Here is a 112,192-nt window from a genome sequence, read left to right as displayed (position 1 = left end):
TGATGAATATATTATGTGTGAATTAAATATTTGGAATTTAATTTCTATGTGCCAAATATTTATTGGATTTATTGTAGAATTATTTATGAATTTATTGGATTTAAGAAAATGTGCATTTTATAAAAGTATGCCATGTGAAATTATTTTATGGATTTGAGGATTTTGAAATTGGTGTGGTTTTAATGGTAAATTGGGTACGATTTGATTTTCAAATATTTCAAGGAAAATATTTGGTTATGTTGGTGATTTCAATTTTTATGAAATATGCCCATAAAATATTATGGGATTTGATTATGATATTTTGAGAAATTATTTATGCTTGGAAAAAATGTGGATATTTGAATTGATGGATTTGGGAGTTGGTGGATTTGAAAATCATGGGATTTATGGTATTAATTATAAGGAAATTGTGGAGAATTTCCCGGTTCAAGCGGATGGATTATGCCCGCTATGTTTATGAAAAATGTGAAATTTGTTTTATAATTTAAATTGTGGATGTTATGATTTTTAGATGCACCGTGCACGTACTGGTGTTCTGATTATGTGATATGGATATTGTGCACACGGATATGATTAGCGCGCAGGTGGGTGTGAGTAGCGCGCGGTTGATATTATGAGGGTGTCCTGTGGATGCCATCGGAGAGGGCGGCCACCCCCCTTTGGCCGGGACACCAGGTTAGCAGCGGCGCTGTGGGACGCCACGCGACCGTATGCCGGTTTCTTTCTATAACCTCCTGTCTGGCGGTACCTTGGGACGCTGGGTACTGTTGGCGCCACTGGTATATAGTGGGTGCATCAAATGATTTTCAGAACTGTGTTTTAAAAATAAAATGTTAATGAAAAATATAATTGTTACCGCTTCTGGTATTTAATTGATGTCTTGGTTTTCGGGAAATATGAATAAAGGGTTTTGTGAAAATGTTTTAAAAGGGGAACCTTTCCAACTGAGAGAATTGTAAGGGTTTTGAGAGACATTATTATTTCCAACTAATTATTATTTATATACCTATTACCGTGGTATGATAGTGTAGAGTAGTAGGGTCGCTCACTGAGATGATTAGCATCTCACACTCTTAAATTCCGTTCCTCTAGGTACCAGGTTGTCGGTGTTCACTCGGAGCGGACTTGATCTTCCTCGCTGTATTTGTTCGCGCAGTACCTTGTTCTTTTTTTACTGCAGTTGTAATATTTCTTTCACTTTTGCTGTATTCTATATTTTGTAGTACTTCATAAAGCTCTGTATACTGTATGGGACACTTATGTATTTGTATTGCACTGGATTACTGTATTTTTATTTTGGAGTGCTGAAATTTGTGGAACCAGTTCGTCGTACTGTGGGAGGAATAAGGGAACAATTATAGAAGTGTGTTTTCAGTGCAGGAAATTTTGTGGTAAGTCCATCCCTTAGGGGAGGTTCTGCCGGATCTTCCACAGAAGGGTCCGGTAGGGTTTCCCTGGGATCAGGGCTTGTCTAGGGTTCCGGTGGGGAACTTTGGACGGGTCCTGACACAGCTGCACCTGCTAATGTGAATACATAGCCACTAGTGGATTTTGAATCCTTTATATCTGATATTCAATTTGCATCACTGTATCCTTCTAATACAGCAGGATATCTTGTATAGTGCAGTCCGTATTCACGAGTATATCGTAGATATCTTAGTACTCTAACGATCCCTTTTCAATGATCTTCATTTGGATTACTCGAGTATCTACTTAGTCTACTTATTGCGTAGGCTAAGTCTGGTCTGGTACAACTCATCAAGTACATCAGACTTCCAATCACCCTAGCATATTATACTTGAGATACACCTTCTCCTTTATTTTTGGATAAGCGTAAACTCATATCTATGGGTGTTCTGGCTATACTAGTATCATCATTACTAAACTTAGCCAGTATTTTATCTACATAATGAGTTTGACTAAAAATGATTCCATTCGAAGTTCTCGTGATTTTCATACCTAAAATCACATCTGCAAGCCCCATATCTTTCATGTCAAATTTAGAATTTAACATGGCTTTTGTAGTTCGGACCATATTGTCGTCACTACCTACTATGAGTATGTCATCTACATACAAACATAGAATAACATATCCATTCTCTGTATCTTTTACATAGATACACTTGTCACATTCATTTATTTTGAACCCATCTTTTAGCATGGCATTATCAAATTTTTGATGCCATTGCTTTGGAGCTTGTTTAAGTCCATATAAGGACTTTACCAATCTACAAACTTTCCTTTCTTGTCCTGGAGCAGTAAAACCCTCAGGTTGCTCCATGTAGATCTCTTCCTCTAGATCTCCATTTAGAAAGGCTGTTTTCACATCCATTTGATGTACTACAAGATCCCGCAATGCTGCGATTGCCAGTACCATCCTTATGGAATTTATCCTCGTTACTGGAGAATAAGTGTCAAAATAATCAAGGCCTTCCTTTTGCTTGTATCCCTTAATTACAAGCCTTGCCTTGTATTTATCTATTGTTCCATCTGCTTTCATCTTTCTTTTAAAAATCCATTTGTAACCCAAAGGTTTACAACCTAGAGGAAGATCTACCAACTCCCAAGTGTGATTCTGCAGGATGGAATCAATTTCACTTTTAACCGCTTCTTTCCATAAATTCCCTTCAGGAGAATTTATGGCCTCTTGGAAGCTTTGAGATTCACTTTCTAGCATATAAGTAAGAAAATCCGGACCGTAGGAATTTTCAGTTCTTACTCTCTTGCTACGTCTAAGCTCAACTTCAGTTTCTTGTTCTTGATCACTATCATGATTATCATCATAAATAGTATCATAAGTTCGTTTAGACGTACTCGGTCCTTCTTCCACTTTATATGGAAAAATGTGTTCGAAAAATGATGCATTTCTCGATTCCATTATTGTGTTCTTGTGTATATCAGAAATTTCTGACCTATACACGAGAAACCGATATGCATTACTATTCTGTGCATATCCTATGAAGATGCAATCAACAGTTTTGGGACCTATCTTCACCTTCTTAGGTGTAGGTACTACTACTTTAGCTAGACACCCCCACACTCGTAAATATTTGTAGGAGGGTTTTCTTCCTTTCCATACCTCATAAGGTGTCTTTACCTTATCTTTTCGGGGCACCTTATTTAAAAGGTCATTTTCCGACAAAATGGCTTCTCCCCACAAGTTCTGAGGTACTCCAGAACTTATCAACATTGCATTCATCATTTCTTTCAAGGTTCTATTTTTCCGTTCAGCCACACCATTTGATTGTGGCGAATATGGTGGAGTAACTTCATGTATTATGCCATGTTGAGCACAATACTCTCCGAAAGGAGTTACATACTCTCCACCACGATCACTTCTGATCACTTTAACTTTCCTGTTGAGTTGATTCTCAACTTCCGTTTTATAGAGAATAAATTTCTCTATAGCCTCATCCTTGCTTTTAAGCAAGTATACATAGCAGTATTTCGTGCTATCATCAATAAAGGTGATAAAATACTTATTACCACCTCTAGTCGGTGCGAATTTTAAATCACATATATCACTATGTATTAAATCCAAAGGTTCGTTATTTCTATCAATTCTTTGATATGATGACCTCGTTAATTTTGCTTCCACACAAGTTTCACACTTATGATTGGAATCAATTTCAAATGTGGGAATATGATTTAAGTTAATTAATCTCCGCAGAGAATTAAAATTAACATGTCCTAGTCTACCATGCCATAAAATGGAAGACTCAAGCAAGTAAACAGAAGAAATACTAGCTTTATTCATATCTTTAGGCTTTACAGTCATTACATTTAGCTTAAATAAACCATTGACTACATAGCCCTTTCCCACAAACATCCCAAATTTAGACAAAATAACCTTGTCTGACTCGAACACTAAGCGAAAACCATGTTTGCTCAGCAGCGATCCAGATACCAGATTCTTGCGAATGTCTGGAACATACAATACATTATTCAGAATCAGCTCTTTCCCTGAGGTCATCTTCAGGATTACTTTGCCCTCACCTTGGATTTCTGAGGTAGCGGAGTTACCCATAAATAGCTTCTCCCCATTCTTCTTTGGTTCGAAGGAAGTGAACATACTCCTATCCGAACACACGTGGTGGGTCGCACCAGTATCTATCCACCACTCTCTAGGATTAGATCCCACCAAGTTCACCTCAGATATCACAGCACTTAGGTCAATATCGTCAACCTCTTTAGTGATGTCCTCCATCACTTGTGCCTGGTTCCTCTTTCTTTTTGGCAGCCTACATTCAGTAGCTCTTGTCACAGTTGAAGCACCTGCCTTGAAATTTGGCCTTCTTGGAGATTCCTCCTTTTGGCCCTAGCTTAGAAGCTTTTCCAATTTGCTTCTTATTCTTGGAGCCCTGACCATGCTCCACAACATTAGCCTTCAACACGGGCTTCGAAGTTCTCTTATCAGACTTCCTGTTGTCATCTTCTATGCGAAGCTTGCTAATAAGAGCCTCCATATCCATCTCCTTTCTCTTGTGCTTCAGATAATTCCTGAAGTCACTCCTACTCGGAGGTAGTTTCTCAATCATTCAGGCCACTTGCAATGCTTCATTCATTATCATCCCTTCAGCAAGCATTTCCTGAATTAGCACTTGCAACTCATGTACTTGATTCATTATTGGCTTTGCATCCACCATCATGTAATCCAAGAATCGGCCTGTAATAAACTTTCCTGAACCCGCATTCTCGGTCTTGTACTTTCGGTCCAGTGTTTCCCACAGCTCCTTTGCTGATTTCGTGCCACAGTATACACCATACAGGGCATCAGACAGGCCATTCAGGACATAATTCCGACATAAGTAATCGAAATTATTCCACGCGTCCACCGCCATGAGAGTCTCCTTATCACTCTCTTCATTACTGGGTGGCGCATCTTCAGTCAAGTACCGCGTAAGTCCCAGGGTGGTCAAATAAAATAGCATCTTCTACTGCCATCTTTTAAAGTTTGCTCCATTAAACTTCTCAGGTTTCTCCGCATGACTAGCAGAAGGAGGCATCTGAATTCCAGAAGTTTGAGTGGGCACAGTCCTGTTGTCTCCACTTGCCATTTCTGTATCATCACAAAAACAGAAATCAATTAGTTGTTATTTTCTATATTAACAAACTAATTATATGCAATTTCCATAAGGAAAACACACAAAAAATGATTTTTAGGGTTTCTGAATACACCACAAAAAATTATTGTATACACCCCAAAAACACTATTCACATTCACTATTCACCGGCACTGTTCATGCCACGTGTCGCCATGCTGACGTGGCTGATCACAGGCTGACGTGGCACCCCATGCCACGTCATCATGCTGCTGACGTGGCACCACCACATAATCAAAGTGATGCCGTGGCACCACGCCACGTCATCGCTCGGCATACGTGGCATCATGCCACGTCATCAGCCCGCTGACATATCACCATGCCACATCATCATCCTGGTGACGTGTCACCGCCATGTCATACCCATGTTGACGTGGCACCAGGCCACGTCATCGCACTGATGATGTGGACATGCCACGTGGCGATCCTGTTGGCACTATTTAGACACGTGGACTGTCCAGTGCATGAAACGTGGCCGTCCGAGAATGAGACACGTGTCATATGTATCAGGTCGACACGTGTTCCATCCATTGGTGGACACGTGGCTCATTGTTTTTGCGACATGTGTAAGCCCATTTGCCATTGGACCGGGTCTCTTGGGCCTTGATCTCAATCGGGCTGGGTCCTGGGTTGAACAGTAGCCTGTTCTAACCTAGTCTGGGCTTTAGAACTGGGCCTGACTTAATAACATTAGAAAAACCGGCCCAGCCTTTCAGAAACAGCCCAAACCCTATTTCTTTTCTTCTTCAACCTTCAACCGGGTCATTTGGACCCGGTTTCTCTGGTAAACGGGTCATACGACCCAGCAACAATTTTCCTCGTCTTTTCCACTCTCCCAGTGGCCAAAAAATTACCAAAAAAACACCAAAATATTTAAAAATTTATGGGTAATTCAATTTTGGAAAGATTTTTGATCAAAAACAAAAAATTAATAATTACCCATAAATTTTTATACCCACGGGTTTGCCAAATTTTTTTTTTTTCCTTGTTTCAATGGTGAAACACACATAGAAATATTTAACAGTAAACAATAACATAATAAACAACTTAAATTTCCACATTATATTTACATATATAAAAATTATAAAACGTCTTAAGATTGTTGGTATGATATCATGGATGAATATATGTAAATATATGTGGACAATTTAATACAAAATAAATAAAAATAAATACAAAATCAATACAGCATTTTAGAACCTGTAGGTCTTTGAAATTGATCTACTTTCTACAAAGGTTGACCGAGGCCTGTGTGATACCACAGTGTCCTTAAGACGTTTTACGCCCACCGGTGCAGGAGTTTTGTAGCGAACGTCTCCCAGGATACAACGTCTGCAAAAACTTTCTGATACAGCACCTCTGAAGCTTTTCTCTTCGAAGTCTCTGTGTATCTTCACTTTACCACTGTTTCTTTTCTTTTCTTTTTCCTTTCTGTATTTCTCTCCAAAAATAAAATTGAAAAAGAACGTTACCGTACGTGCAACCTTCAAACTCTCATAAGGAGTTTTTTTCTCCTGTAAAACTCTCTCCCACTATATCAAAAATATTATTTTATTTAAATAAATAAATAAAAATTTTATATCAAAACTCAACAACCAAAAACCCATATCATTCACACTAGTGGGCCTAGGCCCAACTTTAACAATTATTACACTGTACACCTTTGAGGTTTCTGTTATTTACAACCAGATATATTCATGAAATTATAAAAATATAAACACAAAAATATCCAATTATAATAAAAAAAAAACCTTAAAAATATTGAATGTAATATACCCTATATGATATACACTGTATCTTTACGGTGACCACAAGAAAAGAGAATCCCACAAATATAACCAGGTCGCTCGCTCTGCAGACTCTAGTAATCTAAGGGCCAACGAAGGGCTTGATTAATGTCCTCTGTTGCAAAATTCATGGACCTTCGTCGCGTTTGTATTTCTTCCATCTACCTTTCTACCTTTGACTTTGAAGCTGTTGTAAATGTTTTCCCATTTCCCAATTCAATGCTCTCTCTCTCTCTCTCTTTCTCTTTCTCTGTCGACACAGTTGGAATATGGATGTCCGTACATCTAAATTATTGACATACAGAAGAAAATTATTACAATATTTAAGAAATTTCATAACCATGCATCTATTACATTTATATGTGGCTTCACCTACTTGTATTTGTGCTTCATGGATGGTACGTTTAGCTATCTTCTTGTGTTTTTCTCTACCTATTTAATTTATTGGTTTAGTCAAATTCTCTTAATTTTCCATATTATCAACCATTTTTGTGTTTTGTATACTATATATAATTAGTCTGAAATAAATTGGACTTTACCACTAAGTTGTCTTCTAATCTAAACAACCTCTCTAACATTACTTTAATTAATATGAAATTTTTAGCTTGTTATAATTATAATTAAGAGTGTGATCTCACAAGACTATATATGATTTAATGTCTTTATATGTGCTAGAGATTGTGTATTTAATAACGTTCATAGATGTATATACCTATATATATATATATATATAGTTATGGATCCATATTAATTCTGTAGACATGCTTCATTATTTTGCAATATACTTGAGACCTGAAAGTATACAATTTTGATGTCAGACACCTTTTCTTCTAGTTTCATGGAAAATTCATTAAAGAATTCGTTCGGTAGATCTAGGAACATCATATGTTGATTTGGAGTGAGCTAGCAAACGCACAATGGCATCCATAATATATACACATTATGTATATGCAATATTACAAGTTGATCATTCACTTACAAACAGAGTGAAGGAGTTTTGGTTACTGTTATATATGTTGCGACTTCATATATATGTAGAATATACTTTTTCAATTAGGAAAAAGGATGGATTATTCGATCGATTTATTGAATGAGAATACTGGTTCTCAACATGTGCAGATCGATCAGATGTGAATGTTTTGGCGTGTATTTCAGGGGAACACTAACACTATACATTGACCTCTAAGTGTATGCAAATATAAAAGAAGGACGCTTATATATATATATATATACCTCATTAATTTGGCCCTTGGTGTTGCAGTAAATTCTTAGAGCTAACCCTTCGCAAGTACCAAAAAGAAAAACCTTCACAAGTGCCCAGAGTCATAGGCAATCTGGCTTGGGGCATGATTAATTGGACCTCTAATTAAACATGACCATATGATAAAGAATTAATGCCTTTGTTCCCTCTTCCTTGTCTAAATCTATAAGAAAAAAGTATGTCTCTCTCTCAAACAACCTTTTTCAGCTTTTGTTTGTAGGATCTTGTAGTATTAAAGGCAAACCCTCACCTACCTTTCTGCAACAACATTAATGCCCTGATAGCTAAGTTGATCTACCGTCTGCAATGTAATCTGGAAACCAAATAATAATCCAACTCCATCGGATTTGACTCAAACACAGGACAATTTGGTCACTTGGGTTTTTTCTTTTCAAAATATATATGGAACTGTTCTGTGGGTTCCTAGCTATACCAAATTCCGACCCCTTAATTATGAGATCATCTGGATGCCTAATAATGTTTTCATTGTATGTGTCTCAATCAATTAATTAATTTTCAGATTTTGTGTACCTCCTCCTAAAAGGTTGTTAAATGGTTTTTTCACCTAATATGAGTGTGTCTCATCTTAAGATTCTCTAAAATATGCCAATTCAAATGTATATATGCTGCCTCATTCTCTGTATCCTTACAAAAGCTATCGCTTGTAAACAAAAAGATTGCTTAGGCCTCTCCTATTTTGACCCATTTCCAATTTTTTTTCTTTTTTGCAAGAAAAAGAGTGAAAAAGAAAATCTGAAATTGACATGCATATGATGATGATACGATTATTAATCTAAGATTATGTTGTGATCATATATATATATATGATCATATATATATATATATATATGTAGATATAAACAGAAAGAGAGAGAGAATCCCGGACTTTGAAAAATCACTGCACTTCATTAACACCAACTACTAAACTCTGCAGTGGGGCCTTTCATTTAATATGGTCACGTACAAGTCTCTCTTTATAACCCTATAATTTCTTTCCTTCTTTTCACACTAGTACTGTCTTCTTCTCTCTATCTAGTTAGCATCTACCACTATTTCTAGTACTGCTTTTTTCTTTCTTTCCATGGCGCTTCCTCCTCACTTCACAGCACTTGTTCTTCTTCTAATTGCGTTGGTCTTTGCAAATGTTGAGCTCTCAACGAGCACCCAAATTGTGAAGGCCAAAGTCTCTTGCCTTGATTGCAAAGCGAACTATGACCTCTCCGGTATGTCTCTTTATCCCCCCATTTTTAGTTACATATCTAATTCTCTATTTATTATTATTATTATTATTTTTTCATCTTATGATAACATATACTGCATAAGAAAAACCTTAGCATTTCTAAAAGTTGCAAGGTGGCTGTCTTTCAAACCAGAATATAATTTCTATTTCATGGTCAAACAAGGACTACTTAGTTTCTTCAACCTAGTCATTTTTCTGCGGGTAAGAATTGTGTATGCATAGTGATCGATGTTGCGCTAGACGATTAGATGTCATACTTGAAGGAACCAATTATGTTCCCCTAAACCCACATCCGTGCAGGGGATCTCTGAAAATTAGACTTGAAAGCATAAATATTATTGTTCTTGTTTGACTATCTATGTATTAAAAAAAATATTTAGTTTATTTTTAGACCCACTTAAGATTGAATATGTATTATGAATTTCCTTGGATGTTTTCAGGAATTAAAATTCTAGTGAAGTGCGATCAAGTGAAGAAAATGAGTATGGCAACCACAAAGAATGATGGGTCATTTGAAACACAACTTCCCACAGACATCTCAAAATCTGGTCCGAAGGCATTGAATTGCCTTGCAAAGCTTCTTGGTGGTCCAAAGCAGCTCTATGCCTCAAAGAAACTGATGACATCCCAGGTCATCAACACCACTCACTCAGACTCTCTTACTATTGCCACTCCTCTTGCCTTTTACACGTCCTGCCCTTCAAACACAAATCAAGTTCATTGCAAGGTTGCTTCATCCAAGACCGTTGATCTTCCTCTGCCTCCTGAGTGGGGCCTAGCACCTTCAAGCTACTACATTCCTTTCTTCCCTATCATAGGCATACCTTGAATTAATAGTGCTTGTTTACTTTCTACCCTATAGCTTGCCTCTCAATTAATATATAATTAGTGGGTTGAAAGACTACATTCAGTCTGCTATATGGATAACATACTTATATATGCATGTATATATGTATGGCTCTGTGTTTAAGCCAAAAAAAAAAAAATAATAATAATAATATATGTATGGCTTTGTGTATGAAGAATGTAGTAATTAAGATCTTTGTATTTCCCTTTTAGTTTTTGGTAAATCTCTTTTGAAGTAGCTTATATATATATATATATATATATATTTAATATTACGCGATTCTTAATATATACTTGAAATTGTTGACTAAAGGTTTCAATTATTTATATACAACATATTGTAGACAATTTTAGCAATTTTGAAATTTAATGGTAAGAATTTGGATGTTGATGGGTGAGTCGATATTATTAAGGGGACTCTTACTAAATAATAATAATAATAATAATAATAATAATTAAGGGGAAATTCTATTTAAATTTTTTCAATTTTGTTTTAATTATACTCTTTTTTTAAAAGAAAAATAATAATTCATTCAACTGAAAGCCAGAAAACAGGTGTTAGTTTGAAGGAAAGGAGTGTGTCCGTCAGGACCTTCCTCAAGCCAAATAAGAACACAAGATAAACCAACAACATGTTGAGCCATACAAAGGAGCCACATGGTTGGTTATAATTGCACTTAAATCTCACTTTTTGAAAATTATCATGAATTTCCTTTTAGTTTTTCATATCTATGAAAACAGATTTATACCACTTTAAATTTTAGCAATTAAAAACTAAAGAAATGTTAAAAATCAATATTTTATGGTTGAATAAAATTGCAGAAACAAAAATTTAGTATTTAACTATTAAAATTAAGTAATAAAACCTGATAAATAAATTTACTTTGATAGATATAGAAAATTAAAAAAAAAATTGATGATAATTTTTTTAGAATATAAAATTTATATGTAATTAAAAGAAAATTGAGGAGATTTAAATGGAATTTTTCTTAATAATTAATTAATTGATTGTAGTCAATTATGAGTGGAGCTCAACCACATGGATTTCTTTTCACAAGTGCTTCTTTAAATGTGGAATAAATGCCTTGTGATATTTATAGGCCAAGTTTTAAATACACACACATGGCTACCGTCAAATCTCAATGGCATATCTTGCACGCTAAATTCAACATATCTCGTGTAAAATCATGTGACATCTTGGACTGCAAGGGAGGAAATTAAGATTTGACCAAAGTCAATCACGTTTCCACGTTCCACTAGTGTACAATATTATAAGATTCAATACAAAAGAAAAATAGAAATACTCTATATATATATTTCAATGCAAAATAAAGAAAAGTAATTAAAACGGTGAAGAAGAGAAGAAAAGAAATACAAAGGGCTTTCTTCAATTTTTTGTGCAGCATTGTCCGCTAGCTTAATTTTAATTGATTCCCATTGGTGGTGTTGGAGTTGAAGGATAAGTAGGGGGCTTGGAATTTTACAAATGGTGGCCATTATTATGTTGGCTCGGGTTTCTGGGTTGCAATGGATCTGAAAGAAAGGACCCAAATTATCTAAGTGTTTGGGTTCTGCCAGTAATGGGGGTAGTGAAATTTTTTCCTTTGGAGGGCTACACATGATATTCTTCCTCAAGCGAATTCCTTGCAGTTGTGCAATGGGAAACTGAAGTACTCACTCTTTATGGTATTTTAGTAGAAGCTCGTGAGGTGTGGAAAGAGACTTTTTTTTTTTTTCTTTTTTTTTTTAAATATATATATATAAATTATCTCAAGAAATTAATCAATAAGATTTGTCTACTTTTGCAGATATTAATTTGTAGATTAGTGGGTGTTGAGTTTAAGGATTATGAAGAGAGACTGAATAGCAGGTTTGGCACAATCGATTTATCGCTTTGGTTACATGGGATTGTAGGAATGCCACATTGCATGGTAATGTGGGGGGAATCACCTAAACATCTGCTTGATCAGGAGGTTGCGTGTTTGGATTCAGATTTTGTGGAAGCAAATTATGAGAGCCTCCCACTTCAGCTAGCGCGCACCCATGCATGCATGGACGTTGTGGTTGAGATGCATGGAAGCCTCCTGATACTGGAATTTTGAAGCTCAATGTGGATGCATGGTGGTTACCACATGGACAAACAAGCGTCTGGTGTAGCAGCTGTGATTCGGAATGACAAAGGGGAGCTGACCATGGCAGCTTTATTGAAGCCAATCTGCAACCAAGTTTCTCGTTGCTATTGACTGTGCTTTTTCTTAGGGCCCCGGTAGTGGAGACTGATTCAAAACAAGCTGTTACTCTATATATGATTTTTGGATATCTCTGAAAGCTTGCTAGCGGAGTGTTTTGTCTTGGATTTGGTTAAATCTCTCTCTTCGGGACTTGGCCTTCGTTCTCTTGTCACCACTGTTCTCCTAGATGCACTAACAATGTGGACTCATTCCTTACCTATTAACTAGCTAATTCTGTTGATTCTTGTATTTGGTTAGAAGAAGCTCCTTTTTGGCTTCAAATTCTGTTACGAGCTGATGTTCTTGGTAATCTTTCTTAATGTATCAATCATTTTTAATTTCTTCCCCCAAAAAAAAAATTTTAAAAATTCCTAAACTAAAAAAATTTGATCAATTTACTCCTTAAATTTCATTAATTACGGTGCACACCAAGGACAATTGGTAATTGTTAATTATCGTCGATAGAATATCTCAAGAAAGTAAGAGTTTACGCTGCTTCTTATAAAATTAAACATACATTGGAGAAAATTAATAAGAAACGCTAAACGAACAGGAAAAGGAAGTAAAAGAAGTATATGTTTTTCTAGAATAATTACCCGTACGTACCACTGACTGCCTGCTTTCAGCATCCTTGATCCAATTAAGGTACATATTGTTTTTCTTCATTGATTATTTGATATATTACTACAACTATATAGTGTATATATATATATATATATATATATATATATCTATAGCATTTTTAACTTCATGTAATCTATGCATCTTAATTGGTACATGTATCTAGTACGTTATATCTAAAATTAATTATGCCATTTGACCCTTTTCACCCTTTCACATTAGACACGTATTAACCCCCCACCCCCCCCCCCCCCCCCAAGGCATAAATTAAATCAATGCATCATTGGAATCGCACACATATGCATACATGTACCCAACATCTATTTTTGCATGTACTGCATTATATATATATTTATAGAGTTAGGGTCAGTCTAATAATTTTAATATCACATTTCTTTATTAACCTTTTTAATCACATCAAAATTAGGATTTAAATTTTAAAATGATAAAATAAAAATTTATTAACACATTAAAATCTTATTTTAGGAAATAAATCCTATCACGATCCGATAATTAATAAATATAATTTTAAATAATTCTTTAATATAATTCAAGAGTTAAAAAAAAAAAAATCAAATGGTAGTTTTAATATTGAAGATCTTATTTGAATCTGATTGTATTTATAACATGGTTAATTAATTTCCTCTTATTAGATGGGTTCAACTTTTTCATACATATATTTTTAAAGCAGTTTTAGATTATACTAACCAATTAGTTCAACAATTACTGCTTGTATAATGATTAAAAAAATATATTTTAGAAAATGTAATAAATCGCAAATCCCAACTGGTACATCAAGGTCACACACAGCCTTTTCATCGTATGGAAAGGAAATTATTCAAATGCAAAAATTCAAAACAGTTTGCATATATAAAATACCAACTAGCTAGATAGGTAGGCTTAATTAGGGCTTAGGGGCAAGACCAGCCTTGAGAGCTTGAATGGTGGCAACATCAGTTTTGAAAGAAATAGCCAACACATTGTCATCAATCCCAGAAGTAAACAAAGTGTTTGGAAGAGAAACAGTCCCTGCGTTTGCACTTCCAAATGCAGAAATTGCCAAAGCAGTCTTCTGTGGATCAGCATTAAACTGGAAGTGAACAAGTCCCTTTGGAAACACAAACAGGTCTCCTACTTGCAAGCTCTGGGTGAAGAGCTTATTTGTGGTGTCCACAAAACCTACTTGAAGAGAACCATCAACAAGGAAAAGGAGCTCAGCAGATCGAGGATGTGTATGTGGAGGGTTTGTAGAACTGGCAGGGAATTGAAGGACCGCATAGGATACACTTTGGCCATCAAGAGATGGAAACTCAACCAAGCTTGCTTTGGAGACCTTGAAGACTGTAGGAGGAGCTGCATCAACTAGGGCACGCATGCCTGTAAATGTGAAGAAGTTTCCATCTACGGAAGTAACGTTGGAGGGAACTATGAAGTCGGTGAGGATGTTAGGGTCTCCGGCCATAGCCATCTGGGATAAGGCGACTGAGATAATTACCGTAAGGAATGCTTTATGGATGGCCATGGAGTTTGACAAGTATAAATTTGATTCAATTTGCTTAGAACGCCGCTTGGATGGTGAGAAATGTTGTATAAAATGGGGTGCTTTTATAGGGTAAGAGGAAATGTGGAAGATGGTGAGGTTTTGCATTGTTTGTGCAGGCCTATGTGAAAGTTCGACTGATTGGTAATTACAATGTCATTTTTCTTGTTTGAATTGGTTTAGGGACGGCTTTTGGTTTAATTTTGTTGTTTTGCTTTCCGACTCAAACTCACAGCAAGGGACCTTTCCCTTATCTTTCATTTCATTTGGTCTCAGGGAACTTGATTGCCCACTTTGCATTCGTAGCGCCTATACCATACATACATGCATTCCTTCCTCAATTCTTAATTGTTCATCTGCAGCTTTAATTATCTTTATCAACATTTTCTCACCAAATTATCCTCTTGGCACTTGCCATCTCCAGATTATCCTCGAACCAAATTATGTCTTTGTTTAAAGGTGGCAATCATCAGTCTACCAGCCAAATTGAAACACTTAACCAAGTAAATGACCCAGCCAAATTGAAACACTTAACCAAGTAAATGACCGAAAATATTCATTACTTTTCTCATCTATCATTCTGTTGTCAAACTTTTATTAAAATTCTAAATCATCATATGCTACAAATTTAAGGAAAAAAATAAAAACATATAATATGAAAAATCAAATCAAGAGCCACAGAAACACTACATTAATAATATATTATTTTAAAACAATATATATATATATATATATATATATAAATGATCAAATAAAGACTAACGGTTCTCAAATCAACCAATCATCCAAGGTAGTAGATATCAAGTCTCTGGAGGTAAACATTATGGAGACAGCAAATGCGAATTCGTATGATTGTCTCACCTTCCAATTTGGCATCGTAAGTAAAAGGAAATTTAGAAAGAAATGTATCTTTAACCAAGATTATTCTCGGTCTGTCTCAGCAGGATTCTGTCTCTAACCATTGAAAATTTAACAATCAACCACACAGATGGCTTTTCATAACAAACATTCCTTAAAAGACCAAAAAAAAAAAAAAAACTAAAAGGGTACAAATTAAAACCCCAGTGCTCATATTCCACACCACAAATGCAATCAGTAAAGTTCTTCTTCCATATGAGTATGAATCACACAATCTGAAGTCGGGTATGAGACACATGTCAGCACGTAACCCTCCTCCATTTGTTTCTCATCAAGGTATGAACCATCCGACTGATCCACAGAACCACTTACCATCTTCCCTGCACAAGTGGAGCAAGCTCCAGCCCTGCAAGAATACGGCAACTCGATTCCTTCATTCTCGGCTGAATCTAGGATGTATGCATCATCCGGAGCATCGAATATTTTCTCTTTGCCTTCCTTATCTACGAGTTTAACCTTGTACACTGCCATTGATGCTCTAAATGTGGGGGATGATTTCAGCCCAAAAGTCTTGGAGATATTCCTTACAGATGCAATAGAGGATGGGCTTTTAACAAAAGCATTGGTGGTTTGGTTACGGGGTGCAAATCTAAATGCGCAATGGGAGGGACAGCTTACAGTCGACATGGTTGACACGTTTGCCTCTGAATTCATAAAACACATTTTAATAAGCTTAGTAACTCATTACCAACCAGTGGAGGCAAGATGACACCAAGTTATCGGAATAATGCAAATAAACTCAGTCAGATATAAAAACAGAGAAATTAGGCATCTAAAGAAGCTAAAAATATAGAAGGATTCTGACACATCTCTCTTCTCTAGTATATGCAAATTAGTACATATAATTATCAAAATCTCTCTCTTTTCTAGCAAAGTTTATTTTATTTTCTTTCTTTACTTTTCCCTTCTAGTTAAGACTGAAACTTAGCCAAGATAAACACAGCCCCACCTGTTTAACAGCCTAGTCAAGACCCAGGGCTTCAGCAAGTGGCCCATCAGCATTAACAAACAAAAAATATCTTCCTAACCAGAGTACGAGCAAATACTCCAGCAAAACCAGGGTGTTCCATCACCAAAAGAAAAAGAGTTTAAAAGCACCATTATCACTAATTAGTTATATGATTTTCCACCCAAAGGCCACAAGAATAGGAAAAAGAAAAAAAGAAAAAAGAAAAAAAAAAAGGCACTCTAAATCCCAAACTGACTCCAAACATGCTACTCAATAGTCAGTACAAGAATATTACAAACGCAAACCGATATCTTGTATGCCTCTAGAAAAGTACACAAAATGGAACCGACCTATCCATCAAGTAACAAGACGGCCATTGATGTCTGGAGCACTATGAGAAGAAACAAGCTCATGGCTATCTGCTCTTCACTCGAGGCTCCATTTTCTGAACTAATTGATTGGTATTGAACCACTTTTAACCTATATGCCAATATGTGTATCAACAACTACAATGATTTCACAAGGTCCTTTTCCATGAGAGGGTCAAAGGCCATCTACTGACTTGTAGTCTTATATTGGGTTAAAAGAACCTAAATCTACTCCAACTTCTTTGAGTGCTTCAAATCAAATTTCATTAGAAACTCCGTAAATTAAGCAATACTCCCAAATGAGAAAAGGTTAGGATAACATGAAATACAACGCAAACTTGAAACCAACCATTTGCACAAATCATTTTACTGTAAAATTTGCGTTTTGCAAGCACCCCGTAACTATCAAGCCAAAAAAAAAAAAAACAAAAATCCCAACCATATAGCTTCCTCCACACAACTAAGCGCCATCAACGTTAGTTCGGTCCAAGATATTCTTTCATTTAGAAAGAGTGAGAACATATTAAACAGAAGGACAAGTGAAACTTAAGAGATAAATGCAGAGACATATGCTAATGAAAAAGAAGCCAGATCTTTTTTTTTTTTTTTGATTATGAACCGTGTTTTAGTAAGATTACAACGAAATATCAAGAGCCAGAAATTGTAAATTTGTAATAGCTTTTGGCAACTATTGTTCAAAGAAACAAAAGAAGAATAGAGTTTTCAGCAGAGAAGTTTTTCAAAGAGCAAGAATAGAAAAGGAGACGAAAAACTTTAGTATCCAAATATTTATCATTTTAGTAGGCAAACAAAGGGAGATCAGAAAGAATCAAAGGCCATTGACGGTCCCCACTTGAAAATACCAAATCCCCACAAACATAGATACTAGATCCATAAATACAATCCAAGAAAACTTCAAAATCATCGATTGAGACCAAACCCAACCATCAAAAACTCATTTTTCCCACATACCACAGATCTAACCACTATCACTCCGTCATATACAATACATATATATATATATATATATATAGAGAGAGAGAGAGAGAGAGAGAGAGAGAGAGAGATTGAGGGACTTACAGAAGAATAGATAATGACAGTGAATCGGAAGAGAGGAAGAGAAAGTGTTTGAAGTATGGTTTGTTAAAAAGTAATAGGAGCGGAGAAAGCGAGGCAATGGTATCAGAAAAGGGGTTTTGATGTCTTTATTTTTATAAGAGCGAATATTGGCTTTTGGCGTCTCTTGAAAGCCCACTACGACCCATAAATTAATACCCCACCACTGCCAATACCCAAAACGAAACCAAACTATAAAAAACCAAAAAACTAATCAAACTTGCTCAATTAACCCTGACCCTTCGATGCCATTGTCGGCTCCCTCCCCTTTATGCCTTTTACCACTTCCACTTGGATTGGATTCCCCCTTTCTTTATTATAATTATTGTTGTTGTTGGCAATTATAGGTATTATCAAGTGATTAGTCACACTTTTTACCTATACAAATAAAAATAAACATTCCAAAATAACAAACTTAGCAATCTTATCACATGTTCGTTTCAAATGAAGCAAACACCGGATTAAACTTTTGTTTGATTCAGCAGACCAATCTTCCTCCATAAAAGCTTTTCGTCATAAGTAACAATACTCATTTCGATGAAATATTTTTCAAATTATTTGACTGCTCTTAAAATTAAATAAAACATCTACTTTCGTTTCACAATTTCTTAATTACAAATCACAAAAAGAATACTCAGCCTCGTAAAATTAATTAATCTTTCTTATTTGTTCGCAAACTACATAATCTGTTATTTTCTTTTTAGTTTGCTAATGCAGCAGCAGCATCCGATAATAAGAGAATTTTAAAATTTAAAATTAGATTTTTAATATAAAATTTAAATTTAAAAGTTGCTTTCCAGTTTCCAACAAGGAAAAATAAAAAAATATAAAAAGTATCACAAATGCCATCAATAATAAGAAGCATAATTTAAGACCAACAACAAAGGTAGAACAGCCAACCAACTACAAAATACCCCCGCCTGTCCTTGTATCACAATAAAACAAGCACACTTTCTACAAGTAACCAAGCTCCACTACAAAACCTTCCCAGCTGGGTTTACGATAGAATACTTAATAACATAACACTCAAAATATGCGTTGTGGCTTCCCCATGGTAGTCTTCAAGTACAAGCACCTGACCTGATTTTCCCAACAAAAAAATTATACATCATCAGACACTCTCTTAAATAGAGCATAATCATTCAAAATTAAAGCCAAATTGCAGCTAGGCTAGCTCAAACACAATTTTTATTCGTCTACTTAATAACCTTTTTCCAATTCTCAATTACTTCTCTTTATAAAAGTCGGCTTTCAAATACACTTTTGCCACCACGTTTGCCTTCTTTATATAGAGTACACACCTTTTCCAATCCCATATATCAGGAACAATACTAAAACACTTTTCATTTTAGAAAAATAAGCTCGATACAAAATATTACTTTAAAACATGACAAGAAAAAGAGAAATTGCTGGGTAACAGTAAATTATATAGCCAAGCTACTCAGCAGCAAAGAAAACAACAACAAATTTGCACAACTAATTAATGATCTAAACAAAGCTAACTTTGTAACTTCAACTTACATTCTGCCAGTTCTTCTTCAACAGTGAAACAAGGAAATTAACGCTCATTTGCACATTTTGGAAGATCTGCTTCTCCTCCATGGAAAGATTTCCCACTGCAACTCCCATGCAAAGAACCTTTTTCAATTGGAACTTCACCATTGCTTTCGTCTCATTAACTTTAGACTCCAGGGACTCTTGATGAGTAACAAGGGTGGGGAATTTTCCTATTTGGCAAGTAAATAGGAACTTGTTATTGCACAAGGCATGAAAATGCATGTACCATACTTGTTGAGATATCAAACAAAGCTCCCCAATGCTTTTTTTTTTTTTTTTTTTTTTTTGGGGGGGGTGGCACCGGGGGTGCGCTGTGGTTTGGAATTTAGAAAATAAATATAATTGAAATACCACACACACAACTAAAAATCATATAAAAAAAAAATGTATTCAAACATTTATCGTTAATCATGATATATCAACTAAATATTGGATATTAGTTTAAAATGGTTATTTTCATATTGTTTCAAGCAGTGGCTTGATATGCCAATAGCTGATCAATAACAAAAATAAATAATTAATAAAAACCAGTTATGTGTGTGTGTGTATATATACATACATAAAGCCTAAAACAATAACTATGTGAATAAATAAAATAAAATACATTTCCTAAAATTTATACTGATATTGATGACATGAATCAACCCATTATGCACCAACCTGCCTTGTTGAGACCAGGGCCCAAAAGACGAGGGATCTGTTTGATCACGGCTTCTGATGCTAAGAAAGCATGGTATTTCTTTGCTAGTTTCTTCACTAGCTTCTTGTTTTTGTTGAGCTTCTTCAAAGATTCAACATCCATATAGTCCAGACCTATCTTCTCAGCCTGAAATATTTTGATGAACAAATTAAAAAATTAATAATAATAATAAATAAATAAAGTGGAAATTGAGTGGAAATTCTATTTAAACAATCAGGGGGTTCATTTTTCACAAAGTTAAATACAGGAGTAGATTTTGTATCAAAGAACAGAGGCTACAATGAAATCAAAGTTTTTATATCATTATTTTATTACAAAACTGAAATAGCAATATCACCTCCTCAACATGCTGAGCATCTCCAAGCATGCAAACCTTCATCTTGGGCCTAGGAATGTGTGGCAACTTCACAGAACCACTGAAACGCTTATCCTTTTGGGGATCATAATTTTTCAGTCCAATCTGGAGTTCAATAGTCTCAGTAAAGTTCCTCTTCTTTTCCTTTGATTCGGTCACGATAGTAGAAATAGCCTCCCTGAGTGCATCACTCTGAAGCTTACTGCAAAAATATGAATAGAAATAGTGAGACATTACAGATAGTATCAGAAAATAACATCCAGCAGATACATATGCCATACAATCAAAGTAGTAAGTAAGCCATTTCTAGATTAAATAGCAAGGCATTATCCTGTAACATATCAATAACCATCCTCAAAAAAAAGCCAATGATCCCTGTCTGTCTAAAATAACAAACCTACAATGAACAAGAGCCAAGAAAGCCTCACAAGTTAACCAACCAAGATTTCAGTTTAAATGCTTTAACTAAATAACAAGCACAATCTATCCATTACAGAGAACTGAATCTGTAAAATATTTTGTAAAGCAACAATTAATATTAGTAGAGGGCATTCTTTCTTTCATTTTTCCATGGGAGTATATGAAATTTTTTCTCCTTTTTATTTTATTTTGTGGGAAATTATTTTTCAAACACGTGTTTGCAATCCAATCCAAATATTATCGAGAAGGATGATAAGGGTTGCTATAATGAATCATGAGGTTTATCAACTTCTGGAATCTGGTGACATCTTTATTGATTTATTTTTCGTTTTCTGAAAAATTGAGAATACAATTAATATTTACGGTCTTTATCTCATTCTGTCTAGCATTACTATTTATTTTCTATGTTTAACTATAGAATTTATAATTTAAAGGTTTTCTTGCACCAATTGATTTAAATTATAAGATTATTTTTCCAAAGCAAAAAAACAAACACAAAACTATAATATTGCAGTCGAGTAATATTAGATAGCTTAATTGGCTGTGGGATTGGTAAGCAGTAGGAGCCAAAAGACCTTCCCAACTACTTTCTTCTGGGTTTCGACCCTTTTAAATTATTTTTACAAGAAAATGCAAAAAAGTGCCCACAACTCTCAATCTCATCCACATCCATGATCAGCAAGACGTCGAGAAAGCACAAACATTATTCATCAGACAGAAATTTTAAATACCTCATGATTGAAACTTAGCCTTCTCAGTGACCCACTTCAGGTATTCCCACCTACGATAAATAAACCATCAAAAGCAACAAATTACTCAATCTATATGATAAGATTAAAGCACTAAAAACTGAAAACCCAATTTAAATCCAATACAAAAGGGGAAAAAAAAAAAAAAAAAAGCTAGCAATTAGAGAAAAATAAGATAATTTGGGATCTAATAACCATGGGGAAGACAGAGGAAAGATCAAAACTTTACTACACCCTTTCCTACATTGTCTGGAACTGACAGAAAGCTCAAACATCCAGATAGTAAAAGCAGGAAAATGAAACAACAACAGAGAAGTAGAGAATTACCAGAGAGAGAATTCTGTAAGCTAGGGTTTTTCCGGCGGCTAACTGGCTAAGGAAGCGTTATATAAGAAATTGCTTTCCATTGGACCCCAAAAGGCCGGGTATGGGAAACTTTAACCGGATTCGGATTCGGGTATTGGGGACACATCATCATGTCTATGTCGGGTTGTGTTGCGGATTGACCCGATTAAATATTGGGAAGAAAAATATAAGATATGATAAATTTAAAATGGTTAAATTACACTTTACCATCTTCAACTATTGCATTTTTTGTGCTTTACCTCCCAAATTTAGAAATGATCATGTTGCTCATGAACAATTGTTTTCATGTCACCTTAGTCCAATTATGAGCTTTTGTCTAATGAATTTTGTAAAATTATCCATACATATCAATAAAAAATAATAATTTTTCCCACTATAATTATTTACACCGTTTTCTTTTTTTGCTTGAATATTTACACCGTTTTCTTCACAAATAAAACTATAGAATGTCAATAAAATAATTTTTAAAAGTTTAAAATGGTAACACTACGAAAATTAATAATCATATTTCAAAATATAAATGTAAATAAAATGCCCGTATATTTGTTATTTGCTATCCGGTTTGATACTTAGTTTATATGCATTTATTTTAAAAATGTTAATATGATAATTTTTTTTTTTATTGGTTTATATGCATATAGGTGAATATTGTTCAGTACCTGAAGTGATATGCTCCAGTTACTTTTTTGTGTTCAAACCAAGATTGGGTAGGCATGTTGCTTGTGGCACTTCGTCAGCAAATGGACTTATTTTGTTAAACTAATTACATTAAACATTACACTAAAATAACAAAACTAGCAATAATCCAACGTGGCAGCTAACCACAACTGATGAGTTTCTATTACAACAAAATCTTGCTAAAACATTTAAGGTACATTATTCCAATTATAATACAACACCAAAACGAAAATGCAGCCTTGAGCATAGAAAAAGTACCCAACAGTACAAATTTTGAGTGCTTGAGGTATCCTCCAATCCATTTATTCTTCTGTCCAATACTTGGAAACGTCCATGAAGTCTGTCGTGTCCCATGGTAGCAGCTTGTGGAAGCCTTTTCCCCTTCATAATTTTGATAGAAATGAGAAAATAGATAGAAAATTGGTAATAAGAAGTAATTGCAACTTTGCAACACATTTGTATATGATTTATTGTTTCTCTTTAAGGTTTAAGACAATTGAGCGCTTATGGATAAAAAAGAAAAAAAAAAGACAAATGAACGCTTCGTAGTATGTGCATGGAAGGAAGCAATAAACGCCAAACATGTTGAACTACAGATATTTTATAATATCTCAACATCTATATATACAGGTAGTGCAAACTGTAAATTTTTCTCTCATCCAGGAATCATGGATGAATTTTTGTCCGGCACAAAAGGATAGGCATTTAAATAAATTTACTAGTGCAAACTATGTCTACTAGACTGCCCCAACGAAACGTAAGTCCTTAAAGTTGCTACGAGAAATTGCAACATACCAAAATCTCCTCAAGAAAAACCTGCCACCAACTCTGTAGTTCAAGTAGGCTTCATTTAGGCCCCACCAAGTAGGATGCCCATATCTCATCAGCTGGAGGTGGTGGTAGAACCCAGTGCCCTGGTATGCGGCTGCACCAATCCCGGTGCCAAAAAGTTATTTATCAAAAAGAAAGCTAACTATTTTGCACTTATAGGAAGGTTGGCAATGGTGATAGTAGGTTAAAGTAAAAGAGCATAAAAAGACTTATTCTACTAAAGCAGAACTTTCATGATGACTTTAAGTACATCCCCCTCCCACCCCAAAAAAATAAAATAAACTAAAATAAAAATAAATAAATACATAATAGAAACCTCTACAGAGAACTTGAAACAAATTTGAGCATCGAATAGCAGGAAAAGTTACATCCTCACCTTCCACCTGGTCTTAAATATGCATCCCATGTTCTTCTCACCTGCACACAATATGGTCCTCATTATCATCCAAAGTAGAACCAAATGCAATGCAAGTGAAGTCAGAATACATCCATGTTCACAGAATTAACAATGAAGTAACCTAGACAGCCTGAAATATTAATAATTCAAAACACCTCACCTCAATAAGGGTGCCCATGTCAGTGCTGCTGCCATGATAATAGTGATAGAATTCAATTGGTAAGTTTCCAACAGAGTCATAAGCTCCATAATATCCTTGTGTATCAAATACTTGTTCCTCAGATTCCTTTTCAGTCAGTGACCTAGAGCTTGTGCGGTCTTTATCTTCACTACTTTTACCTTTGTCGATGTTTGGATCTTTTGAATCATGTCCAATACTATGGGTTGTCTTCCTTGATTCCTCAGCATTTGCAATGGCATCCTTAGCAGCATCTGTATCAGCTGCCGCTATAGCTTGACGCTCTTCTTCCTCTACAGCAGCTTGAACTCTTTCAAGAAACTTGTCATCCTCTTCAGGGAGAAAATGACCTGCATAATTATGCATGTTTCTCTTAGCAAATGAAAATAGGATAAGTTACTTGAGTACATTATTTTTCAATAATACAGAAATGTCAAGTATAAAAAAAGCAATCTTACAAATCTGTGTACACATGCATGCACAAATTTAGAACTAAGGACTCTGGATTATTATGTTCCACCAAAAGGAACCAAAAATGAAAGCCCAACCCATTCAATTATGTAGAAATACTAACAAAACTAGCATTGCTCTGGTCATAGGTAGTCCTGGTCCTCAACACATATGGTGTCAGGTTCAAATTTGTAAGATAAGAAGTATTCCTGCCTCACTCAACAAGGTAAAAAATATATATATATATATATATATATATATTATGTAGCTATATAGATATATACACAACGACTATCAACACAATTATTCCAATGCATTCATCAACCTAGAGGAGACAGTCTTATCAGTCAAATGCATGTCTAGGAGAAAATCTACTAGGAACTGCAGTGAAATTAAACATTTTTCCTACAATTTTACATAAACAAAGCTTCATTGTAAAATATACAACTTATAGCTTCATATTTGATATCATAGTAAACATAAGAAAGCACAAATGCTGAATAAAGAACAAAATGAGACCTTGTTTTTTCAATTTTTGAATTCTGATAGCACGTAATTCTTGCAATTTCTCCACCATCAGCACCAGCTCAAGCTGAAATATGAAATCAATTGTCAACTTGGCATCGAAAGGAAAAGAAGGCAAGATCTCTACAGAACAAAAATCTTTACAGTTGTTGTCAGGAATCTCTGGGCAAAACGGAAAAGCTACCAATTCTTACCTCAGATTCTAGTCTCTCTTTCTCCTCTTTGGCTTTAAGCTTTGCAATTTCCTTCATCTTTTCCACCTGAAAACCCACATGCCATGGTCAGTAGGGAATAATATTAGCAGTACAACTTCATGCAACCATAAATAGAGTGGAGCAATTTTAATTGTATATAAGCTGCTTACATAAATAGAAAATAAATATCATATAACTTAAAAAGCTTCCATCATATTCGAAAGAAAATGGGGGAAAAAAAAAAAAAAAAATTCTCATTCCAAGTTCACAGTCCTTAGGAACCATCAAATGACAAACAAATGCTATATGGTTGAATGTGGCAAGACATAAATAAAATACCTTGCGCTTAGCAATATCTTTAGCAATCTCCCTGGCTCTCCACTCATCAGCTTCCTGATCAGCTTGCTCAAACCTTTCATGTTCCTAAATGTCATAATAACAAGAATATGCAGATAAGTTTAGAAGAAGAGACGTGACAGGACAACATTAATTTTAAAAGAGAGTTTACTTTACATCCCCCAGCCATCATGATTTTTCATTTTGTCCTCAAAAGCAGAAAAACTAGATGTCCAAACTTGCAGTTTGTTTAAATGAATATCATGAAATTAGTCCTATTCATTACATAAAAATGGAATAAGAAAAGTTTCTATAAAGCATTAGATGGGTGCATTCTATGGGGCAAAGTTTATGACTTGGGAGCAAAGTGAAAGATATATAACAGTATGGGAATATAAAATCATAAAAGTGTAATAAAACTAAAAACAGTGATGCAGTAAAACCACCTTTGCAAATGTTTCCGCAATTCGCTTCCTCTTTTTTTTCCTCCAATGCTTATTTCGTTTTGACTTTCTTATTTTGTTGGATAATCTAAATGCAGCAGATTTTTCCTCCCATGGAGCCATTTCATCTGTAATCAATCTACATGGTTCAAGCTGAACTCTTAATTTGGACATCAAAGAGTTTGCAGCACGCAGTGAAAGTGAAATTTGGGATTCCAAATCAATGCTCCTGTCTTCCAAAAGTTGGGAGAAACCTCCAACTGAAGCATCATTAGACACAATATCCGCATCTTCCATAGACCTTTTACCATCTTCGATCGACATCAACATATGAAGCTCTTTCCCCCTATCAAACAACATTCCAATCTTAGTTAACAAGATGACCAACACAGCTTTCAAAGAAACAGCTTTAGGTGCAGCATGCTACACAAAAGTGACAAACCAAATCAACATGATAAGCTACCAAATGGGCTGTTATCCATTCCTCTAATAGTTTAACAAGCAACACCATTTCAATAGAAACCATACATTGCTTTTGCAAGATCAATAGTGTCTTGTAAGTCCTTTAGCTGATAACGCATGTTTGTGGTTCCCCAAAAGGTACTCGAGATTGGCAGGTAAGGCGGTAGCATTGGAAACCAGGGTGCTGATGCAGGTTGGAATGGAACTGGATTCATAGCTACCAAGAACAATATTGAAATAAAACTGGATAATTCCTTCGACAAGACCTGCAGCATAAACCCAATGAAAAATATATATATATATATATATATATATATATAAGATTTCAATAATTTTTCAAGCTAAAAGAAGAATAAACTGATTATATCATTCGGTTATTGAGAAGTATAGGTAACCGCAAATAAAATTATATCATTTTTCATTACTGAAATCCAACAAAGCAAAACATTCCTGAAAAACATTCAGCTTATGTTTGTTTCCCATCAATGTGAAACCAATATTGGATTTAAGAAATTAAAAATACTGTTCTCCTTATCAGCTACAGATAATACAAGTTCATAGTAGAAGTTTGCAGAAGATGTAAACCTCAACTTTGGAGAGCTTCCCTTCATCCAAAACTTTAAATAGGGCAAAACCTGCGGGAGTTTTCCAGCTTCTCAAGCACACCTACAAAAATAAAGAATCCCAAATAATCCACCACATCATTCACTTTTAAACACCATTAGATAGAATCACATATGAAAACACCATTTGCATGCACAAACTCATATGGTAACCCACATAAACCACAAAATTCAACTGAAAAAACCAACTGATCAGTTTTATATAACTCAGCTGAGCAGCACACTATTTTCGGAAATCACATTATTTTAGTTAGGATTATTCTCCAAGCTGAAAAAATAAATAAAAATGAAGTGTGTTGAAGGCTAAAACCAAATTAAAGTATAGATGTCAAAAAGGGTTCACCGATTGGAATGGAAGCTCCAAAATCCCAAGTCTCGAATAAAGAGAAAGGCGATCAGATGTAGATTACAAACAGCCGAGCAGGTAACTACGGAGACTGGAGAGAAACAGAGTTCGACAGACTGAGAATCTCAGAGAGAAAATGCAATCAAGGTCCGAGAAACAAGGTTAAGGAGCGAGGAGACGCGGGTAAATGCCCATACACATACGGACACTTTCTATGTATATATATTTCTCTCTCTTTTTCTTTTTTCTTTTTTTTTTTCACCCGCAATATATTTATATAAAAAAGTAATATTTTTTTATTAGCATTTTTAAATAAATAAAAATACTTTTATATTTCTTAGAATTTGTTCGCTAACATCTCGTCTTTATTCTTCTGAAAAAAAAAAAAAAACTAATATATAAAACATGTTGAATATATCTAATAATTATTAAAATTAAAAATGAAGAAAAAATCTACCTAAGATATTTTAGAACATACCATTATATAGTATTTCTCATCCCATCACCCTAATAATGTGTAACTTCATGAAAATTATGATAAATTTATTTTTATTCAGAGGAACAGTTTATTTTGCATAACGGTAAATATGTCATTATTTTATTGAAAATAAAATAAAATAATATTTTTTAAAACATTTTCATTTAATAATACTTTGTTTATCCCATTTTTTAAAATTAATTTTGTTATTTTTTTATTTAAATTTTTCATTAGGATGGAACGAAATAAAAGGAAAAAAAAAATCAATTCATAAAATTAATATTTTAATGATGCAAAAAGTAAAAATTGAAATAGGGAATATACATTTTTTTAAATGATGATTCTGAAAAACCAAATATCTAAATAACAGGTGGAAAGTGGAAAGTACCATTAATCCCATGATTCCATGGTACACCTGATCACAGCGAATCAATCAGCACCGTCAATCAGACGGTGAATGTAGGTTCGTTTCCTAAACTGAGTCTGCCGTTTATAAGCCCTACGTTCTCTCTCTCGCTCTCGCTCTCTCTCTCTTGTCAAAATCTTTGAAGTGCTTGCCTGCTTGGGTTTGTTTGCGTATGTTATTCGTCTCTTTTGATTTTCGATTTTTGATTTTTGTTTCATATTTCCTGTTTAATTTTGATACAGCTTTTTGGGATTATTGTATTCCTGTTCTACATTTACGATTTGGGGATGATTTAGGATGTATACAAACTTGTTTGTGAGTTTTGTAGGGAAAAAAATAATAATAATAATAATAACAAAGAAAAAAAGCTTAGTCGAAGAAAGTAATATTCTTTGCCTGAAATGTTATGTGGGTATAAATATCTGGGGGAATAATTTATAAAGGAACTGTATTTTTGTTCATAGGAAATTATAATGAATCTGAAAGATGTAAAGGATATGATTTTTAGTTTATAATATAAATTACAGGGAAACTAATCAACAACAATGGCATCGAGGATGGTTGCAAGATTTGTGCCTCGGAGGTTCTCAAGTAGTGGAAAAATACTTAGCGAGGAGGAAAAAGCCGCAGAAAATGTTTATATCAAGGCAAGTTTCTCAGTCTTATGTTTTCCATTTGCCCTTTGCATTTATTTATTTATTATTTTTTTTTTTTTGGGGGGCGTCTGTTATAAATTTTATGTATTTATTAAATTGTGGAAGTCTATGTGTATAATCTCAGCTAGCAGTCTTGTATTGCTTAGTTCTCAACTAGACTGAGATATTGTTTAGGTTGGTATAAGTTATGATGCTGAATTTGAATTTGCTTGTTGTTTGTTTATACTTACTGTTTTCTATATAATTGTTGTAAATGACAGAAAATTGAGCAAGAGAAGCTTGAGAAGCTTGCACGCAAGGTATCATCAACTTATTCCTAGTGTATTTTTGTCTTCAATACAAGGCTATCTGATCATTTTAATTTGGTGAACAAAGTTGAAACATCTATCTTGATGTTCAATACATCAAGTTTACTTAAAACCCATTTACCTTTGCTACCTGTCTGCCAAGTTTTGATAAAATAGGAACTTAATCCCTTGTATGTACAAATTAAATAATTTTGTTTCTTGTTTTACCATGTTCTCAATGAATATGCCATGAACATATCACACATTTTCTTAGCTATTGCCTTATAAATTGTGATCATGGGTAAATTGGAATCTTAACTTCATGGCCACTGTTACTGTCCCTTAATTCAAATTTGTGTTTCCGTCATATGCACTTGTCAATTCACATTTTTGTGTTCCTGCCTCTTTTAAGTTTTTGTCCAACCTAGTTTTTTCCATCTGGTTTTTTGTGCCCGAAACATAGTTTCTTCTAGTTGTCATTCATCTTTCCTCAAAGCCTCTGCTTCATGGGGTGGATAATCTCAGGGCCCTAAACCAGATGAAGCTACAGAAACTTCAGGGGGATCCGTGGCCGATTCCAAACCTAGTGGCTCGACCTCTTCCGCAGGTGGAGCATCCACTGAGAGAGTATCAACTGACAAGTACAGAAATTATGCAGTTGTAGCAGGTGTTGTAACTGGTTTGGGTGCTTTGGGGTGGTATCTCAAATCCAATGCAAAGAAGCCTGAAGTCCAGGATTGAGGTTGACATGCTTTTCAGTACAGAAGAACTGCATGCTTCGATGGGTTATTAAAAACTTGTTTTGGGAGAATTGAAGGATAGATGAAAAAACAATAAAGCTCTGACTTTATACCCTGTATTTTTGTTCGATCTCATATGATACATTGAGTTATTTACAATGATCTTTTTATCTATTTGTGGACATATTTGCAATTGAGGGGCGTTACTTGCATTTTATTTCAGTGCAATTGTAATTGCTGAATCAATTTAATTTAAAAAGGAAAATATTTGGATTTAGAGCACTAAAAAATGAAATTGGGATCAAGCAAAGTTTTCAACCTTAAAATAACAAAATTTTGGAATGAAGATAAACGTGCAGAGAAGCAAATAAGTATATATTTTTCTTTTTCTTCTTCTCCGGGGAATTTGAAACAAGTAAATAAGTTTTCTTCTTCTTCTTATATAATAAAAATGATTTAATATGTAAAATAAAATAAAATAACATATTTGAATTAGATCTATAGGAATACCTTGATTGGGATTGAGTCTTTTTTTCTTCCATGATTGGGATTTGCTTAATCAAGGATTTCTTGTTCAAAATGTGAAAATTTTAATTTATGAAGTACTAATCTTCAAAAATAATTGGCAATATATATATATATATATATTATATAATTTTAGTATCCAATGGTTGATGTTACTTTAAAATGTGAGAAAATAAGATCGTATAATACATATTCTTTATTTTACAAAAATACGTATAATATAACTTTTTAAAATGGCAAATAAACAAAAGAGGAAAAAATGAAAAAGAAAGAATTCCGCACACCTTATCTGTACAATTGTTTTCAACTAAATAATAATTATAATAAATATTTTTGAAATTTTTTATATATAGATTCCAATATCTAAATAGAAGTAGACCATCTGTCCACAAAGTACACCAACAATACTTAAAAATGAATAAATAAATAACTAAATAAATAAATAAATAAATTAGATCGTCCTAAACCCACTTTCCCAGTTTCACTGCTTCACCTCCAGTCCTGGGGTTTTAGAGAGAGAGAGAGAGAAATGGAGAAAGGGAGAAGAGAGGTGGTGGTTTCAGCTCTGCAATTCGCTTGCACCGACGACGTCTCTACTAATGTTGCCACTGCCGAGAGGTTCATCTCTCTCTCTCTCTGTCTATATATATATATATATACACATATATACGTATATATTTCTCTTTCCTTGTTTACACTACTCCCTTACTACCACTGCTACTAGGATGAGGAACCTTAAATTGGGTCTGACTTGTTTCTCTAAACCTCTCTCACTCTCAGTGCAAATGCAAATTCATATCAGCAATTGTTTGATGGGATATTCTAGCAATGAATTCAATATTACATAATTAAACATACCCTAAAAAAATGGCTGTCTTGTAAAAAAATTCTGATTTTAATAAGGTGTCCTAACACTTGAGATTGCTTCCATTTCCTCAATTTATGTACCAACCTTAAATTGGGTCTGACTTGTTTCTCTAAACCTCTCTCACTCTCAGTGCAAATGCAAATTCATATCAGCAATTGTTTGATGGGATATTCTAGCAATGAATTCAATATTACATAATTAAACATACCCTAAAAAAATGGCTGTCTTGTAAAAAAATTCTGATTTTAATAAGGTGTCCTAACACTTGAGATTGCTTCCATTTCCTCAATTTATGTACCAAGATACCCTTTTTATCTACCTCACTGATTGTTTACCATGAAACGTTTTTCTATACTCACCATAAATGAACATTCTCTAAAAATATGTTGGAGTGTCAAAAATCTTCTGATTGTATAAAGATTTCTAGCACTTAATCTTCTTATAAGTACCATGGTTTGCCTTTTACCTACCTCATAACAATATTTGATTGTTTTGCCATCCTTCCTTTGGTGCAGCATGACAAAATTTTGTGTCCTTTCCTCTTAATATAATTTATTTATCAAATTTTATAATTTCTCCTCTTTCCCTTTTCCTTATTATTCATTGTCTTGCAATCACTGAATTGTTTTCTACCGCTTCATTTTGCTAGTCCATGTGTTCCCCTCCCATTGTCAGTTTTATTTTCAGCTGGTACCCTTTCTTTCAATTTGCAACTCGTTTAAGGGGGTTTCTTTTCATTCAACACATATTTTTCTCTACCATGCAGGCTGGTTAGAGCTGCTCATGCAAAGGGTGCAAACATCATTCTTATACAGGTATGCCAACTTGAGACCCAGATATTTTATGCTTTTTAAAAAAAGGGGAAAAAAAAAAAAAGGGGAACAAAACTTTTCCATTAGTATTTCAGTCACCTGAGTGAAAAAATATTTTGTTTGATGTTCAATAAAGATGGACTTTATTTTTTTCGTGAAAAGTAGTTCTATAAAGATGGATGGAAATATGATCATGTGGATATTTATTATGTTTCATTCCTTCCCATAGCATTTGTTTATATGATGCTTTATGGATCCTCCATATCATCCAAATGTGTTATATTTCAACCTTTTGAGTGACAACGAGTAATCTAGCATCTTAGGTCTTGTGATTCTTAAAGATATAAATGTATTGTTTGTTAGATTGATAGAATTTTCCTTTTATGGATACTGGTAGGAGCTTTTCGAGGGATATTACTTCTGTCAGGCACAAAGGGAGGACTTCTTTCAGCGAGCTAAGCCTTATAAAGGCCATCCAACGATCTTGAGGTAAAATTTTAAGAAACGGCTTCAATTTTTTTTTTTTTTTTTTTTCCTCCCGTGTGTAGATAAATCATCTGACTGTGTAAATTTCACCATTTTTATTCCTATTATGGTAACAAAGAATAATCTAGTTATAGTATTATGAACTTTATTGTAGTCAAACTTTCTTTTTTTAATTTTTTCCTTCATGCTGAGTAGGATGCAGAATCTTGCAAAAGCGCTAGGTGTAGTAATTCCAGTTAGCTTCTTTGAAGAGGCAAACAATGCCCATTATAATTCAATTGCCATAATTGATGCTGATGGGGCAGATCTTGGACTTTATCGAAAGTCTCATATCCCAGATGGACCAGGTATTCAAAATGCTTAACTAACTTTACATTAAATTTTTTATTCATTTTTTGTTACAAGCAATAGTTCCCTTTACAGGCTATCAGGAAAAGTTTTACTTCAATCCAGGTGACACTGGCTTCAAGGTGGGTACAAAATATAATCATAGTGTCTTGTGGTTTCTTAAACAACTTTGAATTTGGTGGTGATTTGGATGGCTAGTGGAACTTACAGTCTTTTTCTGGGTCAAACAGGTTTTCCAAACAAAGTTTGCAAAGATTGGAGTTGGTAAGAAAATTCACTGCTTAGTTTTTGAGTTATGTTCAGCAATCTTAATAATAACAACTTACCTTACGGCTCTCCTAAGTTATTTAGAACTGATTTATATGTTGGTTTAATGAAGATTGAGGCACACCGGCTACTTGAAGGAGCCCTTTTTTTTCTTTTGTTTTTTTGGTTGACAACCATGTCCTTTAATTGACCATAACAGGTTAAGTTGGCCATGGTTAGGCAAGCTTGCTCTTTGGTCACCAGCATTATGCCTGGTGGACCATTGAAGACCTATAATGTCTCCTATTCCTGACTGATTTTACCTAGGTTACTGGCTACTGGACACTCTTGAGCCTTTTCTAAAGACTTCAGACCCTTTGCTCCATTTGGTCTATTTACAAAAATATTGTCTGTTTTTGCATTCAAAAACATGCCAACTAAACAAGTCTAAAAGCATTGAAACTTTCAACCTATGTAACCAAGCAATAACATCAAACGAGTCTAAAGTTTTGAAACTTTCAACCTATGCAACCAAGCAATAACAAATTTTTATTTATGTTGCATTTTGGGCTTCAACCTGGCAATCTGAACGTGTTGTACGAGAAAAGAAAGAAAAGAACCAAGGACATTTTTTTATCAGTTAAACTTTTATTGTATCATTTGGTTTGTAAGGATGTGAAGATGGGGAACTGAAGTTGCTAATGCATTTTTGTGTCAGCAATTTGCTGGGATCAGTGGTTTCCTGAGGCAGCTCGAGCTATGGTTCTTCAAGGCGCAGAGATATTGTTTTACCCTACTGCTATAGGTTCTGAACCTCAAGATGATGGACTTGACTCTTGTGATCACTGGAGGCGGGTAATGCAAGGGCATGCTGGGGCTAACGTGGTGAGTTTTAGGGACTGGAGGTTGACAGTGTTTTATCAACATGGCAATTACTCTAGGTAGTTTTAGTTAGCTTGCTCCTTCTGCTTCTCATTCTCACCTGTCTTGTTTGAGGAATGGTGTTTATCTTATAACACTTTAGCTACCCCTAAAACCTCTTAAGTCTACTCATCGACACAACTAAACAACATTGAGAAAATTCCCATAAAAACCCAGCTTCATCAGACGTTCAATGAAGATCTGCTTCCTCGGACCAATAATTAGTTATTCAATAGTTTAAGTCTTTTAAAGTTTGATGAATTGAATAGACTCACAGCACTTTTGCAATCATTGTTAAGGAATTGCCGCTAGTTTTGAATATTTATTCATAAAGCTTGTAAAATATAGTGTATGTATTGAAACACTATCAATCATTGATGAATCCAGGTTCCTCTAGTAGCTTCAAATCGCATAGGAAAAGAGATAATTGAGACGGAGCATGGGAATAGTGCGATCACATTTTATGGAAACTCTTTTATAGCAGGTATTCCATTCTGTGATTTGTTGGCATTTGTAGATTTTGAACACTGTTATACATTTTATGCGGATATGTATTTTATGATATGAATCAATGTGCAGGACCCACTGGAGAAATTGTTGCATCTGCTGATGATAAAGAGGAAGCTATACTTGTTGCACAGTTTGATCTGGATAAAATCAGATTGAAGAGACATAGTTGGGGAGTATTCCGTGATAGGCGTCCAGAGTTATACAAGGTTCTGTTGACATTAGATGGCAGTAATGTGCCATTCTGATTATGCCTTGCCTCTTAGTGCCATGCATGTTTTAGAATTGATTAATAGAAGTGCTCTGAAAATTGTCGTTATCATGTACTAAATTTCAGGAAGGGAAAAGAATTAAGAGGAAACCTTAAGTGGTGTATTTAAAATTTCGTAACATTGAATAAAAGTTAAATAAAAGAAAAAAAATGAAAATCTTGTGTTTCTGGCCGTGAAGTTGGAGATTCGGACAAAAATTTTTTGAACGGTGTTACTAAGCTTTACAAATGAATAATTCTGGCGTTTTCTAGTTTATAGTGGTGGCCATAAATTGATAAACATAGAGCCCCGTTATCTAGTTTGAGCTGTGAAATTCACGGTTGAGATGTTCTCCCCAGTCCAGAGGGCCCATCCACATGCGACCGTCAATCTTCATGGCTCGAAATGGGCAGTGGTTTTAGTCGAGTTATGTAGCCGTTAACGATCCATATTTTGGAAGTATTTGATTTTAAAAATCTGATTTGGTGTGAGTGTTTCTTTTATTGTTTAGAATACAGGGTGTATTTTTTTTTATTTTTTTTTTCAATTTTTGGGTAGTGTGTGTGTGTGTGTGTGTGTGTGTGTGTGTGTGTGTGTGTGAGACATGTCAGCATATGCATTTTATGGAGATATAGTATATACCTCTTTCAGCAAAATAATGCAGAAAACAATAAGAAATGGAACATTTGAACAAAGATGGATGTAGTAGTAACAATAAAAAGTAGATTGGAGTTGTTTTATATGGACCATGGTTGGCTTAGTGAACTCCATATTTCTCTAAACATCAAGACAAACACTGTGTATTTGACATTCCAATGAGTTAGGCATATGTTTTGCCACGTGTCTGGTGGATAAAATTCCCTTTTTGTCCACTAGTCTATAATAATTTTCTAAAAATATTTAAATAAAAATTTGGTAAAAATAGAGAGGACCTATATATACATATATATATATATATATATATATATATTTGCACTTAATAAAATAATGAAAAATCCAAACGGTTGGAATTGGATACTGTTCGTGAAATTAACAATTAATTTCCAAAATATTGGGTCGCAGCCTTTTTTGAAGGCTCGTTCGCTTTCAAACTCGGTCATTTCATACAAGATGAATACAAAAACAATCTGCTGGAAAAAAAAAAAAAATTATAAAATACTTGCTGATATTTTTCTAAGATCTCCCAGGAACACTGATTTACATTTAACACTGGTCTATCTACTTCTTTTGATTAATAATTTGTTCTGTAATTTGTACTACTTTTACTGTGAAGAGATATGTATATATACATATATATATATATATATATATATATATTTCAAAAAATGTATGTGAAAGCAAAATATGGAGTCATCCAGTTGATTAAAGTGCCATTATTTGATTGAAAGTTCATACGAAAGGCCAAAATTTGGTAATATTAATAATGTCACAATCTAAACAAAATTGTATTATATATATCATGAATCGATTGAAGATCTTAGGTGTTGTGCTTATCTTTTTTTCTTTTTCTTTTTTTTTTTTTTTGGGTTTATTTTTCTTTTTTCTGTTGAATTTTGTGATAGAGTTGCTATATCTTACAATAAAACTAGTTCATGGTTAAGTTCCTTATCATGCAATAAATTAATTTCCACTACCTCTTTCTTGCATAAGGATCATTCACACCAAAAGCACTAAGAAAGAGGTAAATTGCACATGCAGTTTTGGTCTATTGTGAAATTAACGACTTTTGGCCCTATCAGAAAAAAGCTTTGTGTTTGGAAATTTTGTGGAAATATTAATGGGATCAGGTGAAAAAGAAAGACCCTCAATGTAATTTGCATCAAATAGAAAGAAAACAACTATGGAAATCAAAGAAGAAAATATAGCGAGAAGAATGGCTTCCTATTGTCTGGTGTAGATGGCTAAATTAAGCAAGCTCTATGATGACTTTGATTCTGATCAAATTTGGATAAGCCAGATGAATTCATTTTGTCAAACAAAGAAGAAAAAAACATATGTTATATTGTCTAATCATTTGCAGTTTCTTTTTTTTTTTTTCTTTTTTTTTTCTTTTTTTTGTGGGGTTCTGAAGAATTACAGGGGAAAACTGGAAAAAAAGATCTGAAACTTGCTCTATCAAAACATGCTTTAAAACTTGCCATATCAAAACAAGCTCTGAAACTTGCTATATCCTATCTCCTAACAGGGACAAGCTCAGCTTCATCAATATTGTCTTCTACCTTGCCATTTTCTTGGTGGTGGTGATGGTCGTTGTCGTCATCATCATCACCTCCTTCATCATCATCGTCTTCGTCATGATCATATTGTTGATCTTCTGGGTCTTCAAGAATTCCATGGTGGTGATGATGCGGATGAACAAAGTGGAGCTTGAGACGGCCATCTTCTCTGCATGCATGCAAGAACTCCTGGGTAGGAATCCTAATCTGTTTGAGAACGAACCTGCCATCGTGGCGATAGGATTTGAAGCAAACCCAAGGTTTTCCATTCTTGCTTATACAAGAAATGGGCGGAGGGAATTTTCCTGTTCCTGATCCTGAAGATGATGATGATGATGAACCATTGATATGAATAGTGCTTCTGGATGACCTCTTCAATTCTCCACACAAGTTCAAGTTTTGAAATGACAAATGATTATCATTTGGACAACTAGTAGTAGTAATGGTAGTAGTAGTACTGGTTAATTTCTGTTGTTGCTTTCGTAATTGACAATCATCATCATCATCCTTGTCCTTGTCCTTGGTGGTCATCAAGTCCTCCTCCACCTCGCCGGAGCTTTCAAAGCCAAGTCCCTCAGTGCAAAGTTGTAAACTTTCTGAATTCATTAACGTAGAAAAGCTATCACAACTGCTTCTGTGAAAACTACTAAAGCCGTACTTGGTCTTTGTGAGGCTTGAGAAAGAATCCTCCATTGATATGGATGATGGACTCTTCTTGTTTTTTTCCTCCTCCTGAATATTGATGATGGGCTCTAAGTTTGTCAAACATGAGGATGACGATGATGACGATGAAGATGAAGAAGAAGAAGAAGAAGTCATGGGAGGCAACAAACAAGAAGACAGAGAAGAAGAATTGTCTTTGAAATGAAGCTCGCCAAAGATCTCGGTGAAAGAGGAGGATTGCTCGATGGGTTTTACAGACTTGATTTGGTTCCATGAATAGGGGGATTCAACTAGTGTTGTTGGGGATTCACCCAATGGGTTGTCGAACAGGTGTTGGAGGCTTCCACAGGCTGCCATGGATGTATTTATATATATAGCCTTTTTTTATCTGATATAATTTTGTTCTGTTGAGAGATATGAGGTTTTCAAGGAAAATTAGATGAAGATGGAGATGAAGATGGATATGAAGAAGAAGATGAAGATGGAGATGGAGATGGAGATGGAGAGAAAGATGCACGAGATGAGCATGTATTGGGATTGGGAAGAGGAATTTGAAAAAATCAAAGGGAGGTTGCGTTACTATTAATTTGGGGAGGGGGGTGGGGGTTTGCTCATTATGGATATCTCTCAATCTGTTGAAGTACTCGTATGGAAATTGGTGGTTTTGGAGCTACCTCTAGATTTGGTGGTTGCAAATCTATGCAACTTTCTATTTAACTTCTCATTCCATATAATACACAAACTTAATATTTATATGTATATTATGTCCCTATTTTTCTATCTCCATTCATGTTCAAAAATAGATACTTTATTTCACTTTTTCTTTTTTTCCTTTTTTTTCTTTTTCTTTTTTTTTTTTTTTTTTTTAATCCTATCCTGGTTTCTCTTAAACTTTTTACATCAAACATATGTATCGCTTGTAAGCTTTCCATATATTTGTTCTCGCAACAAATTTATGGTTTAAATCCACAACCTCAGGCATAAAAGGCAGATCAAGTGCCTACCATGGCCCAAATTCCAATTCATATGTTTAGTGTGTATGTGCGTGTACATATATATATATGTAGTCTGCTGTAGTATGCGTAAATATTCCTTTTTTCTTTTTCTTCTTCTTCATTTTTTTTTCTTTTTTTTTTTGGTGATGTGCACACACTCATGTTACTGTATGTATGAGTGTTGGATTTCATATAATTTACCAGATAAATTCTCAAATTAAGTAATTTATGGGATAGATTATTTAAAATTATATATAATTGGACACTAACATGAGTATATATGTATAGATACTAAAGTAAAATCAGGTACACGCACATATGTATAATAAATCTTAGGTGCAGATAGCTCATTTTTTATGGCATCCACACACCCGAATTTATTATATATGTAATTTAATTTTTCTAAAATATTTTCCATGCTCCAATCACATTGTGACAGGTCATCATGTTGATGTGATTTGCAAGACAATTTGAACCCATACCTTGCACATCTTCGATCTTCACATCATCTCTTTGTGATCCCTTTTTCGCTTTATGATCTTGTGTTGTATCCCAAAAAAACAAAAAACAAAAAACAAAAAAACAAAAAAGGTGAGTATTTCGGAGAAATAACAGAAGTTAATCATATACACATACATATTTTATGTGACTTGAAAATTTGTCTATGCTGCATACAATTAATTTACATTAACAGTCTATGGAGATGATGGAAAAAAAATAAATAAATAAAGAAAAAAAGGTCTATGGTAGCTTTAATGAGGAATATTTCATTTAAAGTGAGCTGTTTATTCATGCTATCATTAGTTTTACGGCAAAATAATTATAATAACATAAAGTTATCATGTATATCATTACTCCTGTGTTAATATGTGTAAATATAAAATAGTATAATTTTAGGATAAGGAGTAATTAGACAGGAAAGAATTCAAATATCTATTGACAAAATTCCATGATAGGATGAAAATGTCGTTTTTCAAAGAAGACGGTCATAGTTAGCATAAGAAATAGTCAGATTTTTTTTTTTTTTTTTTGGTAAAATATATATATAGTTAGATTGAAAATTTTAGCCAATAAATAAGAAAAGTAGCAGCAACATATAAAGTGTAAAAGGATGTTTTGTCCAATTCCTGCGGTGGCATGGTGGTATCCTCTAATGAGTATATATGGTTGAAAATAAATTGTCCAAAGTATCTGAAGCTAATAATTAAAAATCTATTTAATTATTGCAAGGATATATGGTCCCCAAAATCTTCAATAGTCTTACTTAAGAGCCTAGAGGCTTACTTTGGTCAATTCATTTGACAGCTTCATTACAAAGCTAATCACTAAGCCACTAACAAAATACAAAAGCCTGGCAAACTGTCATCCATTCCTGTGATATCCATGGCAACAAAGCATATACCAGGAATATTCACCTGAATCGGATCCTTTGATTTTACTTTCCCCACTTAATCAACAACATTAGCTTGTTTATGTGAATAGCGAATGAAATATTTATGCCATGGCCATTGTAACACATCATATGTAGAATGCCATGGGACGAAAATGGATTCCCCAAGTTCCAGTGCATTTCATGGACCAAAGAGGAAAATGAAAGATCCATGCGGATAAAAAGTTAAACAAACAAATGAAACATACAAATGAAAAACATTTCACAACGCAAACATTAATGTAATGCTGTGAGAGAGTGACTTCCTACGAAATCAGATCAGGTTAAGCAAACCACCCCAGAAACAACAAAGAACATACATGAACATTTCATGGCCTCACCAATCCCTCAATGATCAAACTAACACTCAACATTGTCATATCATCAGCTAGGGACAAACTATTCTTACGGTTGTCTTCATCGCCAGGCTTCGATCAACTCTGTCCTTGAATCTATGCGACTGAGGGTGCTCATTCCTCGAGTTTTCTCAATAGGCACCATTCCCTGTATTACTCGTTGCTGATCAATTATTTTTCTGGGCTCCTTTTTTAGATTTGTATCACTTGATTGACAATTTTGGCTCCTTCCGACATATAATTGAACTCCAGTTTCTGTTTTGTTTAAGCACGTGTCAACTAGAGCTGCAGTTTGACAAGACCCAACCAGATCAGAGTTTTGTTTCTCAGCAGAGCTCACCAAACTGTCGGTAGCTTCATTGATTACGTTATTGTTTTTATTGGAGTCATGAGAACGTCCCAAAACAGGCTCTTCACCAATCAATAATTGCTCCATCTCTTCATTCTCTTGGAAGTTATATTCCGTGCAAGGCTGTGAAGGGCTCTGGTGTCCATTCTCATCGGAAGGCTCTAAGCGTCGAGAAGGAGCAGGCTCTATCACAGAATCTTTTCTTTCTTTTAGTGTTTTTAATATAAGTGTCTTGAGGAAGTTCATCACTTGTACAGCATACATCAATGCAGTTAAAGGATCTGCCATCTGCAACCAAAATTAACCACGCAAATCTGTTATTCTTCCAACCAATTGGTTATCTGCTATCCATATTGCCATCAAATCCTTTTGGGACAGAAGACAAGATAAACAACTAAAGCACGGGCATCATCAACACAAATAGAAAGAAAATGAGACCATAATTAGTATTTAATATGCTCTAATTGTTAAGAGAACAGTAGAAGCAATCATTCTAAAGCATATATGTACTTCCAAGCCAAGTGTTACATTACGGAATGAATTCACATGATTATTAGGGACATCAATTTGGCCTCAAAAATTTAAGGTCATGCTATTGTTAACATAGAAGAATCAACTCTAGAGTGAAAATTAGACCAACTCACCTGAGTCATGTTGGGTGCAAAAACCATAGCAATGTTGCGTGCATTCATCTTGTTTAGATCTTCATGTTGGACAACATCAGCCATCAGGTTGATGGCCCAATCCAGCAGAGCTCCTTCAGTTGAGGGTAGAAGCCTTACAAGCTCAGCACACTCCTCTTCTGTCTGGCTTTGGATTACCTGCTCAGGTGCCAGAGAATCCAGAACCCCCATTGGAAGTTCCCTAAACCAAGCCTATATGACCACATACACATTAAGTTCACGCATCAGATTTGATACAAAATGAGTTCAAAACAATAATAATACACTACTCTCCAGATAAAAAATGCATTACAAGTACATAAAGACAACAGTCACAAGAAAAAGAAGAACATGACAAATATTTAAGTCAAGGACATCCATATTTCTTTGCAAGACCCTGAAAAAATCTATGAGACTCTATAGGACAAGTATGTTGCCACATGCACAATAAAATTGATCACTTAACAATGAGGTAAGGATTTGTAAGGAAGAAGCATAAGCATCCACCTGTAGTTATTATCAATGAAATATTATGATGATCGAAGGATGCTGGAGTCTAATTTAAAGATTTCAAAACTTCTGGATGGGCTATTGAAATACAATGAGCCAACAACACATCAGCGATCCATCACAACATTTGCTAGAACCAGTCTACCATACAAGACTTTATTGGAGTTCTAGACATTCCCCAGCAAAAGTAAAAGGACCTATAGCAACCAACTGCAAATAAGCATTACCTCGGAAATAAAGTCAAAAGCCATGCAATCCATACATTCCGCTTATCATATTCAACTATAGTTATAACAATATTAAATTCACATTTATTTTATTCAATTTTATAGCTGCACATTTCAAATTACTTTGTAATATATTTATTATACTCTAAAATAGAGACAGCTCATAATTAAATCAGGAAATAACATACAATTAGTTCTTTTCCATGGCTAGATGTGCATCAGTTAAATTCTTACCCTTTATGCACGTTATTTCTAAACAATTTGAACTCTAGAAGAAAGATAATATTCTAGAAGTAAATAGCACATTGTCTATGCTACTATAATTACTCAGAACAACTACAAACATATTGCAAAACAAGACGCAATACAAGATGACCATCTAGTATTAAAATTGCAATGATATACCTTGATAAGTCCAGCGAGACAATGTACATCGATGTCTTCTGGTACAACTCCTCTATTTAATTGGTCCCTAACATACTCTTCTTGACTGTTTTCTGCATTAATTCTAAAGATGCCTTCCGCCTACACATGCAAATTGAGCAATATGACGTACTTTGCAGATTGAATAAACTCTGCATAGTTTGATATTTAACCACTGCAAAAATAAATAAAACAAGCCCCTTCCTGACATTGAAGTATAATAATCAAACATAACCTGCATAATTTATCCAACTCCCAGCTAGTATGGTTTGGTTGCCCCAAAAATCTTAAGCGTATGAGAGAGGTCAGGAAAAACATGAATATAGATTAGAAAGACAAGATGGTATACCTGCAGGCCTCCAAGAGCATACAAATGTCCTTGCATAAGTAAGAGAATCGTAGGCACGCTATTCCCTCTAGAATCATAAGACAATTGCATAGACTCCGTAGAAACTCCAAAAACAGTGGCACTACATGTTAGAAAATTCAAACATAGATAGTTAAAAAAAGTTAATATTTGGAGCAAGAAATATTCATCGGTATGATTCAACAGCCACAAAGAAACACAAAACCATTATGAAACTTTAAGCCTTCAAGGAAAACTATTCAATGCAATGTTAATCCAATATAGAACTACCTGCAGTTAGTTTAATTTTCAGGAAGTTCTCATATCTCTCCAAGATGACATTTATTTAGTCTTGCTTGCATGATTTCTTCCTTAAAAGACTTACTATTTATATTTTGAAAACCAGAAAGAGTTCAAAAAGTTCTTGCAGATAGTATGTTTCTATGGATAGGCTGTAAACCTAAAGAAAGTACCTCTATAGAGAAATATGGCATTGTCACAAATCACAATCTCCTAATGCTTTCGCAGCGCTATGCGTATCATTTCAATGATCGCAAATAAAATATATATATATATATATATATATATATAAGAGGGAATAAAAACACTAAAAGGAGCAAATAAAGACCAAAAAATAAATGCCCTTATTTGAGAAATCAGTAATTGGATTTTTTTCCCCTACAACTAGACATGTATTTTCCTTTCCCCAGCCACCAATACAACAAAACCCAGGATAAACTGTAAAGAGAAAAAGACATCAAAATTGAAATTAAGTTACCAAAAGGATAGAATGTCAAAAAAAATAAAAATAAAAATAAAAAAAATACTACGATGCCAAAATCAGTACCAACGAAAAAGAATATCAAAACTTGAGGAACATAAAGGGCATGGCTTGAGGCATTCACAAATCAACATTACGTAAGATGAAATTCACAATGTAGACCATTGGATAAAACCAATGCAACGTAAGCAACAAAATAAAGGCAGAACCCCACCAATCAAAAACGTAAAATTTTCAATTCCAAGAAATATGCATTTAACAAAACACAGAAAAAAACAAAAGAATAAGAATAAAATAAATAAATAAATAAAGAAAAGCCCTAAAATTTAGCACCTTGCACTAGGAGCCCTCCTGGGGACTTCGGGTTCGAACTCAACGGGCAAACCCAAGAAGCCATTGAACCTATCAAAGGTGACATGCGCAACATGGCGTACGTTAGTAGGCCAACCGATCTCCATGGAACAAAGCTCTCTCCGGTCGCTCTTGCAGGCAATCAAAGATTTCCTGAAAAGGGTGACAAGCAACGCCAACAAAGAAAGCTGATCTCTGCTCTCCTTGTCCCTGTCCTCCTCCTCCTCCTCTTCTGGGTCACAGTCAGTCACCCTAGACAAAACTCCTTCCTCATCGTCGTGGTCCACATTGGGAGCGGATGCGAAGGATAAGGAAGGAGGGAGGGCGCAGGATAAGGAGTTAGCGGAGGATGAAGAAGAGCTTGTTCTTGGAGAAGAAGAAGAAGCGAAATGGGATGGAGAATGGAGGACCTCAGTCATGGCTGGCAATGAAAATGGCTTTTTATTTGAAATTTTATTTTGTTTTTTTTTCAAAGAAAACAAAAACCAAAAAATCGGTTTTTTCTGCTATGAAAACAAGAAAAACAAAAAAAAAAAACAAAACAAAAAAAAAAGAAAAAGAAAAGATTTGATTTTTGAGGAAACTTTCTCTCTCAGAGAGAGAGAGAGAGAGAGAGAGAGGGAGAGAGAGAGAGTCTTGGAGGGATGGAGTTGGGCTGAAGGAAAGAAAGGGTCTTCTTGAGAAGCTACTTGCTATTCGCTGCTGGGGACGTGACAATCATTAACTGATTTACATTTTCATTTTTTAATTTTATTTGGAGCGTTGAACAAGCTCAAAAATATTAAAACACTCAGACAGATAAGAGAGAGAGAGAGAGAGAGAGAGAGAAGACACAGACGGAAAGCGAGAGAAGAGAACAGAGATTACATCGTCTAAATAATAGTATTTTAATTTTATATACGGCCTCTACCCCTACATATGGGTGTAGCTCTTTTTCATCAAAAGACAAAAAACAATAAATAAATAAATAAAAGAGTAGCTCTTTTTTTATAAATGCATTTATGCCCATTTATTTATTATTTTTAAACTTTTTCCTGTTAAAATTTAAAAGAGATATGGACTCATTTTGCTATATACTATTTTATAGAACTTTAACTTTCAGTGAGTTTGGCAATAAATTAGTGTGTTGCATGAAAATTTGGATATTTTTGATGTTGTTGTTGTTGTTATATTATAAGATAATAATTAAATATACTTGATTTGGCAAAATAGGATGTTAAGAGCTGAGATTAACAATATCCCTCCCATTTTTGTTATGCACAAAATACTTGTACAGTTGCATTAACCAAATATTCAAAGCATTTACCAAAAAAGGATAACAAATATTCAAAGATTATAAGGAGATTTTATGTTTTAATTGATGAGTGATAAATATACATATTTTTGGGAAATCATATTCTTATTGAGCATTAGGGAAATTATATTAGAAATTGCTTCTTCTTCCTTTTTTTTAAACAAAAAATGTTTTTTATACTTCTCTTTGACTTCTATATTTTCAATTGTCAAAACTATTTTAATTTTTAGCACTTAGCTTATTTTTCTTAAAGAAATTAATTGTTTCTTTTATAGTTTTTATTTTTTTGTTTTCTTGATTTAATATATCACTCCGAACTAATTGTCGGTTTGTCTTTCCTTTTTTCTTCCTTCGACTGCATATTATTGAACTAAACTAATAGCAAATTTGTATAACACTGGAGATCATTACGTATACAATATAAGGAAGAATTAATTCTTTGAAGAAGCAAAACTTGGTTTAATACAAAGTGTATGTTTATACCCAAAAAAAAAAATACAATTAATATATAGATGTAGTACAAGGACTTTTTCGGTCTTTTAAACATGCATTGATGATAAATGTAATATTCCACCATTTGGGGGTCTTTGGGTAGTTTAGGATATAATTGAAGTAGTGTAATTAATTTTCAATTATAGTTTTTAGTTTAAAAATAAGTAAAATTAATTTAATGATGACTGGATATGCAACAGTTGGAAAATCATTTAAGTAAAGCTTGTGATCAAAGTTTTTTTTTTTTTTTTTTAAAAAAGAATAACAAATAGTCATAATTAGTTATAAATAAAAACACATGCATGAATGAAATTATATACTGAAGTACTTAATTTGCTTTTGGATTGTTGACAAATTCAATGTTGGATAGATTTACATATTCTTTTAATTGCCATAAAAATCATATCATATACATCTACTTTATATATATTATAGCCAAATTCTAGCTAATTAAACAGATAACTTGTATTGTATATATATGAACCATGCGAAGGCAACACATAACTTTGTTAGACACAAAACAAAGCAAATATGTGTAGATTGACTTTTCAATTAGACATGATACATTCATATATATATATATATATATATTCACCAAAAAAAAACATTATATATATATGTTTACATATATATATATATATATATATATATATATATATATATTTCATGCGTTTCATAACGAATATGATTTTCATAAGCTCCTATCAAAAACACAAAATAACAAAAAAGTTAGTTTGTATTATATATATAGTTCATAGAAGACAATAGTCAAAATTCTTGCGGTGTGCTTGGCACCAGCATCATTAGCTACTGAAAAAGATGATTAACTTAATTAATTAAAATAAAGATCTATTTTTTAATTTTTGTGAGCAGAAGTTGGCTAGAATTCTTTCTTAGCTTCGGGGCAAAATTTTATCCTCATTATTTTTAGATATAATGTTAGTAGGGGAGGGCCACGTCCATTACCATGAGTCATTGACCACTAATTAGAGCATAATAAAAACAAAAAGCTATAATTCAAAGTCAACTAATTTCAGATAATTAGTTAACCAACGGCAATGTTTTAAAGTTTGAGTATTATGGAAAAATAAATAAATAAAATGTAGAATTTTTTTTTTTTTTTTTGGGTAAACACATAAAAAGAAGATTTGAATGAAAAAGAAAACTGAAAGCGAATACATCCTTATATTTTAGTTAGGTGGATTAAGGTCCACCAAATTGTGGAACCACAATTCCACCTTTTTTTTTTTTTTTTTTGAGAAACATATTATTTAAAAAAAAAAAAAAAAAAAAAAAAAAAGGTAGAGATGCTTAGGTGCTTGCTACGCGAAGTTATTTGATTTCAATTGCCTGTATGATATTTAAGTATACAAATATTATACATCTACATCGTCATATATAAAATGCCAAGGAAACCAACCAACAGATTCTATCTATACCTGTATAAAATTAATTCTAAAAATTTTTAAAAAGAAGTTAGAGAGCGAATTAATTGATTGGTCAGCTGGTAAATTACCAAATCTCCTGTTAGCGCTACGATAGCTAGTCATGGAATTTGGTTGGTTAATTATTAACCTCTTATGCATCGGAATTTTTTGCAAAATCTCTCATTGAAATTCATCAAGTAGGTCTCAATTTTTCTATCTACTAAGCTAACATTTGTTTTTCTGTTTGGGTTGGTTTCTTTGCCCCGCTTGTTTCTTCTCTTTAAATTCCCCATGCAAAGCCTCTCAATATTCCAGTGACAAAACCAGAAGCTGTCTACATATATATATATATATATATATATAGAGAGAGAGAGAGAGAGAGGAGAGATGGCTAGCTCTCCTTCATAACCCAATTTACAATGTTCAATACTGTACTATACAAATAATACATAAATTAATGGTACTGCCAAACACACTAACAGATTTCCTTGGATTCTCAATATCATAGAAACCGTTGTTCTCATACATATATATATATATATATATATATATATATATATATATATATATATATATATATATATATATATATATATATATATATATATATATATATATATATATATATATATATATATATATATATATATATGTATATATATGGTGGATTATTGCACACCGTGGCTCAATGTATTCCTTCAAACGAATCAAACAAATGGAAAGTTTGTCCAAATCATTTATGAATCTTTGTTGTTTTTCCGCAAATTAATAAAGAAAAAGAAAAAGCCACGCTGCTTTAGAGATTTGAATTGGATATGTTACTACTTTTTTTTTCGACGAAATTCTTTCATGATATTTTGTGTATATAACAAAATAAGCTGAACTGGCTCAACTGTCTAATTAATTAATACTAATTAATTTGTGTCATATAGATTGAGAAGAAGATTAAATGAAGAAGCATTGAAGGTCGCCATCCATCAAGATTTCCACTAATTGAGTTTGAAGATATTCTCAAAAGTAACCTGTCTTCTAGCTCCATATATATGGATGATGAAAATTTCTTGTAACACGACCCCACGGTTCGTAGAGGACTTAAGAAAAGAGAGCTATGTTTGGGAATAGAGATGGAGGGATGAGGTCGTGCAAAGTATAAATTATAAAAATTCATGAATTCCTTTATTAGTTTAATTTCCTATAGATTGATGGGAAAGAAGGCGTGTTTGCTCAGTTTTAATTAACTTGATGTCCTTGATCATCATAATTAGCTGAAACTGGTTTGAATATATATGGGATTAATGTCTAAGATGGTTACAGTTCTAGTGGTGGCATTGATTTTGTTGAGCATTAGGGGTACAGGGTGCTATGGTGAATTGCAGGTGGGATTCTGCGATGGAAAATGCGGTCGTTTCAATGTGGAAGGCATTGTGGGTGCTGTAGTCGCTGCAAAGTACTTGAGGGACCCAAAAATTGTTGCAGCTAATCTTCTTCGTTCGCAGTTCCATGATTGCTTTGTAAAGGTTATTATTACTTTATATTTATATCATATATTTTGATGTGTATTTATGAATGTACTATTTAATTGAGTAGCACTACAGAATAAGAAATAATTAATGCATTAGATGCATATGGTTAATTAATAATTAATATATATATATATATATATATATATATATATATATATATATATATATATACATATAGGGATGTGATGCATAGATTCTAGTAGAAGGGGAGGGTAGTGAGATGAGATGAAGGCAGGTGCAAATGCATGAGCAGGCGGTTTTGATGTTATTGACGCTGCAAGGGCCGCTTTGGAGGCAATCTGCCCTGACCTCTTCTTGCGCCGATATCAATTTTAGCATTTGCCAAAAAGAACCTTACTCTCACTGACATGGTTTATCTTTATGGTGAATACCTTAATTAATTTACCTACCCTGCCTGTTGTACGCTGTATTTCTAGCTGCTTAATTAATTAGTTAATATCCTTATTGAATTGGATTCCACATATTAATATTAATTCATGCAGGTGCTCATACTGTTGGTGAAGCACATTGTGTCTTCAATCCAAGACCGTCTTTACAATTTCCAAAACACAGGCCAACCCGACCCCACTTTGAATGCAACATTAGCCCGCATGCTAAGGTCTACTTGTCCTCTATGAGCTCATTGACCGTGGATAACTCCTACTACAAAGCAATTGCTAATGATTTTGAATTCAACTTTGAATTTGGAGAGGCTATGCTTCATTTGCGAAGACTTCCAAGTCCTATCTGGCACTCAAGGGGAGATCAGAAAGTCTTGTCAAGCTGCTAACAATTAATCATCTCACCTCACCATCTTAATCTCATGTATTGCTTATTCAACTCATCAATTCACATTCTCATCTAGTATGTTTATTTTCGTTTCTTCTATACATATTCTGTCTTCTGATCTTCTTTGTTTTCTTTGTTTTCTTTTTTTAAACATTTCATCCTTTTTCTTTTGATCCATATCATGGAGTTTGACATGTATAATACCTTATTTTCTATTGTTGAATCATATCTAATATATAATTATTGTTTGTTCTATCTGTTACTTATCTACCCAAAACAGTAAGATTTTTTTATTTTTTTTCTTGATTTTATTTTCCTTTCATCAACCAACACCCTTTAGTTCTACTTTCATTCAAGTGCTAAAAAAATTTTTCCCTATAGAATGCTTACCATTTTTCAGCCAACTTCTCCAGAAAAGGGAACATCATGATCTCTAAGCATAATTCTAATTAGAAAGTAAGAATTTTATTGATCAAAAACTCTAGTAAAGATTTCCTTGGCAAAACATCCCATATAAAAGTATACGTGTGGTAACATTCATAATAAATTGATTGACAGTTCAAATTTTATCTTATTTCCAAATACGAAATAAAATCTTTAAATTATTATTGCACATATTTTGAAAGAATTGAGCCGTTATGCTCACAATATCCCAACATTTAATTTTCATACAACCAGTAATTCACTGATTTTTTATCTCGAAAACGCACATGATACACATATGGACCTCACTCACTCCAATTTAAAATACAGCCGCACAAATTTGTAATACAAGATTTACTCTGCCTAGAATGTAATCTCACAGGGAGCATGAAAGGTTCTACCATGATATATTATACACCCAGTAATTCACTGAAATTTTTATATCCCAACATTCAGTTTTCATACAACCAGTAATTCACCGACTTTTTATCTCAAAAACGCACATGATACACATATGGACCTCACTCACTCTGAATTTATTATATTAAAATACAGCCGCACAAATTGGTAATGCAAGATTTACTTTGTTTAGAATGTAATCTCACAGGGTGCATGAAAGGTTCTACCACGACATATAGCTTCTAGGTTTTCTCCAGCATAAGAACACAGTGGTGAAACCTCCACACCTGGGTTCAGCATCAATTTTGCATAAAACTAATTATATCGAGGCCAAAGGAATAATATTTACAATAGCATAAAAACTTAGTCCTTTCAACCATGGAAATTTGATGCTTATAACCATGTAACTACTATTTGGATTGATTTAAGGATATTTATACCCAGAGCAAATTGAGAAAGCAACAGCTCAATATGTGAGAACTAGGGGCCCCTCCACCACCTCAGTGGTAGCAAGGCCACAGCCTCTCATGTGAGAGGTTGGTTCAAGTTTGTTACCCAAAATAAAATCCCCACTCCCCCAATTCAGTATCTCTCCCAAAACACAAAAAAATAAATAAATAATTAAAATGGGAACTAGTTCTCAAGCACACTATCTTAACAAGGCTGCCGTGCATGGACAAATTAATGAAAAGTGAAATAGTCAATGGTGCAAGGCAGCTCATTTAGGCCTCAAGGAAATTATCCCAATTATTCATGTTGATCAAACAATAAAATTAAGAGACATGCTACCCATTACCAAATAAGTATCGCTCCTTTTATTTTCTCCAATTCTTTCCAACTCTTTTCCTATCCCCACAAATCCCCCTCATAGATTTAACCAAAGAAAAAGAATTGATGAAAGAAAGAGGGGAAAATACCAGTTGCATATAATGGCACTGAATGCGTCAAGAATCCCCCAGCAGCTACTACCCAACGAGTATGAAGTCGGAGAACAAGAAGCCTAGCACTGTCTGGAGTGTCAAAATTTGAGCCATTTGCATTTTTAACAGGCGCAAATTCTTCTTCGCGCAATACCTGCAACGCAACAAACAATTAAAAAAGGAAGAGGTTAGACCTTCCGTAGCTGCATAAAAGCATACAACAAAGATGTTGGGTTTAGAGTACGAAGATGGGATATAAGTCACCTCAAAAAGAGCAGTTGAAGGTGCATAAGGAAATGCATCAAATATGAACTGCTCTAGTTTTATTCCCATTGTATGTCCATGTATAGAAGGAATTTTCTTCTCAGCAATATGGTAACTGCATTTGCAAAAACACAATAGTATCCCCATGATGGTCAAAAACTATTTATAAGGAACTAAGAATGCAAAGGCCTGATGATGCATAAGCTGAAAACAATTCAAACGGAAGCCAGCATTCTGCTTAGTGTCAAATGTATACAATATAGTGATATCCATGCATTACTAATTTACAGTCTGCTTTCATTTCCTATGTTAATTTCCGGCCAATGGGTGTACATCAGCGAAGAAGTTCCAACACATTAAGTATTCAAATGCCAGCTGAGGTTCATTCATTTCTAGCATTATTTGGACATGTAATATGCCCGTCTCTGCTAAACTGAAAACTTATTTTGATGGTTCATCTTCAAAGATTAATAGTCAAACTGGCATTGAATAAAGTACAGAGAGAGTCTATTTAATTATCTTTTATACCATTTTTAACAAGCCAGAAAAAATCCAAAAAGAAAAAGGAGATAGACACAATCACTTTTTTGGTTTAATCATTCTTCTTTTATAAGGGGTTTATTCATTCTTATATGGTCAAATTTGACAACAAAAAGAAGCTTAAAAGAATTACATTCTAGTAGAACAACAACGGATTTGGAAGTGTTGCCAGAGGAACAACATGACTGGTGATATGGTTTCTGCATGAGCTTTAAATTAGGTATTGTTTATGGAGAGTGATTAATAAAACAAGATACCGACTTATTTTGCATGGAAAGAAGATGGCATCAAAAGAGTTACTGATTATATATAAGCTAAAAGCAACTTATAGAGAGAGAGAGAGAGAGAGAGAGAGAGAGAGAGAGAGAGAGAGAAACACTCACATGCTGTCTTTCTCAAGGCCATTTGCCACTTGGTTTAGGAAATCCAATGTAAACATGTGCAAGCACACCTAAAAATCACAAAGTTGTAAGAGCTTGGATATTGTATGAAAGCAAGAAAAACAAACTGCAACTTAGCAAACATATAGATCAACAATATGTACAGTCTATTTCACAAGCAGGCAATAGTAGATGAAAGCAGGCTACAATGGACATTACATTACTCCAACAAAATCGAAGACGTCCAGTTTCTTGATTGATCAAAGAAGCCATGGATGGATCCAGCTCACTGTATTCAACCACAGTTAAGGGACCACCTTTACCTCGGCGTACAAACACACCAACCTTTTCTTGAGGGTAGGCCTGTAACCAAAACACCACAATAAACTAATATTTAATGTGACCTTTGGAATTTGATAACCTAATCAAAATCCATAACTTAGTTGATAGAGATGGAGAGAACTAAAAGGTTCTCATATGATACAAGTTCAACATTCAGGAATATTCGTTACCTTACGGACAACTTTTGCAGCTGCAGCAACACCTTTGTCAATGAAATATCCCAAAAAGGTTGGATCAGCTACACGAACCTGCTTTCAAGACCCCAATCACTATTGTCTGTAAATACGATAAATTCCAAGTCTTCAACCAAATGGAAACACAATGAGATCCATTTGGTGTGATATCTTAAAGAGAAAATAAAGCAAAGAAACAGAAAATTGTACTATCCTGTTATGTAGTGGGGGAAAAAAACAATTTGGGCATGTTTTCTTCCTTCTACGCAGTTATTCCAAATCTCACCATATTTACATTGAAAATTTTGGTGAGAACAAGATAGAAAAATTTTGTTTATCTTGTTTACCTTGCTCATTTGACAACCAAATAATGCCAAAAGAAAATGCCAGCAAAAGAGGAAAACTGGAAAAATTTTGCTTTTCTTGTTTCCCTTGCTCATTTGACAACCAAATAATGCTAAAAGAAAATATCCTTTAAATTTTCCCTTCCTTCTTTATGTCTTTTGGCAAACTAAAAACACTATTAGGAAAGGACGAAAACTTACCAGTGCATTATCAACTCCATAGCAATCCAAATATTTAATTCCTTTCATTGACATATCTTCTAATAATTTAGAAGATTTGAGAGCTGATTAACATATTAGGATCCAATCAATATAATTGTTGTCCAAATAACTACTGAAACAAGAAAAAAAGTTCATGAACAGTATTAAACCTGTCGTACTAATGTTAATAAACAGATACCTGAATACACTCCACCATTCCCATCTGGAGCCTTAGCTACCTGGCCTTGAAAAATTTATAACTTATTAACCACAGAATTTGCACAGTATAGTATTAAGCTTAAAATAGGATTAAATATATTAAGCAAAAATAATAAGTAAAATAAAAAGAATAAAACCAAGCCGAAGGGCCTCTTGACCAGCCCCTTCTGGTTTCAACACTGACCTAAAAAATGCATATGAGAACTCCCAAAAATGCGGATTATTTGATAGCCTATCTACATGTCCACCTTAGTTATCACCTATCAATGATTAATTTTCTGTATATCCTTCATTTTGAGGCCATATTTGTTGGTCATTTTGCTTCTCAGACTTAGTGAAAAACATAAAAAGCATTTTGTGGCCTAAGAATTCACCTAAGCCTTAGCCTACTAATTGTTCACTCCATAAGATCTGCTTCATACACAAGGAGTTTAGATCCATAACTAATACTCAATAGTCTTTTTCTATTTCAAGTTTTGGCTCGGAGCCCAAAGTATTTGTCAAACCATCAAGAATTTTTTACCTTGAACATTGATTTACAGGTTAAAGAAAATACTATTTTTGAGAAATCCTGATATCTTCTGTTACTTCACCATATAGAACATTGCATGATAGAAAATTTTCAAATAGAAGAGAAAGTTAACAACAGTCCCTATGAAATAATGAACTGTAATTAGCCCAACCAACCGAAAAGGAAACATACTCTATATGGAGTTTCCATGATAAATCTACCATCCTTTGAAACACAAGGTATCGTGCCTTGTTGAAAGAAAGTTACCTGCATCATGCAAGTGAGTTGTTCATGTAAGCTAAAGCCTCAAATTTCCACCCCAAAAGGAAAAACCAGCAACAAAAATTAAATAAAAGAAACCAACACATCTTACTTGATCAGCTTCAAGACCGAAGTACTTATGACTTTCAAAAAATTTGCGTGTTGCATCATCAGTAAATGGACTTGTCATGATATACCAATGAATTTGCACTGAACTACCAGAACCTACAAAGTAGTTGGAAAAAAATTAATAATTATTATACAGAACCTAGAAAACTCAACCTTAAAAGTGCCAGATAGACCACAAGGAAATAGCACCAAGTACCTGGCTTAAATTTTGCATTTAGCATGATTACCAGAGTGGAAGGTGAAAGTAGAAAGTAGTAAACAAAATAGAATGTGGAATGTTGCTTATAGCCCAGAAATCAGACTGGAGAAAGAAGATAGTATAACAAGTTAAGCTTACCCTCATTTGTAGCTTGAGCAGCTAGTCTCTGAACACACAAAATCCGTTCAGCTTGAAGTTGAAAAAGTGACTTTCCAGATGGAAGGCCAACATCTAAAATAATGTAGAAGACATGGTAACAGAAACAATTTAGCTAATGCTTATAACCAAAGATAAAAGCACAGATTTTGCATATGTTCTGAAAATCCTTATATATGGAGAGAGAAAGAACTGCTATAGTTCCATTGCAGGCTCTACTTAGATCATTCTATAAGACTTTAGCAGAGACTTCATTAAGAAAGAAAGAAGAGATGAAGGCAGAAAGGAGATTAGTACACTTTTTTACACAAAAATATCAAAACAGTTTCTCACTCATCTATTGCCAAACTCTCATAATTCAAAACACATTTTCAAAGCAAGACTCACTATATTTTTTTTTTTTTTTGGGTAACAAGATTGACTAGGTATTTAGGAAGAGAATGCTTCGACAATCAATGTGAGATGCTTCTTCTAAAAGAGTCATCCAAGTTTAACATTTAAAACTTACCTATCCCTATTTAACCCCAGTTTTTTCCTCATTCTTAGTGATTTAAGCTCCTTTTTTGCTTGTAATAATTTGTGCTCCTTGTTTAGCCTGCAATCATTCTTGATAATTTTCTTTTCTTTCTAACAAAAATTTTCAAACCTATTCTTTAATTTCATTTTATCTTTTGAAAATATAAATATATTTTTTGATATTAGACTTACCTGGTTGGCCAAGGATTTAAATTCAATCAAGATATAATTTTAAGATGGATATTGTACACTAAAAAGAAAAGATCTATGAGTAGGATAGGAGTAAGAACATTTAAAGCAACAGAAAAACAAGAACAAAAGAAAGAGGAAACATTTGATCATAAAAATTTCTATTGGTTATCCCAGAGGCATTGCTAATTCAACAAAATCCCTTAGATTAGAATCGTCAGATGTATCAAAAAAAGAAACTTGAACTGAAGAAAATGTTTGAAAATAAAGTGGCAGTTATTGTTACGTACTGAAGCATCCCTTTGGATCTGAACTTCCAAGCCTAGTTCCCTGCATCAAAAGGGATTACATGCATGAATATCCACTTTCCACAGGAAGAAGGCAAACAAAAAGATGAACTCTCAGTTCAATTAAGGTACGAAAGAATTTTGACTACTTAATGTAGCAGCAAACAAAATGTGAACAAGCAACCGAAATCAACAGAAGCATGTCAATAAACCATTCAAAAGTGACAATAATATCTGAGAAATTAAATGAACAACTTTTTATGGAATATATTTACATATGATGAAAAATTAATGAATCATGTAAACCGTGAGCCAACAAGGTAGTGAAATATATACACTTAAAAGGGAGAGGGTGGACCTCCCCTATTTTGGGAAGCTATTATGCTTGGACATAAGTTTTCTACAATCTTCCCGTTTCGGAAAACTCTATGTAATTCTTAGTAACTACAAAGATCCAAAACAATAAATGAGAAAACTTTTCCAATAAGGAGTAGTAATACAGGGGATAGATCTGTTCAATCTTTAAGCATTCATATGTAGTCCTTCATATGTAGTTCAAACAGTATCTATCATCAACTAAACTGCAAAGAACATTGGCAGTTTGGCACTAATATCTCCATGATGGACTCTTACTCACTTCGCCATCAACTTAACTTGGGCATTCAACAAAATCTACTACTCACTGTAAATTGAGATATGGTAACTCAGGATGCTGAAAGTTATGTCTTTCTAACCTTGTCTTCCTAGGATGTACAATATTTATTATGTTTGTTCAGTTATTAGAGGGAATAGCGATGAGTAACTCCTCACTCCTCATACTGGAGTTCATTACTTTCAATATAAATATATATATATATATATACGTATACAGTGAGGCTCCAGCAACAATATCCAAATTTAAAAGTTGAGGTTAAGTGGGCAATCATTTAGAGCCCTTGGATTTGATAAGCGGCACCATGTCACATCATATCTAAGGGCTCTAAATGATTAAACCTACTTATCTCAACTTAAAAAGTTACGTTGAGGGTATCCTTATTGAAAGATCATTGTATATATAAATATAATCACGGTAAAAAGAGGAGGTAAAAAATAAAGAATTGAAATTTTCAACCCCCAAAACACAATAATACATGTTCCAATTACTGAAGGATACCAGCCATGTGTTAAGATATCATATTAATTAAAGTAGATTCCATTAAAAAATAATAATAATAATGGATTCCTATAAAGCAACTTTATCATAATTAATGATCATTCATCGAACAAACGGTATTATGTGCTCGTCCCCAATCACTAATTGCCATTAACTATAGGCACAATGGACATCCAAAAGAAAAGAACATCATACCAACCAGAGAGAGAGATTTAGAGATTATTTATCTATGCTTCGAAAAAGGCAACATCATAGCATATCTCAAAGAACAAGGGTAAAGTCTAGATCCATATTATGACATGAATATATCCGATTCAAATTGTCCTCAGAGTAGGCGTAATCACAAAACAAATTATTGCCAGCGAGATGAGTGAAACAGTGAGTTTCGCGTACAATAACTCAACATCTCTCTCTCAACTCAACAGACATCATTTAATTAATAATTCTTTTTTTGGTGCAACATAAAGTGCAACATAAAGTGAAAAAAGCAATTTGATCAAAAATAAGAAAAAAAAACGATATCATACCAAGCAACAAAACTGTCGGTGCGTCTAAAAAGTTAAAGTATAGTTTGGAAAAAAAAAAAAAAATTGTAAATGAAGAAGATGATGACAAAAGAAAGAGAAAGCAAAGCACCTGGCCACCGGATAAAAGCAAGACAGCGAGCTTTCCGTCAGAGATGGCTTTCAAACCCATCTTCCACCATCTCTCTCGGTCTTCTAGGGTGCGCTCCTCCACCGTAGACACGCTACTCTCCGGTACCTGCTCGATGGCAGCTGCCGGAAGACCTAAATCCAGATTCAAATCCATCAAGAAAATTATTAAGAAGAAAAAAAAATGATTCTAATTCTAGTGTATGAAATCTCAAACATAGACACACGAACCGTGAGATCGAAGCGAACATCGAACTATCCGATCGATCCTCGAAAGATCTAAACTCTGAGGAAGCATGGATGGTGATAGAATTTATTTATTTATTTATATTAAAAAAAAAATCTCAGAAAAAAGAGAATAAGAAATGTTATGGAAACAGAGCAACTGATAGAAACCAAATCATAATGTAATAAGAAAGTGTAGTTGTTGGTCAAGTGGAGAAATGGAAGAAGCGATTAAAAGAAGCGAAGAGAGATGTAGGTTGTTGGCGATTGGGGGTTTGAAGGGGAGAGAAATGAAATGACCTGGATGTCCTTGACGAGAAGGAGGCGTTCTTCAGGAGAGAGCTCGTCCCAAAAAGCAAAAGCGTCTTCTTGGCCGTAATCCTTAAGCCTCTCCACCAGAGCCTGCGGTGGTGACTCTGACAATGACGACGCCTCCTCGCTTATTACTTGTTCCCTCATTTTTCTCAATTTCTCTCCTTTCCCGACTGTCGGTTTTTTTTTTTTTTTTTTTTTTTTTTTTTTTTTGTATCTCTGAAATCGAATGGAAATGTCAATTTCCAGTTGGTTGCTCTGCTTGGTTGGTTGCGATCTGCATGGGCTCTGCTTTGCTTAATATGATGAGTGAAAGAGAGACACCACCAAACATACAAACAAACCCACAAGAATCAAATCTGCGTAAGACCGAAGAAATTTATTACTAATAGAAAATATTATTTACCTCACATACTTATTATTATCTATAAGGAAAATGATACGGCAAGGAATCAGAATAAGATGCTTCAAAACATTAACTAAAAATATTTATAACAGAAAATAATAATTATACTTATACTATATGCATATACATATACATATATATATAGCACTGTGGTGGGTATGCTACTTTCTCCAATAGTAAATAAATACTGTATATGTGTATATGTGTGTGTGAAATCTGTGTTTTTTTAATAAAAATACTGTATATATGTTTGGTGAGAGTACTCGCATTAGAATGATTATCTTTATTTTAAAAAAGTTCATAAATTAATAATCCATAAAAATTTAAAAGCTAAATTATTAGCCACAAATAACTTCCTAATTATCCGTATTATTTAAAATAAAAAATATATATATTTTTTATAATAAAAAATATTTTTTAAATAACTAATAAAATTTAAAAATATTTTCTAATAAAATTTTTTATTTTTATATAAATATTTTTTATTTTATGTATAGTTTTTTTTTTATATATAAATTATTTATTTTTTAAATATTATTATAATAGTATAGAAATATATGCTATGTTTAATTAAATTTATATAATATTAAAATAAAAAATAGTTTTGATTTTCTACAAAGTTAAATTAATTTTTTAAATCAAAAAATTAAAATAAAAAATTCATAGAATTTTTTTTTTAAATTATTATCTTTTTAAAATAAAAAATATGATACATTTAAAAATCACTTTTGGGATGTTCTTAGACTTGTAATTTCCATCCAAATTAAAAATTAAAGGAATTTATTAAAATGGAGAAGAGACAAGATATAGATGCTTGTACAGAAGTCTATTCACTATGATTAAAGCAAGAAGAAAAACAAGAAAAAGGATTGGTTGTGGCGACTTTTGATTATTGGCGGGCGGAGGAATAGTTGCTTCCGGCGAGATTGCACTGAGGAGGCATGAGAAGATGGTTGGATTGGATATTAATGTTGAAATATTAATTAGTGGAAAGAAATGTTGTTTAACCATACCTCCTCTCCTCAAGCGTTGGTAGCCCTGATTTGCCACTGTGGGATAGACATCACCAAACACCACTTAAGCATTTAATAAACCCGCTTGCCAAACACAGCCACACTTAGAAATTTTAGTACGATACGACTTAAGACTTACGACGTGAGTCAATATAAATTAGCATACAACTTTGTCAATCCTATCCTCTACGATAGTAATATTATAAGATCGGAGATTTCTAATAACAGCATGCCATATCGAATAATGTTTATCTAAGTCTGAAATTTTATCTTTATCTCTTTATTATGTTTAGAAAATAAAGATTGTAGTTTAATACCTACTGATTTGGAAAAACAAAAAAAAAAATTGCATTTTGAACGTTTAAATTTAAAACATTGCAACCAAAATCTTCAAATTTTAATTTATCGTACCTTAGGCTAATCAGAATTTTTGAGAAACAATGGTTAATCAGATGCTTTAAATTAATAATATATATATATATATATATATATATATATATATATATGCTTAAATTAAAAAAGATACTAAATTGCAAATTTATAAAATTACAAGGTTTAAACTCAACCAATTAAACTATATTTCAAACCATTAATAGTAAGAGTAAAGTACGAAAAAGACATATTAACCACCGTTAGGAAAAGTAAAATTACAATAAATTGAAAGTTGACTTTGCAATGTTTGATTCTAATGGCAATATCGTCCAACAATCTGGTGACACGCAATGAAAAAGCTTATCGCTTGTCATTAATGATTTTGAATATTAATCAACTCCAAAAATACATGTAATGAAAGAGGAATCGCAACTTTATATAATTTTTTTAATTTTCTTTTTCATCCAATATTTATCTCCAAAACACTAAACTTTCACTTGTAGAATTAGAAATGGACTTGAAAGCTTAATTTCGAGATTGATTAAGTTGAGAATGTATCCAATTCAACATATATGTATATATAAATACATGGAAAGAAGGGCGTAACTAAGACTAGTACTAATTTTGGGTATAAGTAGTAATATATAATAAATTAATATATGCACATAATTTTTTTTTTTTTTTTTGGAAACATAAATGTAGTTGGTGTAGAATTTTATTAGAAAGCATTTGTACACTTTTAAAGTTATGATTAAATGTAAAACATTTGTACACTTTTGAAGTTGTGATTAAATGTAATCTATTAAGTATATGCAAATAGATTATATGCACACTTTTTGAAGTTGTGATTACAAAACCAAACCCTCTGGACTCAACAAACAAGTACAACCATAGATATATGGAACAGAGAATTGCATTGTATTTCATTTAATATTTCCCTAGCTAGCTTAAACCTGCAAATTAAGAAAGAAATGATATGCTTCATTACCTAAAAAGTTATTGGATTAGACCTTGTATGAAAATCCCGTACAATATGACCGGCTCCCATGCAAACCAATGTCCATCCAAAAATTAAATTAAATTAAATCAGTAAGTATCGGTTGGATGATATATATGGCAAGTCGCAACCGCCTTCGAGCTTCAAGGTCTCCAAAGAAAGCAAGCAAGCTTGGAGGAGTTGCCTGCCCCCATCCTTCAATACCCAAACCATCGCCACAAATACATCCTCGTTCCGCTGAGCAGCTTATCCTTGCTCATGGAACCCTTCAAGTAGGTGTCGTGGACACCACCAATTAGCTCTCTTCACCAAAACTCTGCAAGCAGGATATATGTTTTTGTGTTTCCAAAGTAGTGTTCACTTCCAGCATAATATTGCTTATCCACAACAACCTGCTTTGGCAATTTCTGCTTTTGGGATTGCAAATGCTTTTGCACTGTGTCTCTTCCAAACACTCTTAATTTTCATTCAATTACTTCTGGGATTGATGACAATGTTTTGGCTATTTCTTTCAAAACCCATCTTGCCACCACATTCAAGTTCTCAAGGCCGATCTTAGTCCCAAGCCCTGATCTATTCCAGCCTGCAACAATTGATATTATATCATTGATATCTTTGTTCTTTTTACTCCCTAATTAGCTCCTGATTTTAATTTTTTTCCTTTTTCTTTTTGTTACCTTTTTCCTTAATTTGCTTGAAGAATAATTACTCCTTTGTCTTTGTTAAGTCAGTCATATTATTTATGCTTGCTAATAATAATAAATTGAAAAAAAAATAAACATATTAATTACTTGGAATTTAAAATATTTGTTATTTAATAGATGAAACTTTAAATATAATAGGCAGAACATTAAATATATGTTATAAATAGTAATATTCATACAACTTAAGAAACCACTCACGTTGTCCCCCGGCGTCTCTTATAATTTAGTTGAACTATAAAATTTTAAATAATTAATTTTGCAAAATTAATCATATACATTGCACATGCAGATATACATATGCAAAAATAAAATAAAATAAGAATAAAAAAACTATAAATTGTGATAGTTTGTTAAGAAAATATAGTTCAACTGTCCAAAGCTAGCTCAATGCATGAAAGTTATTATTATTATTGTTATTTATTTATTTTTTTTTTTACGAAGTATTATTTACCCTTAAAAATATCATTGGCCTATACAACATTAGCAAACTGTTAAAGCTGCTTGATTCTACCGACGGAGGGCGTTCTTTCACACACAAATGACAATGCTGCATGCGTCCAGATCTCTCATAGGAAAATTTGAGAAACTGGGCTATTGTTGGCTTCTGTTTGGAAAGTTTGATTATGCAAAGTTGAAAATTAGTTGAAGTCAACGTACATTGACTACTGCAATATAAGATTTATTATATAGGAAATGAAAAATACATCTGTTATAAATCGAATTGTTTGATTATTTGTGAAAATCAAGGGAGTAGGTGACTACTAGATCCATAACCAAAAACATCATTTGTATGTAATAATATAATCAGCGAGCAATTAACGATTTTGTCTTTTGTGGTCAAGACCAAGCAATAACAGAGCACATGCGTTTCGTTGTTGCAATTAATTAATGAAACATAATCAACTATGCAATGAAAATTGCATAAATCATTGAACGATTTTCTTGTTTGATTACTGAATCAAATATGTCATTGAGTGATTGAGATACGAAATAGAAAAAACTAAGAGAGAAAAAATAAAAATAGAGAATGAATGTAATCAAGATAAAATAAAAAGAAAAAAGTACTAGATCTGTTATGGAAAGCATGAGGTAAGCATCAATATTATGTTCATTAAATAATCAATCCTTGTATCTTAAACTTGATAGATTAATAAATATGGTTATTTGCTAAAAAGAGGGATCATTATTTTCATTAATCAATTAAAAAAATAATAATATTAAAATTATCAAAAGTTTATTAAATTTATTTATCAAACATGATGTGGTAATATTTAATTAATTTTTTTTTATTTCACTTATCCATATCATAATTAATAATATTTCAACACATATCATTTGATAAATAAGAAGTACAAGCAATATATATAAATTGTTGTACATGCATATATATATATATATATATATATATACATGTAATACTCTAAGGCTAGCTCTATCTCAAAATAAATATATATGTGTATATATGTATATATACATATATTTTGACATAGATATATTTAAGACCTTATTCAGCATAGTTTTTGTTTCTATGTTTATTTTTTTCAAAAGTACTTTTTGAAAAGAGCAACACTATCTTTATTAAATTTATTTACTAAGATTTTGATAAACAATGACATGACAATATATAAGTGGTTATAATAGATTATTCATGTCTTACAATCATAGAAAGAAAAACTAATTGCATAATTTCATGATATTATTTACCAAAATTTTAGTAAATATAGAATTACTGTTTTAAAAAGCTATTCTTTATTAATTTTTAATTAAAAATTAATTATTTTAAGATACAAAGCATTTGTAAGAAATTATCTAAATGCATCAGCATTTAAGCTTTAAAAGTCAAAAACAACTTTTTAAAAACTGTACCAAACAATACCTAATTCAATTAACCCAAAAAAAAAAAAAAAAAAAGAAAAATTGTGTAAGGAAACTAACAAAATGGATAAGGTAATCTCATCTCCACGGTTAGTAACATCCCGAAATAATTATTGTTTTTGTGTGATGTTAATGTATGATCTTCTTAATACGAAATGAGTTAACATGCGTGCTACTCATTATCAATTAATCGATGTCATTATTAGATAAATATTCAAACTTTTTGGGCAATCCCTTCTCTCTCTCGCTTCTTTTTTTTTTTTTTTTTTTTTTTTTCGGTATGCTTGTTGTGGAAAATATACATTTTTGTATATTAAAGTAGAATATTAAGGCGTTTGGATGACCACAATTAACAAAGCTAGGTGGGCAGCTTGTGCCTTGTAGGTTATTATAATTGTTGCGTGCAAAGAGCAATTAAAGTGTTCCACTAAATTAATGAGAATTATTGAGATAGGAAAACAGCTGAAACCAGCTTGCACTTAGCAGGTACCGCCCAAACAATCTATATTACTAAAGTTTCCAATGTATACTTTAGGGATTTTCGTTTGAATTTATATAATATTAATAAAAATATAATTAAATATTATGGATATTCGATCTCCTTTCATCAGAATTACGCGTGATTATTTGGTTCATCCCCATGCTTCGTCCATTATTTAAATATAATATATATAATAAGATATATAATTAATCAGTTTGAACCTTCTCGCCTGAAAGAGGGAATATTCATGACTAATTGGTCCCTGGCCGTCGATCGAAACAATGTACCAAGACAAATGATGATTTTACTCTATTTGATTCATATATATCATCATCAATCTGATCCTGCTTCCTTTTTTCAATTAATTCATCTCTGAGTCATTCTAAGAGCTAGAGCTAGAGCTAGCTGGTTTTATTATAATATTTATAATTTTATATCTCCCATGCAAAAACCAACAATTAGATTACAAAATCTCATTGCCCAATGATTGGTATGTTCGAATATTCTCCAAAAAAGGAAATGATCGAAATCATTACGGTTAACATATTTTCATAACTAAAAACTAATATAACACACATAGTTTATATTATATATATACTGATAAAAATAACAATAATGATCTAAACATATATTTCTTGGTGTTTAATAATACGTTTTAGCAGACAATTCCTTAATACAAAAAACAATGGCATACATTGTTATTTCCATTCCTATTTCACTACATACCAATATAGGCCTGCACAAAACAATACAAATTAAATTATATAGATGTAAAAAAAAAAATATATATATATATATATATATATATATATATTGGACTAAGTCATTTGCCCTTATCCAAACGCGTAGCAAATGCAAGCTATATAAATCTCCAAGTCTACAACCCCAAAAACCCACCTCAAACAACACAGTAGAAGCTACGTACCACTTGGCCTAGTACTTAATAATAATATAAACAGAAGAAAACCAACATCAACATGGCCCTCCTGAAAGCGTTTGTTGTCGTAATTTTGTGGGTGGGCATTGCAGGGACAGCAAAGGCGGGAGATCCCAACATCCTGACGGACTTCATAGTGCCCCCAAACGTTACCACAGTAGACGGAAGCTTCTTCACATATACAGGGTTGCGTGCTGTGATCGGAGCAGAACCAGCAAAGGAGTTCAAGGTCCACAAAGCAGGGTTGGCGGAGTTCCCAGCCCTTAATGGCCAGAGCGTATCCTACGCAGTCCTTGAGTACCCAGCGGGTACTACAAACCCTCCCCACACACATCCTCGCTCCGCGGAGCTGCTATTCCTTGCTAATGGAGCACTTCAAGTGGGTTTTGTGGACACCACCAACAAGCTTTTCACCCAGACCTTGCAAGCCGGAGATGTGTTTGTGTTCCCAAAGGGCCTCGCTCACTTCCAGTACAATGCTGATCCTCAGAAACCCGCTCTCGCCATATCTGCATTTGGAAGTGCAAATGCTGGCACTGTGTCTCTTCCGACCACTCTTTTTGCTACTGGGATTGATGACCAGGTCTTGGCTATTTCTTTCAAGATTGATGTTGCCACCATTCAAAAGCTCAAGGCTGGTCTTGCTCCCAAGCCCTGATCAACCTGCCCCTGCCTCTACTACCACATTATTATATATCCATCACTAATTAATTAATATCTTTGTTTTCCACTACTCCCCTGTGATTTTTTTCTTTTCTGCATTTTTTTTTTATTTCCTTTGTTTTGATGAATAATTGTTCTTCGTCTTTGAAAGGGTATAAATAGTAATAATATAAAGCATTGTATCTGCTTTACTTGATTTGTTTAATATTAATATTGTTGTCAGCCTTTGAATTGCTTTTATGGAATATTACAATTAGGCTAATTGTGGCCATTTTTTATTTATTTGCTTGCGATTATTTTTTTTTTTTAAGGTTGCTTAATAAATATGCGAAGCTAGCTTTTTTTGTTCCACTTAATTTCCATCTCGTAATTTTCCTCCATTTCTCCTCCAATTATTTTAATTACAAGTTAATTGAACACGTTCTGCAATTGGCAGAGACTTTAATTAGTTTATCAGCTATTATAAACTTTTCTTTCTTTTTTTTCTTTTTACTTTTTCCTTCTTGTGTATATCCCAATAGAGATGCATTTTGCCGATTTTTAATTGACTAAACAAAGGTAAACTCTAGCTACTAAATTTGTTAAGTTTACTAGTATTCAAAAATTTTCCTAAAAAACTCATGTTTCAGTACTGAATGAGATTATAAGTTTGTTACAAGTTTCATTGGCATGATTAGGGACAAAGAGATAAAAAATACCTAATTTAAAAATTGGTGTAGAGTAAGTAATAATACATATATATATATATATATATAGTAATATTCAAATAAAATTTTTAATATGTAGACTAATATGAGATTTTTATTTTTATTTTTAGATTATATTAAGAACTGAAATTTAAAATTATATTTATTAATCATCAATCTTTGTAGAGTTTATTTTTCTTAAAAACGTTTTTAGTATGTCACTAAAAATCCATATTTAATCCATTTTTAAATTTTAAATCCTAATCTTTGATGCGTTTCAATAGCCATCAATAGTAGATTTTAGTTTAATAAAAAAAAAAAATCTTATTTGAGATAAATTATATATATATTATTATAGATATGTAATATTCATTGTAAAGTGGTCCAATCTATTTATGGAAGGAATAATTTTTAAATGCCTATTACTATTTCTCTTCTTCTTTTTTTTTTTTTGTTTTTTTTTACAGAAAATCCAATTGAGTATCGGAGGGTCTTTGGGAGCTGGCACCACACTAGCACCTTCAAAGGCCTTGCAAGCGTCATGACTTCATCAATTACGAAGAAGGATGCGCAAAGGAATAATTTTTACATGCTTATTACTGTTTCTCTTCTTTTTCTTTGTTTTTCATAGTAAGTCCTATGGTTTCTTGTGACCTGAGCATCGAAGGGTTTTTGACTGGCACCACATCAGTAACCCAAAGGCCTTCTATTGTAGTTTATCCTATTTTGCAGGCATCACAGCTTCATCAACGAGAAAGAAGGATGCACATCTGTGATTGTTGATTTTTGCATCAATAATTTAGCGTGCCAGATAAGAAAAGATTTAGGCTTCCCACATTTTATTACTGGTGCATCTCATTCCGCCATTGAAAACCAAATCGTACCACACCTTCAAACGATAAGAAAATCCTGATTTTTACATACCGGTTTCACAATTATCGTCCTTTACAACTTTATTTGTCCAATCTAGGTGGTGCTATATAGAGCATGATTGCATGAATAATTTTGATTTTGGACATATGTCCATTCCATGAAGCATTCATACTTGTTCGTGTTCACATATTAGGACGGTAGGCTTATACCAATTCAATTTCTCTTATTAGTGTATATTATATATAATATATGCATATTATATATAAAAGTGCAAAGAGACGAAAACTGAATGAGTCATGTGAAGTTTTCTTTGCAATCCTTGGAAAGTTATGCGAAGCATTAGATCTCAATTTATATGTATGCTGTATATTTCTTTCTTGTGAAGAATTATGTAGTAGTGGCGTGCTATGCTAAATCAACGTTGGTGACATATCACCTGTCCACCAAATTGACACCACAATATACCAAAGGCGAAGCAAGTGAAGTGAAACAACTGAGCCATTAATTAGCGGCATCAGAATTCAAAGCAAGCAAAGAATTAAGTCTTTGAAAAACTAAGTTGATCGTGCTTGTAGAATCTAATTCATGAGTTATACATGCGTGTGCATAATAATATATTATATTATATTTTATATCTCAAAAAATTGGTTAGTCCATACAGATTTCTTTCGTAGTTTCCCTAGAACATTACATTAATATCAATGACCAGCTTCACTTTTATATATATTACTGCATTCAAAAGAATCAATTGAGAAACAAGCACAACGATCCTAGTTTGGAATGATAATTGTGATAATTTGTGCGGCAATTCAACTAAAAGAATCCTTGAATATCCAATCAGTATATATGACAGCTCAAAAGATGAAAAAGCTAAGTAATTATAAATTTATTTATATACTTTTCTACTTATATATATATTATCCTCAAACTATTATCCATATGAGTTAATATGTATGTCTATATACACGTTTTTCCACATGACCTATATTTATGTTTCTTCTACAACCACCAATCCACCAATATTTGATAAAATATTAATTATTTTGATTGCTGTATATTTTTCTTGGTCTTTCAAATATGGAACCAATTCATGAAAGTTGTGTCTGTTACAATTTCAGCAACACAAACATTCAAGAAATTAAATAATAAACTAGATCAAAACACCATAGAATTTACGAGGTTCGATTCAAGATTGAATCTACGTCCTCGGAGCTCCACAAGGAGTTCAAATGCACTATAACTGAATGTGTTTTACAGCTTATCTAGTTCTCTTTCTTTGTTTTAGAAGCTCCACCTAAAACCCATATACCAGACCCAAAATCCCCTTTTACAACCTTTCTCATCTCACAACTCTCACCCAAGAGAATACTAAAGAGAAAACCTTAAAGGGAAAGAGAAAGAGAACTTAAATTATATTAACACCAAAGAAAACGGTTGTTGCAGAATTGTTGCTGCTGCAGAACTGTTGCTGTTGTAGAACTATTGCTGCATATCTCTATTGCTGTTAGGACTCTTGGAATGCCTTTACGTGACTGCCAGCTTCTCTTTAAACCACCAAGCCAAAAACTCACAGTTTTGTTTAATGATATAAGGTTGAAACGACGTAGTTTTGATGACAGCAACTATGCAGAAAAAAAAATAACTCAAGCTTTGACTTCTTTGAATCACATAACCAACAATCTCCACCTTGATTCAAATAAGTCAAGCAATATAAAGTGCATTGAACTTCCTTTGCTTCTCAGCTCACTTTCTTCATTATCAACCTGTATCAATCTTGAGTAAACTTTTGCAAAACTCAAGCTTGCTCACAGGTAATACCTTAGTTCCCATATCTGCGGGATTCCTTTCTGTGGATATCTTTTCCAACTTTACCAAACCTTCCTCAACCACATCTCTATTAAAATGATATTTAATATCAATATGCTTAGTCTTCTCATGAAAAACTGGATTATTACAAAGTTGAATAGAACTCTGACTATCTGAATAAACCACTACCTTTTGCTCCAACAACTTCAACTCTTCTAATATGCCTTTCAACCAAAGTGCTTCCTTCATAGTTGCTGTTGTTGCAACATATTCAGCCTCAGCTGTGGAAAGAGCTACCTGAGACTGTAATTGTGATTTCCAACTAACATAATTGTCACACACAGTAAATATATAATCTGAAGTAGATCTTCTTCTATCTCTATCTCCTCCATAATCAGCATCTACATAGCCTCTAAGTACCACACCATCTTTGCAATGATTAAATACTAAACCAAAATTTGAAGTTCCTTTCAAATACCTTAACAACCACTCCATAGCTTCCCAATGTTCTCTTCCTGGATTAGTCATATACCTACTCAAAACACTAATCGCATGAGCCAAATCTGGTCTACAACAAATCATGGTGTACATGACAGAACCAACTGCATTGGAGTATGGAACACCAGCCATTTCCTCTTGTTCTTCTTCAGTGCTAGGACAAAGCTTTGTAGATAACTTGTAGTGATTTGCCAAAGGAACACTTGTTGATCTTGATTCTGAAATTGAAAATTTAGAAAGAATTTTTGGAATGTAATCTTCCTGATTCAAGAATAACCAATTCTTTTCTCTGTTTCTTTTAATACTCATTCCCAAAATCTTCTTTGCAGGTCCAAGCTCCTTCATATCAAATTCGGCTTTCAAAGCTTCCTAACTTGATTGATAGTCTCTAAACTTTGACCAGCAAGCAACATGTCATCCACATATAGAAGTAGATAAACTGAAAAATTAATATTTTCACCTTTGTAATACAAACAGCTATCATAACTACTCCTCTTAAAACCAATTCTAATTACATAGGTGTCAAACCTCTTGTACCATTGCCTAGGGGATTGTTTCAGCCCATATAATGACCTTTTTAATAGGCAAACCAGCTCCTGTTTTGAATTCTTCACCTCAAAACCTTTAGGTTGTTTCATATAAATTGTCTCATCTAATTCTCCATTTAAAAAAGCTGTCTTAACATCTAGCTGCTCCAATTCCCAATTGAAATGAGCTACCAAAGATAGTATTACTCTAATAGTTGTATACTTGATCACAGGAGAAAAGATTTCCTTGTAATCTATACCTTCTACTTGTGTGAATCCTTTAGCCACAAGTCTAGCTTTAAATCTTATAGGTTCTGAATCTGTCATACCTTCTTTCACCTTGAATATCCATTTGCAATTTACCATCTTCTGATCTTTTGGTTTGGGAACAAAAATCCATGTCTAATTCTTATGTAGAGATTCTAGCTCCTCTAACATGGCATTTTGCCACTGCTTAGCTTCTTTACCTCTTACTGCCTCGGTATATGACTGTGGTTCATTTTCTGAAAGATCCTGATATGAAACCAAAGCAAACATATTATAATCAGAAGGATTAAATTTGGTTAGGGTTCTTACCACCCTTCATTTTCTATCTCTGGCAAGTTGGTAATGTTGTAGTGGATTATACTGCTGTGAGATGACAGATCTTTGATTTTGTTGAGGTGTTGTCTCTCCTTGAGGTACATCTACTACTTTCAGCGGTTGTACTAGCTGAAATTCACCTGTTTCACCTACTGGCTGTTGAGTTTCTTTATTACTTGGCTGGTTATAAGGCTCCAACTCAAATTGTACCGTATTTTTAGTAGGTGTTTTACTAGAATCTCCAACTTGGTCACTCAAACAAGGCATTATATCTTCCTTAAACAAAACATCTTTACTAATAATTGTTTTATAGCTTTTTGAGTCTCTAACCCATAGTCTATATCCTTTAACTCCTTCGGGATAGCCTAGAAAAACACATTTAATAGACCTAGGCTCAAGTTTTCCATCATTATGATGTACATAAGCTGCACATCCAAAAACTTTCAGTTTTATATAATCCCCTGGGTGACCACTCCACTTTTCTTATGGAGTTTTCAACTCAATAGCTGTTGAAGGGCATCTATTAACTAAATATACTACTATCATAATAGCCTCACCTCAGAAAAGCTTTGGTAAACCAGAACTAGTGAGCATACATCTAACCTTTTCTAATAAAGTTTTATTCATCCTCTCAGCAACACCACTTTGTTGAGGGGAATATGGAACTATTTTGTGTCTCAAGATGCCATTTTCATTACAAAAATTATCAAATTCATAATTGCAAAACTCAAGACCATTATCAGTTCTTAAAACTTTGAGTTTCTTGCTGGTTTGGTTTTGTACTAAAGCATGCCAGAATCTAAATTTTGTAAAAGCTTCATTTTTATGCTTTAAAAGAAAAACCCAAACCTTTCTAGAGAAATCATCAATAATAGATAAAAAATACCTATTACCTCCATGAGTTAGTGTTGTTGACGGTCCCCACAAATCTGCATGTGCATAATCTAAGATTGAGGTTGATTTGTGTGAGCCTAGCTTGAAACTCAACTTGTGTTGCTTCCCCAAAATGCAATACTCACAGAATTCTATTTTACTGATCTTATTTGTTCCAAAGAAACCTTGTTTGTTCAGTACTTGAAACCCTTTTTCACTAATGTGCCCCAATCTTTTATGTCATAGTTGTGTTTCATCATGACTTTCTAAACTTGCAGTTGCCGTAGAGCCTATTACTGTTTTCCCTTGAAGAACATATAGTCCATTCCTCTTGATACCTTTCATAACTGTCAAAGCTCCCTTTGAAATCTTCATTTGTCCATTTTCAGATTTGTAAGAGTATCCAGCTTCATCCAATACCCCAACAGAAATTAAATTTCTTTGTAAATCCGGTACATGCCTCACATTGCTCAATATTCTAACCACTCCATCTGCCATTTTGATTGAGATATTGCCTATCCCAACCACATTGCAAGCCATATTGTTTCCCAATAGAACCTGTCCACCACTGATCCTTTTGTAGTTCCTAAACCAATCCTCTCTTGGACACATGTGAAAGGTGCAGCCTGAGTTTAGTATTCATTCTTGACTTGCTTGATCAGTTGATACAGCAAGAACATCACCAATTTCACTCTCATTGCTGGCTAGAGCAGCATCTCCATCTTCCTCAGATCTTTCTCTATTTTCTCTGCTTTCTTTGCTCTTCCTTTTGTAACAATCTTTGATAAAATGCCTTTCTTTTTTACAATGGAAGCACCTTTTGCCTCCTGTTTTGGACTTAGATCTACTCTTCCCTCTAGATTTGCTTCTCCAATTATTATTATACTTTCCAGAATCTCTACTACCTTTTCTGCCTCTAGTAATAATCCTTCTCCATGTATATTTTCTTGTTTTTCAATTTTCATCTCCAATTCCTTGGATCTTAAAGAACTTATTACAATTTCAGTAGTTAAAACCTCTCTTCCATATTTAATTACATTCTTTACTTCCTTGTAGCTTTCAGAAATTGAATTTAGTAAAATCACAGCTTGGTGCTCATCTGAAAACTTCTCATTACAGTTTGCTAAATCCAAGCACAACCTATTAAACTCATCTAGATTTTCATCTAAATCCTTAGAAGGATTCATCTTGAATCCAAAGAATTTTTCTAGAAGATATATTTTGTTGGGAAGAGATTTTACAGAATATAATTGTTCTAATTTTTTCCAAAGAGCAAAGGAAGTAACTGAATCATTTACCTTTCTTAGAACACTATCTGCAAGATGGAGGATTATGGTGCTATAAGCTATCTCATCCATATCCTTCTTCTGTGATTCGGTTAGTTCTGGAGGGAGGAATTGTCTAGTGCTTTTGCCATTCTCTGCTAGACTAGAATTCTTCTGTGATTCGGTTAGTTCTGGAAGGAAGGAATTGTCTAGTGCTTTTGCCATTCTCTGTTGGACTAGAATAGCCTTCATCTTTTGCCTCCAGAGAAGAAAATCCCCTTTGCCATTGAATACTTCAAGTTCAACTTTTGAACCCATAAGTTGCTTTTTAGGAATTTTATCAAACACGTCGCAGGTAGGAATTAATTTCTCTAATCCTTGAATGTATTGAAAATGCTCTGATACCACTATTACAATTTTAGCAACACAAACATTCAAGAAATTAAATAATAAACTAGATCAAAACACCACAGAATTTACGAGGTTCGATTCAAGATTGGATCTACGTCTTCGGAACTCCACAAGGAGATCAAATGCACTATAACTGAATGTGTTTTACAGCTTATCTAGTTCTCTTTCTTTGTTTTAGAAGCTCCACCTAAAATCCATATACCAGACCCAAAATCCCCTTTTACAACCTTTCTCACCTCACAACTCTCACCCAAGAAAATACTAAAGAGAAAACCTTAAAGGGAAAGAGAAAGAGAACTTAAATTATATTAACACCAAAGAAAACGGTTGCTGCAGAATTGTTGCTGCTGTAGAACTGTTGCTGCTGTAGAACTATTGCTGCATATCTCTATTGCTGTTAGGACTCTTGGAAAGCCTTTACATGACTGTCAGCTTCTCTTTAAACCACCAAGCCTAAAACTCACAGTTTTGTTTAATGATATAAGGTTGAAACGACGTAGTTTTGATGACAGCAACTATGCAGAAAAAAAATAACTCAAGCTTTGACTTCTTTGAATCATATAACCAACAGTGTCTCTAAGGAGTAGAAACCACCTAGAATCTACAAGGCAAAGAAAAAGGACTGTAGCATCCAAATCAGCCTGGTAGTCAAGCAATCACGCCATCTTTATGTCCAAAAATAATAAATTAAAAAAAAAAATTTATGAAGAATGTCCACATCAAGTACGAATTAGATAGCAGCTCAAGATATATAACAAGACATATATGGGACAACAATTGGAATGCTTCTAAAGAAAAAAGGGAATATCAATTGGCTATGCTTTGTAAGGTGTGTATATATATATATATATATATATATATTTATATGTAGTTAAATGTGTGTGTGTGTGAGCTCGCGCGCTGCTAGCTGACTCAAATGCTTGGAGAACAAATTTCATCAATTGCTAATTTTGCTCAAGAAAAAGAAAGAGACCTGACGAGTACGATTGGACCATGTGGTTGATTCCTTGACAGATTTTGGGTGGAGATCTATTTACACTTTTACCTCAACGCCTCGTAAAAAGCTACTATAAGGCTCAAAGCTTCCCAAAATACTCTTCTAAAGCTACAAAGACTTATATTGCTCACTTATGCCAATTAAATAATTGAATTATTAGCACAAACTGGTCATAAAGCAAGAAAAAAATTAAAGCTGTTTGTGATACATGGTGTAATATGCTGGATTGTGACTAGACAGTTTCAGTTTGGTGATCTCGTTTTCAGTGAGATCAATGCTAAGTGAGTGCCATTTGGATGAGAAGTTCCATCTCACCAACTCCTTTTAATGTATAAGTATTCATTAGGTGTTGTTTCATTTGTCATTCTCATTCATCAGGTGTCGGTCTCATTAGCCATTCATATTCATTCTTATCATTTGCATTTTATATGTGCAAACCGATACTAAAACTCCATGCAAAAATGACTCCTTACTGCATTATCTGGTCTCCTACAATTAAAGAAGGCTATAAGCAATATATATTATAGTAAAACTACAACTGGACCGAAACAACTGCAAGTCAGTCTTGAATTGGAATGAGAACAAAACTAGGTCGATCTCGGCTGTCCTTTTTCGTACTTAGTAATGACTACATGTTGATTCGGGATAAATAAAGGCTACAAACCATATATATTTTAGGGGATTTCACCTACCTCGGGCTAGTTTTTTTACCTTAAATAAGGTGCTAACTTGGCAAGGCAAGGGGTGGAATGATAGCGAAATCTACAACCTCGAACTACAAGTTAGTTCTTAACATGTAATTGATACGTGATGAGCAATTATTAGTATCAGCATATTTGAATTATTATTAATTAATCAGCTCTAAGTTTGATATCGACTAAGTTAGTAATGGTACGGGCAATAAAATATGAAATCAGCATAGGAATGATAAATATAGAATCGGCATGAAGATGTTTATCAACTCAAGCAAATCAAAGTAATCATCAACTTATAAGTCAACACTCATTACTCCATTGAGTGAACTTCACTAAGAGGAGGGGGGTTAACTATGAGGAATATTTAGTCACTCCTTAAATATCTTGATAAAAAAGGAAGATAAATCTAAACTATCTAAAATAATTAGGATTGTTAATCGAAACTGTCTCAAAAAATTAGGATTCTATGGTTTAGTCTAAATAGATTGGGGATCTTAATTAAAATAATTTTCATTAAATTATATATTTTTATTTATTTATTTAGTTTCTATTAAACCCTAATTAAAAGCCTATATAAAGTTCCTAAGCTATCATACAAGGTATGAAGGAATAATTTTTACATGCCTATTATTGTTTCCGTTCTCCTTCTTTGTTTTTTTATCTAATGGTCTTTCTAACTTTAGCGTTGGAGGATTTTGGGCCAGTGTCACATCGGTGCTCCCAAAACCATTTTAACGTACTTTGTCCTATTTTGCAGGTATCACGACTTCATCAATAATAAAGAAGGATGCACAATTGCGATTATTGATTTTTGCATTAACAAATGGTATGCGGTGAAATATGCTAAGATCAAAGGTTATATGAAGTACTAGATTTCAACTCAAACATATATATATATATATATATATATATATATATATATATAGAGTTCATTTTCAATGCAAACATATGCATTTTATTAAATTACAAATACAATTTTAAATAATGATTTTAAAAAAAATTATTGTCAATAATAAATTTTTCATATATATATATATATATATATATAGGCTGTTTGGTGTGGATATCTACATTTTATTATGCTACAAATCTTTTCAAAAACAATAATTTTTGTACAAACCATATCAATGTTATAAACAAAAATAATGATTTCCATAAAAATCATCGTTTTTTAAAAAATCCATCTATAACAAGATGCAGATGTCTACACCATAAAATTTTATTATATATATATATATATATATATAGTTAAGGTCAACTAGGAATATTACTATTAGTATACTTTATTATCTTGTTGGACGATTTTGTTAGCATAATCGTGGGAAAGAAAGTCTTAATTCAATTTCACTTAAAAAATTATCATATCAATTTTACAGCATCTTTAATTTGAAATTAACCCGGATGCTAATGATGTAATTTTACAAGTTAATCTTTCAGTATAAATTCAAAAGTTGAATGTTTGCTTGCATGCAAATTAATCTCAATGCTCTACAAAGGAAGTAAAGTGGGCAATCGGCTTTTCAACTAATTCCATGTCTCCAACCCAACCACCAACACTGTGAGTATGAAAGGTACAGTATACCACAGTGATAAAACCATTATTTTACAGCCAAAAAAAAAAAAGAAAAAAAAAAGTCTTTTAGATGTGGCACTAGTTTGTACTAGTAAAGAAAATGCTAAGTCATATTACTATCATTTTTTGTGTGTGTGTTGAATATGTATAGTGTAAGCATCATTCTCGAAAATGCTAAGTCATATTATTAGCATTTTTTGTGTTTTGAATGTGTAAACTAAAAGCGTCATTCTCGGCACGTTGCCACAGAATGCAACACGATGATGATGAACGGCGTGGAAGCTGAGGTGTCAAAGCGAAGTTTCCCATGAGGTGAGACCGAGGAGGCCCCCTGGTAGCCCCTTCACCTTGAGCCTTACCCCTGTCACACCCCCAAGTGGGGCGGTGCTGAACACGTGCTCTGCCTGCTAAGATTCGTGTCACCGTTTAATTAGTTTTATAATTTTACACCTTTTATATATATATATATATATATATTATTTTTGGTGGATGCAACTGGTATCTGTCTCACTTTCGGACTTCTTATTCATTTTGATTTTTTATGATTAAAAATAACTTTGAATGGAAAAAGGTCACTGCTTCTTTATTTGTGTACCACCGCTTTCCAAAGATTCCCGTGCTTGACACCTGTACATTCTGCTACGTACTCTATTCCTATTGGCACACTCACTCTCTCTAGTTTTGGTGGACCCTTTTTGTCTATTCGTTTCTTTCTTTTTTTTTTATATATTTCGTTCATTTCTCACTTTATATATTTTCCTCTCTTTTAATTTTTTTTTTTTTTATATTAAAGAAGATTTTTCTGCCTTTTACGTGTATCTCCTTTCCATTTTCATTATAAAATCAAAAGCGAACATCAAATTGTTACGTTTTTTCTTTTCTTATCTTTTTTTTTTTTTTCTAATTTACTTGAGGAAATATGAATTGGTGTATATAAGAAAGTATATACTTTTTTTTTATTACATAAGGGGTGGAGAAATTTTTTATCCATATCAAAAATTGAATCTTGAACATGAAACCATATTTTCGATCATACAACCATTAGCCTAAGCCTATGAATAAAAAATATATATATTTTTGAAAAGGAGTAATTTGCAAAGGAAACAAATTAAAAGTATATAAAAGTGTAAATTGGAGAAAAATGATAATTACCAATAAAGATTACATATCCATATGTATCTCAGCCAAAGTTGGAAAGGAAAGATAATTCCTCATAAATGAAGCCAGAGTAGCATTAATATTACTTAAGATCAACTCCTTTTCTTAACCCATATATGCATTTCCCCAAGTTGCTTATTTTTAATTGAAGCATTCTAAAGTATTGCCAAAATGGCAACCACCATCAATGTCAACAGCTCTTCAAAACTTTCATTTTTAGCATTTACACACACACACACACACACACATATATATATATATATATATATATATATATATATATATATATATATATATATATATATATATACACACACATATGTATATCTTTCTGCGCATGCCTACTATATATATATATATATATATATTATTTTCTATTTATTTAAACACTTTATTCTTTTTTAGTTTAATAATTATAAATTTCAAAATTTCTTTCTTAACTACTGAATAATAAACACATTCAATTATTACTTTTATAATAAGTTAAATTATGTGATAGGTAATCGGGTTTGACTTAATTTGTTTGGCCAATGGCTAACTTCTTATTATGTTCAACTGGATGATTGTGACAGAAAATACTTAAACTGAGAGAGCTCAGCATATTATTTTTTAAGTGTACCTGGGGATTTGTTGTGGGTGTTAAAAAATAAATAAATAAATAAATAAAAAAGGATTATTCCCATGATCTCGGATTCATAATACTTGAACAAGAAACTTTTTACTTTACCCAAAAGTACACAAAATATTTCATGCACAAATTCAATGAAAATGAAGAGTGACATATGAATTTAGTAAATAATAAAATAAGCCGAAAATGCTTTTTCACTACAGAGATGTGAACAATTTGACCCCCCATGCGAATTTGATTGGCTATAATTGGAATATCTTGTCTACACCTTCCACTTGAATAAGTTGAGGTTTCTTCTATTTAAAGGTTCGTGAACACTACTTCTCCCGGAGGCCGAGGCCAAACTCTTGGTCATCGCAGCTGGATGTTACGGTGAAACAGAAGGGTACCTGTGGCAAATGGCAATTGAAAACAAACAAAAAAAAAAATCTAATAATGTTGGTTTACCTGTACGACCACCACATTCGAGTGGAAACGCGCCAGTCATCAATACGTATAAGGAAACAATTGGAACTTAAAATACACAGAAAACCGAGACAAATGTAGAAATCAAATTTAGTGGAGGCCCACAATACAATAAAAAGAGAAGAGACACACGGAATCATAATCCGCACTACTGTACATTGTAAATATATAAATGTATGACACGTATAAAATCGGACAACGTTAGTGGGAGGAGCGTCGGGGACAGAGGAGGAGGGTGGTGAAGAACAAGGCCTAGATCCGATCAGCAATGGCGAGCTCTTCTGTCATTTTCCAAATCGCTCTGGTGCTTCTTAGCCTTACAGGTTTGTGGTTGATAAATATCAGAGTTTTGTTGTTTCTAAGAAAGAAAGTGTCGGAAAGAATAGAAGGAAAAAAGTGTGAGTCAGTCAGTTAAAAAAAGTGTTGGTCCGTGGACCTCATAAAGAAGTATTATGCACGAATGGGTCTAATTCAACTTCATCTTTTAATCTTTTTGGCTTTCTTTTAAGTTTTTAAGTTTGTTGGGGTCTTTTTTGTGTGTGTGTTTTTCAAAGTAGCAACACCAGGAGCAGCAGGCAGGAGTGCTCTGTTTTCCTTTACGTTTTTCTTTCTCTGTTTTTTGGACTTACATTTCTTTTTCTTTCTCTCTCCAATTCATTTTATTCAATATAGCCTTTATTTCGAAATGAGAAACAATTTTGGAGAGACAGATGTTCCTTTCTTGTTATTGTGGGTTTTTTTTCTTCTAAAAAAAAAGGAAAAAAGAAAAAAAGAGCAAATCCTATGAACTGCTTATTCTGTTCCTCGATCCATCTTGAAGAAACCCAGAAAATTACAGTGCTCTTCTAGTTCTAAAAACATTCAATTATGGATGACAGTAATGATTAGCCAAGAATTGGACATGATATACAAACTTTATTTTTTTTCAAATTCTTGTGAGGTTTTTAATCAATTACTCATTTCTCAAATGTTCATTTGTTTATTTATTCTCTGTCTATCGGCAAGATAATACTATCTATGGACTTATTAGAGTTGAAACAATCTCTCTCTCTCTCTCTCTCTATATATATATATATATTGTGTTTGCCGAAAGAATGGATATAATTAGTACAGTCATTGGAATTTATTTGATTTTGATGATAAACAGAAGAAATTTGTGTGCTCCTCCAACCAGCAAGTCCAACTCTGTTTTGTACTGTGTGTGTGTGTGTGTGTGTTTTTTCCCCCAGATTCAGGGCTTAGCCATGGAGTAGGGATAAACTATGGACAGATAGCGAACAATCTGCCATCTCCGTCAAGAGTGGCCATCCTCCTCAGATCTCTGAACATCAGCAGAGTGAAACTGTACGATGCGGATCCCAGCGTTCTGGTGGCCTTCTCGAATACGAATGTGGATTTCATCATCGGATTAGGGAACGAGTACTTGGAAAACATGACAGACCCTCTGAAAGCTCAAGCTTGGATTGAGGAGCATGTTTCACCCCATCTGCTGCAGACAAAAATCACCTGCATCACCGTCGGAAATGAGATTTTCAACAGCAACGACACCGGCCTGATGTCGAATCTCCTCCCAGCAATGCAAACTGTTTACACAAGCCTTGTCAACCTTGGCCTCGACAAACAAGTTGCCGTCACCACTGCTCACTCCCTTGCCATTTTGGGAAACTCCTATCCTCCATCTTCCGGGACTTTTAGGCAAGATCTTGCTGAATATCTGCAACCCCTTTTGAGTTTCCATGCACAGACCAAGTCCCCTTTCCTGATAAATGCATATCCATACTTTGCGTATAAGGATAATCCCGGAGAAGTTCCATTAGAATATGTTCTCTTCCTGCCTAACCAAGGGATGACTGATCCCATTACCAATCTGCATTATGATAACATGCTGTATGCTCAGCTTGATGCTGTTTATTCGGCTATCCGAGCTATGGGCCACACCGATATCGAGGTCAGGATATCCGAGACTGGTTGGCCTTCAAAAGGGGACGCCAACGAGGCCGGAGCAACTCCCGAGAACGCAGGGTTGTACAATGGCAATCTTTTGAGGAGAATCGAGCAGAGGCAAGGCACTCCGGCCAAACCTTCAGTTCCTATCGACATTTATGTGTTTGCACTTTTCAATGAGGATTTAAAGCCTGGTCCTGCATCCGAGAGAAATTATGGACTCTATTATCCTGATGGTTCTCCAGTCTATGACATCGGATTACAGGGCTATCTCCCGGAGTTGACTATATCTTCAGCAACCGCAACCGCCATTAATGTAGGAGTGCCATTCATTTTTCTCTCACCTTTTTTTTTTTTTTTTTTCTTTGATTCTAAACAGTGAAAATTGAATTCTTATAATTTAGTAAAATGTTGTAAGTTTGTCGCATGATTTTTGAATTTGATGATCTATCTATCTAACAAATGCCATAATACTTGTTTCTCTTTTTTGGCAGGCCTTGTCCATCTTCTATTTTTTGATCTTTCTTGTTACATGCTCAATCTGTTCTTAAGTGGTTGCACATTTCTTGATTGAAGATGGAAAGAAACCAGGAGTAGAAAAAGAAAGAAGCAGAAAATTTCCTAGAGACCAATCCAAGCCAAAAGGAGCTCTATAGGTGAGATAACGTTACTTCATTATCGTTTCTTTCTTTCCTGTGTGTGGCCCATTGTTTTTCTTTCCTTTCCTTTTCTTTTCTTTTTCCATACGTGCCCATTAATTAGTATTTGCATTTATTCCTCTCCACACGGTTGGGATTAGACTCATGACCACCCTTGACAATTCAGTTCTGCACTCAAGATTTTTTCGCCTCACTTTTCATTTCATTTTTTCCGAGATTCTATTGGAAAATGAGTTATATGGTAGAACCATTTGGATTAAGCTGTAAATCATAAGTGATGGCAAACGTGGAATTACCTTTTGTCAAGTTTTTCACACCAAATGGTATCTGTCTATGATGATGTGAAAAACAAACATGTTGATTGGTGTCCACTTCATACATGCACTAGAAAAATAGTTAAATGATAACAAATGCTCAAATCAAAACTGAATTTGATGAATATAATCTCACCTTTTACTATTTGTTTATTTATTAATAACAAAATGGTAATGGGTCTCCATCCTCCTTATCTCCAACTTGCGATAATGCATGTGAATCTTACCTTGCCTCTACAAAATTCTTCTTGTCCTTTGCTACACAAAAGTCCAAATTGGCTTCTATCAAAGAAAAGAAAACCATTTAGAGTCCCTTTTGGACAAAGCCCTTTTTCACTCATCTTTTATTCAATTCTATTTTTTTTCCCAGAGTCACCAAATTGAAAACCTCATCTGCGTTGCATGTGGTTGCCGACTCTATCTTGAAGATAGTTCTCTGTTTGTCTATATTTTGGTTCTTTGTTTGTCTATATTTTTTTCTCTCTATTCTCAAAAGATCTTTTGCATCATCAGCTTTAGTTGGAGTAATACCAGGTCGGTTTCAAGTTTGAATAAATACAGCCTTTTATTGATCATGATTATCTGCTATCTATCTGTCAAATTTATAAAATAATGCTATTTATGTTGAAATTGTACGGCCGACGTTAAAAATTGACAGTTAAATAAAATGTCTGAAAGGTATATTTTCTGCATGTAAGGATATCTGAGCATGAAAGGAAAAAAATCCATTATTAACATGTAGTAGTACAGAAAATTTTTTTGAATTCATTAAATCGTTCAGATTGTTCTCTGCGTGGCAATTTTGTGTGTGAGTGCATCTAATCATAAAAGAAATAAGAAGTTTAATCTGAACAATATTTTGTTGTTTTTTTTTCATTTTCTACATAACAGATTTAGATGTAGATACATTTGATTACAAAAGAAATACAAAGATCAATCTAAATAATATACTGAAACTATTGAGTTTCTATTTTTCTCTTGACATATATTGACAAATATGTTATTTTTTGTTAATGTTGTTTCTAATTTAGTTATCATATTCGGTATAGAATTTTTTATTCAGAATTTACATTTAAAGTTAACTCGCTTTAAAAAGATTTTAACTTTAGGAGAGTAACTATTATTATATTGAATCATCTTCTATTTTATATTTAGATATGTGATTAAACATTAGACAGACTGTCAGGTTTTCTGTACCGATCCATACTGATTGTCATAATATATTCTTTTAGGGTTAGCATTTTGGTTGGTATATTTTTAAGCCAATATAAACTCTAATATTATTTATAATATCCCGTTTATATTGACCAATCTATTCTTCTCTATTAATTAGAGTATAAAGAACAAATGTGCATTGGTAATATTAGGTATTTCATTTTAGACCTTAGTTTCTCCAAGAGGGCCTACCTATAAAAGCCTGGACCAACCTTTCTATTCAAAATTCAACCAAACGAATCATGTTTTTCTTACTTGTATCACAAAACAATTCTCAAGCCATAAAAGTGCGGTGGTGGCTTTCAACATCATGGACCATGTGTTTGCATAATTGGATTCTTATCAGCTCTGGCCCATAAGACAAAAAATAATAATAAAAAAAGAACAAAAAATTAAAAGAAGGATAAGATTGACAGATGGGCGAATCCACTACACGTATTGTGACTGCTTAGCTACCTAAATATATTATATCCGATCCCCTCTGTTGCTTCTGGTGGTATATCATATTCGTAACTCTAAAGTCAATGACCTTAGGATTTAAATAATGTTTTTCCTTCTTTCTTTTTTTTTTTTTTTTTTTTTTGGCTGAGAAGATGGATCTTTTTTTTCATGTTAATGGAGTTGGAATAAGTCTGATTGATATATATTAGTTGAATGTTTGTAGGGAGGCAGAAGCAGAAAAGGTTTGTCGAAATTTTTCAAGCAGTGATGGATTGGAGCTTCGTTTTCAAAGTTGCGCCAGGTCATTGGCTAACGCATATAATAATAAGTTCTATGAATAAGTAGGTATTATTATTATTATTTTTTTTGCTGAAAGAATAAGTAGGTATTATTGTTATTCAATCTGATAATTAAAATAATAATAATAATAATAATAAAGTAAATTCAAGCATACAAAATAGTTAATATTCTTTGTCAAACATCTAATAATAATGCAGGGTTTTTTCGGAGTTTACACTCTCACGTTTATATTATATATAAATTAGTATTTTTACAATTTTTTTTTTTTAAATATATATGGAGAGGAGGCATTTACAGTGTTAAGGTGCGTCATCCTCTTGTGTTGTTGTGGGGTATCGTGGATTCAGCCGATTCCTAATGTTTTAGATGATTATATATTATACTATACCCTATATATACATAACATATGTATATATATATATATAGATTATAATGTTAAAATTAAATAAGGACAGCAATTGGGAAATGTTATGAGAATTAGATATTGAGAGATTGATCATTGGGTTTATCAGTGGCGGTGGAGGTGACTTGACTTGGTCAGCAATCCTAATCATTGAATGTCAGTTATGGGTTCAAACGTCATTTACATAAATATATTGCTCTTTTACCTTTCTATCGAAAAAAAAAAAAAAAAAAAGGAAACGTGAAAACCGAGAAGCAATGCAAATGCAAATCATTGAGCTAAAAGAAAAATGTGAAGATATTGGTGTAGAGTCACGTGTGGAAATGGTAGAACTAGAAAATAAAACGTGGACGGCAGAAAAAGATGACATACTGAACAAGGAAGGAACAATTTGTAGCTGTTTTTAAAAACTAGAATTTCCCTCCAGGTGGACAAAATTCAATCCAATCGGTTCAATCTGTCCAATCCAATTTATTTTTAACGGTTTGGATTAGATTGGGTTCAAAATATTATAAATTGTATGGATTGGATTGGTTATGGATTGGAAATATAAATCCAATCCAATCCAATCCAAATAATATATTATATAACTAAAAAATTATATATTTTTTATTTTTTTCATTTTTATATATTAATTTTAGAATATTTTTTCATTTTTATATATTAGTTTTTAAATTTTTTTTTCCATTTTATATATTGAATTTTAATATATATATATATATATATATTTTTTTTTTCTTTTACATCCCCATATCCCAAATTCTAAATCAAATTGTTAGTTGTAACGCTAAACTAAACATTTATCTTTGTTGCCGCCCACCACCAGTCCATCACCATCACCATAATATATATTTTTTTTTTACATCCCCATCATATATATATCTACATATATTGTATCCAATTGTTACTTATATATATATATATATAAATGTTTAAATATAATTTATTGCTAATTTTATTGTTTTGATCTTTGTAGAGCTTACAGAATCAACTAAAATTAGTGAACCTATCAACGGTGATTGACTTATGATTTACCAAAGTTTTAAAGATAAAAAAAAAAAAAAAATTATGCATTGATTCTTGAGTGAATGAATTTTGACGAATGTATTATTTTACATTATTTGTTCTAACAATTTTAATTTGATTTTATAGGAGTGAGATGATGACATTAATGTTAGCTATTTAATAAATGCATGATGTATATCATTTGCTATATTTTCTTCTTTATTTTCCATTGTAGACTATGTTGTATTATTCTAATTGTATTTTATGTTTGGATAATTATAATTTATTATTTATATTTTATATTTGAAAATTTTTTTATTTGTACTATATATTTATAAATTAGTAAATTTCAAACTGATCAACCAATCCAAACCAAACCGATCATAAATGGTTTGGTTTGATTTGTATTTAATATTTCAATGATTTGGTTTGGATTGTAAATTAAAAAAACCGATATGTATGGATTGGGTTATATTTCGGTCCAAAACCGAACCAACTCAATCCGTGCCCACCCCTACCTGCAGCTATTAATTTTTGTCACACGAGATCCAACTTAAAATATTTACGTTTCCCACACAGCCTGAGCTAAAAGCTTGCCTAAACTTTGCTATTTTGATTCATTCTTCTGTTTTTCTTTCAATAGGATGCAACATCAAGATCAAATATTAAAATTACATATAGAGCAAGCCAAGCTTATTCATTGCACAAAACTCCCTCTCTCTTTTATCTCTCACACCGCATTCATCAAACACAGCTGACAATGCATACCTTCGCAGCATGTAATTAGTTTCTCAGACATGCATAAGACCACTATCTTCAATTCAATTTTGTTCTGTCAGTTTTTTACAATTTCATAATTACAATAAAACAAATCAAACTTAAGAATAAAAACTTCAATCAGTCGTCACCTCCCTCGTTTCTCAAATATTGTACAACTTCCTCAGATTGATTTCAAACAAACAAATCCACCATTATACAAGGAATACACACAAGCACCTAACTCCTAACCAATTCAATTATATGACGCGATAAAAGGGATCACCATAGACATGAATGCGTCATAACTGAAAGTCGCAGCTCCAGTATACCCAGGATCCTTCTCCTTAAACTTCTCTGTCAAACCCTGAAACCAAAATCACCATAAGTTTTCATAGATAAAGCTGGAAATAATATACGTCCAGGTGACTAGCAAAAGTAAATCCTTTTGCAAGTATCTTCTAGTCCATCTAATATTAACTTGTCGTAATCCTTATTTCGTTGCTCCACTCTCCTACACTCTACCTCACACTGATCTTCATTCAATATCTCTCTCGCTCACAGGATTTACAAAAAATAATTAATTATTCATCCAGGTATTGCTAAAAGTATAAAGCTATGGGAATTATCTATTATATTATACACATCTTACCTTCACAATCATTGCACATCTGCATAACCAACGGAGACACAGTAAGTAATCAGCAATTTAGTCTCGGATTCTCAGTAAAAAAACAAATGCACGTGAGCCTAAGAACACTTACTCAACGAAACTGTCAAAGTTGAGTTCACCCCTCTGACCACTTTCATTTCCATATTTAGATATCAGAAGTTGGAGAACTGGCGGTGGGATTGCGTAGCCAATGCTGTAAAGAGCATCCCTCAATTCCATCACATTGATTTTTCCACTCCTATCTCCATCAAATTTCTCAAATATGGCCTGTAAATATGCCGGGAGAGCATGAGTTGGATTTCAATATTAACGCCAGTCCACCCAAACATCAGTAATTAAAAGTTTATGAAGAAGTAGATGGATATTCGAAAAAATAATTTGCCAAACACACCAAATGTTGACAACTAAAAATGGTTTATGGCATTGCAAATTCAGAATTTAGTTAACTTTTATAATATCCCTCTGTTGCCTTTTTAACTTGAATATTTCACCAACTAATACTCTTATAGTGTAAGCATTGTCGATAAACAAGTAAATGAAATCATTGGATAACATAAACCACTAGTAGCTCCTAAGATATAGTTTTCTATGTGGTAAAGCCAATTGAGATTTAAGAATGTTATGCAAACAAAATGAAGAAAAGCAAATCGGTTGAAAATGCATGTTAATGTTAGTGTCAGAACCATTCTGACTGTGAGAGTCTCCATTACGAAGCTGAAATTCTAGATGTTATTATTCTTCAGTTTCTAAGGGTGGCAATGACTTTTTCTAACCTTAAACATATATATATATATATATACATAGAGAGAGGGCAAAAGAGCAAAAATGTTGACACAAGTTTAATATTCATAATAAATCTCACATTCTACATAATAAACTCACATATTCTAGCTCAAACTTTTGGGATCAGTGCCATCGATCAAGATAACTCTTAAAAGGCAGAAACCCTCATTCTAATAACTTAAGATCCTATACAAGCTTAATATACATAATAAACTTAAGCTTTTCGTATAATTAAAAATAAAAAAATAAAAAAATAAAAAATTTACAATCCGTAATTTAACAGAAAATACTTACACGCCAGTGACCAAGACAACTCCAGAGTGCAGAAAACTCTCTTAGCCCTGCAACAGCAGATAGAGCCCACCTCAGATGTCATACATGAAAAGGAAACAAAACCACACTATCTGAGAAAGGGCCCATCAAAGAATATCAAAGGAGAATTGGAGAAGGGCAAAGAAGATAAAACTGTGCGCATACTCAAGTCAGATCTCAAAGAGGCTTTCTATTAGGAAAAAAGACAATTTTGCGACTTTTTGACATTAACTTTGTATTAAAATAAATAAATAAATAAACTTTGATGAAGAAATTAATATTCATTTACGCTAGAAAACCCTGCGGTTTGATGGGACAAAAAAAGAAAAAAAAAAACAACAGAAAGAGAGATTTTTTTTGGATCGAAAAAGAAAGGAAGGAGAGATTTTGATGGATACAAAATATAAAAAGAAAGAGAAAAGAGAACATTTCCAATCTATATGGCCCTCTAAAATATAAATATAATCAAGAAGAGAAGAAAGAAGCAAAGAAAATACCAATTCTGAGAGGCCCAGGGTGAGAGGGATTGGTAAATAGAAAGATGAGCAAGCGGATAGTCCCAAGGCTAAACCTCTGGTACCCAGAAGAAGAAAGAGCATGTTGCAACTCATTTTCATCGATATACCCACTCCCATCTCTGTCCACCATCTGAAAGCTTCTGATCACATCTGGGTGTGTCTCCGGCGGAAAATCAGATGAATAACCACCTGCAGGCTGGCTATAGGCATTGGCATGGACATGATGAGAGTAAGAAGCATGAGTCTGCTGTTGCTGCTGCTGCTGCTGCTGCTGAGCATGAGGCTGAGGAGGAAGAAAAGAAGGAATTTTAATCGTATTATTATTATTATTATTTTGGTCTTCTGGCAAGGATGGAGCAGAGGGAGTATGGGAGTGAGACCCATATCTCCCAAAAGAAGCCATTTTGCTATTTCTTTTTTGTTGTGGTCCTTCAAGCTTGAAAGAAGATTATGAAGATGAAGGAGAAGATTCAAGAAGAGAACGAAGACGACAAGTAATTTCCATATATATATATATATATATATATATACAGTGGTCAAACATCGCCGCTTGTTGTTGAAGAAGCCCAAAGATGAAATAAAAGTCCAATCAAAACTTAAATTTGAAATAATCCATCGACTCTATGATGGATAATATTATTAATATTGATTATTTTTAATTGAAAATGAAATTGTGGCTTAATTTCTTTATTTTGCTCCTACTTTTGAATTATGTTTTACTTCTTTCCATTAAGGTGTTTCCACTTTAACATTGATAATATCGTAGTGAATTAAGATTTTTACAGAGTACGCCACACCTAATGGTTAATTAAATTGAGATATTGGTTTCATTTAATATATATTCCATGCACAATCTGAAAACTGTTATATAATCACAACTACTGTGACTATCAAAATCATTATGGGAATACCAAAAATCTTATTATAATTGTCGAAGCAAGCAATTGCGAATTTGCGATGGCATTGGAAATAAATGATTTGCATAGACTTTGTCAATTGGACAAAGAGAAATTGCTGCAGCTTTGCACAACATATCCACATTCTCATTTATCAATTTAAACGACAGCCCTTTTTTTTTTTTTTTTTTTTTTTGGGGGGGGCTCGGCCGGGGGGGTGTGAGTTAATTTACATGAATAGCTAGCTACTACAAAGGTAGTGAACTTTTTCGGTTGTAAACAATTTCATTTTGAATTCTTTTTCACACCACGTGTCATTTACATTGCTCATTAGATTATGGTTATATTAAGAAATCGGTATATTAAGTGATAAGTGTATGAATGGATTATGTCAAAATCATGCAGAGAATTCAAAAACCCTAAACGCAACCAAAATAAAACAAAAATAAAATAAATGGTATTCAGCATCTATACCCCCCAATTATCAGGCTTATGAACTTTGGTCCTTTTTTTTTTTTTTTTTTTTTTTTGGTTTAGATCTTTAAATGAATTTTCGTACACTTTATTTGTTAAACCATTTTTGCCTATTCTTTTCACAATTTTGAAGCATGTAGTGCACTTGGTCAAATATGCAGAGTCTAATGGGATCGTTTAATTTTGTAGTTTAATTTTGCAATTCGGTTGTTTTATTATGCTGCAAGTGTACTTGCCCTAAAATTGATAGGAAACAAAAAAAAAAAAAAGTATCAAAAAATAGTTTTACGGACTTACAGAGTAGCAAAAACAGAATTTTGAGGACCAAAATGCCAAAGAAAAATAAAACCAAATAACAAAATATAAAAAAGCGACCAAAGTACACAAGCCTAATAACTGAGCGATACAGGTGCTAAAAACCCTAAAAAACCAAATCAAGGACTGTGACAGCTTAAACCCATCACCTCAACCTCTTCACAAAGCACCAAAGACGCATCCTTAATTTGGAAGAATGTTAAAAAAAATAAAATTAAAAAAATGGAACAATCCGTTAGGAATATAAAAGACAATCTGAGAAGCAAACGCCTATTTCCAAAGCCAAATAAATAAATAAAAGACCAATGGTCTGAACTACAAACAGACTGGTATCATATTTATCAGTGTAGCTAAACAAGTACAATAATCCTATTACTCAGTTCAAATAAGTTGAATGACACTGTACTATAATGCTTTCCACTTAGTACGGGCGATACCTGCGGCCATGTCCACTTTCGTGATTATGCTTTCCCTTTGATCCTCCACCCCTGCTACCACTTCCACCGCTACCCCTGTTGCCGCTGCTTCTCTGATGCAAAGGAGGTGGTTGAGGTTGAGGCTGAGGCTGAGGTTGCATCCCTGGTTGTTGCCTGTTCAAGTAAAAAATAATAATAATAATAAAAGCATCTTTAGTCCCTTGATACAAAGAGTCATCACAAGAGTCCAATGTAAACCTATCATAATTTCATATAATTTCTTCTTCTTTTCATTTTACAGAAGTGTTGGACAATATTCTAAGAAACTTTTAAAGTGTTACTCGAGCCTTGGCACGTTAACCAAAAAAAGGAATTTCAAGTTTTAAATAATAATAATAAATACATCTTTAGTCCCTTGATGCATAAGAGTCATCACAATAGTGCAATGTAAAGCTATCATAATTTCGTGCAATTTCTTCTTCTTTTCATTCTACAGAAGTGTCGGACAATATTCTAACAAACTTTTAAAGTGTTACTTGAGCCTTGGCATGTTAACAAAAAAAAGGAATTTCAAGTTTGAAATAATAATAATAATAATAATAACATCTTTTGTCACTTGATACATGAAGTCATCACAATAGTGCAATGTAAAGCTATCATAACTTCTTATAAATTCTTCTTTTCATTTTACAGCAGTGTTGAAGAATATTCTAACAAACTTTTAAAGTCTTACTTGAACCTTGGCACGTTAACAAAATAGGAAACAAACCAAGGTCACATTTAGTTCAATGGAAATGGCACCTAGGCTTAAATCACAAATGCAATACAACAAGAAAATAGTCAGACAAAAAGTAAAAGGTCATATTGCTGGTTGCTATCTAAGCAGATTGCCAGAGCACAAAATCAGTAGTACTAGAGCTAGAGGAGTGAAGAAAAGAAGAGAGCTTTTAAGAGAATAATCCATCAATTTTCAAGCCTTTATATATTGGAAATTTTAATCCATGATACATGATAGATTAAAGACAGATTACTTGTAAATAGAGAAACAAGAGAAAAAATACACTTCACCAACCTCATTTAGAAGACACAGGCAGATATAAAGTCATAAAAGTTCGATTACTTGTTTGAGCAAAAGTTATATAAAGAACAAATCAACATAATGTGCCGCATACAAAAAATAATTTTAAAGTATAAACATGTGAACTTACAGAACATATCCTATCCGTCCATCAGGCAAAAGCATCGGCATCATTGCCATGCCAGCAGGAGTTGGTCCACGTCCATAGATCACGGGCTGCAACAGATGCACATCAAGCATCAAAAGAACTCTAAAGCTTATAAAATTAGAAATCTTTAGAGCAGAACTTCCAGATATTCTTTATATGATTTTGCGAAATATAGGCCTTCGGGTATAAACTAAGTAGTTTAACTTTGTTATAAGTGCATTTATATGCTCACTACTTTGATACTCCACTTCTCTTCCATTCCCTACTTCTCATATTTTCTTTCACTTCAGTAATTGTCCATATTTTCATATTAAGAGGCTCTATTGGCTTTCCTCTCTTATTCTCTATAATCACTTTAATTTTTGCTCTATTTAAGACAAGATATAAGATTCAAGAGGCTTGGAGATAACCTTTTCTTTAAAATTTAATTCTCTTTGTGTCCTCTCCAACTTTATCACAACAAAATCAGCCCATTAGAATATTATCGAACTATTTAGAGTTAACAGTCTGCTTCCTAAACAATAATATAAATTCCTATGAAATCAGAAGGCATAAACCAGCAAAAGTCATGTTAGACACCCAAAGATATCATACATTCTCAGGTATTCAACCAACCACAAATATTAGGAGAAGAAGTTGGTATTCAATTCCTTGAAACCTAACAAACAATGGCTCGTGAGCAAAAATTGCAGATGAAAATCAAAATAAGCTTGATTATTTACTTCACATTTTGAATAAATTTGTAAAAATTAGGATACAAAAATATAATGACAGTCTCACCTGTGCAAAACCTGCCGCGCTATATCCTGCACCTATAGCACCATAGGCACCGCCAACCAGACCATAACCAACTCGAGGAGGATAATTGGGAAGCAGTCCTGACTTCTGAGAGTTGGATCCAGCAGACTTCTGATCTGCCTGTGGCTTCGCAAGAGAACACTCCAATACTTGACCTGAAATCACAAGGAAACCCAAAACTCACTAAATAATTTGAGTATTTAGGAAAGAAAAAAGTAACCGATACTTAAATAGTGATCACCATCAAGTTCATATTTTTCGGTGTTTTTTAGTGCTTTCATCGCACTTGACCTCTCTGCAAAATGTACAAAACCAATTCTACTCTTTTCCTGTCCAAACTTTGCAGGCGGCAGAACCACCTTTGTGATTTTTCCATGATGTTCAAATTGCTTCTTTAACTGGTCTTGAGTTACACTTTTTGGCAAATTCTTCACATATACAGCCTTCACCTGTATGAGTCAAACTCAATTTTAGAATTTCCAAATTTATATTTAGACAGAAAAACCATCACAAGTTTGCAATATAATATGATAGCTACAACTAAGATCTATTTATCCCAACCACAGTGGTACAAGCTTAAAACCAACAGCAAATCAAACTAAATATGGTCCATAGAAATATTTTAGAATGCATTTTTGAGGCATACCCAAGCGCAGTAAATATGCCTAGAGATGCAATTTTTTGGGCAACATACCTGTAAGGCAATTGCATCAAACCCCTTGGTATCGACATTCGACATCAGGTGTAGAAGGCCCCATGGCTTCCCAATAAGTGAGACGTATGCCTTACAAGTTATAAAAAATAAACTAGTGGTTTTTCTCAGACCATGCATAAAGCTTCAGCTAAAAAACTCTCAAAATTAAGACCAACAACCCAAAGAAACCCAAGTTTGAGATCTATACCCATACAACCTACATTCTGCACACTAACAAGTGCAGATTCTCCAAGTGCCAACAATTTCCAGTACCTTTCTGTCATTTTCAGCAGTTCATCTTGTATTTTACACAACTACTCTACCAGTTTTTTTTTGGCGCCGTTCACATTTCCCAACAGTTTCTCTAGTATTTTTTTTTTTTTTTTTTTTCTTACCATGTTATCATTTTTAAAATTTTAAATATAGACACCCAATAAGCCAAATTTCTCACCTCTCGGCAAGTAAAATACAACTTGCCTTGTTACTTTTGCTTTTATTGTCTTTGCTGACACTCTAATAACATCTGACAGAAGACAGCGAAGAACTAGAGATAGTTTATAGGATTCACTATTCATACAATGTAATATTCTGCATATTCCAACTGAAAGTTACTCCATCAAGTATGTTTCATCATCAACGCCGTTTAAGTTAGGTGGAATGACCTATTAATTATTTAGTACAAATTATAATTTACTAGGAACAACCGTTTATTTTTACCCTGTTATCATCGCAGCTATATGGTCTAATGGAGTAGGATTGAACAATCACCATTTACATTAGCAGGATGACATATGCATTGTATTGACACTTCAAAAACGAAAATTACTTTTTAGCTATATAGTTAGCCACCATATTCGACACTGAAACAGCAGTAACTGTCTCTGCCACACAAACTGCAATTATCAGTCACCAAAATGCAGAAAAACAGGAAAAAAAAACAATTATAATCACTTTACAAGTACCTGAGAAGCTGCAGAAGACTCGGCATTTTTAGGGTCAGCCCAGCTCACAGTTGGAGCATTATCAGCTAACTTAAACTTGGGGTTCATCATTTTCTGTCTTGAATATTCAGCACACGCATGGTTATAGTAGTCAATAAAAGCAAAGCCTCTGTTATTGTTTGTATTCTTCATGTCCTATGACAAAGAGTTGGATAAACAGTAAGCAAGAAACTTAAAGCCACAAAATAACTAAGAAACAAATAAGCAAAACACTGAAAATTTCTAGGCAAATATACTCTAGAAGATTAAAAAGCAAAAATTAAAGTACAGCACATTGTAACATTTTACCAGAAACTACAATAAAGAGGTTAATAATGTACTACCTTGACCAATTCCACGCCTGTAACTCCAGGCCCTACATCTGTCACAACCTTCTTTAGATCTTCCTCTCCCCAGCTCCTTGGGACATTACCGATGAACAAACGGTGCTTTGCCTGAGATGTTGAACATTTTATTTTTCTACCCTGAGAGGGAGGGAGGGAGGGAGGGAGGGAGAGAGAGAGAGAGAGAGAGATTTGAATTAATACAAAAGCACAGTACTGCAAAATATAGAAGATGACCAAAATTGAAGAGCAAGAAAAAAAAAAAAAATGTTCTAAGAAAAACTCTCAGCTTTCTTTCAGAAGATAGAAACTTCTCAAAAATTTATACCATCAGTTATAATTTCATTTTAGTGATAGCGCATAACCCTAAGTTACCACCTTAACCAGAGATTAAGTAACATAAAAACCAAGTATAAAGAATTTCTGTTACCTTAAATTCAGCATTGTTCAACTCACTGATGGCTTTCGAAGCCATTTCTACATTTCTAAAAGTAACAAATGCAAAGCCCTTGTTCTCACTCGAGTCTTTGCCTTTCATGAGTCGAACCTATTGTCACAAAAAATATAAAATTTTTACGTATATTTAGAAACATAAAAAGGTTCTTCACATTTAATAATGCAGCTTACCTCTGTAACTTCACCTATTGACTCACAGAAACCTTTTAATTCCTCCTCAGATGCATCATGTGGAATGCTGCCAATGTAAACTTCAGAACCGTGTGGAGGAAGGGCAAGAAGTTCAGAATGTTTCTTTCTCTCATCCTCATCTTCAACCTTCGCCTCATCAGCACTACGGTTTTTCTTGAAATCTGCTCCATGGGAATTATTAGGATCTTCGTCCTCTACTTCTTCATCCTCAACCTCTTCTTCTTCCTCTTCTTCCTCCTCTACCTCTTCCACTTCCTCTTCCACCTCTTCTTCTATTTCTTCTACTTCCACTTCTTCCTCTACCTCTTCATACTCAACCTCTTCATCCATTGTCTCCTCAGGATCATTGTCTCCATCAAGATCGACCTTCTCATCAGATTCAACTGGATTTTCTGGTTCGCTTGGCTTTTCAGGTTCAGCTGGCTTAGCAGCCGATGCAACATTTGTCTTTGCCCTTGGCATCTTATGTATATAATAAAATAAACTTGCAAGGCAACTGTGGAGAAGGCACAGAGGCCAGAAGAATTCATGGGAAGAAGTATACACATAGCGAAAGGAGGAAACAAAATGAAAGGCCAAAAGGAGTTGAAAAGCATGAATCTCAATTGAACCCAATTCATGAGATAAGACTCAAAGGGGTTGCAATTTGAAAGAGTTTCTATAAAGGGATAATGATAACATAACAAAAACTCATAGACAGACGGATTTTGAATGATAACTATAAGGTTCATGAAGGTGGCACAGAAAATCAAGAAACCAATTTCCTGAATATGACTGCCATCCAAAAAAAATTTAGGCAAGTTTAAGCCATTAACCATCTTCATTCCAGTAGGTGTATTTTACCCCCGTTATAAAGTATGAAAAAGAAATAGCATATAAGAATCAAGAAATGAGTCATAGATAATAGAATAACATATGGTGATAATTATGATGCTTGACGGACATGCAAGGTGACACAACAAAGTGGCAACAAAGAATTGTCCAAGTTCTATCTAGAGTCATGCAGACATATAAGGAAAATGACTGCTGCAATAAAAAGCAGAATCAAACCACAATATGTGCAATCTGACAAAAATGCCAGTTCCAAATAAACGTACCAATTGGAGCAGCTTCCTGCAATAAATCAACAAGGACAGAACAATTAGATAAAATTTACATGATGAATATATTAAATCATAATTAAGGATATTTCCTCACTAACTCAATAAAGATAGAACTAGAAGTTCCACCAGTAACCTAGATTACACATAAAATTAAAGAAAACCAAATTTATCATCTTCAACCAAAAAGAGTTTGAAAATGAAAAAAAGTGTGGGGAAAAAGAAACTATCATCAATAGTAAGTTTAGAAACGTATAAAAGGGAAATGTGTACATCAGCTTAAGAAAGAATCTACATTGAACCGTCGGCCATATAACATGCTAGAAGCTCAATGCATCTGAAAGAGATGTGGCAATCCAAAAGACAACTCAAGAAACATGAAATTAGTAAGACATTCATGCTATCAAGGTACAAACACTCATTTCCTTTGTGCATTTTTAACTTTTTCTTTTTTGCATTAACTGAATGAAAGAATATAGCTGTAAAGTTAACCATTAACCTAATGCATTACAAGCCCAACCAAAATTTGAAAATCCTGCTATGTGAACAAACAGAAACAGGTACTTAAATTCACTAAACATGGAAAATGACTATTATATGCGAACTAAATACTTTTATGTAAATATTATAGATATGCATCTTAAAAATAACATAAAGATCTTTCATATTAATTTTCTCCTATCCAAGAGTAAGTTGCAAGTTTGCCAGACAGCAAAGATTGAATTCTATTTTTCCTTATAAAGTGTTAAGATTTAACTGATTGACATCAACCTACACCCAAACAGGTCGCACATTCAACAACCCCACTCCCAAATTTGAAAGTTGTAAAAGCCTAAGATTATGAATAGGGGAGAAACATCGCAAAGTACTAAACCATTGACAAAGCAAGCACAAAATGGCAAACTGGCAACAAGAATACAAAATTCAAAACAACACGAAAATGATGCGGAAATTCATTTTTTCTACTTGATCAGTTCAGCAATGACAAGATAAGCCCTAAAGAGAGAGAGAGAGAGAGAGAGAGAGAGAGAGAGTACCAACAAAAAGCTATCTGTAAGAGTAATTTTCTTCTGGATGGAAGAGCGGAAGTAAGCGAAACTAGGAAGCTTGAATCTGAAATTAGAAGTGTTGCGGTGAAAATACAATATACCGAAAGACTGCTTCTTTATGGTCTTCTTCAAGGCTCATTGCAGAGCAACACTAGACTGTATTGATCAGCCAAATCGATAAATTAAATTAAAACAATAAGTTAAAAAAAAAAAAAAAATACCCTAGACCTTCTTTTGGGGATTTTGACATTTTGTTTATAATGTGTATTTGGGGCTCCGCAACTTACTAAATGGAGCTTGAATACTTGGTTTTCGTTTTGGGTTGTACTCCTTCTACCAACTTTGTATATTGCTTACTTCCACAAGGGCACTTTTGAAAGAGCGACAAATCATGATCAATAGAATTTTATTTTATTTTATTTTTTATTTTTTATTTTTTTTGGTTGAAAGTTGAAATACATCATGATGTATTATTTTAACCCAAAAAAAAAAAAAAATCTGATTTTTTTTATTTTTTTTTGGTAATAAAATAGATGATAGATCTATTAACTTTAATTTGTGAACCAAAACGTTTTCATTTTTTTGCATTGTAGCTGTACACTTTCTCTCCATTTTGCAGTTTTCGTTTATCTAAAAACGGCTATATTGTCAACATTATTATTTGAAAATTCCGAGTAAAAATGCTAAAATAAATTTACGTACAGGGTTGCAACTTTTTTTTTTTTTTTCCAGTTTCCTTAATTTGACGTAATTATATTTTTATATTTTCATCATTCTTCAACTTTCTTCAATTATAAATGTTACATAGGGCAATTGAAACAAAAATGAAAATGGAGCAAGAATTTTATAATCTTCTTACTACCTTATTAATGAGAAATGTTAATAAGAATTTTATTTCACATGTTTTCTTGATTATAGCTCAATCAAAAATGATTTTTCCTTTTCTTTTCACAAGTTAGAACAATACCAAACTGATCATATCCCAATCAGTAGCAAAACAAAAGTCAACTCTTAGTACAGCTTCATCACCTCCTTATGTATACATACTCATGATGTAACCAAAAAAAAAAATATATGGGCGATATACCAACCAAAAAAATAAGAAGGGCAGCTCTTACACGTCTGAAACTTTCGTTCAGAAATGGTAGAAAAATTGGAAACTCATTGTAATTTCTGTATAATTTGGCACTCTTGAGAGTAAATTATTTTAACAATCGCTAAGTTGTTTCAACGATGAGAATGGAACTCTTCGATGCTGATTGACCTGAGATTTTGAGCAATTATTCAACCTTGGAAGACCACTTCACTTCAAGCGCCTTGATGGTTGTGGTGGTTGTACCCTCTTCCTGTAATTTTTAGACTTTCGAGATCAATTAGTTCGCAACAGAATTTTACTTCATATATTCCACTACACTCCGTGTGACATCTTCAAGAAAGGAAACAAAACCCATGACACTAGTCAGACCACTTCCATCGACGTCTTGTTCCTCAATAAGATAGTTCTCAAAAGGGGTAGCATCATCCTGGCCTCCCCGGATAAACATAAGTTTCGGAGTGATACATCTCTGTTGCTTTAATTTGTTAATTGTACTCCGCAGCAGACCTGAAGAGGAAACTCCAGTTCATATTATAAGAGAAAGCAAAAACATCATTCTTTCAAACTCACAGAATTCATCTCCTGTCTAGGAAATTAAGCACTAGGAGAAAATGTCTACTTACAATCATGAGGTGGAGGAAATGGAAGTGTAGGGTCTGCTGTGGAAGAATAAAACACTATCAGAGTTGTAAATGCATCAAGGAAAAATATTGGACTTCCGCTAGTAATCAGTGCTGCACGACTTAATGAGTGACGTGGATATGCTTGCTTATCTGGAGTAGAATATGAGGTCAGCACAGGATAAACAGCACGATGAAGGGAACTTGGTTCCAGTGCACTGCATTAACAATTTTTTGAAAAAAAGAAGTACACAACAGAAATCTTGTTATAACAGAAAATAAATCAAATCACACTGCATAAGTATAATTCAAAACCAGAAAAATATAAGATAAGCAACAACCAAATGCATAACAAAATATCTTTTTAGAAAACTACATGATACCTACACTTACTAGAGCGATCAAAGCAGACAAAATAATGCCAACAAATGCATAATCCTTGTCTTATAGTTCCTACTGATTGTTAGAACATTATAACACGGTGCAGGGCAATAATTTGCTTATTCCAGTTTGAGCACAATACCTGAATAGGCACTGAAGGTAGATTCTGTAGTCAGGATGAACACCTTCTTCATGAAAAAGGAGCAGAGGATTTCGAAGCAAAGCAAAAACTAGGCGAGGTAAATGCTGCAGTTGTGGGCATTGTGAGAATGCAACGTCGACCTGAGAAGTCATCGAACTTCCATTCCTGTACTGAACAAGTCTATAAGCGTCATTGTACTGAGCTGTGAGGATTACTAGCCAATCATGAAGCAACATCCTCCCCTCCCGAACACCTTGCTCCAGTGAGGCTAATATAACCTACAGGGTTTAACAAGAGGTATAACCAATCAGCAGATAGTAAGAATGCTATGTAGTAAGATTAAGAATAGCAAATAAAAAATGTGAATCATACGGAAACTCCAATAGTGTCGTATGGTTTACTTGCCATTCTGTTCAAAATTAGAAGGTTTTCTGTAGGGCAACAATTTAGAAACAAATACTGAAGACTGATCCTTGAGGCCATGATTTGTGTCTATCATCTACGTACTCAGGAGCAAGATGAATTTATCTAACAATTAGTAACTGGTTTGAAGGCTGAGATCCTCTAAACTTCTTGGTTATCGATAGTACCACAAAAATATCATTCATCTTTCCTTAAATGTGATTTAAAGCGATGCAGGACAAGTAGCTTCAATAACAAACTGATGCAGGACAGCAAGAGTGAGAAGGGGAAGAGAAAGTTCAATAATCAATTGCTTCTATTAGGTTCTAACTGGCCCTATTTATAATAACAACCACTTGAAATGGGAAACTAATAAAATTAAGAAACTGAGCAATCCCCCATAAAATCTCATTATATTCTAAATTATTAAATCCTAATAAAACATAATAATTGTTTTCTTATTCTTCATCATATGGTGCTAAATTTTCAGTACACCTTTATCAGAAAAGTAAGAGAGAAGAATCGGTGGAAAATTTTTATGTTGTAGTTCATTTTACATGAAAAAATACAGTAAATCATGCCGAACAATGATTATTAAACTTGATTTCTATATTCTGAAGCACCTCTATTTTTATGGTGCAGTCTAGTTCAACAAGGTTTCTGTAACTTTGTACATGATTCAGCAGCATAGAGTCTAGGAGTTACCATTCAACTTTCATAGTATATGCTAATCTACGTCAGAGAAACAAAACAAGCAATTAGCATAGAAATCCAATAAAAAACAACATGCCAGAATATTATTGAGCCTCAAGACTGGACTAAAGACAATACCACGACACCAAAATGAATGGTGTTAGGGAGTTTACTTTCATAAAATTACCTTGTGAACAAGTAATGACAAAACCACCTCGTGTTCAACACTGTCATAGAGTTCTGTAATGTTTTGAGCAGTTCCAAATTGCAAAGTGCGAATTCTTAGCCGACGCTTAAGGGAATGCTTGCTCCTACATAAACATTTAGTAAACTCATCCCAAAACTTTCAACCTTGGAATCTCAATAATCAATATATTTGGAAAGTAAAAATAGTTATGAGAAAAGGCCACATGATGTGATGGCAACACGAGGAATAAAAATAAACAATATAGACTTGTGTTAATATTATGCAGAATTCACTGGGATTTTTCTCCCTCTTATACATCTGCCAACAGTGCAGGTCTCCCAAACACTTACAAACACCCAAAACCATGCCATATAGAATCAGACAACGATTTGTTTTAATAGAATCCATATACCTAATTTCGAGTTTTAGTTCAATACAATGAGCACCGCCCACAAGAACTTCATCCACATACCTTATTGATATAGCACATAAACTGTAAGTCTAAACAATTTGGAAATAAATATTCGAACAGTTGGTTGTAAGGTCCATATTTATTGGTATGTAGCTAAAACACATGAGGAGGTAGGCCATTTGACATGTGAAAAGAAAACTTTGAAGGGTATAAGGCAAGAGCTATGTCAAAGAAAGAAGGTTCATACCGTAAAGCTTCAAACTTCTTACAATTTGAAAGTAAGTGGACTTGGACCACATCTTATGGAAATTAGATCATTGTTAGTCAAACTCAAGGGTCTTCACAGCATTTAAAGTGTACAATTAGTTCGAATTGGAACCGGAGGTGGACATCTAAAGCAAGTTATGTAGCAAAAGCAACTGGAAAAGCAGATTCTATACAATGCTTCAAGCATAAAAAATTTTATGAACTAGCGATACCTATTTGAGGAAACCAGCACTGAGTTTGAAAGCTCCTCAGGCGGCACAACAACAGTGTATTGAAATGCAATCTGTATGACAGGAGGTTCCGTTCCATTTCTGCAAAAATACCAAACTCTTGTAAATTACTCCACTTAAGCAATAAATGCTGTGCAATGTCAAAATCCAGTCATCCACAAGAAGAAATTTAGAATATTAAAATGATAATCTAGCATCAGGAAAGAAAAAGAAGTGATCAAAGTTGGTACTTTATATACTTTTAAGAATGTTACTATTGCTTGTCACACATCCATTATTTCAATACATGTTATGGGCATGACCTTAAGCATATTTAACCATTATATGATCTTTAGCCAGATTACTGAAAAATAGAACTTGAATGTGAAACAACATATTTGTCCAAAGCTCAACATAATTGTCCAAAGCTATAGATATAACAGTTGGGATGGTGATACTTGGAAATCCATTTGTTTCGCAATCATGGGGAAGCCAAATTCAAGCCGTAAACAACCAGAAATAATGTATAAAAAATATGCTGGAAATAAACTATCGTGTGATTATAAACTAGTCTGGTATAGTCAAACTATCATTAAGAACTAAGAAAAGAAAAAATAAAACCACAATAGTGATGCAAAGCATTTGCTACCTCGAGAAACCATCGGTGTTTGCAAACTCAAAATCATATGCATATGTGGCATAAGAATCACAACAAATAATGTGTTGAACATTCTCATATTGTGGATCTGGAAAGAAATGTCCATACTGCAAAATAACAAAGGAAATATAATAAAGAAAAAGTATAATTATAGATTGCAATGATAAAGTAACATGCCACACTTACAGAATGGCCAGGTTTGAATTCAGAAGATGTCCTCAATCGCATGATACAACCAAAAGCATATGGTCTACTTAGCATCCGATACCTGCAAAAAGTGCAACATTGTGTCATAAATTCAACTTAGAAAATTGAAAATATATATCAGTCATATCAAAAGAGTATAAATAAGTTATTACTATAGCCTATTAATAAAGCATTTGATTGTTGCAGAACGTTTTTACATGATTTTACATTTAAATACACAACTGATTGCAATTTTCATACAAAGTTGAACTAAGAACATTTGGCCTGTCCATGAAAGTAGTTTTATCTACTGATCAAATTTACCAAATAATTCCATTCTTAACTGATGAAAGAATTGTGGTAGAATTCCTATAGACTACTTACATGTCCTGAGGAAGGGTTGAGTCATCAGTATTTGAATACAACAACAATGAGCCTCCGCTTTCTATGCTAAGAAACTTTAATGATGCCAAGTCTGTATACTCATTGGTAACAGCAAATATGTCCACACAAACACCTGATTGAACAGCGATGGCAGCCTGTAAAATATCTGTTAATACTCGCATTGGAAAAAGATATACACAATATAATATACATACTAAGATCAAATTACCAGATCTTTGTAAAATGGTGTCTGCTCAGGAAGCAAAGCACGGTCTGCATCCTCTCCTTTACTAGCATATTGTTCACCATACCGTCTTGTATCAAGCTGCCCAGCTCCATAATCAGGAGGGCCAGATAGAAAAGCAAAGACTCTAGCTGCAGTTTTGCTCAAAGAAGGTAAGAATCTATACCATGATTTTTAAAATTATACGACGGAAAAGAACCAATTTAAAGTGACGTTGAAAACTGAGCCTTTACATATTTAATATCTTAATGACAGAGTAACATGAGTTTGAAATTCCTCATACAAACCTAATGCAAATATGCTTCCATATTCTGAACCAAGATAATTAAAAAGGGCTTCCATTGCCACCCCAAAACCTCTCCCACCCATCAAAATACCGTCCAGTCCTTGACCTGCTCCTGTCGTTCTCTCCCATGAAGTTGCTGGTCTTAGAGTTTCAAGAGCAGATGCAATACGATCTTTACAAGTTTCTACCTGTGACAAAGTTACCAATTCAAACCAGACGAAGAAACAGTTTTAGAGAAACCGTGATTTTGGGTACTTGAAAAAAGAAACTATAATAAGACAATCACTCATCAATTGAAACAATTGCATTTAAGAAAATGAACTCCATGACTGACATACTGGAGCCAAAAATTGAAGCAAAGGCATGACATCTTCAAGTTCAACTGGTAGGGTGCCCTCTGCATCAGGGGGAATGAAAACATTCTTGACAACTGGTATAGGCCCTTGCACATCATACAACCCCAGTTTGTGGCTGAAAGTAGCAAGCCCAAACAGTGAACCAGGCCCAAGAGCTGTGATAAAGACAAGAGAATTTAACATACTTAGAATGTGCAAGAAAGTAATCAAAGCATCGTATTGAGTTTTAATCTAAAAAATTACCAACCTTCTAGAGCAGCCAGAAGCGCACTCTTAGTAAGCTCCAAAAACTCTTCTGAGGCTGCAGTTAAATTCAGAAGGAAGGATTAGTAATGTATTTTTCTTTAAAATAAAGAACACAACTTAGTTTCAGGCTCGAGCAGGAAACATATTAAATATGTTTGAGAGAATAGAGAAATAGCAAAATCTAGCATATAGTTATTCATTGATTAAGAAGCTCCCACATCTAACTTACCCTAAGTAGTTCACACTCTACTTAAACTACAACAATTTCCTTGCCCAGCGTGGAACCAAATAACAACAGATAACAAAACAACCTTGGAAAAAAAAAATAAAAAAATATTCATTCAGTTGGCTCTCCAGCTGCACACGTGGAATAAAAATTTCACCATTCAATCTTAGATTTATACACTCGTTAAAAACAGGATTACCAATGTATCTTGGTCACCATGGAACATAACCATGGGTTCTTTGACGTTAACTCCAAATTCAAGCATTAGATTCTTTATCCAGACAAATTCTTTTGTGTAAGCATAGCATAGTGTTCAGCCTATTTAATTGAAGTAGCTACTAATGTTGCTTTACTCCTCGAACTCATTAGACTCCTCCAACAAAGGTACAGTAACCCTTAGTTATAAATGTCATATCCTATGGATGAATGGGACAACTAATCACAAGTTCATAATCTCAAATTCCGAAAGAAATAAAAAGGTGATGGTATCCAACATGAGATGGAAACCTAATCCTAGTTCTTTGTTAACCTCTAGATTATCATTTTATCTCTCGGCTAAATGGCATTCATTCTCAAAACATAGTGAACACATTAAACTGTCATCAACATACTCTTAATTGATACAAAAAGAAATTTTGAACTACCACAAATGGCCAATCATAGTAATCAATGAACATCTTACAACACAAATCAACCGCCGCAACATACACCGGTCGAGGTTGCATTGCTTCATCAGATCCTTCCACTGCATTGCAGCAAACAATTAAACAAACAAAATTTGATTAGAATACATTCAATTTTAATTCCACTTTTAGAAATTTTCACGGCAACCAGACAGACAGAGAGGGACAGAGAAATGGGAGAGTGATTAGTTAAAATGAATTAGCGTTCAGACAAAGTTAAAAAAAGAAAAAAAAAAAAAAAACAATCACTGAATTATTTTTTTCCCACGACAGTCAAACAAACAATGAGAAAATCGAAAAATACTCGAGACAATAATTATCATCCTTAAACTGCATTTGAGTGGAACAATTACCCATAATTTAGCTTAGATTACGAAAATTAGAAAAAATTTAAATTAAAAAAAGAAAAGAAAAGTTTTCGGCAGCCAAACAGAGGTAGAGAAAAATGAATCTGGGAGAAAACCGACCAGGAAGCTCGAGATCTATGAAGGAGGACATCATCTCGGCACAGGACTGAGGGTGAGAGTAGCGAGCAATGGCCTTGGAAGAGAGGCCGTTGGGTTGGCCACAGAGGGAACAAGTCCAGCTCCATTGGTCCAGCTCACAGTACGTGTTGAAGTAGGCCCAGCAACTGTCGCAACGGGGCAAGAGATGGCCGTCCGATCCGTACACCGGCGACTGCCCGTTCTCGTCCTTGGCGGCAAACGGCGTCACCGTCACGCCCCATGGCATCCCCGAGCTCTCCTGTGCGTCTGGGTCTACAGGGAACCGCGAGACCGTCGGTCGAACCGCCATGCTGCTTTTTTCTTTTCGGTTTTTCTCGGGAAACAAACGGTTGATGGGAGGTGGACTAAAGGGCGTGCAGGTTAGATGGATTAACAAGTGCAGCGCAGGTTAGCAACATGGACTGCAGTAGGACGCCACATAGGTTTGGCCAATTGTTTTCTCCCACGTCATAAATGAGGTAGCTTACATATCATTTCTAGCAGGATTATGCCACGTCAGATTACATGTACGCTTTGATAATTTTCTTTTGAATATAATTAGCAAACTTTTTTCTTTTTCTTTTTCTTTTTGTTGGGTAAATTTTAAAAATCACCCCATGTAGTTTCGCATATTTCTCAATTTACTCACTATATATATATATATATATATATATATATATATGTTTATATTTTTGTTCAATGCAATGTCCTCCTTGTATTCTCACAATGTCTCAAGCTAGTCTTTCAGTCAACAATTTTTGTTAAATTTGGATGAAAAATTACATGTGACATGCACATAAACAAATCACATGATTTAAGCATGCGTTTTAAAAGATAATTGTTTGGCTTTTAGAAAAAAAAAAAAAAAACTTATTAAACCATTTATCTCTATACAATAAAACCAAAACCTAAGACTTGGTTGTTTTACAGAATTGGGGATTTAGATTGTGTTTAACATAATCAAGTGGTCCAACATTTTGGGTATTTAGGACACATTTGATAAGCAAGACTATTCTTTGGTTGCTAAATACTGCATGCATAAAATACTAACACCTAATTATTAATTATATTACCCATGAATCTCAATGACCAAAATTTGAAAATTGACCAAGCAGGAACCATATAATACATGAATTAGCAGACAACTTTTTTTCTTTTTCTTTTTCTTTTTCTTTTAATAGGAATGATTCATGCAATTAATTTCAAATAAATAAGTCTAGTAAAATTGACTATCTATAAATAAAAATCTCATTATTTATGCATAATGAATTATTGTACTATCAAACTTAAATAAGGTCTATTTTATTTTATTAAATTAAAGTTTATTTTTTATTATCATTATATTATTATTTAAAAGATTAATTCTAATCTATTGACAAAATTTAATAGTTATTAAAAATGGATCTTAGTTTCATAAAATAAAATACATCTTACATAATACTAATTGTTCATATAATAACATATAAACAGTAAAAACAATGTTTTGCACTGCTCACAAAACAAAAAAATTAGGGATTGAAGCTTATTGTTATAATCAATCCTGTTAGGGATTCTTTCTTTGCTTCCATAGCAATTAGCATGCAGCCAAGTGAAGGAACAAGGCATAATCAAATTTTAAAAATAAAAAAAAATAAATAAATAAAGGTAAAGGTACAAGGGAAGGACCAAACAAAGTTATACCTGACATAAATTCATAAAATATTATTAGTGTTGGGGTTTGCCTTAACAATGTTAGGTTCATAATAATAGGATAAGACACATTAGTTAATAGGTTGTTAACGTAAGTTAGTAACTTATTAACATGTTAAGAAAAACATTATGATAATATTATATTATATTTATTAAATATTTATTACTTGCTGATTTAACCCACTATTATTTTTTCATATGTAACATTTTAATTCTTATTTAATATTTAATTTTGTCAATATAATTATTTGTTTTATATTATTAATCATTAATTAAATATAATTTTGTTGATTATTTTGATTTTGATATATTTATATAATTATTTTTTATTTTATTTAGAAATGAATTTTATAATTGAGCTTAATGAGTCAAATAGGATGTTAACATATTACATAATAATTTAATAAATGGATTTGAATTTATATATTCCAACATGAAACTTTTTTTATTTTTTTGAAATAAAAATCTCATTAAGAAATAACAATATTTCAAGCATCCTTCCTAAGAGAAGGAATCAAAAACTTAGGTTCATTCTCCATTTATGCTATATATGAAGACAAAGATAAAGAATGAGCTGTTTTGTTAGCTTCGCTTGGAATAAAATAATGGACAAATTACTATTAGCTAGCTAACATAAATTTAACATCTTCGAGCAAAAAACATTGAGCACCTAAAAAAAAGAACTTAGATCATGAATTAGACGCACTACTTCCTTACAATCACTTAATTTTTTTTCTCCAAAAAAACATGTTTCATTCGTAAAAATTAAAATTTTCTCAACAGATCATGTTTGAATAAAAAAATTTTGATATAAAATATGATACGATATAACATAAACATGAAATATTAATAGATCTAAAGGGCAAGAAGGACACTGATGCACCCCATTCAGTCCAATGGAGGATTTCCAAGTTGGAGGGTCTTTACTAGTTTTAGTATAAACTTGCATGAATCATAAACCATAAAATTAATTTAAATCAGAGCTGTACTTTTTCTTCTATATTAATTTCTTCTAATAAATTACCAAATTAGTTTTGGCATAGTGTGGTATGGTTCCTCCTTTCTCAATGATTTCTTCTACTTTCTTGATGTTCAATCATTGTTTTCTTCTACTTTCTTGATGTGCAATCATTGTTTTCTTCTTTTGTTATTGGTAAACTTGCATCCTAAAATGCTCACGCATGATTACTCTACCCCTTTACTCTTTTACTCTTGTTAAAAAATAGTATAAAAGAAATAAGAATTTACCTCCTATTAGTTTAAAATTTTAAAAACAAGTAGTAGTTCAGTTTAACATCGGTTCAAAAAATCCTAAATTCAAAATTTAATATCTCCATCCAAAAACAAAAACATATGTAAAGAAGTAAAAATGAGCCTAAAACATACATAAAGGTCTAAAAAGAAGCCCAAAAAAAATATGCTTAAATGTGAGAAAGAGTGCTAGAGAAATAGTATAAAAGAAATTATAATAAATAGTATAAAGAAATAATAGTCGATCTTTCATTAGCATATGCTTTGGGGAGAAATGGTAATTTAGCTACTCTTAATAAATTCAAACATATATTTCCCCTCACTCTTTATTGTTCTTATTTCTCTCTTAAAAAACCTTCCAACACCAATTGATCAGTTGTTTGCCGAAGAAATGACGAAACATGAATATTGATCAGTTGGTTGTGTTGAGGAGTGATCATGAATGTAGATAAATTAAATTAGAAACTGATCCATATCTTATATTCTCCTTTTATAAAAAAATTTTCAAGTTAGGATATCTTGACTCTATAAATTTTAACCATATAAAATATTTTATATGATATCAATATTAAATACATCATCATTTGAGTCAACATCACTTGATCTGATAAGAATTTATATATATATATATATATATATATATATAGAAAAATTATTAAATTTGGACGTGCACACCTAAAGAAAACAATATAATATAATGTATATATATATATATATATATAAGAAAACACTGCCATATAAAAATAATAATCATAATGAATCACTTAAAAAAGACTAAGAAAGAGGCATCCTAAGCCATAGAATAATAATAATAATAATAACAACAATAATAATAATAGAAAAAAGAAGTGTATATAAAAATCAGCATTAGTTTGACATTAAAAATTGGTTAGAGTATGGAAGAATAGTTCTGGTGCTGAATTGGGGTTCCCAGATATAGGAACCACTATCTCCAATTACTAATTCAGCAATAAAAATGATATCCCAATTACTGAATCTCTTTACTTTCCCTTTTTTTTGATAAAACTGAATCACTTTACTTGAGATGACCTTTTCACCAATAGAAGTCTATGTCTGTGCATTATGTTGGCTAGTGCTTGGGGTTCCTTTATACTCCAAACTCTCATTTAACTATACAATATTTCTGATTTTAGAAACTTATAGTTAATGGTTTGGAGTCGTTGAACTGGGAAGGTTATCACAATATCTTTATATATATATATATATATATATATGAACATTTGTATATATATCATAAAATTATTTTTTGTTTTATTCATTACCTTTAAATGACACAAAAGGTACATGACACTTTACCAGCATGAGAATGCCTGTCTTAATTAGTTGATATATAATTAATTAATTAGCAGTATCTGTTGAAACTCTTTCGGTGTCTTTACCTTCTTTTAAACTTTAATTAGTTAGACAACTACTGCTTCATTGGAAACTACTGTTAAAGGAGTTGATGTTTGGGAGCATACATTTTGTAATTGCGACATTAGTTTGTTGAATGGGTTTTTTAGCTATTAGCATCCACAAGTAGATGTTGCAATATCTCATAATCTAATCTGTACACTGTACACAATATATGATAGTCCCTCTCTCATTATCATTCAATTTCTCTACTTCCGAACACTACTCTAGTCAAAGTTCATATATAGTTTCCTAGTTCTGCGAACACACACACACACACACACACACACGCACAAATGATATATATATATAGTTACAAATTGAGAGAGAGATCAGAAAAATAAAGCAGCAGGAGAAAAAGCTGAGTGAGTTTTTTTTTTTTTTTTTTTTTTTTTTTAGATAAATTGAAAAGGAGAACTTTAATATCAAGTTTGATCAAGTTCAAAATTTAAGAGTTATCACCATTGATAATAACCAATTGGACTGTCAAATCATGTAGACTGTACAATAAATTCTATTTTAATTTCAAACATGTTTACTGTTGATTTAGTAGAGGACAAAACAATTTCTATATATTCCCATTTAGAAAAATGTTGAGCTTTCTAGTAGTATTCTGGAAAATACCGATAAAATTAAGTAACATTAATTATTTTGAGTAAATTTTACAAGTTTACTTATCTGTATTTTGAATAATATTCCAATATATATTTGCTGAATATCGATGAGTTCGTGTGTTTTTGGAGAATAGAGTGATTGCACATATTCGAATGTGAGAGGACATAAAAATATTGAAAAAAGTACGAAGTAAAGAAACCTAGGTTATAAGCATAAATATAAATATATATGTATATATATAACCTATGATGAAACCTAGGTTATAAGCATAAATATAAATATATATATATATATATATATATATATATATATATAAATATATATATTCACAAGAAGAAAGAAAACACTCAGTTAGCACATCAAAATAGTTAGCTTTTCTTTTCCTTTCTTTTTTGTTTGATAAGAACATAAAGATTCTTTTTGAACACCATAGATAAGGGTTTTGCAACGCAAGTTCTTGAATGAATTTTCTAGCTAGCTAACTTTCTGTTTGTCAAGTAAAGTTAGCTTAATTAGCATGTCATTTACATTAATATAAATGGAAGAAAATTGTTGTAACTAATAAAAAAAATCATATATAGTTTTTACAAGTTACATCATCATATAATATGTAATATTTCTTTTTTTTATTATTTTTTTTAATAAATTGGAAGAGATTTTACTACCAAATTTGATTAATTCAGAGTATAAAATTTTATTATTAATAGCCATTACAAATTGAACCGTCAAATCATAATTGGGCGGTCAAATCATGCGGAGCTTAGTACAAATTGATTCTATTTTTAAAACACTACTATTGATTTATTAGAGGACAAAATAATATTTCTTTATATTCCCATTTAGAAAAAGGTTAAACTTCTAGTGGTATTCCGGTAACTACTGATACAATTAAGTAATATTAAGTATTTAGAGTAAATTTTACAAGTTTACTAAGAATGTGAGAGGACATTAAAATATTGAAAATACTAAGAAGAAAAGAAACCTAGGTTATAAACACATATACCTATATATTTATTGTGGATGTTCCCAAGAAAATACTCAGTTAACACAGCAAAATAATGAGCATTTTTTCTTTGGGCTAAAAATATAAAGATTCTTTTTGAACACTATAAGTAAGGGGTGTTTTGCGCTTCAGAGAAACAGAAAAGCATTATCAAACTAAAGAAGCTTAAAATTAAGCCTAGCTAAGTTAGCTGTCCGTATACAAAGTCTCTCTCAGATTTCTTACTTTGCCGTTCAATATCTTGTTAGTTAATTTGTATGGCAAATCCTCTTGTTCTTGGGAGAGTGATAGGAGATGTTGTCGATTCATTCTCTCCTAGTATTAGGATTACAGTGACTTACAACTCCAACAAGAAGGTCTATAATGGCCATGAGTTCTTTCCTTCCTCACTTACCGTCAAGCCCAAGGTCGAAGTTCATGGAGGTGATATGAGATCCTTTTTTACTCTGGTATCTACAAACTCTATACAGACTACTCTCTTATCCTCTTCTACTTTATTATTTTACTTTTAAGTTCCTCTTCTTTTCTTTATATGTATCCATATATATACATACATTTATA

General features: G+C 33.2%; 16 protein-coding genes across 27 annotated transcripts in view; 6 read left to right on the top strand and 10 right to left on the bottom strand.

Moving 5' to 3' along the window:
- Window positions 1–9,148: 9,148 nt before the first annotated feature.
- LOC107409841 (uncharacterized) lies at window positions 9,149–10,448 on the top strand. The gene is made up of 2 exons (XM_016017269.4): window positions 9,149–9,373; window positions 9,831–10,448. Exons 1-2 carry the CDS (start codon window positions 9,232–9,234, stop codon window positions 10,217–10,219), a joined length of 531 nt encoding a protein of 176 aa, XP_015872755.1. The 5' UTR covers window positions 9,149–9,231; the 3' UTR covers window positions 10,220–10,448.
- A 3,363-nt stretch (window positions 10,449–13,811) lies between these two features.
- Window positions 13,812–15,251, bottom strand: LOC107409942 (germin-like protein 9-3). The gene has a single exon (XM_016017364.4). The coding sequence runs from the start codon at window positions 14,734–14,736 to the stop codon at window positions 13,993–13,995; it is 744 nt and encodes a 247-aa protein (XP_015872850.1). The 5' UTR covers window positions 14,737–15,251; the 3' UTR covers window positions 13,812–13,992.
- A 142-nt stretch (window positions 15,252–15,393) lies between these two features.
- LOC107409976 (uncharacterized) lies at window positions 15,394–18,104 on the bottom strand. 2 transcript variants are annotated; one of them, XM_048468265.2, is made up of 2 exons: window positions 17,944–18,104; window positions 15,394–16,190 (listed from the first exon to the last, which is right to left on the bottom strand). In XM_048468265.2, the coding sequence occupies exon 2, from the start codon at window positions 16,171–16,173 to the stop codon at window positions 15,721–15,723; it is 453 nt and encodes a 150-aa protein (XP_048324222.1). In that variant the 5' UTR covers window positions 16,174–16,190; window positions 17,944–18,104; the 3' UTR covers window positions 15,394–15,720. The 2 variants fall into 2 exon arrangements, with proteins under 2 accessions (XP_048324222.1, XP_015872881.1); XM_016017395.4 differs by lacking the exon at window positions 17,944–18,104 and adding an exon at window positions 16,846–17,274.
- Window positions 18,105–18,813: 709 nt separating this feature from the next.
- LOC107409964 (large ribosomal subunit protein uL1) lies at window positions 18,814–22,179 on the bottom strand. 2 transcript variants are annotated; one of them, XM_016017386.4, is made up of 6 exons: window positions 22,088–22,179; window positions 21,743–21,792; window positions 20,574–20,793; window positions 20,197–20,362; window positions 19,501–19,706; window positions 18,814–19,059 (listed from the first exon to the last, which is right to left on the bottom strand). In XM_016017386.4, the coding sequence occupies exons 2-6, from the start codon at window positions 21,745–21,747 to the stop codon at window positions 19,006–19,008; spliced, it is 651 nt and encodes a 216-aa protein (XP_015872872.1). In that variant the 5' UTR covers window positions 21,748–21,792; window positions 22,088–22,179; the 3' UTR covers window positions 18,814–19,005. The 2 variants fall into 2 exon arrangements, with proteins under 2 accessions (XP_015872872.1, XP_060667931.1); XM_060811948.1 differs by having other exon boundaries at window positions 21,743–21,793; window positions 22,091–22,167.
- A 748-nt stretch (window positions 22,180–22,927) lies between these two features.
- On the bottom strand, window positions 22,928–27,818 carry LOC107409535 (U11/U12 small nuclear ribonucleoprotein 59 kDa protein). 4 transcript variants are annotated; one of them, XR_007239328.2, is made up of 11 exons: window positions 27,587–27,818; window positions 27,206–27,286; window positions 26,687–26,886; window positions 26,162–26,504; window positions 25,719–25,802; window positions 25,380–25,445; window positions 25,180–25,252; window positions 24,193–24,560; window positions 24,012–24,052; window positions 23,600–23,718; window positions 22,928–23,185 (listed from the first exon to the last, which is right to left on the bottom strand). XR_007239328.2 is itself a non-coding variant. In XM_048469080.2 (10 exons), exons 3-10 carry the CDS (start codon window positions 26,833–26,835, stop codon window positions 23,688–23,690), a joined length of 1,155 nt encoding a protein of 384 aa, XP_048325037.1. In that variant the 5' UTR covers window positions 26,836–26,886; window positions 27,206–27,286; window positions 27,587–27,818; the 3' UTR covers window positions 23,599–23,687. The 4 variants fall into 4 exon arrangements, 2 of the variants coding, with proteins under 2 accessions (XP_048325037.1, XP_048325036.1); XR_007239327.2 differs by having other exon boundaries at window positions 23,600–23,729; window positions 27,587–27,816; XM_048469080.2 differs by lacking the exon at window positions 22,928–23,185 and having other exon boundaries at window positions 23,599–23,718.
- Window positions 27,819–28,485: 667 nt separating this feature from the next.
- Window positions 28,486–30,349, top strand: LOC107409830 (uncharacterized protein At2g27730, mitochondrial). The gene is made up of 4 exons (XM_016017257.4): window positions 28,486–28,643; window positions 29,001–29,120; window positions 29,390–29,428; window positions 29,942–30,349. The coding sequence occupies exons 2-4, from the start codon at window positions 29,019–29,021 to the stop codon at window positions 30,155–30,157; spliced, it is 357 nt and encodes a 118-aa protein (XP_015872743.1). The 5' UTR covers window positions 28,486–28,643; window positions 29,001–29,018; the 3' UTR covers window positions 30,158–30,349.
- A 785-nt stretch (window positions 30,350–31,134) lies between these two features.
- Window positions 31,135–35,318, top strand: LOC107409781 (N-carbamoylputrescine amidase). Its single transcript, XM_016017209.4, has 9 exons — window positions 31,135–31,299; window positions 32,316–32,364; window positions 32,759–32,850; window positions 33,043–33,194; window positions 33,271–33,317; window positions 33,426–33,459; window positions 34,160–34,326; window positions 34,750–34,846; window positions 34,942–35,318. The coding sequence occupies exons 1-9, from the start codon at window positions 31,211–31,213 to the stop codon at window positions 35,115–35,117; spliced, it is 903 nt and encodes a 300-aa protein (XP_015872695.2). The 5' UTR covers window positions 31,135–31,210; the 3' UTR covers window positions 35,118–35,318.
- Window positions 35,319–37,140: 1,822 nt separating this feature from the next.
- On the bottom strand, window positions 37,141–38,772 carry LOC107409852 (uncharacterized). The gene has a single exon (XM_016017279.4). It carries the CDS (start codon window positions 38,354–38,356, stop codon window positions 37,292–37,294), a length of 1,065 nt encoding a protein of 354 aa, XP_015872765.2. The 5' UTR covers window positions 38,357–38,772; the 3' UTR covers window positions 37,141–37,291.
- Window positions 38,773–40,581: 1,809 nt separating this feature from the next.
- Window positions 40,582–45,281, bottom strand: LOC107410160 (rho GTPase-activating protein 1). Its single transcript, XM_016017568.4, has 5 exons — window positions 44,411–45,281; window positions 43,300–43,420; window positions 42,933–43,052; window positions 41,773–42,003; window positions 40,582–41,416 (listed from the first exon to the last, which is right to left on the bottom strand). The coding sequence occupies exons 1-5, from the start codon at window positions 44,845–44,847 to the stop codon at window positions 40,841–40,843; spliced, it is 1,485 nt and encodes a 494-aa protein (XP_015873054.2). The 5' UTR covers window positions 44,848–45,281; the 3' UTR covers window positions 40,582–40,840.
- A 5,503-nt stretch (window positions 45,282–50,784) lies between these two features.
- Window positions 50,785–59,227, bottom strand: LOC107410046 (UDP-N-acetylglucosamine diphosphorylase 1-like). Its single transcript, XM_016017462.4, has 15 exons — window positions 58,738–59,227; window positions 58,444–58,498; window positions 58,196–58,347; window positions 56,410–56,449; window positions 55,397–55,489; window positions 55,043–55,155; window positions 54,862–54,936; window positions 54,139–54,178; window positions 53,940–54,022; window positions 53,392–53,469; window positions 53,099–53,242; window positions 52,883–52,950; window positions 51,960–52,074; window positions 51,693–51,849; window positions 50,785–51,062 (listed from the first exon to the last, which is right to left on the bottom strand). Exons 1-15 carry the CDS (start codon window positions 58,894–58,896, stop codon window positions 50,965–50,967), a joined length of 1,470 nt encoding a protein of 489 aa, XP_015872948.2. The 5' UTR covers window positions 58,897–59,227; the 3' UTR covers window positions 50,785–50,964.
- Window positions 59,228–65,474: 6,247 nt separating this feature from the next.
- On the top strand, window positions 65,475–66,460 carry LOC107409524 (germin-like protein 9-3). Its single transcript, XM_016016961.4, has one exon. The coding sequence runs from the start codon at window positions 65,575–65,577 to the stop codon at window positions 66,190–66,192; it is 618 nt and encodes a 205-aa protein (XP_015872447.2). The 5' UTR covers window positions 65,475–65,574; the 3' UTR covers window positions 66,193–66,460.
- A 12,936-nt stretch (window positions 66,461–79,396) lies between these two features.
- Window positions 79,397–84,321, top strand: LOC107409513 (glucan endo-1,3-beta-glucosidase 14). Of its 3 annotated transcripts, none has more exons than XM_048468409.2 (5): window positions 79,397–79,557; window positions 80,464–81,494; window positions 81,673–81,834; window positions 84,031–84,152; window positions 84,193–84,321. In XM_048468409.2, exons 1-3 carry the CDS (start codon window positions 79,503–79,505, stop codon window positions 81,727–81,729), a joined length of 1,143 nt encoding a protein of 380 aa, XP_048324366.1. In that variant the 5' UTR covers window positions 79,397–79,502; the 3' UTR covers window positions 81,730–81,834; window positions 84,031–84,152; window positions 84,193–84,321. The 3 variants fall into 3 exon arrangements, with proteins under 3 accessions (XP_048324366.1, XP_048324367.1, XP_048324365.1); XM_048468410.2 differs by having other exon boundaries at window positions 84,017–84,152; XM_048468408.2 differs by having other exon boundaries at window positions 84,031–84,321.
- A 1,992-nt stretch (window positions 84,322–86,313) lies between these two features.
- LOC107409684 (probable calcium-binding protein CML48) lies at window positions 86,314–89,161 on the bottom strand. Of its 3 annotated transcripts, none has more exons than XM_025070583.3 (5): window positions 88,537–89,149; window positions 88,022–88,098; window positions 87,036–87,211; window positions 86,924–86,942; window positions 86,314–86,638 (listed from the first exon to the last, which is right to left on the bottom strand). In XM_025070583.3, exons 1-5 carry the CDS (start codon window positions 88,958–88,960, stop codon window positions 86,528–86,530), a joined length of 807 nt encoding a protein of 268 aa, XP_024926351.3. In that variant the 5' UTR covers window positions 88,961–89,149; the 3' UTR covers window positions 86,314–86,527. The 3 variants fall into 3 exon arrangements, with proteins under 3 accessions (XP_024926351.3, XP_015872601.2, XP_024926352.3); XM_016017115.4 differs by having other exon boundaries at window positions 88,022–88,068; window positions 88,537–89,137; XM_025070584.3 differs by lacking the exon at window positions 86,924–86,942 and having other exon boundaries at window positions 88,537–89,161.
- Window positions 89,162–90,501: 1,340 nt separating this feature from the next.
- Window positions 90,502–97,746, bottom strand: LOC107410170 (heterogeneous nuclear ribonucleoprotein Q). 3 transcript variants are annotated; one of them, XM_060812000.1, is made up of 11 exons: window positions 97,486–97,746; window positions 96,446–96,461; window positions 95,328–95,844; window positions 95,131–95,247; window positions 94,701–94,841; window positions 94,339–94,512; window positions 93,377–93,466; window positions 92,924–93,131; window positions 92,665–92,837; window positions 91,867–91,952; window positions 90,502–90,832 (listed from the first exon to the last, which is right to left on the bottom strand). In XM_060812000.1, the coding sequence occupies exons 3-11, from the start codon at window positions 95,808–95,810 to the stop codon at window positions 90,664–90,666; spliced, it is 1,641 nt and encodes a 546-aa protein (XP_060667983.1). In that variant the 5' UTR covers window positions 95,811–95,844; window positions 96,446–96,461; window positions 97,486–97,746; the 3' UTR covers window positions 90,502–90,663. The 3 variants fall into 3 exon arrangements, with proteins under 3 accessions (XP_060667983.1, XP_060667982.1, XP_060667984.1); XM_060811999.1 differs by having other exon boundaries at window positions 95,328–96,461; XM_060812001.1 differs by lacking the exon at window positions 93,377–93,466 and having other exon boundaries at window positions 95,328–96,461; window positions 97,486–97,736.
- A 741-nt stretch (window positions 97,747–98,487) lies between these two features.
- LOC107410189 (protein transport protein SEC23 D) lies at window positions 98,488–106,063 on the bottom strand. The gene is made up of 14 exons (XM_016017597.3): window positions 105,643–106,063; window positions 105,175–105,237; window positions 104,268–104,321; window positions 104,003–104,175; window positions 103,666–103,852; window positions 103,364–103,509; window positions 103,135–103,289; window positions 102,751–102,832; window positions 102,556–102,671; window positions 101,910–102,008; window positions 101,019–101,142; window positions 99,737–100,014; window positions 99,217–99,431; window positions 98,488–99,100 (listed from the first exon to the last, which is right to left on the bottom strand). The coding sequence occupies exons 1-14, from the start codon at window positions 105,968–105,970 to the stop codon at window positions 98,889–98,891; spliced, it is 2,232 nt and encodes a 743-aa protein (XP_015873083.2). The 5' UTR covers window positions 105,971–106,063; the 3' UTR covers window positions 98,488–98,888.
- Window positions 106,064–111,885: 5,822 nt separating this feature from the next.
- The window catches only part of LOC107409902 (protein SELF-PRUNING), a 1,406-nt gene continuing 1,099 nt past the window's right edge, over window positions 111,886–112,192 (top strand). The window contains exon 1 of the mRNA XM_016017325.4: window positions 111,886–112,080. Within this exon, the coding sequence (XP_015872811.2) occupies window positions 111,889–112,080 (192 nt within the window). The 5' untranslated portion in view covers window positions 111,886–111,888. The remainder of the gene's footprint in view (window positions 112,081–112,192) is intronic.

Source organism: Ziziphus jujuba, chromosome 10 (genome assembly GCF_031755915.1).
Source record: "Ziziphus jujuba cultivar Dongzao chromosome 10, ASM3175591v1".
Taxonomy (NCBI): Eukaryota; Viridiplantae; Streptophyta; class Magnoliopsida; order Rosales; family Rhamnaceae; genus Ziziphus; species Ziziphus jujuba.
This window is presented reverse-complemented; position numbering and strand designations above follow the sequence as displayed.

Excerpts from the sequence above, each read along its gene's own strand:
- LOC107409852 (XM_016017279.4), bottom strand. The coding sequence starts at position 38,356 with ATGGCAGCCTGTGGAAGCCTCCAACACCTGTTCGACAACCCATTGGGT.
- LOC107409830 (XM_016017257.4), top strand. The coding sequence starts at position 29,019 with ATGGCATCGAGGATGGTTGCAAGATTTGTGCCTCGGAGGTTCTCAAGT. Across the intron at positions 29,121-29,389 it reads CAGAAAATGTTTATATCAAG|AAAATTGAGCAAGAGAAGCT; the intron begins GCAAGTTTCTCA and ends TGTAAATGACAG. Across the intron at positions 29,429-29,941 it reads TTGAGAAGCTTGCACGCAAG|GGCCCTAAACCAGATGAAGC; the intron begins GTATCATCAACT and ends GGATAATCTCAG.
- LOC107409535 (XM_048469079.2), bottom strand. The coding sequence starts at position 26,835 with ATGAATCCAGTTCCATTCCAACCTGCATCAGCACCCTGGTTTCCAATG. Across the intron at positions 24,561-25,179 it reads TCAAAAATTGAAAAAACAAG|GTCATTTTCTCCCTGAAGAG; the intron begins GTCTCATTTTGT and ends ATAATTATGCAG. Across the intron at positions 23,730-24,011 it reads TATTTAAGACCAGGTGGAAG|CCGCATACCAGGGCACTGGG; the intron begins GTGAGGATGTAA and ends GGATTGGTGCAG.
- LOC107409964 (XM_016017386.4), bottom strand. Across the intron at positions 20,363-20,573 it reads ATGCTCAGCATGTTGAGGAG|GCTGAGAAGATAGGTCTGGA; the intron begins GTGATATTGCTA and ends AAAATATTTCAG. Across the intron at positions 19,707-20,196 it reads CCCTGGTCTCAACAAGGCAG|GAAAATTCCCCACCCTTGTT; the intron begins GTTGGTGCATAA and ends CTTGCCAAATAG.
- LOC107409781 (XM_016017209.4), top strand. The coding sequence starts at position 31,211 with ATGGAGAAAGGGAGAAGAGAGGTGGTGGTTTCAGCTCTGCAATTCGCT. Across the intron at positions 32,851-33,042 it reads GGCCATCCAACGATCTTGAG|GATGCAGAATCTTGCAAAAG; the intron begins GTAAAATTTTAA and ends CATGCTGAGTAG. Across the intron at positions 33,195-33,270 it reads TCATATCCCAGATGGACCAG|GCTATCAGGAAAAGTTTTAC; the intron begins GTATTCAAAATG and ends TTCCCTTTACAG.
- LOC107410170 (XM_060811999.1), bottom strand. The coding sequence starts at position 95,810 with ATGCCAAGGGCAAAGACAAATGTTGCATCGGCTGCTAAGCCAGCTGAA. Across the intron at positions 95,248-95,327 it reads CAATAGGTGAAGTTACAGAG|GTTCGACTCATGAAAGGCAA; the intron begins GTAAGCTGCATT and ends TTGTGACAATAG. Across the intron at positions 94,842-95,130 it reads TGAACAATGCTGAATTTAAG|GGTAGAAAAATAAAATGTTC; the intron begins GTAACAGAAATT and ends CCTCCCTCTCAG.
- LOC107410160 (XM_016017568.4), bottom strand. The coding sequence starts at position 44,847 with ATGACTGAGGTCCTCCATTCTCCATCCCATTTCGCTTCTTCTTCTTCT. Across the intron at positions 43,053-43,299 it reads ATGCTCTTGGAGGCCTGCAG|GCGGAAGGCATCTTTAGAAT; the intron begins GTATACCATCTT and ends TTGCATGTGTAG. Across the intron at positions 42,004-42,932 it reads GTCTCGCTGGACTTATCAAG|GCTTGGTTTAGGGAACTTCC; the intron begins GTATATCATTGC and ends GTGGTCATATAG.
- LOC107409684 (XM_025070583.3), bottom strand. The coding sequence starts at position 88,960 with ATGGCTTCTTTTGGGAGATATGGGTCTCACTCCCATACTCCCTCTGCT. Across the intron at positions 88,099-88,536 it reads CCCTGGGCCTCTCAGAATTG|ATCTGAGGTGGGCTCTATCT; the intron begins GTATTTTCTTTG and ends TTCATGTATGAC. Across the intron at positions 87,212-88,021 it reads GTTGTCTTGGTCACTGGCGT|GCCATATTTGAGAAATTTGA; the intron begins GTAAGTATTTTC and ends GCATATTTACAG.
- LOC107410046 (XM_016017462.4), bottom strand. The coding sequence starts at position 58,896 with ATGAGGGAACAAGTAATAAGCGAGGAGGCGTCGTCATTGTCAGAGTCA. Across the intron at positions 56,450-58,195 it reads TGCTTTTATCCGGTGGCCAG|GGAACTAGGCTTGGAAGTTC; the intron begins GTGCTTTGCTTT and ends CTTTTGATGCAG. Across the intron at positions 55,156-55,396 it reads TGCTCAAGCTACAAATGAGG|GTTCTGGTAGTTCAGTGCAA; the intron begins GTAAGCTTAACT and ends ACTACTTTGTAG.
- LOC107410189 (XM_016017597.3), bottom strand. The coding sequence starts at position 105,970 with ATGGCGGTTCGACCGACGGTCTCGCGGTTCCCTGTAGACCCAGACGCA. Across the intron at positions 105,238-105,642 it reads CATAGATCTCGAGCTTCCTG|TGGAAGGATCTGATGAAGCA; the intron begins GTCGGTTTTCTC and ends GCTGCAATGCAG. Across the intron at positions 102,672-102,750 it reads AATTCAAACCTGGCCATTCT|TATGGACATTTCTTTCCAGA; the intron begins GTAAGTGTGGCA and ends GTTATTTTGCAG.
- LOC107409841 (XM_016017269.4), top strand. The coding sequence starts at position 9,232 with ATGGCGCTTCCTCCTCACTTCACAGCACTTGTTCTTCTTCTAATTGCG. Across the intron at positions 9,374-9,830 it reads AGCGAACTATGACCTCTCCG|GAATTAAAATTCTAGTGAAG; the intron begins GTATGTCTCTTT and ends GGATGTTTTCAG.
- LOC107409942 (XM_016017364.4), bottom strand. The coding sequence starts at position 14,736 with ATGCAAAACCTCACCATCTTCCACATTTCCTCTTACCCTATAAAAGCA.
- LOC107409513 (XM_048468409.2), top strand. The coding sequence starts at position 79,503 with ATGGCGAGCTCTTCTGTCATTTTCCAAATCGCTCTGGTGCTTCTTAGC. Across the intron at positions 79,558-80,463 it reads GGTGCTTCTTAGCCTTACAG|ATTCAGGGCTTAGCCATGGA; the intron begins GTTTGTGGTTGA and ends TTTTTCCCCCAG. Across the intron at positions 81,495-81,672 it reads CAACCGCAACCGCCATTAAT|GCCTTGTCCATCTTCTATTT; the intron begins GTAGGAGTGCCA and ends CTTTTTTGGCAG.
- LOC107409976 (XM_048468265.2), bottom strand. The coding sequence starts at position 16,173 with ATGTCGACTGTAAGCTGTCCCTCCCATTGCGCATTTAGATTTGCACCC.
- LOC107409524 (XM_016016961.4), top strand. The coding sequence starts at position 65,575 with ATGGCCCTCCTGAAAGCGTTTGTTGTCGTAATTTTGTGGGTGGGCATT.